Source organism: Dermacentor andersoni, chromosome 2, assembly GCF_023375885.2.
Source record: "Dermacentor andersoni chromosome 2, qqDerAnde1_hic_scaffold, whole genome shotgun sequence".
NCBI classification, from domain to species: Eukaryota; Metazoa; Arthropoda; class Arachnida; order Ixodida; family Ixodidae; genus Dermacentor; species Dermacentor andersoni.
The window spans coordinates 238550940-238695118 of NC_092815.1; the positions used below are offsets into that span (position 1 = coordinate 238550940).

The 144179-nt window shown below is 47.0% G+C and overlaps 3 protein-coding genes across 3 annotated transcripts; 1 reads left to right on the plus strand and 2 right to left on the minus strand.

Annotated features, from left to right (window-relative positions):
- Positions 1 to 434: 434 nt before the first annotated feature.
- Positions 435 to 45189, minus strand: LOC126539913 (heat shock protein 60A-like). Its single transcript, XM_050186734.3, is given in 8 exon segments — positions 435 to 1144; positions 1147 to 1264; positions 8496 to 8831; positions 18997 to 19360; positions 28801 to 29063; positions 36554 to 36985; positions 37210 to 37387; positions 45080 to 45189. Coding segments are annotated over 7 exon segments (1887 nt in total). The 5' UTR covers positions 37375 to 37387; positions 45080 to 45189; the 3' UTR covers positions 435 to 935.
- A 410-nt stretch (positions 45190 to 45599) lies between these two features.
- LOC126539912 (10 kDa heat shock protein, mitochondrial) lies at positions 45600 to 51494 on the plus strand. Its single transcript, XM_050186733.3, has 4 exons — positions 45600 to 45709; positions 45967 to 46128; positions 48630 to 48719; positions 51281 to 51494. Exons 1-4 carry the CDS (start codon positions 45707 to 45709, stop codon positions 51329 to 51331), a joined length of 306 nt encoding a protein of 101 aa, XP_050042690.1. The 5' UTR covers positions 45600 to 45706; the 3' UTR covers positions 51332 to 51494.
- Positions 51495 to 81203: 29709 nt separating this feature from the next.
- Positions 81204 to 89530, minus strand: LOC140215886 (uncharacterized). Its single transcript, XM_072286232.1, has 3 exons — positions 89410 to 89530; positions 86498 to 87702; positions 81204 to 81215 (listed from the first exon to the last, which is right to left on the minus strand). The coding sequence occupies exons 1-3, from the start codon at positions 89528 to 89530 to the stop codon at positions 81204 to 81206; spliced, it is 1338 nt and encodes a 445-aa protein (XP_072142333.1).
- Positions 89531 to 144179: the final 54649 nt, after the last annotated feature.

The following is a 144179-nucleotide window of genomic DNA, read 5'->3' on the forward strand; positions in this document are numbered from 1 at the left end:
TCCACACAAGTACAACTTCATTATATGAAGATTTGACTGAGTTTGCTATCGCAATGAAATGTACTGGCAACTTCATTAGGCGGCTGCTGTTTGGCTTCACAGAAGGAAATGCTTTATTGTAATAGAAAATTTAAATTATGGAGTTTTATGTGCCAAAACCTATATCTGATTATGAGGCACGCTGTAGTGGGGAACTCCACAAATTTGGACCTCCCGAGGTTCTTTAACGTGTACCTTAATCTATGTACATGGGTGTTTTCGCATTTCGACACTATTGTGATAGCAATTATACGGATGCTCGAGGAGAGTTTGCATAGTCACCGTTAGCACCATTGTGCTGTCGTGGTGTTGACGTGCATGCAAAGTAACATTATGTAATCATTTTAAAAAGAAGTGTCTTCTATTCCGTGTACAATGGACACAGGAGCACACAATTATCAGTCAAGCATTTTTTATGTGAACATGAAAAAGGAGACGCATATTTATTATTACACATTTTCTCTATGAACAATGACGGAGCGAAACAATGGATGGCATCTGGCACCACAGAGAGGAGCCAAGAAGATGCAAACAGATACTATGCACAATGGAAAGAAAAGGCCGGCCCCAAGCATGAGCCACCCGTTTCCCAGTCTCTACATGTGGTGTCCTCTCGATGTCAATTTACAGCAGTCAACCGAGGATGCACTGTGAAACACCATAATCAGTCTCTTGATATGCTGCACACATCCGACAGCAGAATCCAAGGCTACATGCAATTCTGAGTTGCTTACAAGCTCTTGAGCCTTGCACTCGTCACTGCTCATTCACTACACGATACGTTTAATTCAACATATTCTCACTATAGAAACAAACATTTGGGCAGAGTGCAACTAAAGGTAGGCCAAACCTCCAGCTTTCATTAGTACCCTGCAGCAAGTCCCTATGATACACTACTACTGCACTCTGAGCACTGCTGCTTGAAAGCCCCGACCAGTCTCAACCGAGATGCTCCACCGGATGTGTCGACCAGATCCTGCTGTCATTGCAGACATGTCACGAGCCGATTGCGGTGCTGCACTTCCTCTAGCAGCTGGGCAAGGTGTTGGTCGTCGCTTTCCCTTTACATGCCCATGCCACCCATGCCTCCCATTCCACCCATGCCGCCTCCCATGCCACCCATGGGGTCAGCCTTGTCCTCCTTTGGAAGCTCTACAACTACAGCCTCAGCTGTGGTCAGGAGTGAAGCCACACCAGATGCATCCAGCAATGCTGTCCGCACAACCTGCACAGGAGAGCCAACCAGTGCTATAGTAATAAGCAGTGTCCGAAACATGTGACATTTCATCACCATTTCTTCTCATGAGTTTTGGCTCGCACCAATGTCTTGCTAGCAATAACCCAATGCAGATGCTGTAGCAGTCAATCAGGGCATTGACTACTTTGGCTGCAGCATAAGCACAGTCACATCGCAAACTGACAGCAGCAGTGCCTTGTACAGTCAACCACAAAAGTTTATGGGCCACCAGATCTGAGAAAACACTGAACTGAAGAGCAGCCTGTAATAGTATCCAGCAAAAATGTGCATCACAATGTTTGCACATACTAGTGGAGGCTGCGGAGATATTAAGCTTTTTCTCAGATCCAATCTTGAGTGAAATTTTGTGGTTCACTGAACATTTAATGAACAATTCTTGATGTAAATGCCGTGCCAGTCAAGAACACACATCTACAGCAAATAGTGGCAGCTGCAATTAATGTGCAAGCCAGTTACAGCAATAGCTGGCACATTACATGCTGCAAGAGGCTCTCACATAGGCAGCATCTGTTGCAGTAAACATTTGCCAGTAATGTGCACACAAATTCCTGCCAAGATGATAGTCCTAGACTGCTTTTAGGAGACAATGCAGGCCCAACTCAAGACAAAGGAGGGGTAGATGCACCACACAGAATTACTGACCGATAATTTGGACAGCTTCATGGCACTGCAACTCTTCCCATAGACAAGGTACCGTCAAAACTCATAACTATTACAAGCCGATAGTAGCAAGAAACACTTGGAGTTTACTTCACTGTATCAGTGTTTCCTATATATCAAGTTTTGACTCTACAGTCGAACGAACTTATAATGATACAGATTTTAACAATATATCAGTTATAACAATGGAAAGCTGCTGCACCATCAACTTTAGTATGTTTGCTATGGTGAAATAACCCACTCACTACAATGCCCCCAGGCCAGATTATCAGTTGTAACGATAAAGCCTGCCTGTGCTGGGTGTCCGTGCCAAAAGGTAATTAAATGCGAAATCCTTGAAAAGAAAAAAAATATACAAATTCTAGCCACACCCCAATGACCAGCTACTCCAACAGCTGCCACGCGCTCGTTTTCCAGCCTTCTCAGCATTGCCAGCCTCACGCGCCTCTCTGCCACCCTTCCACCCCTGGGAACACGAATGGGCTAAGCCCATAGCTCTACGCTGCACCACCCTATGAAACATGAATGGAGCACGCTTACTGCACTGACAGTGCTGCGCTGCTTCCAGGCCCCTCATTCTGTGTACTTCTGCCAATGGATGAAGTCTGTCGTGCTAGCCTTTGCTGGTTGCGTCGAAGTCATTCCTGGCCACATGGGTTTTTGAGCCTCGTTTGACTCACCGCCAAAACAGAAGGTGGGCGGTCTGCCCACAGATCATTAACAACGCATGACATTGCCAGTGAAACGAAAGCGCAATGCTATAGATTTGGAAACAAAGTACTTCTAAACAATGAGGCAATCGGCGCAAATGGGCTTGCATCGAATAGTGACAGTGACGACAGCAGCGATAACGTGGCAGGGCAGGCAGCCTCGACGTCGTCCTTGCAGGAGGCCCTGCAGATGATTCAGTCCCTCCGGGGTTTATTTTTTGTGAGGGACCTTCTGCTGTACTACACAGATCACCTGGATGCCTTTGAGAAGGATGTTGGGAAGCTTTGCATAAATTAAGCAAAGCTGACAGACATGTGGTTTTCTCATGCAAGCTAGTGAGAAGTATGCGGCGAAATGCATGTGGCGATCTCGCTCCAGCATTTCTTCTGGATTTCTAAAGCTGAGAGGCTGCCGCGGCAACCTGCTCGCACTTTTAGAAAGGCCCCTTTGAGGCCACCAAAGCGATACCTTGGCGGAGCTCGCACATCACTTGCTGCCCGTGACCCCTCTTTGCAGTTGTTATAGCCGTGCCATTTTTGAACGGCGACAGCCGCGGCTTGTTACACGCGATCAGAGCATGCAAGAAGCAAAGGTAAGCAGTTAAATGAGTCAACGCAATCAGCAGCCACAGCTAAATGGTGGAAGGTGGTAGGGAGGGGCACTGGCCCCTCCGCCGTTATAGTTTTCTCATGGCTCGACCCCACCCCCATTAAACCTCATTATAACAATTATCAGTTATAAGAATCAAATTTTCGTGGCACTTGAATATTGTTGTAAGTCTGTTCAAACATATCAGGGCCAACAAAATTTCAGGCGCCTTACAGTGCCACCGAGATTAGCAACTACCGCCAGTGTCCGATATGTTGCCAGTACCTCCCCGAAACCATAAGTAGTGAATCACACTACTGCAATTGCAATGTCCAAGTAAATCCAGTACTACAGTAGCCACTGACCACAGCCAAACCATAAGACAAACTAAGCCAAGCCAAGATGCTAAGTTAAAGCTACATTTGCATGTTTGCTGTGTTGTGTGCCCTGCACATTCGGAACACGTTTCTGATGTGTTAAATAGCAGCATGCAATCAGGTGACTTCATTGTTGCTGTAACAAATGTGTGTTACTCTGAGTCACTATCAACAGCTTCTATATGGGACAATGGTCTATCCCAGCAATCATGAAATACCTGTCTTGCATCAGCTGACAGCCTCTGTGCACGGCAGCTCGATACAAAAGCAAGGTGTAGTCAGCTACGTAGCAGCGCAGACAATAGCTGGGCGCATCTCGGCAGAGTTTACAGTTGTGACCGCTTTTTTTTTTGTGTGAAGGCACCACTGCTCAGGGATACTTTCGCAACGTCGAGCCGGGGCTAAGCGGGCATTGGTTCTTGCATCACAACGTGTTTGCCTTGTGCTCTGTGCATTCATCTGGTGCTTTTTCGTGTGTATGTGAGCAAGTTGGTTTGGATCAGAACGTGTTTGCCTCATGTGATATGCATTCATCTTGTGCTTTTCACGTGCGTGTGTCTGAGCAAGTTGCTTCGCATCAGAATGTGCTTGCCTCGTGCGATATGCATTCACCTCGTGCTTTTTTGCGTGGGTGTGTGAGCAACTTTGCCTGTGCTTGCTGTGCTTTGTTTAGGCTCTTCAGTGTGCGTGCGTGCCGTAGCCAGCCTCGTTCATGTGGCGCGATGGCGCGAAACTTGTGTGCTACTCTGCGACCGAAGTGCCAAAAAGGACCAGACTGTGAAATACCACAAGTTCCCCTGCGACTTAATGCAAGTACTTTTGGATGTTCCGAAGCCTGTGCGTAACTTTGCCCTGCATAATTTTATTTACATTGTCGCGACTCTTTGAGCAGGACCCTTCCTTGCCACAATCAAGTTGTTCCTTTATGAGACATACGACACTGGTTTTGAGGTGCGATGCGAATTGACCGATTCCAAAAGCCTTTCTACGCATGCACTAAACTGGCGCGATGCGAGTCCCCCTTGCGGTGATTATCGTAACTAGACTTCGTTGGAAAACAACACGGGGCAACGCGGACACTCCGGACGGTGTTGCTACGAAAAAACTAGTGGTTGTGCTTGTTCTTTTTTTTTAGTATGCCGGTTAATTGTGTCGCCTTTGGGTGCAAGAGTTACTACTATAGAAACAAGAAGTCGAGCTCCTTCCGATTTCCACCTGCAAAAACATGTGAAGAAGGCTCATGTGGATATCTGCAGAGAGGCATGCAAACCCTGTCGGCTCCTTGAATCTGCTGGGCACAATTCATCACCGGCAAATTTCCTTAAAAAAAACTCCGAGTGACCATCGTGTCGTAACCTCCCTCTCAAACGTACGCCAGCCGTCGAAGCTGATAAATCATCCGGAGTATGTGCCGACAGTGTTCATGTGCAGCAATACTCCGGGCGAGGCTGTGTGAAAAGGCAAGAGGACCACAAACTTAAATAGGCAAACGTGCTGTGAAAAAAATTTGTATTGCTGCCCTGTGGGTCACGATGTTACGTCACCATGCATAGGGACTGTGAAAGGAGTGTAGGATACCATCGGGGTGTTGATTCAAGTTCGCTCAGCTCTAAATAGTTCTGACCCTGTCACTAGTTTGACTGCTTCGTTATTGTAGGCACTCGCATAAGGTCTACAACACGTCGTCGTGCCGATTTGAAGGTGGTTCGTTGTCTCTTCGGCTAGCTTGTTATCCACCACTCATATTCTGCGTGTTTTAACGTACCATCGTTGGCCGTGTTTCATACGTTTCCTTGGTAGACACACTAACAGGACAGTGTGAGCCCAACCCCTCTTTTCTTTTCTCCCCCCTCTGTTTTCTTTTTTTTTTTTTGAGCTAGTGATTTAGCACTGCGCTGCTTTGAGTTGCACCAGCCACACAGGTAACATTTTCTAATGTAAATGCAGCACGTGAGTTATTTTATGAAGCCGACGCACTAAATCGTACAGTCAACTGTATTTGCTTGTAACAGAAACACATTACATTACTGTACAATAATGTGGTGCACTAGCATTTCTGCTTACTGAGAAGTTATCATAACCTACAACTTAGAGGCAGCAAAAATTTATTTTAATACAGTAGTTAATGATCTGAGCATAAAAAAATGTGACATTTTTTTTAACAATTCCTAAAAGTATCTAAACATTGTTGCTTGGCGGTATATGACATATGTTATCATACCTGCCAACCTGGCGAGATAAAAAATCGGAAGACTTTATTCGTGCCAAGAGGGGGGGGTCAAACTTTTAGGCAGTGTTCGAGTCCTTTTGCAGGGACCTTGCAGTGGCAGGTTTTGCTCACTTCAAAAATTTGTCCGAGTAGCTTTGCTCAAAACATGGTCCAGACTGACGGCCCTTCACTAGCAGGTGTTGGAGGGTTGTGTTGCAAATTGATGAGCGGAACTCAGTCCTAGTTTTTCGCGCCTTGCAAAAATCCTCTCACACTCTGCCTTGCTATACGGCATCACGAGTAAGTCGAGCATCACCTTAGCAACTCGGTGAAACATGCTTTCCATCAGCGTTTTTCTTTTTTCCAACCACAGACCACTGCATGTCCCACTTTTCTTCATTCAGAATGTGCTCTTGAAGACTGTACGCCTGTAGTATGGCAAACTCGGCTTCAAGAGCATCTAAAGCATCTTCAGCAGATTCAGTGGAATCTCGGGGCAGCAGCTGAGAGAAACTGAATAAAAAAACGAAGACTCGAGAGCGATGCCTGTGAAATAAATTTCAGGTTGGCCACCTCCGCATCCTTCCGAGTTGCGTTTCAGAGTTGCGTTGACATCCATAATGCTTGGCCTCGTCGCATTTCGGAAACATTTTCCGTAGAAGAGGCCCAACGTGGTCAGTGACACTAAGGGGTAGGTTGCGTTCAACAAGAAATCCCGTAAACAGGCACTCCACACGTATGACACTGTCGTCGCAGTTCTTCCGGAGAAAGTTCACTATGTTGTTTTGCTGCTCAGTGGTGCGCCGCGGAAACATGCAGTTTCAAGTCGCCTTTGCCATCGTGTGCTGACGTCGCATCCACACATTGCACAAAATGCATAAGGTTCTCCTTTTCTTGATGTCAAAAAGCACGGAAATTCAGAAGTAAAAGAACGCAAAAACTTCTGCAAATACCTTTTCTTGGGCTTTGATAGTGCCATGGCATCAAGCACACAAGGATTGTAACTTTACACGGTGCACCGCGTACATACGGCCTAGCCAACACTAATCATACACACAAGCAGCAACGCCGTGCAAGCAGCAGCAACAAGATTCACCATGGAGGAAGGCCGGCATGAAATGCAAGAGCTACATTGGCTCTGGCTTTGGTCGGCTTACTAGGCACCGAAGTCGGCTGCTTAGTCGATGATACCGATGGTGCTAGTGCAGCCATTGTTGGTGATGCTGATGATTACGATGGGCTTTAGATTTCGCAGTGCCGGTTTCGCAAAAACCATTATTGCGCGAACAGAGACCACTTTTCGGGAGATATAAGAGTGATCGTACAATCAGAAAGTTCAGTTAAAAATCGGGAGTCTCCCGGACGAATTGGGAGGGTTGGCAGGTGTGTGTTATGTATAAACTGTATAGGAGCTGCCAACACAGGATCCGGTCATATACCACGCGGACACAATGTACTCGCTGCCTGTCTTCATGGACGGCTTGCACATCACTCGTACCAGTCGGTCCACCTTCTAGATCAGCAGTGGTGAAGTTAATACGTTGATTTGCCACATAGTCTTAGTCATGTAGTGCCCAGCGTCGATGCACTTGACGAGCGGTCGAAGTGTTCGAGGACAGATACCGCCAAACGCCATCATTCGTTGCAGAGCACTTCGAGGAGTCCTGTGTGCTTCAAGTCCCGTGTATTCTTCAATCATTACTCACGCACTGATTGAAAGCAATTCAATAAAGCACTAAAACGAGACAGAAAGAATTTTGTATCGATACACAGAGCATGGACTGCACGCTAGCCTAGGCCTTATTTTCCAACCAAAGGCGTGGTGCGAGGTTCTAAGTTTTCCCTGCAGGTGGCGCTCACAATTCTGGAATCACAATCACAATTTTGGAATTTTAGCCTAGGTAGGACATTAGGCAGTACAATAGCAAGAGCTTGGTGGCGCAACCCACCGCCCCGTTCCAAAGGGGACGCTCATAACATCCAGTCTGACCGGTGCGGTCCCTTCCCATTGTCGCCAGCACCTGATTGAAGTAGCGAGCTGTAGCGAGTGCTCCGATGCGAGTGCTGATGCCTCGCTGCAAGTCTCGAAGGGCTCTATTTTCTGCGCTGTTGTCGGGGCCGACGAAAGCCGCTTGAGCGTCTTTTTCATGTACTTTTTTTCCCACTTCGACATCCATCAACACTTTGGTGTCAATTCTTAGACGACCAGAGTTCCCTTCAGTGCCGTTTCCGCTGTCTTCGCTGCCGTAAGGAACGCAATCAGTCGGCGCCGACGAAAATACGCTCGAGCATCACTTTTTCATGGGCACACTTAGATAAAAGGCCAACGAAAATCTGGTTTTTCTGGCAGATTTTTGATTCCGAAGTGACACCCCCCCCCCCCCCTAAAAATTCTTATCGCCAAGGATCTATTGCATTCGATTAGAAAATATTCATCCCAAATCACTATTCATACATGCTTACATTATTGTTTACAAGGAGCAATAAACACCCTGCGCGTGTTGTGCTTTCGTCTACAGGAGCTTTTCGGCTCCTTGGTGCAACTGGGACAAACATACAGTCTTGTAGCGAAGGACTCGTGCAAGCCTATCTATCGCAGGCTCTCAAAAAAAAAAAAAAAAACCCAAAGAAACTGGTTGCAAAGGGCACTCACTTTGGTCGGGTCAATGATGCCGGCCTCGATCATGTGGACGTACTCGTTGCGCATGGCGTCGTATCCAAAGTCGTCCTTGCCTTCTACCACCTTCTGGACAACAACAGCCGCATCGACGCCAGCGTTCTGGGCGATCTGCATGCAGGGCTGCTTGAGAGACTTGCACACAATGCCCACGCCTGTACGCTGGTCCTCGTTGTCAGTCTTGATGCTCTCCAATGCCGGCAGGCAGCGCAGCAGGGCAGTGCCGCCACCTGGCACGATACCTTCCTCCACAGCAGCCCGTGTTGCGTTCAGCGCATCGTTCACGCGGTCCTTCTTCTCATTCACCTCCACCTGTGTCGGCAAGGACAGGAAACAAACTCGTGCAATGTGCCTGTGAAGAAATAAATGCACCCTCACCACAGCCTAAAGAACGGCACTGAATCAGATTAGACTGGTGCAGCAGCATTCTTTCAAAACAATCAATCGATTTGGCAGAAAACAGTTGATCTTAGCCTAGAAAGTGAAAGCCAGTTTCATGCCGTTATTACGATGCCATAACTTCCAAGGTACAGCAGTTACTCAATTCTGATGTGTACTAGATTTTCGTACAATAATAAATTATAAATGCAATGCTGTCGATTGTTCACTAAAGGTCCTAGTGGCCAAAGCCCAACATAATGAGTTATCCTCGTAGAAACATGGTGGCTGTTCAAATCATGCCATGGCAAGTTGACAAAAATGGCAAGAAAGAACTCGGCAAGAGACAAGGCGGCATTGTTCAGAGGTGGATGCTACTTTTACTTGTTTATTGCTTTACTGAAAATGCCTTCCAGCCACTGAGGTTAGAAAGAGTAGAAGCGACTGGTCAGTGACAGATTAGTCGCTGAGGTTTTTGTAAATACAGCTGTACAGTGCAATCCACTTATAACAATATTACATATAACAATGTATCGGTTATAGCTATGAGTCTGCTTAAGGGTATCAGCTTATGCATCAGCACTGTGACAAAAAGGCAACATTTTATTCATCGCATATCAGATATAACGATCAAAATTTTGCCTTCTGGATGGCATTTTCCATCCACAATATTTGACATTTGCATAGCTAAGTTCACCTTTAACGAATGCGCCGAGACAGGGCAAGAAGATTGCCTACACGAGTTTTTATTTGTCACCAGTAACGCGAAGCATGTCCCGCCCATCCCCAACTGCGAAAACCACAGAGAGCATCGCGAGTAGGCGCAGCGGGCCACAATATGGTGCCAGCCGCTTTGCGTCTGCAATCAAGAAATATACTGTATTTGCTCAAAGCTAGGCTGGCACCGATTCTAAGCTGACCCCTATAAGTCCAAAGCCAGAAAAAAAAAAAAAAAAGAAAAAAAAAAACGGCTTACCTCAAATGTAGGGAAAAAAAAAAAAACAGGCAGCATTGACAAAATGAAAGTAGCATTAATTGAACATAAACATACCGAGCTCATTCTACATCATTGCTGCTGGCTCCAGTAAATGCCACCCTTGTTGCGGCGCACGTGAAAGGCATCTCGTGTTGTCCCCTCCAACGACAGATGTTTTTCTCATGAATACCGAAGTCCCACCCGGCTTGAGATGCCTTTGTGACTAGCACAACTTTTCTTTTGAAAGCGGCACTGCAGTGGCATTGGCTTTTTTGGTGCCACTATGATAATACAATGCCGCATGCCGATACCGCACATGTCAGAATGGCGATGTTGCTCAAGTACTTCAGTTGGCTATTGGCGCGGCTAGTAGTAGCTGCGAAACGGACTTTTCTAGATGGTGCTACCTATGCACCCTTTTTATCAATTTCAATTAAAAACTGGTGCGTTTATTTAACATCCTTGAATCTCAGCCGACCTTAAAGGGTCCCTCAAACGATTTTGACTATTTTGTACCAACGTACCGAGTCCTCCTGATAATTAACTGAAACGTCCTATTCATCATTAATCGACACATGTAAGTGTTCTGCGTAAAGCGTGTAATTAATTATAAGGTTTTAAAAATGTACATCGCTGCCAATCGCAGCATACTGCTTGGCGGAAATTTCAGCCGCCCCTACCCACATCAGCCAATTGTTGTCACATGGGCAAGCTATCCGATTCGCTGCCCAGGGCGCATCATCTATAACTTTATGGTGAACAAATGACGTTTGTAATATTTGGAATAGTTAATTTGTTTTTATAAAAAGAAACAGAAAGAGAATGCACAAGAACAATTTCTCACTACATTTAAGTACTTCCGGCACATAGCAAGCGTCGTCTGCTTGTGTTACAACGTGCTCTATTTTGACGAGAGCTCCACGGTCAGAGTCAGTCTCAGTCTTTTCTGAAGTTTCGCCTGAAATTCATCTAGTACATGTCGTATAAGGCATCAATGCGGCTAAAATACTGATATTCTTAGTACGGACTTAACAATATCATACCCGCCAACCTGAAGATTTGGAAATTCGTAAAACTACAGTAAAACCTCGTTAAACCGCACCCGCTTAAACAGTAGTTTCGTTTTAAAAGTAATAAAGTCAAATCCCCGACTCAGTGGCCATTGAACATAATGTCTTTCGTATCTGCATAAACCGTACCAGCTTATTGCGTATGCATCGGTTAAAACGTAGCGTTTCAACTTTTCATCGCGCAAACATGGCGCTGCGCCGCCTCCATCGGGTGGCCCGGCAGAACAACACGCCTCAGAGATCGGAACAACGGCCTCCAAGCACCCTGTGCGTTTGCGCGTGAAGCCACATCAACATCAACATCATTTCGAAGCGGTGCCAGAGAGCGTTATGGCGTCGTGCAAGCGAGGACTCGCGCCGTTCCGAAGCTTGGATAAAAAAGACGCCAGGTGCTCAGCATAGAAGAAAAATTAGACATCGTCCGTGCTATCGAACGTGACACGAAGAAGTCGGCGCTGACACGTAACAGGGATCTGCTGTTGACTACAGTGTGTGGCATTTGGAATCCGAAGAAGTTGTTCGACTTTTCGCCATCGTTGCCTGTGTTGTTGCCGAAGTGTCGACTAGCGACAGTGATGAGGACGACACGGAGAGATAGCACGGGCGATTCAGGCCCGACAGTGGCATAAGCTGTGCGTTATGTCAGCCTCATGAATGAAATCGTCGCGACGACAATAGGGGCGTGATAACGTAACTCTATTCCAAATGAAAATTATTCCTAACTCCGGCACCCGGCAATGAAAAAGGCGCCCCCGGGACTTCTGCAGCACTACTGTGCACGTGCACGGTGAATACCTAACGCCAACAAGGAATCTGCCATGCGAGTGTTTGCCGAGAAGAGGGGGCTGGCTGAAAAGCGGGCACGCAGCTTCAGTAAGTTTGAGGCCGCTGTCGTCGTCGTGCTAGGCCGCCGCGGCATCAAACGAAAGTAACGCTTTTGTCGCGTGAAGTGAATAAATACTGCATGCTTTTTCCACTTTCATCGCACTCTCTCAGAGTTCCGTTTTCGACAGGTAAGTGGGCGACCTCATGCTATCAGTTAAACAGTACTACCGTTTAGTACGTACCTTTCCCGAGCTCCGGCCAACGAGGTTTCACTGTATCGCGGCAAGGGGGGGGGGGGGGGGGGGGGGGTGAAAGGGAGTGATGAGCGGCAGCACTTTTTTTTAAAGGATTTACCTTTTGCGACAGCTTACTCACGTTTTCACAACCGCAAGTGAAATCCGTGCCTTGGAGAGTAAAGAGTGAGAACTCCACTGGGGCACAATTTATTTTTGCAATGATTTTGCTGCTGCTGACTTTGCCTGCTTCAGAAACTTCTCCGTGTAGGTTTGCTCAAAGCAAGTACCACTCTGGTGCCCCTTGACCATCAGTAGACTTTCGAGTGTTTACTCATGCGTAGATGGAGCGAAACTGAGTTTTGTTCACGGCGCCAAATATTTTCTCGCATTCAGCATTGTTGTGAGGAATGGAGAGAATGCCCAGCATAACCACTGAAATTCTGTGGAACCCGAGCGATCCATCGACGCTTCGAACGCTTTCCAATTGCGACCACTGCCCATCACCCCTTGGCTCATTCAATGTGTCGACTGGTACCTGATATGCTTGCCCGTTGGCAAACTCGACTGCAAGTGCGTCGATTGCTTCTTTTGATTTGCCACTCTGCTGGGGTAGGATAGCAGGCAACGCCATTATAAAATGACGTACGCTGTTGAATCCAATTTCCAGAGCTTGTACTTGAGCAACTTCAGCCATGACGTCTTGTAGCAGGAATTTGTGGCGAATGTAACTGCATGCTGCCATTCAGTACAGGCGTACAGCAGAGAACTCTCTCTCAATGCAGCTCAGTGTCCCAACCACAGAGTCGGTTGTGCTGCCAATGACTATGTCTTCATTACCTTTCTGGTTCTCTGCAGCTCCATGGTCAACTTCCAGCAATGAATGACATGCCTTGACAACACCTATGCGCATAAATTTAGTCAGGAGATCCTCGAAAAGGTGGTTCAAGAGGCCCCCCAATACATAAATCTGAGGAGCCTGTGCCTGAAGAAGGCAGTGTGCCTTCTCATTTTGGAGAAAAAGACAGCATGCCCCGTCTTGCTCCTATGACAAAAAATAAAACAGGTGCACCTCACAGGTCACGTGGCTGGCTTCCCCAGAATCCTTGGTATGAAGTTCCAGTTATTTTGCTTGAGGTCCAGAATGAGCTCCTTTCTGCTTTAGAGAGAGTTCATTGCTGTCGCTGCTTTTTTCCCTCGAGGCCTGCAGCAGTCTTTTGAAGATGTGTAGCAGACTTTGGGGTCAGTGCAGGGTTCTTGGGGTATTTGCGAGGAAGTCTTCGGCATTTAATATGACCCCAAAGAAAAGCTCTGCTTGTTGCACTGCTTTGTCTCAGATTAAAAAAAAAAAAAAGCTGAGTAGTGGTTTCCACTGGTCGAGCAGCCTCTCCAAACACTTCCCCAAAACAGCCAATGTGTCGGCGAATGCCTTGACGCCTTTCTGACCTCGGCATCATGCATTTTTTGGAACTCTAAGTCGACCTTTCCGTTTCAACCTTTTCTCTAGAAAAAAAAAATGTCAATCAAAGCCTCATCAACCTTTACAAAAAGACATGAAGCTCCTTTTTGGGTGGCCAAGTTGATGAGATGGCATGGGCAACCAAGCTCTATCAAATCTGGTTAAGCCTCTCTTAATACAGTAGAAACACCGTTTTTCTTGCCGATCATGACATTGGCATTGTCCAAACACATAGCCAACAGGTTTCCAATAGGCAAATTCGAAGACTTCATCTCGTCCAGAACCAGATTTGCAATCTTGTGACCCGTCACTTCTCCTTGGATTCTCCCGAGGCAAAGAAGGTGGCTTTTGACTACTCGTTCCTTTAACGAAATATGTTGTAAAAAGGGGTAAAGCTGTGTTTCCCTATAGGGAGTATGCACCCATGTCACAATAGCGATGCATTCTGGAAGCGGCCGCCATTTTTTGTACTAGGCACTGGCATAGGTACAGGCGGCTTGCCGTCAGCACGGTTGCGGCAAGCTTGAGCAGTTCCTATCAAGCGGTCTTTGGTGGAAACAACCAACGTTTTTGCGAGGGGCGTCGTGATAGCGTGATTCTGGTAGCCATGGCGGCCTGCACTATCATTGGGTGCACCGAACGGTCACAGATGAAGGAGCAAAAACTTCGAAACAACAAGCCGGATGTTCACTTCTTCAAGTTACCCAAAGTTCGCCGGAACAAGTGCGCAAAAACAAAAGCTTTCAGAAAGGCGTCTGCGTGAATGGGCGGCACCGATACACTGAGAATACCTTGGTCCTGACCTAGACAAATATAAAGTCTGCTCCCTGCACTTCATTACAGGTAAGAGCCAACGTTGATTCGAGGAGCGGAGCGCGGCGGCTTGTACAAGCGACTGCCGCTCGCTTGGAACGGTTTGTTTACGCAGAGACCGCAAGCTCTTGCGCTATGTACACTTAGCGCGCGCACTTTTACGATCATGCAGGGTCGCCGTCACAACTTTTCGATGGCTGCAATCCAGACTGAGTCTCCATTTGGGTTACAGCGACGCCGTTGACAAAGGTAGTGAAGCCCGCTACGAACGGCAGAAGAGGCGACGATTGACAGCGTATGCAGCTCACAAAACAGCACAACCTCCAGTTTATACTACAGCCTCGGAAGGTATGAAAACGTGCACGAAAAATGGCATGCATTTGAAAACTGTTCATGCATGAAGACTTACGATTGTTTATTCCAGTGGCCGCCAGCACTGGCGAGTCCCTGCCCACTTACGAGGTACACACCACTGAATGTAAAACTTCTCTCGTACACATCCCTGGTACGAACAAAGCTAGAATATGCATCCGCTATCTGGATGCCCTAACCAAATCTGATAAGTTCGTTAGAATCACTACAGAATCGAGCAACTAGATCCATCCATTCGTGCTATTCATACAATATCAGCATATCATCTTTAACCCTTTCGCTGTCACGGACGTATCGGTACGTCATCGCGCTTCCCCCCTACAGTGTCACTGACGTACCGGTACGTTCTCTATCGTGCGTTCAAAATTTCACGCCTGAGCGCAAAGCTGGCGCTCCTAAACTGGCCACGCCATCTGTTGACTCTTTCTACAAGTTTGTATATTCGCCCCGACCTGTGTAATACATGTATTGAAGAGTACGGCGCGACTGCCACTCCCCCCTTTCTCTTCGCTGAGTGGCGCGGTGGCTCCGCGTTCGGTGGATCATGCGTCGCGCGTGTAGTTATGGGTTCAAGGGTTGTTCTGCCGTCTCCGCTGGTTTGAAGGTTTTTATTTTTCTTCTGTTGGTATGTTTGCTACGGCGCGTCAAGTTCAGGCGCACGCGCCGTTGCCTCTCCGAAAAGAGTGACTCGATTGCTGCTTTCGCTCTCTCGCCGCACCCTCGCTTCCTATTTGCAGCAGTAAACATAAAGCCCTTCGAACTTTGTTTAGCCGTTTTCCATCTCCCTCTGTCTTCTTGATCACGCAACGTCCCGTTTCTCTCCGTTGTGCGGGCGACTGAAAGCGCATCCTCCCTGCGCGCGGTTACTTTCGAATGGCTGAGCGCGCGGGACCTTTGTCTGCTCATTGGAGCGGTGGCTCAATTCCGATTCAGAATACGAGCCGAGCTTGGATTTGGACTCTGACAGCGTCTCATGCGAGGAAGAGATGAGTTCCGCATCGTCAGATTTGGATGTTGAACGGATGTTAGTCAGGCTGATGATGATGTTTACTACCAACAGCTGCAGAACACTGAATGTGCATATTGCATTGACTATGTTATTTGTATACCAATCATAATCAAAAATAAATTGCTATGCTCGTTCCCTGAAACCAAGCCGACACTGGGGTTGCGTCACGGCCAGAAAGGTCCGACAGCGAAAGGGTTAAAAGCGAAATCCGGTTTAACAAATCTTGCTCGTCGTCGTCAAATCGCCAGTGTGTGTTCCATAAGTTTCTTTTTCAGCCTGCTTTGTATTCTGCCCTACATCAGCCCTCTGGTACGCATTTCACTCCGCATTGGTCATCTCCTGCAATTTGGCCGTCCACATACTCACACTAGGTTTGCTGCATCCTTCTTTCCTCGCTCAGCCATAGACTGGAATGGCCTTTCACACGACGTCACTGTAACCACTTGTCCATCGACATTTTTCGGTTGTATAACTTCAATATTTAACCAATAATCTTTTTTTGTATATGCAATTACTTATACCTGTACCCACCCCTCATGTAATACTCCCCCATTGGGTGTCTTTAAGGTAACAAAGTGAAGTCAAGACCAAGGGCCTAAAATGTCCGGCTGAAGTGCCCAAGTATCTGTACCTAAAAAGCATAAACACAATGGAGGAAGAGGTCAAGAAAGTTGGCAACCAAGTGCAGGGTAATTGAAACTGTAAGTAGGCAACCTGGAGTCATCAGAAAGAGAGAGAAACAAAGACAGTTAATTTGATGCAAAGAATGGAAACGAAGAAGACCAGAGAGATTTACAAGAATAGGAATAAAGAAATTAAAATGGAAATTCTGTACAACACAAAGGGAAGTGCCTTGCTATTTGAGGCTCGAGCCGGTTTCCTAGGAACAGAAACATACTGAAGCAAATATTCGCAATTGCCGTAAGAACCGGAATAGAGGTCGAGCTTTTTTTTCAAAAAACCATCGCGAGAAGTCGACCCTTGACCTATATACTGGACATTGGCGGAAAAACTACGGAAGTCTTGCAACAATGGGCGGATGAAGTAAACAGCCGCCTTTGCCATCGCCATCAGCAGCAGCGCGGCGTGGCAACATTGTGGCACCGGCATTTTGCGTTTCCATTGTCGCAAAGTTATATTAATTAAAGGCTGTATTTTCATTTTGTTTCAAAATGAGCGGAAGCCGACGGCAACCTGGCGGCACAGCGCAAACTTGGAGTATCCGAAAAGAGCATTCGGTAGTGGCGGAAACAAAAGCAACGTATTACAACTTGCAGCAACCAAAAGAAAACGTCATTTCGTGGCCGGATCGCAGCGGACTGCAGAACTGGAAGGCAAGGTTGCGGAGTCCGTCCGAGAGCTGCGTGTAAGATCGCTGCCTGTGACTGCCGAATGCATCCGTTTGAAAGCGGTAGAGATCGCACGTGCCTATGGACTGGGCAGCGAGAAGCACTCATCATCCGACTCGGATCAAAGGCATTGCTCTGATTCGGAGTAGCGCATGCGCACTTCGTGCCCTTCTGTGTACTGTACACCCAACGAATTTTTAACAGTATCGCACGACCATCAACCCGGGTGTTTGTCAGCACCTTATCACGGCACGGAGCGGCGAAATAGCGAAAGTAAGGGCATGTGTACGCATGCGTGTATCTCGTTTGTTTCGCTGCTCAGCGCGATTAATAAGGTGTTGACAAGCACGCGGGTCGATGGTCGCGCGATACCGCTAAAAGCTTGGCCAGGTGCACATACGAGCAGCATTTAAATAAATACTGTCACCATTGTGCAACCCGCTGAGTCGCATTTGTTTCAAGGTAAGGGTGTCATGTCTTTCGGTACTTTTGCCATTGAAAAATATTCTTTTCATTTTTAGAATTCGTTAGTTGGGGGATCGACCTGTATTCCGGTCCGACCTATAGTCCAGTTTTTACGGTAGATGAGGCATGTGTACGCTGCAGTAAAAATTTGGAGACCCCTCAGCACACCCAGCGATAGCAGCACGTAATGTACTACTTCAAGAAGTGCTTGGATTTAGATGGAAGCATTAACCGGTGAGCAGTGGATACATGCAACAGACGTTTATAGTATTGGCGGAAAAGCAGGGAAGAGACTGACACTACCGAAACCATCCCAGGCATAGGCAGTGTTACCACGTACAAAGAGATTTATACACGAATGCTAGAAGGAAAAGCATTGATAGAATATCTGAGCAACTCAAGCAGGCTAGACATTTTGTACCCGCTCCGTTTCAAGGAGGACGCCCATAAATCATCATCACCACATCGCCTGCGATTATGCTTCATTATGCGACGAAACTACGCTTCACGCATAAAGAGAGATAGGAAAAAGAAACCGGCACCTGCCCTTTCTGCACTCTCTCAGCAAGCGCATAAATGCACCGTGGAAGCAGCGGGAGAGCCCACTTAGTGGGCTCTTCTGCTGCTGCTCCCCATTCTCACCATCTCCTCACCATCTTTGTCCCACCATCTCACGGGAGTGGGCTCTCCCGGTGAGATGGTGAGACAAAGCTGCAAATTTTGCTGGACTCAAAGTACAAGCTCGCACCGGAGTGCCGCTGTCATGAAGGCTGCATCCAGGGGCCATGCCAATCAACTAATTAGGGCAGCCTTTGTGTGCCAAGGCGAAACCCTCAATGATAGTGAAACCAACATGCTGGTAGTCGCTAACATTACCGAGCTCTGGGAGCTCAACGCAACTGATGGTAAAATAGGTGGTGCTTCGATGGAAGAGTTTCCGAGTGCAGATAGTGCTGCCTCATTCTACCAAGAGACATCCGACTGGGCGATCGTTGTCTCAACAGAAGGCAGTGTTGTGCGACGAAGGCGACAACAGCAGCAGCAGTGATGACGAAATTGACAGTGGCCCCTCTTTGACACCGACGCTGATTGAGTCGCTCATTGATTTCATGCAAACTAAGTTATTGCCGCCAGTGTTCGCACAGCAACTGGATGCGATGCACACTGCAGTTGTGAACCGAAACCCCTGCAAAAGCAAGTGCAGACTTCCGGCTATTTCAGTGCGCCTAATGCTTGACACGCTGTTAGAAGATATATTTTTCACTGCCTACATTGTACATCTATTTTTAGTGCAAGTGTCATACTTGATTTCATAGAGTCGAAGGTATATTCAGTAGTTCTCTTTTTTTTAAAGCAGCAGTCCAGATATAACCGATCATCGTTATAACAACTGGATTTTTTGTTCTCATTGATATCGTTATATAAGTGGACTGCACTGTACTTGCAACAAATTTCCAGAGATATCACTTCTGCACCGATACCCACCGAGTTCCTAGCTAAGATACGATTGCACAAGCCCCCCACGTACCTCGCTAGAGCCGCCAACACGCAGCACTGCCACGCCGCTAGCCAGCCGAGCGAGGCGCTCGCCCAGCTTCTCCTTCTCGTACTCAGAGTTGCTGAGCTCGATCTCGTCACGAATCTGTCCCACCCGGCGGTCAACATCCTCCTTCTTGCCCTTGCCCTTGAGTAGGAGCGTGTCATCCTTGGTGATGATCACCTCCCCGACCTGGCCGAGGTCAGACGCCTGCACGTCCTCCAGCTTGATCAGGTTGGCCTCGTCGCCAAACACGATACCACCCGTTGCCACCGCCATGTCCTGTAGCGTTGCCTTGCGGTTGTCCCCAAAACCTGGAGCCTTCACTGCTGCAACCTGGAGGCCCACTTTCAGCCTGCAGGTGAAAAAGCATTCGACTATAGTTTTATACGTGGCCACTGTCAAAAGTAAACTGAACAACACAGATATACAGTAAAGCCTTGTTAAAACAAAGTTGGCGGGAAACATGGATCAGGTACACACCAATAATAATATTTGGGGTTTTACGTGCCAAAACCACTTTCTGATTATGAGGCACGCCGTAGTGGAGGACTCCGGAAATTTTGACCACCTGGGGTTCTTTAACGTGCACCTAAATCTAAGCACACGGGTGTTTTCGCATTTCGCCCCCATCGAAATGCGGCCGCCGTGGCCGGGATTCGATCCCGCGACCTCGTGCTCAGCAGCCCAACACCATAGCCACTGAGCAACCACGGCGGGTTTAGGTACACACCAAGTGATGTACTAATTAACAAACAGTGGCAGATAGGCGGCTATAGACTTAACGGCCAGAGAAGAACTATGTCTTAATTCTCACTCAAACACATGCAGATGAGCTTGAGTTGCGGGCTGGCAGCAAGAAATCCATTTTTAACTTGAGGCCGTGGCAGTCTTGCAGCGACGATGACATCTTCATACTCAACAAGGACCCACTTTTTTGTGAACGCCCTTGTGACGGTCAATGCAAACATTGCGTTGGATACTGCAGTGCCACTTACAGTCGCCGACCGTTTATTCGGACCTCACGGGGACTGCGAAAATGTCAGAATAAACAGGTGTCCGAAAAAGCAGATTAAGTAAAAAAAAAAAAAGAAATCCTTTATTTTCACGCACTTATTCAGGCGCGGCAGTAGGCTTGAAAAAATCGTGAATGCGCCGTTGCATGCTGTTCCGTCTACGCGCAGTCAGATAAGCCTGAATCTCGGTGAGGGCCGTACTGTACAGTCACTATCGGCGGCTGAAAGCACAGTCACTGCTTGTACACCGTATCGCGTCATCTTCCGACTCAGTCATCGTCCGGCGGTGCAGCAGAAACCTGACGAATGATCTCGCCGTCGTCGAGTTCTGCGCATGTCAGTACAGCAGTGTCAGCAGCTGTGAAACTGTCAAATGAGACGGTGTCCGGAATCGCAATGCAACCACTGCGCAGGTCTCGACGGAACATTTTCCGCGTCACTAGGGAGCACATTGGAAGGCGACAAATCTTAGGCCTCGCGGCACCCGCTTGCTGGCATTCCCCAGCGCAGTCTGCACGGCACTGTCGGCGCCATTAGACACTTGATGCGATGTTTCCGTATGCCACGTTGGATCACCGGAACCTCGACACGGCATGCAAAGCAAACACAACCATGCCGACACCCGTCGCACAAACGAAAAACGTGTCCTACTTGTAGCGTCGTGCGCAAAGAAACAAATCAGCTGCTGGATTGTTTTGAAATGGCTTACTAAGCTGAAACCGGAACTGCCGCAGAACCACTCTATCGAACCAGCAAGAAACGATGATGATGAGTGGGGATTTGCAGTAGCGCCACTTCGTGGGGCTGCAAGGAATCTCCGTTCAAAACAAAAATGGTGTCAGCAAGCCGAACCATGCACCGATCAGAGTCTGTGTATGGTGCTCTCGATCGAGTTGGTTCAAGGAGTGTCCGAAAATCAGACGAGAGGCTGCAAGGTGTGCGAACTTTTGGCAGTTGTTATATATTATGGTCTATGGGGAGAATGGCGGTGCCGCAAAGCAGACCGAATAATCGAGCATGTCCGAATTTTTGGAGTCAGGAAAATCAGTCGGCAACTGTAAACAGTACTACCGCTTAGTACATACTTTTTTCCGAGCTCCGGCCAACTACGGTTTAACGAGGTTTCACTGTACAGTGCAGTCCACTTATAATGATATCGAGAAAGACGAAAAATATGATCGTTATAACCGATGATCGCTATATCTGGACTGCAGTTATCAAAAAAAAAATTAAACGCGTTTGCGCTCTTTACCTTTGCAGTTCTGAACTCGAATTCGCTACTTGCTCTAAAGAATAGATGATGTATACAGTAGGCCGTGAAAAACAAACTTTATTTCTAGCGCCAATGACCGTGTCAAGGATTAGGCGCGCCAAAATAGTCCGAAATCTGCACTTGCTTTTGCGACAGCTTCAGCTTCACAACCGCGGTGTGCATGGATTCCAGCTGCTGCGCGAACACTGGCGGCAATCCTTTAGCATGCATAAAATCAATTAAGGAGTCGATCGACGACAGTGCACTTTGCGTGGACATCGTGGTCGGGGTCAAGGAGCCACTGTAGATCTCGTTGTCACTGTCGCTGATGCCGTCGCCGCCGTCGCACAACTTTGCGTCTGTTGAGACAGCACATCTTCGGCGATCGCCTCGTCGGTGACCTCATCGCAGAACGAGGCAGCACTGTCTGCAGTCAAAAACTCCTCCTTCGACACACCACCTGTGTCACCAGCAGGAACGAGCTCCCAGAGCTCGGTTATGTCAGCGACTTCCACCGGGTCGGTCTCAGCGGGTTGGGGAAGTTCGTCCTTACGCACAAAGCCCGCCTTCTTGAAGCAATTGGTGATGAACCACTGGTAAAGCGCCTCTTCAACATCGGCGTACAAAGGGTATCTAACCCCTTTTCCGCTGATCGGAATGGCTGCTGATAGCTCCTGCCTTCACAATCACGGTGCTCCCGGTTTTCAAGATGGTTGATATCGTTAACTGGACGAGCTCATACTTCTTCACGAGGGCGCTCACCTTGAAGCCGCATCGAGAGTCCTGCAAAACATCCATCTTCGTGTCAATCGACACAGCTTTGCGCTTTGTCGGCGATATCTTCGAACTGAGTTGAACCGTTGGTTGCACGCTGCTTCGGTGGCGTCAGCCTGCTATCGCGAGAGAGACGCGGGACGGGCGCCACCGCGCTTTGCTTGTCGCTTCTTTTTTTCTTTCTCTCTCTTTCGGAGCGACTGTGGCCGACGCGCATGAAGCAGCTAGTGCCATCTTGTGGCGCGCTGCGCCAACGTTGGCTGCGCCTACTCGTGCGCGGACGGGGCGAGACGCGCAGCGCGGTAATGGCGGCAGATACGAACTTATGGAGGTAAACATCGCCTCGTCTCGACATCGTTCGTTTCAGGGAACTAAGCAATGCAAACATTACGATTATTTGGCGCGGAAAATGCCGTCCAGACTGCAAAATTTTGATCGTTATATCCGATATGCGGTGAATAACCTATCGTTATAAATGTTTTTTTTCCCCATAGACCTAATGCATAAAATGACACTCTCATGTCGACCCATCGTTATACAGTTAAACCTGGATATAACGAAGTTGACAAAAGCTCGCAATTTTTCGTTACGTGCAGGTTTTCGTTACATGCAGGTTTCGCGTGAAGGCTCGTACGAATGATGCAGAAACGAAACCAAATAGCTCAATATATCCGTGAAGGTGAACTCACCCTTCAATCATTTATTTTACACTAAAAAACTGCGTAATTTCCGCTTGCTTCTTCGGCACGAGTGTAGGCACAACACGCCGCTCCAAAGAGGCTAAATCGTGTAGAGCTCCTTCATCGTCGAGCGAGCCGACGAAACGGCGCATAACGTCCATTGCGTTCATCACCTCCTTTGCAGTAGGCACGTCACACGGATCTGCCTCACAAGCACCATCATCACCGCCATCCGGATTTTGCACGCTTTCAGCTACTGCTGCATCAGACATTTCTTCTGTAGTCACGGCGGCGTTGTCGGCAAACAAAAAGTCAGTCAGTTCAACGTCGTCGGGTACACCACCGTTAGTACATAGCTCGTTCCACGCTTCGGCCACAATGGACGGAGTAGAAAGGTCTTCCTCCTCCTCGTCGGCACCAGCCGTGCGTTTTTGGCTATTCCGGCCTTTAAAAAGCAATTCGCGATAACTTCTGCCCTGACCTCTTGCCAGGAGGCAGCAAGCATCTCGACTGCTTGATAAATGTCGATCTTCATCTCCCGTTCCAGACGGATGTAGAGAAGTATTTTCAGGATTAGTCGGCGCCGGTAACAGCATTTAAAACTGTTAATGACCCCTTTGTCCAGGGGTTGTATTAGGGACGTGCAGTTGGCCGAGAAGTAATGCAGTTCGATGTTCGACAGCTGCAGGCCCTCGACGTGGTGCGCCGAGCAATTGTCCAGCAGTAGGCAAACTTGACGGCCTTGCCGCTTGACGTCCTGGTTAAATTCCTTTAACCACTCAGAAAATATTGGCCGAGTCATCCACGCTTTGGAATTCGCCACATACTTCACGGGCATACGCTTCGTTCCCTTAAAACACCTGGGACGGGCACTTTTGCCGACAACTAGCGGGACTCGCTTGTCTGTGCTGTCGAGGTTGGCACACAGCAGAATCGTTATGCGGAGCTTGCTCTGCTTTCCACCGCGGCAGTCATCGCCGGCAGTCATCAACGCTAGCGTGCGGCCCGGAAGCATTTGATAAAATAGAGCTGTCTCGTCGGCATTGTAGACATCAGCCGCCTCGAAGCGACTCAGGATTCCAGGCAGCTTGTCAGCCACCCACGAAGCAGCAGCATCGCTGTCTGCGGAGGCAGATTCGCCGCTGATTACTCTTCCGACGACACCGTGCCGGCTCTTAAATCCCTGCAGCCACCCGTTGCTTGCCTTGAAATCGTCATGACCCAAGATACACGCAAAATCCTTTGCCTTCTGTTGCAAGATCGCGCCGCTTATGGGTACATTTCTGGCTCGCGTGTCCAAAAACCACGTGAACACTGCCTTGTCCACATCAGTGTATGTGGACAGCTTCAGTCTTTTTTTCTTCGAGCTTGTTCCCGACTCCACTGCGTTTCTGATGCTGTGTTCCGCACTCAAAATCGTTGATAGTGTGCTCGCTGGAATGCTGAAACGGGTGGCAACGTCCTTCTTCTCGCCCGCGGAGACTGCATTTAAAATTGCGAGTTTGTCTTCAAAAGACAGAACTTTTCGTTTTCTGGCAGTAGAACTCATCACGACCAACCGACGACGCAGTTAGAAGCGGAGACGCACGACTACACGCCGACAGGCAGGCCTAGCACCTCCAAAACAAGTCGGACAAACCAGTACCAGAGCACAGTTGACACACGCACACGTGCAGAACGGAGGACAACACTCAAGATGGCGAATGCAACGCACCCATAGAGAAAGAAAAAAAAGTGACGCATATCGTTCGTCATCGTCCCTCCCCCTCTCCCTTCCGGCGCCTTGGCAATGAAAGAACCGGCTATCAGCGTTGCTTTTCAAGTGAATTCTTACACATAAGTGTGTATAAGCCGTTGAAACAAATGAAAATCACAAAATAAGAATGCTTGTCCTCAAATCCATACGAAACAAAATAATTCTGCAAGAAAAATCAGCTGCCGATACCAATGCCACCTGGTGCCACGCTAGACAAGCAAAGCCTGAAAAGACTGCTACGTTAGGCACGGAGCGGCGCTAGTTGCCGCCATCATCATCATCATCGCTAACTTGGCGCTGACATCGCTAACTCTCTAATCCCTGGCGTTCGCGTAGCTGCTGGCTCCTTACAGCATTAATATTCAATAATCTAGAGCATTTCTTCGGCCGAATTTTCCTTAAAAGTGCTAAAAGTAATGACTGATCAGCTTTGGGAGTTCGTTACATCAAGGCTAACCGCCGCAACGCGTTCGTTACATCAAGGTCGAAAATACATGGGCTTCAATGGGGGCAGCGTTGGGGAATTCAAAAACTTCGTTAAATCCAGGAATTCGTTACATATAGGTTCGTTACATCCAGGTTTAACTGTAACCGATATATCGTTATATGTGGTATCGTTATCAGTGGACTGCACTGTAGTAGCCTCCAGGAATGTAGTCTGTTAGGCTAGTGTCACTACAGTGATGCCTTCTGAGCAGCTGCTGCAAAAGTTTTCAGCAGATGCATGCTTAGCAGATGTAGCCAGCATCTCGTTTGTCCCAGCAGCAGTGTCGTCAACGCAATCTAGTAGTTCAGATTTTCGGTCAGTAGCAGGAGTTGGCACTAATGCTTAGAGTTTTCCTTGAGCTTCACTGTCAATAAGCCGAAAAAATTCCGGCTACAAAATAGTAGCGTCGTGCCAAAACGTCGATGAAACGCGGCCATTGTCAGGAGCCCTTCGGGGGACTAGGCCTAGCACGCCATTGGGATCTCCGATGCCGCTGGACTGCGGGCTAAATATAGTTCGACGTAGCGTGAGCGCGCGCACATATCATGTCAGGGCGAGAACAACAGTGCCTATTGTTAGACCGATAGTTCGACACACTGGTGCAGCCAGCGTAACCGGACGCAACCAACGGACTCCGACGCACCCCGCGTCGAGCAACGCTCGCCCATGCGGCAATAACGTAGGACTATAAATGTACAGTGCTCACGGAATGAAACGCGTCAATTTAGGGCTAAGTAGTGCGCATACTTTCGTTTCAACCGGCTGCAGTTCGTGTCACATCGACGTAATTTTGGCGCGAACGCTTACAACGGAGTCCTCGTCAAGTTTGGTGACCAAATTCCTAGCGACATGACATGGTGCTCTCGCGTAGTTTGCACATATGTAGGGTTCTACTAAATGCTCCGTGTCCTATTTCATTCCGTGAGCACTGTACCTTATCGATGTCATCGGGAAGTGGAGTGTCGTTTCTCGATGTTGCATGCCGACTTCCTCCTCTTTTTTCCCCTAAATTTGTACTTTGTAGCGAACTTCGGAGTCGAGGTCGGCATCGCTGTCAGCGCGGGAAACCTCGTTGGCACGCATGGCGTGTGCGGAACGGTCGCGGAGTGATGCAGACGATGCCAGTCTAGCCATTGGCGTGGCTCGCCGAGGGTCACGTGCCTTTGTCGATGACCAATTACAGCATGCATTGGGTCTTCTTTTTGAGGTAGAATTTCTTCACTGCCAATGTGCGGACAGAACCGGTGGTGGTGGGAAAATGAAGATGAGAGACTGCTCTTTCAAATGATAGATGGGTCCGCGCAACCTAACGATTGCGGGGGCCGTCAAGCACAGTAGAATAAGAGTTTTTTTACGGAAACTTTGGCTCATATTTAGCCCACACTGGTGCCAAAAATTTATGTTACGGCTAAAATATTGATTTAGAATGTGCAAAATTTGGCAAAATGGTAGAATAATAGTTGGAAATTTCGAAAATATTGTTTTCAAAATATTGTTTTTTTTCGAGGTTTTTTGGTCTCTAAAACCCATGTCCCCCTTAAGGGGGGAGGTGGGTCTTAAAAGTTTTTTTCTTATTTTTGGGTGAATCTTTAATGAACTCCACTGTCTGGGGTAATTTTTCGTGCTGATTTCAGATCTGTAATTAGATTTCTGATAGCTGTAGCAGTTCAAAAAATATTGAGGTCTGAAGTCAAATTAATTTCAAACTCGTTACGGGGCTTTTTGATGATTCCGTCTTGCTAAACGAAAAACTAAATGCATGACACCATTGCTAAAGACCTACTGTAGGGGGTGATGCTATTTTTATTCATTTGGAAGCATTTTGCAGACAAGAAAACAATCTTGCATTTATTATGAAATTTTTTACTAATTAGCAGTGATTACTATACCTGAATGTAATTTTCATGACGGCGCAAGAGTAATAAAAATAGCATCACCCCCCAGATCATTTCAATACGAATAAAATGATACCACCCTTGTCATTTTTGGCCAAAAACAACCCAGAAAAAACACCCGTAAGGCGGAGTACAGTGTGCAAAAACATCGAACTGAAATAAACGCATTTGAAGTTTCAAACAAATGTAGCTTTTGCTGAAGTGAATCTACAGCAATACAAATGGCACCATTTTGAAGCTGTGTTTTGTAAGAATGGCCATACTAAATGTGTGACTGCACACTCTCACAATAATAGCACACTGGCCACTGAACTAGCACAAGAAACTTTATTAGGCACCAAGCTCTACAAAGAGCATGGTGCCTGGGTTTCAAACCGAAGTGTAGAACTCTGTATGGGCATGAATATAGTTCCAGTGTTGTACATGCAGGCTGCCTGATTGATAGCAGTCTCCATTACAATCAGTGAGGCACTTTTTTTTTTTTCATTTGGTAGAATTGACCATGTTACTGAATGAAGGCTCCGAGTGTAAGTAGCCTTCCAAGTCATCTTCACCTGACAGTGGCTGTGGAACTTAGGATCAGAGAGTCAGTGATAGATATGCAGCTGCTAGGCGCTTTCCAGAATTTTACTTTTGTATGATGCCTCGATCACTTCTGCAGCCAGGTGTGTACCAGCCCAAGGGGCCTAGTGAACAGAGCTCATGATGAGGTTCTCTTTATGAAGGGGTGGTATGATAGATATTGTTACGAGCTATGGTGACAATATGATAATAGAGTGAACGCACAATGTGCTTGGTTGAGAGTCCGAAGTGCCGATGTGCGAAATGCATAGCTGCAGATACAAGGAGCCGGCGCGCGATGTGCTTAGTTGCGCAGTTCAAGGTGCCGACGCGCGATGTGCTTAGTCGCGGGCTCGAGGACTCGACCCTCGATGCGCTTATTCGCGCAGTCCGAATTGCCGACGCGCGAAATGCCTAGTCGCGGGCTCGAGGAGTCGACACTCGATGCGCTGGTTCGCACAGCCGGAGGCGCCGATGCACAAAATGATTAGGTGAGGGTCCGAGAAGTCCGCGCGCGATGTGCATGATTGCCGAGTCGGAGGCTCCCTATGCGCGAAATGTTTAGCCGCGTTTCCGAGGATTGCGTGCGCGATACGAATTTGTCACGAATTCGAAACACCGAGTGCTGAAAGGCTTAGCCGCATGTCCGAGGATTCCGCGCGTGAATCTTCGTCGCGAAGTCCGCGTTGCCGACGCTCGGAATGCTTAGCCGCGAGTCTGAAACGTCCACAAGCGTAGGGATCGGCCACGCTACTGCGATGTCCGCGTAGCGCCCGTTTTGTCACGTCGAGATTACGGCGAGTGGAGACGCCACACTCGAGAGGTGCAAAGAGCCGAGCAGACGACGCGAGCGCCGGACCAATGGCGAACCGCGCTGGAGTCACGTGGTGGGCGCGGCCAATCGCAGACTCCGGCACAACCTTCAATCATTTGCTTTTTGTGCGCTTGTTTCTGTATGGAGGAGATCGCTGATGCGGCAAATTTGAAGACGGAGAAATGCGCTTTCCAACGAGACAAAGATGGCGGCGCTCGGTCGCGCCGTTCCGGAGATATTGTGGCGTGAAACACGCTGTTATTTCTTGATTCCCGCGAGATTTTTCGCCACCTTGGCTAATGAAACGAATTTTTAGAGCACTTCTAGGTGGTTTACAGGGATGATATTTGGGTATCACACAGAAAAAGGGTTATAGAAACTGAAAATGTGATTTTCAAAAAATCGGTTTTCTGGCCATTTTTCGCGATCTAAAACCCGCGTCCCCCCTTAAAGACCCGCGTACAAATGCTGTTGCAGCAGATCCCAGCTGCAACACAGCTGTGAGTCTGACAGCAAAGGCACTCTACCAAAGCAACTCCACCAAAACCTGAGCAACTTGCCTGTTGAGCACAAGGGTGCTGAGTGCCTCGCCGTCCACATCCTCGGCCACAATGACCAAGGGCCGGCGCTGAGAATTGGCCAGTTCCAGGGCAGGAATGATGGCCTGAACGCTTGAGATCTTCTTCTCGCTCAGCAGCAGCAGCGCATCCTGGAACTCGACCTTGGCCCCCTTGCTCGTGTTGATGAAGTAGGGAGAGATGTAGCCACGGTCAAACTTCATCCCCTCAATCACCTCCAGCTCGTCATTCAGTGTCTTGCCGTCCTGCATCATTTTGCAGACCAAGTGTTGGACTGTTGAGTTCCAGGTTCACTTACAAAGACAAAGGCACGTTGCAACTGTTGCACCAAGCAGTCTCATGCAAACTGCCCCCAATACACTTCGTTTAAAATGAACTGACACCTTTGCACTTTAAATATTCCAGTCTGAAATGAATGCGCTGAAGTCAAGACCACAAAAAAACTTCGAAGCAGCATTTCAAATAATACAGTTTTGTTACAACAGCTTAGGTATAGTCATCGACATTCCAGATAGTCATTCACTGCTCACCTGTCAGGCTTAGTTTTATCAAAGAGTCTACCCCCGCTTTTTAAAGCTTTTTGTGGCCCTTTACACGAAAATCGCAAAGAAGATCGATTTTTGGCAACGACGAGTTTCGGTATCTGCAATGCCTAATCTACATTGTATCAAAATGGTTTGACTGAAAACGCACTAAAAGTGCCCGAAAAAAAAAATAATTTATAAATGTCTAGGGCGAGAAAACAGCTTTAAATCGCGTAAAATCACCGCAGTTCGCGGAGCCCTAACTCGTCTTTCCCGCCACCGAACGCCGCCATTTTGGTATCATTCGAAAGCTCGAAGTTTCGCCATTTCGTTTCTGAATTCTTCGGTCGTCGCCATCTTGTAACAAACACACAAACACAAAAGAAGTGCGGGTCTGCTGGAGGCGGTCACACGGGCACTGCGATGAAAGCGGGCCTCCGATTGGTTGCCGTACTGAAAGGAGTCTCGTCATTCGTTGCTGCTGCAGCAGCAGGCAAGCTGGCAACCACAGCGGATGGCAGTTGTCTGCTTTGAAAACCACGCCGGCGTCTTTCTTCGTTTGACACTCGCAGAATTCGGATTTATGAAAGCTCCCAGGTCAGTGATGGATCGTCGCTCGTTCGAAAAGAACTTTTAAATGAAGCATGCCTTCGGAAAACGGAAGCGCAAGCCTCCTACGGCGAGAAAAAGACGGCAGCCAGCGGAAGAAGCGGAGAACCCGACTGAACACGCGAATAACGTGCCGCGTTATCTTGCACCGTGCTATTCCAGCAGCGAAGCCGACAATCGCCCTGTGGCATCGATACTGATAACTAAGCCACCGGAAGACGTGCCAACGGAGGCTCTCGCACCTGTGCGTACGGCCGCGCGAGTCAGCAACCGAGATCGCGTTGTTGGAGGTGACGCGGGTCGAAGGTCTCCATCGCCGGCAGAGACGGTGTGCGTTTCCGATGCATCGTGCGACAGGGACACGCAGCCTGCGAGTGAGCCCCAACCGTCGACGAGCTACATGCTGTATGGTGACTCGAGGCTCACCAGACGAATCGTCGCACGATTCAGACGCACCTCGAGCCGCGTTTTGTCGTTTTGTGTCAGCGGTGACTGCAGAAGCGCAGGCATGCAGCGTTCGCGACTCCCTTTGCGCAGTGTCCGCGACTGAGCGGAAGCAGCAATGCCAAGAACAAATTTCGGCCCCTTGTGACTGTGAGTTCATTATTATGCCTGTCTCCGCGATGAACTCTTTGATCACTAAAACTGTGTGCCCAAGATGCCAACAGCGTTCTGTGTGTGTACACTGCGATACCAGGCTCGGTCTGGCAGTGAAAATGGTGGTCATGCACTACTCCAAATGGCGCAAGAAAAGGATAAAGAACGCCTGAAGAAGGCATCCAAAGCCCACCAAATAAAGAGGCAAAGGTGTAAGAAGATGCCTGACAGCAATGATTCAAAATATTACAGCCCTGGTGCTTTTTAATAAATTTGCAGTGCTTTTAAAACTTTGCAAACTTTGCAGCCAGTTTTCTCAATTGCATTTTTTTTTGTCAATCACCTCGCTCATGGAAAGCGTAGCACAACAATGGCTGGACCGATTTTGGTCCAGTTTGTTTTGCTGTGATCCACAAGCTGTGCTGTACTTAAAGACAGTCTTGAAATGTTTCTTTATCTTTCCATTATTTAATTACTTCACAATTACTACATGGCTCCATGCAGTGAAGCACAGTCATGTGCATGTTATGCTGAGCAAAAAATTATTAGCGCAATAAAAAAAAAAATCAAACACTGTCTTGATGTAGATTAGACATCTGGGCAAACATGCAAAGTATTCCCAGCTCCCTATCATGTTTCGTTACTGTGCCAGGCTTTCCACAAGCAAGGAACTTACAAATTCTTATAAAACAAAAACTAATTAAGATATCCTAATGAAATTTTAGAATTGTCTCTTTATTGCAATGTGCAGTGTGTGTGCCAAATTTCAGCTTTCTGTCAAGAAACAAAAAAGTTAATTCTGATCCCCTCCTCCCCCCTTAAAGTAAAGTCCATTATAAAAGTAATGCGCATTTTCTGGGAAAAATAGATTTACTGACCGGACCTCTGTACAAATGGTCAAAATTCTTCAAAATACTCTTCCCCTGCATTAATATACTTGCGGAGACATGTCTGCAATGTCTGGAAGGCACCCTGAAAGGGTGCCTTCCAGACAATGGGAATGTCTCTCAGGAACTCTGTAACGTGCTTTTGTATGTTTTCCATGGTCTCCCAATGCTTTCCTTTCAGCGCTCTGTTCAGTCGGGGAAACAAACAAAAAAAAAAATGTCGGGACTGTAAGGGGGATGGGGGACCACCGGGGTGTTGCTCCGGGCCAGGAAGTTGGCAACAATGAATGACATGTGGCTGGGGGCATTGACATGGTGGAGCTTAACCGTGTCTTTGATGTTAGCCTTCACAAGCGTGACCCGGCATTTCAATCTCTTGAGCACCTCCAGGTAAAAGGCCGAGTTGACAGTTTCTCCTTGCGGTACAAACTTAAAATGGACGATTCCTCAGGCATGACAGAAGACAATGAGCATCGTTTTCATGCGAGGCTTGCTCATTCGCGCTTTCCTGGGGCGAGGGGATGATTTTGTGTGCCACTTGCTGCTCTGCCTTTTCGACTCTAGGTCGTACTCAAACATCCAGGATTTTTCTCCGGTTATGAGAGTTAAGAAAGTCCGGCTCATCTTGAATCAAATCCAACCATTCTTGACAGTGCAAAACTCAATGTTCCTTGTGAACTTCCGCCAACACTTTCGGCACAAGCTTTGTGTAGACCTTGCACATATTCAGATCCTCGGTCACTATCTTATGTACCGCAAATGTGTACATGTGTAAGGTGTCAGCAATTTGCTGGATGCTCAATAGACTGTCGAAATGCAATACTTCGCGCACACAATCCACGTTTTCGTCGGTTCTGGTCGTTGCTGGGTGTCCAGAATGAGGTTCGTCGGCGACCTCCTCCCAGCCCTCCTTGAATGCCTTGTGCCACCTCCCGGACAGTGACCTTGAAATGCAGTCATCCTTGAAGGCCTCTTGAAGCATCTGGAGTGTATCGGTTGCATTCTTTCCAAGATTCATGCCAAACTTGATAGCATATCACTGTTCAAGCGAATGCTCCATCGCACCGTGTTATCCGCTCACACAGCTCAGAGTAAACTGGCAAACGGCTGCATTGGCAGGGCAGAACCCTCGCCACATTTCCCGTTTGGTTTTACCGCACTGCCATGGATAGTCACGTCATAATAAAATCATGTGCATTACTTCCATAATGGACCCTGTATGCCAACATAGTACTAATCCACAAAAAGGGAGACATTAAAGAATTGAGAAATTATAGGCCCATTAACGTACTTTGAGTATTGTATAAAACATTCATCAAGATAATTTCCAATATAATAAGAGCAACACAGGACTTCAGCCAACCAAGCGAACGGGCTGGCTTCAGCAAGAGACACTCCACAATCAATCAGGTAATTGAGAAATCTGCAGAGTACACTCAGCCTCTCTATATGGCTTTTATAGATTATGAAAAGGCATTTGATTTGGTAGATATACCAGCAGTCATAGAGGCATTACATAATCAAGGAGTAGACTGCTTACGTAAATATCCTGGGAAATATCTACAGAGATTCCACAACTACTTTAATTCTACACAAGTAGTAAGATACCTATTAGGACACACAAGGAGACAATCTCTCCAATGCTAGTCACTGCATGCTTGGAATAAGTATTCAAGCAATTGACTGGGAAGGCTTAGGAGTGAGGATCAACAGCAAATATGTCAGCAACCTTCGGTATGCAGATGACATAGTCCTGTTCAGCAACACGGGACGAATTGCAACAAATGACTGAGGACCTTAACAGAACATGTGTAAAAGTGGGGTTGGAGATTAATATGCATAAGACTAAGATAATGCTGAATAGCCTGGCAAGGGAACAAGAGTTTAAGAGCGCAAGTCAGTCTCTAGTCTGAAGGAGTATGTTTACCTAGGTCAATTACTCACAGGGGAACCCTAATCATGAGAAGTAAATTTACAGAAGAATAAAAATCGGTTGGAGTGCATACGGTAGACATTGCCTGATCCTGACTGAAAGCTTACCACTATAACTGAAAAGAAAGGTGTACAATCAATGCATGCTACCAGTGCTAACATATGGGGCAGAAACTTGGAGACTGACAAGCTCGAAAACAAGTTAACGGCTGTGCAGAGAGCAATGGAACGAAAAATGTTAGGCGTAATGTTAAGAGACAGGAAGGGAACGGTGTGGATCAGAGAGCAAATGGGGATAGCTGATATTCTAATTGACATTAAGAGAAAGAAACTGAGCTGGGCAAATCATGTAATGCGTGGGTTGGATAACCGATGCATTATGAGAGTTACAGAATGGGCTTTAAGAGATGGGAAGCGCAGTCGAGGACGGCAGAAGACTAGGTGGGGTGATGAAATTAAGAAATTCGAAGGCGCTAGTTAGAACAGGTTGGCGGAGGACAGAGGTAATTGGAGATCGCAGGGAGAGGCCTCCATCCTACAGTGGACGTAAAATGGGCTGATGATGATGACCCCCTGAAGAATGTCATGTGATGTGGCCCTTGAGTCAATGCAGAATCTCCTAGCTTTTTTCTAATGTGTAGTTACACTCGAACCGCGATATAAAGATGTTGAAGGGGGAGTCTAAATTACTCCATTATTGTCCTTTCCCAAATATAAGGCCAATAGGGCGCACAACACTAAACATCGAAATAGGGAGACGGCTTAGCGGCCCACAGAACTACACAGACATGTGTGCAATAAGATTTATATAGAACAGTTCATAGAACAGTTCAACCTGATCTCAACTGTAGCGCACGCACAGCAACAAACTGTTCTCTTTATACGACAATGAAGGAAGAATAAAGTTCCTTCTGTGGGCACTGCAGGGAAAAAAAAAGGAAATAACATGAACAAAAACGTACAAGAGAGAAATTCACAAGAACATAGAGGGTTGAAGTGAGTGCTCGAATAAGGAATGTCACTGGAGCTACCGTTTGGACAAGGGTTGTTGCTTCCCTAACAATTACTGCCCTCGCGAAGAGAAGCCCCCAGTTGAAACGAAACAGGATTCTTTGTTCCACCAGTATAGAAAACCACGTCTCCTTCATGCAAGCCTTCTGAAGGACATCATCAACATAAGCAGCCCATATTTATGCCCACTGCAAGACCAAGGCCTCTCCCTACAGTCTACAATTACCCTGTCCTGCGCCAACCGATTCCAACTTGCATTTGTGAATTTCCCAATTTCATCACCCCACCTAGCTTTCTGCTGTACTTGACTGTGCTTCCCTTCTCTTGGTGCCTATTCTGCAACTAAAATGGTCCACTGATTATCCATGCTACACATCACATGGCCTGCCCAGCTCTATGTATGCTTGCATGCATTTTTTTCTGTTAATGTCAATTGGAATATTGGCTATCCCCATTTGCTCTCTGATCCACACCGCTCTCTTCCTCTTAGCGTTAAGCCTCACATTTTTTTTTTTCCATTGCTCTCTGCACGGTCGTAAACTTGTTCTCGAGCTTCTTTGTCAACATCCAAGTTTCTGCCCCGCATGTTAGCACCGGCAGAATGCATTGATTGCACACCTTTCCCTTAAGTAATAGTCACCGACAGATTTTTCGGACTCCACAAAAATGTGGACTGGCCGGATATTCCAGACCTCATAAATGCGCGATTAGAATTCCCATAGAGGTAATGCATTTTCATGACGGATTTTTCGGATGAATTTAGGCCTCCAAGTTAATTTTCTGGACTAAATCACTCATTCCAAGCCACGCTACCCTATATTGGGAGCCGCCATGTTGGATTTTCCGCTGGCTTGGCTTCCAGTTGCTCTGTAGCCTCCAAGATTGGGACACGTTTTCAATAACGAGTGCGCAACATCTTTCAATCACAGAGGCTTTACCCAATTCCTTGGATGACAAAATGCTCTAGGGGATAGCACAGTTGCTTGTTTTTTTCTTTTCTGTCAGCACTATCGTCATAATCACGTAATGAAGGATCCATTTTTATTCATTTATTTATTTTAAAGTTTTGATTACTGTTTGCATGTGGTGTGTCCGCAGAGCAGGTATGCCTCGGAGACTACGTCGCATCTTTGTGTGCAGTTTCATATTTATGATGGGCACCACTGCGTGTGCCTTTGCGAGAGCCAAGTGGTGCGAAGAAACTTGGCTCGTTCCTTCGATCTCCATGGTGATCTCTGGCAACGGAGATCGCAGATCGCCAAAGCGGCGATGCTCTTGTCAGACTATATGGAGACGACGTCGCTCTTCCACAAATCCAAGCAAATCTGATCACCTCCAAGCGTAGTATGAGGCAGGTGATTATCAGATTTTTAAGCCGCTCTAAATCTAATAGGTCTTATTTTTTTGGCTGAACAAGTTTTTCGGACTGTTCGATTTTTTGACTATTTTTCGCTCTCCACAAGGTCTGGAAAATCTGTCGGCGACTGTAGTGGTAAGCTCCCATTCAGTATTTGGCAATGCCTGCGGTAAGCTCACCAATCCATTTTTATTCTTCTGTAAGTTTCCTTCTCTCGATCAGGGTCCCCTGAGAGTAATTGACCTAGGTAAATGCACTCCTTCCCAGACTCTAGAGGCTGACTGGCGATCCTGAACACTTGTTTCCTTGCTAGGCTATTTATCATTATCTTTGTCTTCTGCATATTAATCTGCAAGCCCGCTCTTACACTTTCTCTGTGAGGATTCTCAATCATTTGCAATTCGTCCCCAGTGTTGCTGAACACTGGGGACGAATTGTCCTGAAGCGACTGCGTCAAATACGGCATCTGCAAACAGAAGGTTGCCAAGATATTCGCCGTTGATCCTCACTCCTAAACATTCTCAGTTTAATAGCTTGAATACTCCTTCCAAGCATGCAGTAAATAGCATTGGAGAGATTGTGTCTCCTTGCCTGACCCCTTTCTTTATAGGTATCAATCTACTTTTCTTGTGGAGAACCAAGGTACTTAACGGACATGTTCATGGCTAAAGAGACAAACCACAGGCAGGGACAACAATGACAACATTAGTGTGTCGTCTATGTAATTGAGTAACTCATGCAATTGTTTTTGTCGCCGTCTGCAGGGCATGTGTCCTTCAATAAGCACCTCACTAGGCCAAGATCTGATATAAACCTACCTTGACAGTTATTACACCGTCCCGACCGACACGCTTCATGGCATCCGAGATGAGGTCACCAATGGAACGGTCCCCATTGGCCGAAATGGTGGCAACCTGAGCTATCTCCTCGGGCGTGGTCACCGGCTTGGAGAGCTTCTTGAGCTCCTCGACAACCCGCTCAACAGCCAGCATGACGCCCTTGCGGATCTCAATGGGGTTGGCCCCCTTGGAGATGCGCTCGAAGCCCTCGCGTGCAATTGCCCTCGCCAGCACCGTGGCCGTGGTGGTGCCATCGCCAGCCTCCTCGTTGGTGTTGTTGGCCACATCCTGCACCAGCTTGGCCCCAATATTCTGGAAGCGGTCCTTGAGCTCAATGGCCTTGGCGACCGTCACACCATCCTTCGTGATCTTGGGGCTACCCCACGACTGCTCCAAGATCACGTTGCGTCCCTGCATTATAGATTTGATTGATTAGCAAGCTCAAACATACCAAAGCAATACAGGCTGCAAGAGATGCCATAGTGAAGAAACAGGATTAAATTGTACTGAGGTTCTTTAACCCTTTCCATGCCATGCTGTCATCCTGTATTCTTACTTAAAATGGCCACTACACCGAGTTTGCCTGATGGGATATGTTACATGTTTAGCCATTTCGTCACCCCTCCTTCTCCTACCTTGGGTCCCATGGTGACAGCGACTGCGTCAGCGAGCACGTCCACACCCTGGAGCATGAGGGCGCGCACATCGGGGCCGAAACGGATGTCCTTGGCGTAATGGCGGCGCAGGCTCTGGCCGAGGGCCCCGCGCATGGGTGGCACGACACGGCAAAGGCGGTACATGATGCTCTCTGTGCTGTAAAGGAAGAAATCCCAGGATACGGTTATCCCAAGATAACTATCAAAGAGTTGCAACAACTAAGGCTGCACAGTACAGTGATAAACAGCAGCACCTTTAACCGTCAAGGCCTTGTCATACTTCAGACAAGAAAAACCTTTCCTAGTGTGCAAAAAAGTTGGAAGGAAGGAGACAGGACAGGAATGCACTCTGTCCTGTCACCTTCCTTCTACGTTTTTCTGTACGCTAAGAATGTATTCCTAGCCTGAAGTAATGCTTCAGTGAACAGCCCAAGGAGCCTCCCTTTTCCCCTAGTCGTAACCAAGTCACAGCCGTAGTCAAGTCACATTATTTCAGCTACATGACAGAAAAGCAGTTTCAATGTTGATGCTGGGTGGTGCAAGCAAAAAGCCATTTCAAGGGGTGACCAAAGCTTGTACCCTGTTTACGTCTTCCAGGCTCCAGTTTAGCCAAATATTAGCCCATCTCATCGCCATCTGTTTTTCGCATCAGGAGAGCATTGTTTTTCTTTTATTTAGATGCTCTATAAACTGCAGCATAAGGTATTTGCCATGTCAGGTACCCAAAAGTTAAGTCATAGTGGAGTACACAAGATTCCCTGTTGATAAATTTTGCACCAAAAGCTTAGGATACTATTGTCTCAAATTCAGTCACACTGCAGGCAGGAACTATTTGTTGGAATGCATTTACACTTCAATCAATTTCTTTTACAGCAAACAAGACTAATGTGTGCCTACAAACATGACAAGATAGCTTTACGGATTCCTGGGTTGCACTTCGTGTTTGCACTGGTGCCTTTGGCAACATGTTGCCCCATGCAAATAACTGCCCCTACCCCCCCTTTTTTTCACACTACCGCTGACGAGTTTTTGGGGGATCATGCTGCCTCGATAGTTGCCTGCAACCAGAGATCTCTCCACATGAGTGCAATCTGTACAATGCATAGGAAGCAATAAAAATGGTTCTATATATGATCATCTGACAGTGCTGAGCAAGGTGTGAGAGCAGGCTAGTTGGTATTCCATGATGATGTAACCAGCACAAGAGGGGACACATCACAGAAGGCAACTACTTTGGTAAATCGTCCATAGCGCTGACTGATAAAGAATTTGCTTACTCTTGGTTTGTACACGGGGGGCCGCCTTAGGCCTTGGCGTGCTCTTGTTGATTTGTGGTGCTCATGTTAACTCGTACATTTATATCTGGTCGTGATCAAGAGCGCAAGGTTATATATTCATGCATTTGTGTAACAAATGCCAGTGAAGTCAGTGCTTGTCCTTGTCACCTTTCTTGTGTTCTGTGTCCCCTCTTGCGCTGGCCACATCATAGTGCTGAGCCCACATAGCATAATGACCACGCTTTACTTTCATTGGTATATCAATGGCATTTTGACATCCTGAGTCAACACTTGAGAAGGGCATCAGCATTCCATTTTGAGGGGAATCAGATTAATTACAGCTTGTTGGTGTTTAGCTGCATCTAAAGCTAAGAACATGCATTCTCTATTTATAATCTCGGCCCACATTGGAGCATGGGTGCCATTATAGAACTCAGTCTTGTGCTCAGAAGTATAACAGCAGTAGTGTTTATTTTATTAAAAAAAAAAAAAAAACATTCGGAAAGGAGGGGTTAGTAAGATGCACAGTGAATAAAATATCTCTGAAAAAAAAAAAAAAAATGGTAAAACTCACTGCAAATTGAGTCAAACATTCTCAAATACGAATAAAATGGAGAAACATACAGAAACAAATACATTTTCGAATATCTCCTTCAGTCACAAATTATGATCGACTATCGATACGTGTGTGGAACATAGACGGTGCTTGAGATTCAAATGAAAGCAAATCAAGGTGGTAGAATGACTGAGCATTATGATGAGTCATCATAATTACAGAGTAAATAAATATTTTAATATTGTAAAGTAAATCGTGCTACATATCTGCATAAAAAGAATTAACTCGCCAACTCGAATTACATACCGAAGTTATTCATTGGCCTCAAGCATTTCAAGAAGGGAAAATTACATATTTTGTGGTTGCTGTCAACATGCCCCATGTAAAACATTATGTAAAACACGGTAGTGTCTTCACCAAAGCGGTACTCTGCAATGATACATAACACTTGGAAATAAAATGGAAGTCATTTAGGTTATCAGAATGTTCAATTTACCCTAAGCTTAATGTTTGTGCTGTGTTCCATGCTACCACAGCACAGAAATGTCAAAAATAGGCCGTGTCCACAAATGTGGACACCATGACAGAAGTGGATATGAGCTACTTCTATCAACTGATAGCAAGCTCATTGGTATGAGGGCCGAACTTTGTATCAAGCGAGATTCTCAACTGCTGGTGTGTCAACCTCAACTGCCCTGACATACTCTCAACCTGCACAAAACGTCTCAGTGTTGAGTTTCACTGCTTTAAAGAGTTAAAGTGTGTTCTTTGGAAAGTGTCACTAAACCTTCCCGTGTGACAGCCTGTATTTCACACTAATGTCGAAGTGCACTCCGTCTTCACTCCGTAAATTTCCCGTCTGGCGGAGGCATTATTCCACTTGCCCCAGCTTATGATTCTATCACAGAGACCACACTTTAAAATAGGTGTTTTTCCACATTAAGGATTAAACTACTTGATTATACCACAATGAGAGAATGGTGAGCACAGTTCAAAATGAGCCCAGTTCAATGCTGGCAGTCAACACAAAGGAAACTAAAAACTGAACACCATCGGCTACTACAAAAAGTGCAGAGCCCTTTGAATCAAGGTGCACGTTTACCTCTCATATTAAGAGCAATATATGCAAGCTATCTGCAACATTGCATCAGCAATTTGGTCATTCCAGTCATTAGTCAAATACTAGTGGAAATTTCAAGCTGAAATGCTACCAAGACCAATTTAAGAACATCCGTTCAACCATTCAGTTCAGTTAATATTCTAGTTACCAAGGAAGCAGAGATTTTAATTAGGTCATTGATTTCTAGGTCGTTTATGCCAAAACCCCAATCTAATTATGAGGCGTGCCATAGCAGGAACTACGAATTAGTTTTTACCACTTGAGTTCTTTAAAAGGCCCCTCACCTGGTCTGGTCATTTTGAGCTGACAAGCGCAGTGCTTACAATGCACGAGAACGATCGTGTCGCCAGGTACTCAATCCCTACGACAGAAAGAGCTTAAAGCTTTAAAACAAATGGCATATGCCCATTTCCTTGCAGGCGCTGCACTCCAAGCAGGAGAGTCGGCATCAATCGCACAAGTTCACCTAGCTACATAGCAATGTTGTCACGTCACTCACAGCGGCACGCAACTTCAAGAATTATTCAAGACAACTTCAGTTATTTGTTTATTCTGTTGCTTCAATAGACAAAACTAAAGTTTAGAGAAATAATAAAAGATACTAACTGAATGTCCGCATGTATTTGTTTTACTTTGTACTGAAGCAAGAGATATGTACTTCCGTTTCGTCTGCTTGTTCCCACGTCATGCAGTCGCACGCGCGGAGAACGAAACTATGTCATTTTATACCGTGTTCCAGCGCTGCGATCATACTCTTTCGTACTCTCACATCTGCCTCAGTGCTCGTGATTGTGGCGCTGAGTTACACCGCTAATTGAGTGTTCTCGTGCAGAGCTCGTAAAATCGACCGCTGCACAAAACAAGACAAATGCGACAGCTTGCGCACAAGACTGTCACCGGAAGTGCGCCACTCAGCAAAAACGTGAGAGAGATGAAAAGAATAAGGCAGGGCCTGTGACGTATTCCGCAAGCGATCATCATCCAGCTCCAGTAAGGGAGAACGCAGGGAAGGAATTTTACTTGCAAAGGCTAGACAGGGCTAAAGTCCCGAAATGCTTAAAGTAGCACCATCCTTTGAACTTTTGCACCGCCGTGCGGGCTCCCGCCTTTCTCCCTCACCCATTTTGGTTTATTTTTCATCTGAGAAAGAATGAGCATTTTACATTTCACCCCCATAGCCGGAATCAAACATGGGACCTCGAGCTCAGCAATGCAACACCGTAGCCACTAATCTACCACAGCAGGTACCATTTAGTTTACCAAGCAGGCATCACTCGAGAGGATCGGAAATGTAATAAGACACTAAACTGACAATACACTGTCCCTTATAGTTCATCCTATCCCTTGCACCATTTTCTGGCCTAAGCATCGATGACCGAGCTGCCCAACTTTAAGAGAAGTACAAGCTATCAGTGCACAGATAGGCACCAAAAACCCCTTGACACAAAGTACAAGAATGTGCATATATAGCTGTGTGACTGTCTTATAAATGAACCATCTTCTTGCTTCATTGCCCTGCCTAAGCCAAAACTGGCAATTATTTACCCAAATGCAACTATTGCAAACTATTGTGCAACACTGGATTTCATGTACTTGGTCGACACCGAGATACTGTTTTTTTTCCACTGGGCTCTCTCGTCCTTCTCTGGCTCCCATCTCGTCGTGTCGGCCTCTATGAAAAGTTAATGTTGCAGTATGTCGAGCCCTACTGCATGCTGCACCAGGTGGCTCTTGTCACCTATGAGATAACTTCCATGGCATCCACTTCATGGATGGCCACACCACGAAGTGACATCGTACACATTTCCCGCCTCAAGCGGTACAACTGTAATAACCCATTTTGACTACAACCAGCACAGGGGGGGGGGGGGGGGGGGGGGGGTGCTTCATTGGCCGTGGATCATGTCACGAACAGTGGTGAAGACAAAGATGTTGTAGTGGAGCTGGGTCAGTCTCTCCTGTCGGACTGAAAGACCTGCTAAAACCTGTGCCCTGAGCAGTCTTGACTAGCCAAGTGATAGCCATTCACTGTTGAGTAAATACTTCGCGTAGCAATATTATAAGCAATGACCTGGCTCTCTTGAATTGTAAGTTCTTGTATACTCTTCTTTTTTTCTTTGTGCAATACTCTACGTCTGAGCCATTAAGAAATTTAAGGAAATCAATAATTAATTTCACAATTATATATTATATATAACTAATATAACATGCACAAATAATTAATTCAGTATCTTCAGGGGCCATACTTTGTGTCAATTCATCTCACATTCTTTTGGTCGTCACTATCGGTTTGGACGTTGCTGTATGGCTGTTATACCAAGAACGACCGATCATCACAATATATAAAAACAAAAAGAAAATTAAAAGTGTCATTAGAACATATGGCCCTAGAATGCACAGAAAACATGGTGGGCCAATAAATTTATTGACATTTCTGTGAATTACTATTGTGAGACAACGGTTAGGCCGCAAGTCTTCCTTTCATTTTAGCGAGTGAGCCACCCACTATCTTGGCCCCATGTGGTGGTGATGATGAGTGTGTACAGATGATGAAATGCGCATGCAGCGATCACACTAGTTGCAAGAACTCGAGTGTCAAGCATACCACACTGCTGCAGCCAAACACACTCCCTACCATTAGAACAGATGAGGCTCCACTAAGCTTGTATCCAAAATTAAACCAACTAAAATATTAATGCAACAAATTTCTTCAGTAAAGATCAATCTCACAAATTTTTTTTAACAACATGGTAACTTCATTAAAATTTTACACAATATGGGAGTCAAGGATGGTTGCTTTGGATAAAACATTTTAGAGGAATGTTTTGCAAATATGGGCTCCTGCAGGTCTCCTAACACAAGTTAGCATTTATTGGCTAATTAAACTTGCTTGGCAACATGTGCCTTCATGAGCTGCAAACAGCAAGACAACAAAATGACTGCAGTTTGCCTGGACCAATTTTAGAAAATTTATAGAACTTTTTGCCACATGAAAGGGAATGTACGCACATTTTGTATATTCAGCAAAACAATTCACTGAAGCAGAACAAGGGAAGTACACCTGAATCAAGAATTCAAACACATACTCTTGTGCAAGGCTCATCAACCATACATTCCTATTCGCAGCTCGATAAAAATTCTTTCAAATAAAAATAAAATTCTGGGTTTCATTCATGGTAAAGCCAGAGACTGACTAAGAGGCAGCATGGCTCACAATAAGCATGCCCCTACTACAGCATGTAGTAGGGAATTGCAGATTAACTTTGACCAACTGCTTCTATTACAATGTGCACCTAAAGCTAACTACACAAGAATTTTTGCCTTTCACTTGTGTCGAAATGTTGCCAGGATAAAGCCTGTAATTTCGAGCTCAGCAGTGCACTGTCATAGCCACTAATTTCTTCAAAGTGGCTGGCTGCCAACGTCCAGCTACTCAAATGCAATTATGAAGAAGTGTTTTTCAACTGGCTCATGGAAACTGATGGTCAAGAGCAATCTGGCCAACGAGAGATAATGTAGCAGAGAGTTCCGGGCTAATTCTGCCTGCCCAAGGTTCTTTAGCATGGTGATGCTGAAGACCGCACAGGGATTTTTTAGCCTGTACTGAAATCTCACAGGCATTGTGATTCATGGCCACAATGGGAAGCTCCATATAATCTCAGCCAATCTGCAAGCACCGAAGATTACAGCCATGCAGTGTTTCTTGGCGCTGGCACAAGAGCATCAGCTCGGAGCCACTGAGAAGCGATGAAATTTCTATATTCAGAGGTAACCGCTGCAAAAACCGGCCAATGAAAATTATTTTGCGTGTGCCTCGTTTGTCCTACAGGTAAATGCTAATCTCTACTTAGCATAAATTTATTCCAATAAACGTAACCTGCACGGCACATTCTGAGAGACAATGAAAGCATGCGATATAGGCAGGCACATGCAGCAACCACTGAGATCTTCCAAGAAGTATCATTCCTCAAAAGCCAACCACCAACTCCGAGAGCACAGTAGCACCAAGTGACGTAGGCGTACTCGTTAAGCTGAGGGCACTCCGCAGTCGTTACAGCTGCGGTGATCACAAGCTTCCCCCTCTCTATCTATCGCAGGCGACGGCAAGGCACCCGCACGCTATCTCCGAGTCGCGCACTTCGACCTAAATTGGAGTCGAATACGCTGTGCAAAGCGGTTACTAGTCGTGAAGCGAGCACGGGCCTCTACGTTTCGGCACTGCCCACAAGAAGTTGAGCAAAAAAAATTACGGGGTTTTACATGCCAAAACCACCTTTAGATTACGAGACACGCCGTAGTAAGGGACTGTGGAAATTTCGACCACCTGGGGTTCTTCAACGCGCACCAAATTCTAAGCGCACGGGTGCTTTCGCATTTCGCCCCCATCGAAATGCGGCCGCCGTGGCCGGGTTTCGATTCCGCGACCTCGTGCTTAGCAGCCCAACACCATAGCCACTAAGCAACTATGGCGGGTGAAAAGTTGAGCGCTATGCAAGTACCAGACCGAAGCTCTTGGGCGGCAACTTGCCGGCGCTCTAGACACGGAAGAAGGGACCGGTGACCATCGCAGCGCCGTGTCGCGCGAGCAAATCCCCGTGCCCGACACGCGCCGCAACATCGCGTTGCCTCGCGAAACCGCACGGGCGCGTTTGTGCTGGACACGGGAGCGATGGCCACGCGCGCTTCAGTAACAACCAGAGTTCTCGTAAGCTACTAACATCGATTACTTTCGACGCCGTGACCCGGCTCGAGGGACTAGCACGCCGGCGCGTACTACACGTGGATTTAGGGCTAGTTAAAGCACGCGCACCGCTAGGAGCGGCAGAAAACAGCCTTCGTCAATCGCTAGACATGTGAAAGAATGCATAGAACGATCGACATTTTCTATTTACTTACTGTTTGCAAAACGTTGCGAGGAATGCGAAAGACTTTGGTCTGCAATCGGCCCCTGCCTACGATGCTCCACGCCGGCTCCGGTGCTCTTTGGCCACTGTTGGATACGGCGTGCGGTAGACAAGCTGTTAAATGCGGCCCCAAAGCAGCATACTCTGTCTGCGTAATGCATAGGTTTTAAATTTTACAAAAAGTAAACAGCTATCAGGTAATTTGCATGCTGGATGTAATAATTAGCAGTCTTACATCAAAAAACAGGTAATTCTTAAAGGCTAAATTTTAGAAATTCAAATTAGTGTAACAAACTATGCTGTTCTGGGGCCGCAAAGTTCTAGAAGTTACTACAGATAAATATATTTCCTTATTTTCAAAAATTCTTGCATATAAGTAATTTCTAAGCGATTTATTTTTACACTTGATATTTTTAATATCTGTTAAAGGGTATTTTTCGATTTAGTGAAAATTTTTCAGGTTGTCTGCTGTTGTGCGCATGCGCCGTTGCGTCCTTGAAAACCATGTGCTCGCCCGGGTCGCCCTTTCGTCACTTTCGCCAGCGCACGCCGGGCTGCCGCCGTTAGGTTTACGGTTTCTGGAAGCTTCGCTGGTCGAACTCGTGCGCAAACTTTCATAATGGTAAGTTGGACATCAAAGCGCCCGCACCATATTTTCGGTAGCGACAACAGTGACATTATCGCAACGCATCGTTCTGCGCCGGACAGCGTTTCTTTCTTGCTCTTCGCTCGCCGCGTGCTGCTCGCTGGTAGTTGGTAACCGCTGCATCCAAGCCGGGTCGTTGCCGAAGCGCTGGCCGACCGCCGTGCAATGCAGGCGCGACCGTTCGGTAGTACACTGTGTCAAGCTCTGACCGTTTTGTCTGTCCGCACGCTCAGGCCGGTGTGGGCAAGCGCCTGATCCCGCTGCTTGACCGCATCCTGGTGGAACGGTTCGTGCCGGAGGCCAAGACCAAGGGCGGCATCATGATCCCGGAGAAGGCGCAGGCCAAAGTGCACAGCGCGACGGTCGTCGCCGTCGGACCCGGTGGCCGCACAGACGTGAGTAGAGTGCGAGTGCATGCCCGTGGCTTGTGCAACGAGCGGCGCGTGCCCGGCACCTGCCACGAGCTGCGCTTGGCTACCAGGCGAATACGCTCGTGGAGTACAGGAGTCGTGTTTGAGGTGTTAAACCACATCAGAGTGTCCCGGACTGTTGCAGTAAACTTCGTTTTGGCCGCAGGGAGCACGGCATAGGACATCGCTCACGTGACGGAGAGCACAAGACGTGCCAGTGTAGGTCAATTGCCGTGGTCTGTACAGGCTTTTTGCGTGCCTTTCAATTGCTGTGGAAAAGATCGTGTAATGAGTGTTCGTTTGACAATCGTGGGAGATATACCAAGGAGCCCAAGCCCAGGCAACATCTGTATTTAGACCCAACATGGTAGACCTAACAGATAGTGGAGACTAATGCTTGAAAAACTAGCGGCCCCTTGTACGAACTGCCTGTCGACTTCTAGGGTCCCAGAAAACAGGAAGAATGCCAATATTACACTACTCCACAAAAAGGGAGACATTAAAAAATTGAAAATTATAGGCCCATTAGCTTACTTGCAAAATTATATAGAATACTCACCAAGATATTCTCCAATAGAATAAGGGCAGCACTGGACTTCAGTCAACCAAGGGAACAGGCAGGTTTCAGGAAGGCATACTCTACAATGGATCACATCCATGTCATCAATGGGGTAATCGAGAAATCTGCAGAGTACACTCGGCCTCTCTATATGGCTTTAATAGATTATCAAAAGGCATTTGATTCAGTAAAGATGCCAGCAGTCATAGAGGCATTACGTAATCAAGGAGTACAGACCACTTACGTAAATATCTTTGAAAATATCTACAGAGAGTTTACAGCAACCTTAATTCTACACAAGAAAAGAAGGAAGATACCTATAAAGAAAGGGGTCAGACAAGGAGACACAATCTCTGCAATGCTATTCACTGTATGCTTGGAAGAAGTATTCAAGCTATTAAACTGGGTAGGCTTAGGAGTAAGGATCAACAGTGAATATCGGCAACCTTCGGTATGCAGGTGACATTGTCTTGTTCAGCAACACTGGAGCACAAATTGCAACAAATGATTGAGGACCTTATCAGACAAAGTATAAGAGTGGGCTTGAAGATTCATATGCAGAATACAAAGGTAATGATCAATAGCCACGCTAGGGAACAAGAGTCCAGGATTGCCAGTCAGCCTCTAGTCTGTGAAGCAGTGCATTTACCTAGGTCAATTAATCACAAGGAACCATGATCATGAGAAGGAAATTCATAGAATAAAAATGGGTTCCAGTGCATTCGGCAGACATTGTCAGATTCTGACTGGAAGCTTACCATTAGCGTTAAAAGGAAAGGTGTACAATCAGGGTATTCTACCGGTGCTGACATATGGGGCAGAAAGTTGGAGACTGACGAAGAAGCTCAAAAACAAGTTAAGGACCCCGTAAAGAGCGATGGAACGAAGAATGTTAAGCATAACGTTAAGAGACGCGAAGAGAGTGGTGTGGATCAGAGAGCAAACAGGGATAGCCAATATTCAAATTGACATTAAGAGATAGAAATCGAGCTGGGCAGGTCATGTAATGAGTAGGTTGGATAACAGGTGGACGATTTGGGTTACAGAATGGGTGCCAAGAGCGTAGTCGAGCATGGCAGAAGACTAGATGGGGTGATGCAATTAAGAAGCCCCTCACCAGGCCTGCAGACACATGATCGAGACTCAGTCTAATTGTGGTCACATTCCCAGTGTGACAGTGAGTGCTTCGAGCTGGAGGGCATCAATTGCAGAGGTTGTACTGTGCAGGAAACCAGTGTAAATTCAAGAAAAATGTTTGTGATTTTGCAGTCTTAGCAGAACTTTGAAATTTTGCATGGTGTCCTTCACCACCACAATGCACTAGATGTGGCTTGTTTAACAGGAAAATAGTGAATACTTCAGTGCATTGTTTCTGTCTTTAAATAGGACTAACAGTAGCAGGTGTCGGCATGTCATGAAGTAACCAGATGAAAAAGTAATTGTAATGTGATGTTTTGCTGCACAGAAACTGCTGAGGATAAACAGCAAAATTTCAGCGAGGCTGTTGTGCAATAGGAAATGTGAGAACATATTGTTGCAGTAGTGCCTCACTGTTGTGGCAGCAGCGGAAAACCTAGAAAGGCTGGTGAAAACATGTTGGTTAGGTCATAGGGCTGCTGAGTTAGATTGTTGTAGAGGGATCCATTGTTATATACATTGTGATATGCCAATTTCACAAGCACTGATCCTGTCTTGCCTTTTGAGTGGCAGAGTTTACTTTCAGTTTGTGGTACTATAAGCAGTGGTATCTTGGGTCCCTTGTAGGCATTCAGAGAAGTGCCTTAGGCTTGTTGGTAGTAAGGGTTGATTTTTGTGTACTTTGGAACAAGGCTGTGAAAGTGTCAACTTGTACATAGCACCATGACATAATCAACAGCAATGAACTCTACACCATTCGTAACTGGGTCCTTTATGATGCATGTTGCAGTCTGGCCAGACCGTCCCAATGGCTGTTAAAGAAGGCGACAAGGTCCTTTTGCCCGAGTATGGTGGCACTAAGGTGGAAATTGAAAACAAGGTAAGCAGTGTTCTGCCTGTTTCAGAGTGATACATGTGATGGGCTCTTCACTGTCTCAAAATGTTGTACAACAATATGAACGTGACTAACATGAGCCACATGTTGAAGAGAAAAAGTAAGAAGAAAAAAATGCACTCTCTGACACGATCCAATCCCAGTTCTGCTGCATTCCAGTTGAATGCACTACCACAGAGCTAAGCTAGCAGCTTCAGCTGTGTGGCTCCAGAAGCATGGCTTCTAGCATAAAACATTGAAGTTTATTCATATAGCACAAGGAAAAATAAATTGTATGTAAACATTCTCTGTGGCACTTTGGGAGCTTCCATAACAGGAACCGTCCAGAGGGCCTCATGTTGCACAGTGCATGCACGATAACGACATGCAATGGCTGTATGCATGCATTGCTTATGCTAATAGCTGCATCTGTTCTCCAACAGCTATGTGCTTCTGGCTTGTCCCAGCGATTACTCTCTCCCCGCTTACACATTTATCCACACAGAGCTCTGTGGCCGGGATGTTTATTGAGCATCTATACAAGTGCTGTCATAGAACCAAACAGCGTTTAGGCCCAAGGCATTTATGTCGGGGGCTCTGTGTAGCCCTAAAACTGCAGTTTCTCTGTTCTATGTCGTAGAAGTTCATACAAGGCAAGTCAGTACTGTTTGTCAAAGCAAGAGGTATTATGTGCTGACCCAAAAAGGTTGTGTGGTTAGCAAACTCTGCCCTTGCACTGCCAACCCAACTTTGTAATCATAAGTGCACTGAAAGAAGAGGCCAACCATGCAAGCTGTGCTTACGAAAGCAGATGAAGTGATAAACTGTACAATAGGTTGGTTTGGTTCGCTGTCTGACATTCGCATGTAGGTGACACACACTGATTATCTGCGATGCTTTTCTTATACAGTCAGACCGATTTTCCGGACCCTCTAGGGAACGTAAAAATGTCCAAAAATTCAGGCAGTCCGAAAAAATGAATGCATGCAAAAAAAAACGCACCCTTTTTATTTTTTTCTCAGATCTAGAGGTAAAGGGCGAAGTAACAGGCTTCCAAAACCCTGCCACAGCATCAGTGAAGTGGCTATAAAAAGAGGCGTTAAAAAACTCTGTATGCAGCCGACTGCCGGTTTATTATGTACATGTGCATCGTCGGGCAGCCGGTGTTATTGCTGCAGTGGCTTGAAGAACTTGATTGTTGTTTTGACGGCGTTCCGGTTGCATGCGATCATATTCGCCTCGATCTGAGCAAGGGTCATGTCAGCACTGGACACCGATGAAAGAGTCAAGCTCGCGTCAACTCGGCGCTTGTAGGTGGCGCAGGCATTGGCTCCTTATTTTCAACATTGGAGTCTTCTGAATCCCCCACAACCCGATGGACTATTTCCTCGTCAGTCCTGCGCGGAAGTCGAGGTCGTTGTCAGCGTCAACAAACTGTTCAAAAGTTATTTCCGTGAGTATGGAAACCCCAGCAGAGTGGAGGTCGTTGATCATGTCGTCCGACGGTACTGCTTTCCGCGCTTCGATGCCATCGGCGAGGACGACGAAGACGGAGTGGGCGCCATCGAAGGCAAGCGAAATCCTCAAGTTGCGTACAGTGGAATTCGCTGACGAGCGTCGAAGCACCTAGGCCTAGCATCGCAGAGCACACTTGACACAACAGACAACCACACACCACGCTAGCCAAAACGTGGCCTGCGCAAACAAACAAAATGGTGCTGCTCCGGAAACTCCGCCAGAGGCGGAAGTGCAGCGATGAACATAGCCAGTGTGGCCAGGCCAAATCGGTGTGTGACGACTAGATTCGGCTAGTTGTGGTTCAAAGCGGTGATATGCTTCGGCTGCAAGTGGATTTCCTTCTCAAGGGCGCTGCGCGAAGAGCCAAAAGACCTTCCGTCCGTCAAAAAGTCCGGAAAATTGGACGGCGGGGGGTTCGAGCGTCTGAAACTTCAGATGTCCTTATACTACATTGATTCTATGGGGCTCGTGGCGGTGCCGCGAGGACGTCCGAAATATCAGGCATGTCCGAAAATTCAGTCGTTGACTGTATTTAATTTCTGAGCGTACCTTACGCTGGGGTCATTATGTGACTACTTTCCACAGTTGTTACCTCATTTAGGAATGTTCACTCAGTTGCATGGCTGGTACTTGAAACAGCTTTATATGCCTAATTACTATGCCATTACCTCAAGTCTATTTAATTTACAGTGATCAAAAGAACGTCACATCTTCTTTACCGGAATTACTCCAGAAGTTTCCAAAGGAGACAGTCATGTCACCAAACTGGGAAAGAGTTTGCACACCAATACTTAAAAAAATGGTAGAAAAAATAAGCCAAGCAAGGAACATGGTTCCCAAGGGAAAAGAAATGCAGAAATATTGTTCTTGAAACAAAGTGTGCAACATTTTTCAGAAATTAAAAAGCCATTGGATCTTAATTACAGGCAATGAAAAGAGCTTTCTGACAAACTATAGAATCCATAAATTGTATGCCATTGACGATTGCTGGCTCGTGTTCTTGACTGGGGTGACCAGAGCTGTGACAAGCTTCGTTTTCTTTCTTCTAGGAGTTCTACATCTTTCGGGACAGCGATGTCTTGGGCAAGTGGACTGACTGAACATGGTCGCCAGCTCTCTTCATCCGCCCCTGTCCATAGTGTTTTCACATAGCATGTTGCTGTTCATGTGGCAGTGAGCACACCCGGTGTGCAGCTCGGACCAGACTGCCTCTTTCTTTTTTATACATAATAAATCGCCACCACCATGTACAATAGTAGTAAAGAGTTGAGCATCTTTTTGGTTAACATTAAGTCACGATACAGATGTAATGGCCGATCCCTCTACATTACTTGGGGTTTGAAGTGTTTTAATGCGAAAGCATTATATGCTCCGTTACTTGAATATCCATCGGCCTGACCGAGAGATGGTACCAAAATGACCGACACCACAAAGAGTAAAAACGTGTCGCAAAATGCTTGGATTGACGTCTTATTTCTCAGGGAGGTTTCTGTGAACAAAGTAAATGAATGCCTTTGAAAAGAAAATTTGTTAAACTTCTGTCTGGGTGGGAATCGAATCCGGACCTCCGGAGTGTGAGACGAGCGCTGCTTCCTGAAACTACTGTGGCTCCACAGTTCTGGTTGACTGAAGGTGTGCCTAGTGCATGACTCACTTCACACATCACACAACTACGTTGAGATGCTTGGGGCCTTTTGATTTGGCCTTACTGAGGCGCAGTTAGAAAGCAGGCGAGAGCGAGCGCGGAAAGAAACATTTCACCAAAGGGACTAATGCTTCCACATTCTTACATGTAAGCAGTTGTCTCTGCCAAATTTGTTAACTGACAGTGCGAATGTACGAAAGGGACACTTATTGCTATTTTTATAAGAGAATGTGAGCTAGCAAAAATGCAGTCTATCCTTGACATAACAAAGTAGATATAAGATTCGACTGGCCATGTTTTATTTCAAAGAAGTATTCTACTGGTATAATGAAATCTAAAATGTGGTATCGAACTGGTATCTGTTATGTAGTGCAAATTGTTAGCTGGTGCCTCAAAATATACATTGTAAAAAAATTCATTTTCTTGCCCAAAAGGTGAAAAGTTATAGCAGTTCATTAGATAGCTGTATGAAGTAAGGTTTGTAGTTTTATATACTGTGTAAATTGCAGTAAATATTCGCTGACCAAGTGAATTGACAGGCATGGTGTGTCGCATCCACAGGCAAACATAAACAGATCTCGGCCAATGACCACGCACTGCTGGAACGCTAGCGTGATGGAGTGGCTGCCGCGGCGAGCGCATGCTTCCTGCTGCCTCTGGCTGCAACACCTCTTTGAAACTTGCGATTATGCGACATCCAACACAGCGCACACGAAGGCGCAAGCCTTTCTATACACTGCAGATTACCTCAAAGATGAGGCACGCGCGGCCACGCTAGTGCACTCACCTGCCTCCCCCCATCCTTCCAGAGTTTTAGTTTAGGCGACGGTACCCCAGGGGTGAATCTCCGCTTGGCTGTTTTTAAGCAGACGATCTTTCGACGCTAGCGACACGGTCCCCTTCAGTTACGGCCCTAGCTGGAGGCAAAACTTTGGCAAAATGGCTGTCCACACGATTGTTTACGTTGTCATAGCAACAGCAGCTGTGCGGCGCCTGCTCAGCCTAGCGCTTTGTTTTTTCTTTGTTTTCATTGCGACGACACGCTCCGCTCCCTCTCCAGCCTTCCCTGTGCCCCGCGCACCTTCACTTTTGCTTTCTTTTTGCCTGACAGCGGCACATATTTTTTTTCTTATCAGACGCGCACGCTACCCCAGGCATTGTTTGTGAACTGGCGCGTGGTGCGCCGTGGGTTCTATATGCGTTAACACACAAGGAGTCTTGTCCATACTTTGAGTATGCCAGCATATTTGGGAACATACATCCATTGCACTTCCAACACAACAGATCTTTGGCCTCGTATTATTGACTTCCGTTTCCAAAAACAAATATTTGCACATAACTTGGTAGGTACATGCTTAGAAAATCAACAAAAGTGAGAAATGCATGACATGTACATGACAACACAAAAGTTGACAGCGAAATAAAAGACAAGAAAACGCGAAGGCTGTTTCATGTACACAACAGATTTTTATATAATGCCCTAAAGACCAAAGTTTAGAAGAGCGTCTGATATGCGCACTGAGAGCTTCTGATATAGTCGCGGAGATATTGCACAAAACTGGACATGACATAATCATGACAACTAAAGGGAAAATTCACTGGTAATGGCAAAAACAATGACTTGCAAAATACCTAAAAAAATAGAACAAAATGCTAAGATTGTTTTACTGACAGCCATACCAAGAAAAAACGCAGTTTACTTATAAACCTGCACAAAAGTACATGAAATGCCTGACATGTTCATTACTACTGAACAAAATAAAACATACATGGCAGAACAAAAATAACATTGCACTAAAAACGGAAATGCACATTATTTTGCACTTAGCCGCAGATTGAGTAACGGTGGCAAGGGGGAGCAGAAGGTGTCAGCTTTTGCAGCAGCACATACGGAACATTCGCTGAAAGGCCTATTCAATCAAAAACCAGATGAAATAAGCCCACAACACGACTTTTATTTCACCACGAATACAATGCTTAGCAGTAAAATTACGGCACTTGAGGCACGAAGTCATACCTACTGGCCACTCCTTTGCGCAATAAACACGAACTGCAATGCTCATGCATTCCAGAAAAAAAGAAGTGTATCGTGCCTAGACATGAACGATGTTCGCGCGGTTTTCCCATCGGCGATTACTGAGACAATACATAAACACGAACAGTAATTTTTCAGCTGTTAGTACGTTTGTACAACGGTGACACACAGAAAAAGCACTGAAGGCGGGATGGAAAGCTGGGCTAGTTAGTGAAGTTGCAGAATGAGACTTGGCACACAAAAACAAGCCATAGACCAGGTGACAATGAGGAAGAACATCTATTTGTTAGCTTTCTGTGCCGGTAAGAGGGACATGTAGCACAATCAAGGCGCAACGACGTCCGGATACTCGTGGAGCACACATGCAGAGGGCCGTGTTCGTGTGCGTGCGCCTTCTGATGTTCTTGGGTCTGCGCGCTCACCTGTTGTCGTTAGGCATGCGGAAGAACATTGCAGGGCCGCTATTTTGTAGCGATGAATTATGCCTTATTCTATGCTATTCTTATCATCCACCACACACGGCCGCCTGATCCCGTTGATAATGTGGGCAGACCGTCGCTCTGCCCACTGGCCAAGCGTGAAAAGCCTGAAAAAGCATAGAATCGGAAAAGGCATCGCTACAAAATACCGTCCCAGGGCTTGTTTTTGAGGCATTCGTGCACCACTGCACGATGCACGAACAATGCGAGTCGTGAAACGGGTGAAACATCGCGGAGGACAAGCAGACGGCTATCTAGGACCACGACACTGACGAAATTGACCACGCCGGTGAACGCACAGCAGCGCACGCTTCCCGATAACAGCAGATAACGAAACATGAAACTTCATGCAGCGGGCTAAGCTGGCGCCGGGCCGGCGGGCGCGTGCGAGGATAGTCGAAAGTGAGGCAGTTACGTGGGAGGGCAAGGGGAGAGGAGGGGCGAAAGGACACAGCCTTCTGGATTCATCATCATCAGACTGATTACGCCCACTGCAGGGCAAGGGCCTTTTCCCGCTCAGTTTAATCCGAACGCCATTGAAAATAATCCAGGTGCCAGCCAATTTAATCTGAGCGCCAGCATTTTTAATCCAGTGCCAATAATTTAATCCAGGCGCCATCACTTTTAATTCCAGCGCCATCCGAATTAATCCGCGTGCCAACTCATTTAATCCCTGCGCCATCCATTTTAATCCAAGTGCCACACATTTTAATCCCAGCGCCAGTCAATTTAATCCTGTTGGAAATTGATTGAGAAACGAATAATTCTTGCAGAGGAGCTCGTAACAAGCGTCATGAATGCCGTGTATTCATTGATGTGATCACTATATTGGCGTCTGCACTACAGGAGCACAGTTTCCACGCTACCGGTGTTGTCATGGTTGCTTCAGAAACACTTCCGTGTGTTATACCGCTCGCTCATTTCCTCCTTCTTGAGTCGCATTCCCGAGTGACAAGAGACTCACATAAGTGAATGGAATGGAAAACTTTATTGACTCTTTTAAGGTTTTAGCGGGTCGAGGCCGAAGCCTTAATTCTTGAAGCTTGGGTCCTCTTCAGCCATGGATGGGCCCCGAGTCCAGGGCTCCACTGAGCCGGGCCGCCTCGCACGCGTGCGCTATTAGAGCTCTTTGAGCCTCTAGCTCGCGGCTGGTGAGCCAGCTCTCCCATTGCTCCGCACTTGGTGTTTTGTGTTTGTGGAATGCCTGGTTTCTTGTACACTCCCATGTAATGTGGTATAATGTTGGTTTAGCTCCACACCACGGACAGGTTGCGCTATACTGCGTGGGGAACATCCTACTTAGTATGTGTAAGTTTGGAAAGGAGCCCGTTTGCAGTCTCCGCGAACCTGCGGCCTCCTCCTTTGTTAATGCTTTATGTGGTGGGGGATATTGATATCTTAGCCCCTTACAGAGGTAAGTGAGGCAGAATCGTGACGGATATTACGCGACTTGGGTCGCGATCATGACATGCGATTTCCTTCCCTATCGCCTTGCATATCGATCGACATTGTTCGCAAGGGTAAAAACTTGCTCACCATTACTCAGGCACTTGGCATAATCACTAAGCGATTCAATATAGCTCACTAATCTTGTATTTTGTATGCACTCTTATGCTTCCGTCATGCATACCAAATGAAATGGTTCTGAAATGACTTTTAAAGAGCAACAACCTGCTCATTATCACAAAGTAGAATGAGGTGATCACTAGTGACTCACGTGACGTCACCACGGTTCTCACCCAACCATGCACTCTGCTAACCTGCCGACATGCATATCAAACGAAATGACTTTTAAAGAGCAACAACCTGCTCATTATCACAAAGTAGAATGAGGTGATCACTAGTGACTCACGTGGCATCACAACGGTTCTCACCCAACCATGCACTCTCCTAACCTGGCGACATGCATATCAAACGAAATGACTTTTAAAGAGCAACAACCTGCTCATTATCACAAAGTAGAATGAGGTGATCACTAGTGACGTCACCACGGCTCTCACCCAACCGTGCACTCTCCTAACCTGCCGACAAGCATATCAAACGAAATGACTTTTAAAGAGCAACAACCTGCTCATTATCACAAAGTAGAATGAGGTGATCACTAGTGACTCACGTGGCATCACAACGGTTCTCACCCAACCATGCACTCTCCTAACCTGGCGACATGCATATCAAACGAAATGACTTTTAAAGAGCAACAACCTGGTCATTATCACAAAGTAGAATGAGGTGATCACTAGTGACTCACGTGACGTCACCACGGCTCTCACCCAACCGTGCACTCTCCTAACCTGCCGACAAGCATATCAAACGAAATGACTTTTAAAGAGCAACAACCTGCTCATTATCACAAAGTAGAATGAGGTGATCACTAGTGACTCACGTGACGTCACTACATTCGCACGCGAGCGTCAACTCCCCTTACCTGCCGGCACGTATATCAAAAGAAATGGTTTTCAAAGGGCAGGTAACTGCTTACTATCGCTCATTAACATGACGTGATCACTAGTGACTTACAATGCGCTGTTCCGAGTAACTCGCTCAAGATATCGTGTTAGAGAAGAGACGCATTGACACGCGCAAACCGTGTTATGATGGTGACTCACATGACGTCCCCATGAAGGCTATTTAGCACGCACTCTGTTTTTGTTTCACCACCATCGCAGGAGAACGGCGTGTGCAGTTTCGCCTGCGGTCACGCAGACGATAACTTGTCTGCTTTAGCTTTTTTGTTCTACTGCTCTATGTCATTCAGAAATACTTCCAGTAATGTTATTCTAAAGAGCACAAACTCTTCTTAGTACTTCCACGATTCCCCTGTCGTCTGCAAGCGCGTTCGACTTTCCGCTTGAAAAGCAGACGATATCGTGTCGTAACCTAGCGGACAAAGCAGACGTCGTTCACGGCGCTTCTGTAATAGTGGCGGTCTGACCTTTTGTTACGTGCTACCGGTGCTACAGCTGTGCTTGATTTTTACCTGAGCTGACCGCCATGGAAGGTGGGACTCCTGAAGACGAACAGGCGAGCGTCGTGCGAAAGCGGGGTCCTCCGTTCAGGGATCAAAATAAGCCACGAAGGAAAAACAACAAGGTGTCTGACGTCGACCGATCAAGAATCGTCGATGCCTCAAGGCGCGGCGGAGATTTGAGACAACTCGCCGAGACGCTCGGCATAAATCTAAAAACTGTAAGGTCGATTGCAGCGGCAGACCGTGAAGTGTCTCTGAAAACGGGGGGCTCCATCAGAAAGTTTGGTGCCGATGTTGTCGCCGTCGTAACAAGAACTGTCGACGAGAACCCAGCGTTCACGCTGAAACAGATAAAGCGAACCGTTGAACAAGAAATACCTGGCCTCACAATCAGCACCAGTTCTGTTGACCGCCTCCTCGACGCACACACCTACTCCATCAAATTAGCGACCCCGAGGCCGGTGGACCGCAACCGCTGCGACATGAAGAAGAAGCGAAAAGAGTATGCGCAATGGTTACAAACCAATGGGCCCCGGGCTTGCCGCTTTTACGTCGACGAAACGAATTACAATATATGGTGCTCAAGAAAATTTGGCCGCGCAAAAAAGGGCACGGCAGCGCTCCAGACGACGACTTCGACGAAAGGCGCGAACATCAACATCATCGCCTGCATGTCGGCAAACGGTGTGCTGCACTGGCGAATTGTCGAAAGAGTCCATTGGATCGTATTCAATGACTTTCTCGCCGATGTTTCCGCCCAGGTTGACTCTGAGGAGCCGGATGCAGAGGCTGTCTTCATTTTCGACAACGCTCCCGCTCACAATCGCGCAGAACAGGCAAATCTGGTCAGCTCGAACCATTCCATCAAGCGCCTGCCGCCATACAGCCCTTTTTTTAATCCCGTAGAGGGAGTTTTCTCCAAGTTTAAATGTCAAGTTAAACAGTACCTCAGTGAGCGGCGCGACGCAGTGCTGGTGACTCCACAAGAAGTCACACAAAAGGAGCACAGGCGCTCGTTGCTTGTAAATGCTGCACAACACGCAATGAAACTTGTTCAACGCGTGGATTGCGCTGCATTTGATAGGCACAACTTTTCTTTCGTTCAGGCTGCGCTTAGAGAGGAAGACATGTAGTTGTTCTCGGTTTGTTTCTATAATCCCATTCAGGAAGTGCCCTGGTATCTTGTGAAATTAAATACCGCATCGAATAAATTACATATTTTCGTTCAAAAGATCTCACCGTATCTTTGTACATCTGGTGTCGAGTGAGATGTCTCATAATATACATCACGACGCTATTTTTTCGGTTGTACTTCTTGCAGTCCATACTCGAGCTTTAGGAGAAAAGAAGCCGCACTCAATCCCACGCATCTGAGATTCAGATATTCGTCAATTGTCCACTTATATTTGATTAACGCGAGGCAACCATTAAAGTGTAAGCCTATACAAGGATATTTCCTTTCGAGGTCGGTAGCATGACAAGGTTTCTGGCAATATGAGAACCACCGTTCCATAATGACCAATTCATCTGTAAGAAAAAGGTGTGACTCAATTCGCATATTTTGGCCTTTTAAAAATATTTCTTATGTTATTGCATCCCTTAATGAAGAGTGCGTGCTAAATAGCCTTCATGGGGACGTCATGTGAGTCACCATCATAAAACGGTTTGCGCGTGTCAATGCGTCTCTTCTCTAACACGATATCTTGAGCGAGTTACTCGGAACAGCGCATTGTAAGTCACTAGTGATCACGTCATGTTAATGAGCGATAGTAAGCAGCTACCTGCCCTTTGAAAACAATTTCTTTTGATATACGTGCCGGCAGGTAAGGGGAGTTGACGCTCGCGTGCGAATGTAGTGACGTCACGTGAGTCACTAGTGATCACCTCATTCTACTTTGTGATAATGGGCAGGTTGTTGCTCTTTAAAAGCCATTTCGTTTGTTATGCATGTCGCCAGGTTAGGAGAGTGCACGGTTGGGTGAGAGCCGTGGTGACGTCACGGGCGTCACTAGTGATCACCTCATTCTACTTTGTGATAATGAGCAGGTTGTTGCTCTTTAAAAGTCATTTCGTTTGATATGCTTGTCGGCAGGTTAGGAGAGTGCATGGTTGAATGAGAGCCGTGGTGACGTCACGTGAGTCACTAGTGATCACCTCATTCTACTTTGTGATAATGAGCAGGTTGTTGCTCTTTAAAAGTCATTTCGTTTGTTATGCATGTCGCCAGGTTAGGAGAGTGCATGGTTGGGTGAGAACCGTTGTGATGCCACGTGAGTCACTAGTGATAACCTCATTCTACTTTGTGATGATGAGCAGGTTGTTGCTCTTTAAAAGCCATTTCCTTTGTTATGCATGTCTACGAGAAGCGAGACCTGGGGCAGAATCTTACACGGTTCGGAAAACTAACTTCGCCGCTTACGTCACTAAATGTGCCACTCCCGAGCCGGTGGTGGAAGTGAGGACGCGACCAACAGATGAGGGGATGCCACCTCGGAAGTGCAGGTCATTATTGGCGGCGAGGAGTTACGGAGTCGCCATCTATTGGAAGCGCCTCGCTGGCGTAGTATGAGGAATCACGCAGCGCACTCCTCATAGGTTTTGCTGTCAGCGCTCACTGAAAACACCACGCGCGAGCTCTCCCGGACATTACTGTAAGTACTTTCGAAACGAGAGAAGTTTTTTACTGTCTAAATAATAATCTTGGGCAAACTGAAAGCACAGAATCGTTTATAGACGCTATCTCTTTACCGAATACGTACAGTGAACACCACTGCGCGCGGTCGCCGCGATGGAGTCTCCCGAACCGGCTTCTTGCGTGAAAGGTAGCCAAACGCTGAGAGTAAACTATGTGAAATATGTTGTTAGAGTGGGCTGTCTGTATAACCAAATGGAACATAACAGAATGAAGCCTCAATGCAGCGATCGCACTGGTTCGCAGCGACCGACTGCGCGTCTGCATGCATGTCCGCGCACAATGTTTTGCTTTCGCTGTGAGCGCGCTTTCGCACCGTGCCATGAGCTTTAGGCCGCAGAATATGAGCTATCAGAGCTGTTCAAAATAATTTCATTGTAGAGACTTCGACGCATACGGGGACTGTGATGTGCCGTCGCGACGATTCAATCTTTTTTCTTCTTCTAAATTCTTGGACGTTTCCATATTATTTCTCCAGTTGCGTCGCACTGTATGTTTATCGGTGTTCTCAGCGTGCGATTCCCGCTGCTTCTTTTTTGTAATCCAGTGCATTAATTCATAACACGTACAAACATGACATATATGCCATGCCTTTGTTTAATGTGCGTCTTACCACTCCCTTTCCATTCCAGTGGACTTGCCAGTATCTATAGCATCGACAAGTTCATAGACCAAACCGTCATGACATTAGTCGGGCAGCGGACTCGGGCGAGCGTCTCAGCACGCGTTTTCCGAACATCGCAGACCCGGCGCCGTAGCAGAAATCTTCCTCGCGTCTGTGCTTGCTGCATACCCGAGATGTAGCCGATGACTGTTTGCCGGTTTTATGTTTCGCGAGCCAAGCTTCACGCAGCTTCTTGTCCTGCGGCTACGTGTGAATAAGGCTGACACCGGGCTCCGTTGCGTACGTCTGGCACTGCGGCACCGAGCAGTAGCCTACCATGTTGCGCGCCTTCAAAGGCAACCACTACCTATTCTAGTGCTTTCAAGCGTTGTAAAGGAGATACTCGAAGCGGGAAAATCTCGCCACTAAATGAGGACCGCAGCGTACGAGGGAATTTAAACTCTCGTTTTCAGCTCGCTTCAGCGCTCTCGAAGCAGCCGACGCGGCCGCTATGTCCACGTGATCCCTAATAGCACGTCACGCCGACGGTGGCGCCAGCTTTTCCAGTGGTGGAGCTCGAGGCCAATATGACGAGCTAATAGAGGAACTGCAGAATGTTTCTGCTTGCTAAATAAATATAAAATATAAATTATATATTATACAGCAAGTTCTAAAGTATAAACGTGTGGTGCCGGGCGCTTACGCCATGCAGAAGTAATTTATTAATGTCATTCTTTTTCATTCTCAGCCGACAGGTGGTATTGCAAGCGTAAGTGAGTTGGCAGAGCGCAGCGCTGTGTCGTCTGCTACCAGGAGCTGGCACGATGCACGCAATAGGTATGCACTGCCAGCACTTCCTAAGTAGCGAGCGCGACAACACTGTGAACTGGTTCTTATAGTCACCTTTACTAGCCATCTATATCAATTTTCCTTCTTTTTTCGCCCTTTGTCATCGGCTCGGACATGACTCGCTCGCCGTCGCGCTGCCGCTATTCCTGCGATCTGCCCCACGGCGCGTCGCATGATAGAAGCAATGAAACTTGTTATCGAACATTACGATATACGGGCCCTGTATTGCCTGCGCGAAGTAAGATCGAAGAGCGTGGTGCTGACGGTGCGTGATGTGCCGTGAAATTGAGGAACAGAGTGCGGCACTCCCGAACTAGAGAAAAAAGGGCAGCCAATTTTAATAAGAGATCTCCACAATATCTTCCCGTCCTGACTGCATAGGTTTATCGGCCTAACGAAGGAAGCGCTGGACCAGCCTAGGTTGAATCCTTCTGATTGCTGAATGGCGATCTGCGAGCTATTCACGCTGGCGATAACACTGGGAATTCGATCTCATCATGCACATATCTCCTTGGAATTGGCTTTGAAGCGGAGGTCACGGGAAAGCTGACCCAGCCCTTCTAACCGGCCAACACTAATTGCGAGAGCAACTTCGTGGACAGTGTCGGCATCAGAGATCTAGCTAGGCCATTCTGATGAATGCTTCGCGTCCGACCGACCCCATGGGAGCTGCAGGCCGGTGGCGATGAACCGCAGCGCGCAATTCCTCCCTCTGCGTGGAATGACCACTGGTACGCTTGCACCCGAGTTTCTTCCAATTGATAGGGTGGCCTGCAAAAGGTCTGCTTAGAAAGCCGGCAGGAGTGGTGCAACTCATTATCCGTCATCTCTTCGAACGCGTGTCGCACTTCCAGCCGTGGTCGACACCGAAAGAGCGACGCCAAGCAGGCGACAAAGGGAAGGGATAGCCTCCGTCGCACGCGCGCGCGACGCCCACGTGTCTCCGGGGTCGCGCCACCGGCGTGCGCGGCCCGGGTCGCAAGCCAACAGCCAAGCCACAGGAACGGAATCCAAAGCGGTCTACCTCTTCGCTGGTTCCGCTCTTAGCCAAAGACGGGTCTGCTTTGGAAATGATTGACAGATGTGTGACGTGATCGTAATTTGCGGTGCCGCCCCGCTGTCTCTGGCGGCCTCTGACGCAAGCAAAATTTTGACTAATCAGATGAGGCCAAGTGAACCGGTTCCCTTCCGAACCGTTGTAAGATTAGGCTCCTATGTGAACGAGAAGAAAGGGGGTTAACCGAGGGGTCTGATTTTTATTAGTCATATCATAAGAAGCCAACAAACACTGACCCCAAGGACGACATAGGGGGAATTACTTGTGCTTAATAAATGAAATAAAGAAATGATAAATTAATGGAAATTAAAGTGGATGAAAAAACAACTTGCCGCAGGTGGGAACCGAGCCCACAACCTCCGCATTTCGCGAGCGATGCTCTACCAATTGAGCAACCGCGGTGCTGTTTTCCCATCCACTTTCTTGGGTATTTGTGTGTCCTAGTAGAACCCTGGGAGTGTTAGCCAGCGCCACCACTCATAGACCTTGGCGGCGGACGTGGAACGTCCTTTTTGCCGCAGGCGTCACGAGAACGTGATCTTTTTGGGTGAAGGCAACTGGTCAATAAACCCACATATGCTACCTGAAGGTATCAATGTAGCCGGATTCGAGACCCTCGTTATGTAATGAACGAGAAGAAAGGGGGTTAACCGAGGGGCCCGATTTTTATTAGTCATATCATAAGAAGCCAACGAACACTGACACCAAGGACGACATAGGGGAAATTACTTGTGCTTAATAAATGAAATAAAGAAATGATAAATTAATGGAAATTAAAGTGGATGAAAAAACAACTTGCCGCAGGTGGGAACCGAACCCACAACCTTCGCATTTCGCGTGCGTTGTGGGCTCGTTGAAAGTATCGCTGGCGCACGATGCCCTCTATCAGTCGCCCGAGGATAGGCTTCGATCCACCATCGTCAGCGACTGAGACGTGCTGCGAATGAACACATCGCTGATCAAGTCACTCTACACTTCACTGCCTTCCAGGATGAGCGCTGTCATCGCTGCCGCTGGGGACATGACGAGATACTAACTGAAGGTAGGAGCATATTTCTCTAAGTTCTGAACGTGACGTGTCCAATTCCCCGCAGGCGGGCAGGGTCTGTCTGGTGTAGAGAATAATTGTCGAGAAAAATCACTTCCAGCTGATTGTCGTAACCTAAAACATTCCTTTATTCGTATCCGTTTGTTTCATCGTGTTCGACCCCCCTAGTTATCATTGTTGAATGCTTTGTTTTCCTCTCAAGTCAAAGACTGAGCACGTCGCGCGCACATCTTGCTGCGTCTTGTCGTTGCTTATTACGGTAGCACACACAGTTAAGAAATATACGTGTAGGCGCTCAGTACCCCGGCCTTTCGAAAGAACAAAGGAAGCATGCTGTCAAAAGAAGTTTGTGGAACTCCAATATCGCCAATGAAGGCTCAGAGTTTGGCGTCGCACAACGCTTAGTAAAGAATGTCAGCTCAGTTCCCGCAGTAACCATGAAATCGGTGCACTGCCCTTGACAGTAGCACGCTTCGCGACAATGCGGCCAGCGCGCCGCCGTAGCAGACGCAGATCACGACTCCGCCCCTCGAGCGTCTGCGCCTGCTCGAACTGCTGCCGCCGCACGACTCCATTCCTTGCGGCATTGCGATGCAATACGTTCCGAGTATTCCCCTCGGTGTGAAACAGACTGTACACGCTTCTATTTGCCTTTAAGAAGATCGGTACGCTTGACGATTATGTTTATGGTTGCAATGCGGCGAAAGGGCAGCGTCTGCTTAGCCATGTAAGTGACGCTGAGCAGGCAATTGGAAACGACATCGTATGTGCCGCCGGAAAAATCGTCGGCACATACGATGCGTGTTAGCTAAAGTCATTTTTCCAGTTTCTCACAAAATGTTTGCAACAAATCCGTGTTGTCTCTGATGGCTACAACGGACTTCCATCGACATTGTGCGGAAATAAGCAAAATATATCGCTGCATAGCACAAGTACGACATGTGCAGATAACTTTAACTGGTACGTCCCCTACAAAGTAGAATAGAGGCAGCAATGTAAATAGCTTGGCCATTTTTTAACAGTTCTCAAGAGACTGAAGTTGAAAGTATTAGTAATCATTTCTGCTTCAGCAATTCCGGCGCGACCAAGACGCGGGCGTTTATCGTCCAGTAACTCGATCGATCGGTGCAGTGGTGATGCAGGAATGAACTCCGGTCATGTTCAATGCATCGCGCACATATTCACTTTCTCGGCACGCGTGAACTTGGGCCACTGCTAGCGCATACAACAAACATGGTTTCTATTCTTGGGCAGCGCACACACAAACGAAACATGAGAAAGAAGACAGGACAAGCGCTGGTCGAACAACTGAAAGTTTTTATATGAATAAAAGGATTATATACCGAGTAATTATGAAATTCATGTGTTACATATAAAAACCGTCATATACTCACGAGTGATCAATGAACGAGCTCGCTTCGTTTGCCAGTTGTTTACTTCGTTCGGCGCACCGCAGTAATCCATGTCTGTCGTCGGCTTTTTTCGTACCATATTCTTGTGAATCGGCAGAATTTCACTGGTGGCATCAACCCTTTCGTGTTTAGATTGCTGTCGTGACAGTTAACAACACAATAATCATTTCCGGTCATCCGAAGAGGCGCTGTCGCAAACAAGAGACGTTTCGCGCGCAGCTCGAACTGAACGTGGGCGCGACGCGCGCGAAGGGAAGCGGTGGCGGAAAGTTACACCCGTTGGAAGTGAAATCGTTCCGCCAGGGGAGAAACCAGCGCTGGCGTCTAGGATGAAACTGGAGGGCGCTGGAGTTCACGCTATATAGAGCAAAAGGGTGCAGTGTGCCGAGGTTGCGGTTGGATCGCTCGCGGACGCTCCTGTGTCGAGGCTTCAGCGACTTCATTCGTAGCTAAGTGCTCTTTTATCTTTATTAGCTAGTATTTTGAAGGGTTTTCTTTTGCATGGAGTAGGGGCGCAAATTTTGAATTCTTGGTAAGAGTAGTAAACGTACCGGCTTTGTCTAGGTCTGGCGGCTCTCCCGTTAGGCCTAGGTGGTAGGAGGGACCTATTTGATAGGCTTATTTAATTCTTTCAGCTAGCCCCCCCCCCCCCCCCCCCCCCCCACCGGATTCTTACATGGGGTAGGGAGTGATAATTCTCTATTTTTGTTTGGGATAGCGGTTGAGTCGGCTTTGCTTGAGTGATTTGGCGAACTTGCTCGTTGGGCTTAGGGATTTAGGCCTAGCGATGAAATCGAAGAACGTGAAGGCCGCGGGGGACGGCGAGCAAGTGCAGTGCGACGAGTGTCTGCGATGGTGCTTCCTCGACGAGACTAAATTCCAGAATTTAGCAGACGCGGAGGGGTCTAGCTTCACGTACAGGTCGTGTGAGGGTGTCCGGGAAGCCGTCCAAAAACTGGAAGGGAATTGGGCGGCTAAGTTCGAAGAGCTTAAGGCTGACCTGAGGGAGGAGCAGGAGAAGCGGTTAGCACTGCAGGCGAAAGTTGACAATTTCGTCAAGGTGGAGGGGGCTCAGGCCGCGCAGTTAGTAAGGACCGTGGCGGAGCTTGGGGAAGAGAAAGAAAGGAGCGCCGATCTGGAAAGGCGGCTCGAAGCGCTTGAGACGCGGGCAGCGGAGAATGTCGGGTCAGGACAACAAAGCGGTGGCAAAAACTCAGAAAGTAGGGTAGACCCTACAGGCGAAGTGGGAGGCAGGGAGCCAAAGCAAGCGGTCGTCAGCTCGCCGCCGGTGAATCGGCGTAGTTATAGTGAAGCAGCGCCACACGCACGCTCCGAGTGAGGCGACGCTGCAGCTACAGGGGCGCCAACGAGCGCGAAGAGAGGAGGAGAACAAGCCAACCCCAAGGAATGAGTTCATAGCCAATGATAAGAGGCAGCATAATCTGGAAGTTAGGAGGGAGGGACGGAATGCCCTAGTACTTATCGGTGGGGATTCAAGTATGAGGAGGTGCAAAAGAGCTATAATGGAGAATGCAAAGGGTGATAAGCGGGTAGCAGTCGGGACGTTCCCAGGCAGGACAATGGACGCAGTACTGAGAGAAACAAAAAGCGAGCTTTCTGGGAATGTTGCAGAGCGCAATTTGGTAGTGGTATAGCGGCGGGGCTAAACGATGTCTTGAATGGTGAAGCCGCAAAAGTAGTGGAAAGATTAGCGGAGGGAGTTGACGATTTAAGGGCGATAGCACAGCAAGTCCAGATCGTGGTATGCACAGTGCCGGAGGTGCAAGGACGGAATGGAGAAATTGCCAAAGACGTTGTGGCTGTTAATCGTGAGATAAGAAAGCTAAGCCAGGAGAAAGGATTTGAAGTGGCAGACATAAACAAAGAAGTGCATAGAGCAGGCTTTTGCGGAGGCTTTACACGCGATGGCATCCACTTTAATGGAAGGCTAGGAGTCGAGATCGGCTGGCGCCTGGCAGGTCGGCAGTAGCTTTTTTAGGGGGTCCGCTGCGCCTCAGGGCGTAGGGGTGGATAGAAACAGTGTAGAAAGTGCAACAATAGAGGCTGACGGCAATAAAATGGCCACTACGAGGTCCAGGAAGAAAACTACAAAAATAAATTTAACACCAGGATCAGGTACATAAACATACAAGGCGGTAGAAAGAGACCGAAGTGGTTTGAAATACAACAGCAGTTAAAGGACGAAGAAGTAGGTATATACGCGCTATGCGAAACACTTCTCAGGGATCTAGAAGACCCACCGTTTATTGAAGGTTACGTCTGGGAAATAGAACAACAACGGAGAGGAAGGGAGGAGGAGTAGGTATGCTCATACATCAAGGAACAAATTAGAAAAGAATAAAGTTAACTTGCAAAGAACATGTCTGGGTATCAGGTACAATTGCCGGTAAAGAGACATGGCTAGGAGTAGTTTATTTAGGGACAGGGGCCAAATGCAGGCAAGAGAACAAGGATCTAGTGAAGTGTCTCGATGACGATATAAAGCAGTTTGGAGAAGGTGCCGATATTTGTCTGCTGGGTTACATGAATGGCCACATCGAGGATCTGGATGGATACACAGATTGTAATGGGAGGTTGATGCTAGACTTCTGTGAGCGACACAACCTAGTTATAGTAAACAGAGAAACTAAGTGTGAGGGACAAATCACGCGGGAGTCCCGTAACAGGCAAACGACCATTGATTACTGCTTAATGTCGCAGGGGTTGTATAGCAAGCTCGCAATAATGGAAATAGACGAAGAGGGGAAGTACAGCCTCGGAAGTGATCATAAGCGTATCAGTCTACAGTTGGGAGCCCTGCTCAAAAGAGAAATGCAGGGAAGTCAGAAAGAGACGCAAAATTAAATGACGAACAAATAGCGCAAAGAGCGGCCGGCATAGAGGAAGCAATAGAGAAACATCCCATGGAAAGGTGGGAATATAATCATGATTATAACTGCAGTTAGACTTCCTGCAGTTAGACTGCAGGACGCGAGCTTGCGCGCGTCCTGCAAGCGCGCGTGTGGTCTAGGCTAGCAGCGATGATGACGCAAGGTGAGCTCAAAATGTTCACATTTAATAAATGCTGTTTTCATTTTGTGAACGCTGTCCTCAATTTTTTGTTGTTGTTCGGCGTACACTCGAGGGAAGTTCTTGTTGTTTTTTTTTCTTTGGAAATTCGGGGGTCGGCTTAGAATCGGGAACGGCCTAGATTCGAGTATATACGGTACTTCACTCGGTACTTCTTTCTTCCCGGCGAGCAAAACATTGCTTTCGATATTTTGCTGGCATTTCAAATTCCACCCGCCGTGGTTGCGCAGTGGCTATGGTGTTGGGCTGCTGAGCACGAGGTCGCGGGATCGAATCCCGGCCACGCCGGCCGCATTTCGATGGGGGCGAAATCGGAAAACACCCGTGTACTTACATTTAGGTGCACGTTAAAGAACCCCATGTGGTCGAAATTTCTGGAGTCCTCCACTACGGCGTGCCTCATAATCATAAAGTGGTTTTGGCACGTAAAACCCCATAATTTTTTATTTCAAATTGCAGAGTGTGCGTTGTGTGCAGGCATTTGAATAAATTATAGGGATGCACGCTTAAGCTTCATTGGGTTTTGTTCTTGTATAGCTTTCTGCCCCAGCATTAGTGTTACTAATGCTTCAGGCAGCAGGAATATTATAGATAATGTACTTTTGTCTGCAGGCACGGTAGCAGGAATGATAACTGCCCCGGATGGTCTGAAGTTAATCATGATGCATGTTATGCCGTGTGGCAACATATCGTTTTCGTAGCATGCTTTAGTTTAGCGGTGCAAGCATAAGATGCTGTTTTCTCATTCAACAAGTTGAGTTGTCAATTTATTTGCTCGCAAGAAATTCAGAAGCAACAACAGCAAACATTGCTCGTTCCACCTTTGGAGCGTTCGACTTGTGCACAGCGCTGCTAGTTTGCTTTCCGACACCGTGTACACACGTAAATTACATTACAACTCTTTCAGTTCGTTTCCAATTAATTCATTTACACTAATACAAGTGATTTTTTTTTGCCCTAAAGAAAATCTTCGCAAAATTTTGGAAACCTGTTGGAAGAAACTCAACTGGGTCCGATTGGTTGTTACTCACTCCGGTTTGAGAATTTCTACGGGCGGCGGAAGTCAGCTGTGTTCGCAAGCCCTGCCTCGAACACTGCGTACTGCAAGCAGGAACAAGCACCAGTCATTGAACGCAGAACACCTTATTGCACGTATCGGCTAACTATAAAAAGAAAGGTGCGGCCCTGACTCACTAACAGAATGTATACTCATTTGTTTTTATACCAAGACACCGACCAGGTAACGTTACAGTTTTTAGCCTCAGTGCAGAGTATCCGTATTTAGCTTCTGAAAGCAAGACCGACGTTACTGCCTATATATTGTGAGATGCTATATGTGATATACCACAACACAAGTCTCACTGCGGAGTTGCATTTGAAGATCAAAAACAGTCGAGTGTCGTACCCATAGCTGTACCACTGGAGCAATTGCGCGAACAAGTGCTTACACCTTTCCGAGGCCCGCTACGCAGTAACACCTCCCTTTTTTTAAACCTCCGGCTCGCTTGAAAGATTCGTCTTCAAAAAAAAAAAAAAAAAAGCTGATGCGACTCGCTGGGCAGGCCGGACCTTGGCACGCACAGCGCAACGAGTTGCGCGGTTTCGTCACCGAAATCCTTGCCACCGATAAAAATAAGGTAATCGGCGAGAAGGACCCTTGGGGCTTCGACGAAACGCCTCGATTCGACGCCATGAACAGGAAACGCGTGAGCGCAGCACTTAGCGAAAGAACCGCCGTGAACGTGGATGTCGAAGCCATCTTTGTTTATTGGGCCAGTGTTGCCAGCACAAGTAGCGGCGGAAATTCGCCTGGAGTGTCCCTGTAATTGCTATCGCAATAAAATGTCACAGTCGCCGACTGACCTTGCTGATTTGCGCGATTATTCGCACTTCCCGGCAGGTAATAATCGAAATTTCGGGCGCCGCACAACGTTTCGGGCATGAACCGGGCACGCAATGCCGCAAGCACGCGGCCATGAATAAAACTGCCGTTTTGTGTATCATGCAGACTGGCAGGTTTCTTCAATGATGTGCACGAAACTTCAGTGGTTGCCGACAGAACCGCGCTGGCTATGCCTAGAATCAGTGCGGGAGGCAGAGTGGTATGGGGACAAGCGGTCAATATGTTCGCGATCTCTAAGACCTTATCAGCAATAGAGCGTGACCTGAGATCGCAGCGGCTAGTACTGCCGTAACAGCAGAGCACGGATGCACGTGCGCTCCCCCCCGTGTCCGGAAACTCTGCCAGCGACGAAGCTCAACCGCAAGTAACTCGAAATGATGCATGCCGGATGAAGCCACCACACCCGTGATAGCGCCCGTCGCACGGTTGCGTGTTCGCGGCGATGCAGAGCGCGTGCATGTACCGTATTTTTGCGCGTACAAGCGGTGTCAGAAATGCAAAAATTTGAGCAGTAAAATGAGGTTGCGCATTATGTGCAAATTTTGCCTTGATGTGTGGTTTCACGGCAGCGCAAGCGACCCTGACGTGCAGCCACGCTGTGAGGCAAAGTTCTCCGTCATAAACATTCGTCATCTGGAAAAACCCATCCCTGCGCGTTGAAGCTGCCTCCCCCTTCTTGCATGGTCACCCTTCTCTTTTCGGTTGGCCATGTTGCGTTTTCACTGTATTAGCAGTGCACGGTGGCGCCGGCGAAGTAGAACTCCGATCGAAAACTCCGATCGAAAACACGAGCGCTGCGTTCGATGGCAGTCCTTCACAGCGCAGACGGTTATCGGCGTCGCCGAAGAGGTGGAGAACGGCAGAGCTGGCTGGCCGAAGGTGTGACGTGGAAGAGTCGTGCATCCGCGAGACTATTTTTGTAAAGATTTGTGCGGGATTTGTGAAGCGTCGGTGGCAACGCAGGCTGCCGCTTGCTGGCTCGGGTTGCACGTGCCGCTGTGGCACATTACTCGCTGCACAAAACTAGAAGCACCCCTCAGCGTCGTTCAACTGGGCATTAATGCTTTCACATTCACAACTCGCAAGAGGTGCTTGGTTGTCCTCGGAATATTTTCTTTCTCTTCTTTTGCCTTTCCGGGATGTAACTGGGGGCAGTGTGGCTTATACGATGATGCGGGTTGTACACAGAAAAATACCTCATTGCTGCTCCCATGCCTCGCATCACCACAGCAAGATGCCGACGGGTGTTACGACTGGCGTGTATCACCCCGGGCAAAAAGGATGCTCGAAAGACCCTGCTCCACCGAAACGGAGGATGGATTCCTAATTCGCTATGGTTGGCTCGAGCGGCTGCCGGTCTGAAGGGCGCCCCGCAGTGTTTACAGGCCCCTTTATGCGTGTGCGACCAAGGGGAGAGCCCTCTCCGCGAACTGTCCGACTCTAGGAGAGGCCCTTTCCGCGAACCAACGTCGCCTAGAAGAAAGGATCAGCCACCTACGATCCCCGACCCGCGGGTTGCCATCAGCGGAGGCAAGCAAGTGCAACGTCGCCTAGGAAAGTGGGAGCAGCCGCCAAGCAACGAAGGGACTCAGTGTATGTCACGTGACGTTGACGTGAGCAAGATCCCGCCTACGATTTTAGTGGACTATTTAAGGGGCCCCGCAATGTAATTTTTCATTTCATTAATTCTCTCCTTATCCTTCACCAACCATTGAATAAACAGTGCAAGTTACGCACTAGACTTCGTCTCGTCCTTGCCTGGTCGCCATGGTCTACCGGACGCCTGCAGCGCGTCGCAGTAAAGAGAGGAGACTGATCCTCAAGTCACGTGGTTGCAAAAGTCACGTGACCATATGGGCTAGGCATTTAGGTACTTCTCGGCATAAAATGTAAGGAACGCCTAGGTACAGCTGGTGCTCTTAAATATTCGAAAACGTCCCTAAAGTCGCGGTCTTGCCTGGATACGAGCCTGGCTTTGACTTCTGCCCTTTGCAACATGCGCAAACGGAGCAGCGCAAGTATGAATGTTCCGTCGTTCCGTTCGATTCGCCAGCACGTTGGTTTTTTAACGCGACAGCGTTAAGGAGCTCGTGTCGCAGAAAAGCCGGTGTCGGCATCGGCGGCGTTGGCCGTGAGCGATAAATCCCAGCAGGCACTTCATGAATAAAAAACAACTTGCAAGATGGGCTGGGTGGGAATCGAACCAGGGTCTCCGGAGTGTGAGACGGAGACGTTACCACTGAGCCGCGAGTTCGATGCTTCAAAGCGGTACAAAAGCACCTCTGGTGAACGCGGTGTTGCCTTAGAAACTAGCTGTTTCTAAGGCTCAGGCGTGCGTCGTTTGCTCAGGCGCACATTTCGTTGTCGCGCCGAACCCTGTGTAGCTTAAGCGAAGGCGAAGCTTAAGCGTCCTCCAACTTTTTTTTATTCTATGAGACCACTGTGAAACAGGTCATGGCATTGTACAAGTTCAGAAATTGTGCATCTTTGTGCGGCGGTGCACTAGCAAAAACGGCGCAAGGATTTTTCGTTTCTAAATGTCTTCAACCCACGTTTGGTGGCAACGAGTTGTTTAAACAACGAGCAGGTGTTGTGCAGTGAGCAGTTTAAATTGCCTTCATGTGTGTGTGGAATTACGCGCGTTGGTAAGCGCCTTCGTATGCCTTCTGTTTATTCCCTCTCTTAGCGATGTTTGCTTTCGATGTCTGTGTGGTCCTAAAGCACATTTTCCACGTGCACTGTTTGCATGTCATGTAGATTGGCGACAGACGTTGTCGCGCGTCTTCGTGTTCGTTAACACAGTTCGACTATGGTTGTGATGTTTATCGGTGTTCTCAAAGCAGCATTTAAATGCGGTCTCGTCAACCGCGCGTGACTCCCAGTGAAATATGTATACGTAAGGTAATCACAGCTACGCATGCGAACCCATATGTTCCAGCCTTTCACACGTTATCATATGAATTATACCGGCTTCACACGGCAACTTTCTAACAGGATAGAGCTCGATAATTTTTTTGCATAAAGACTCTGAACACCGCAGCTTTATTACACGCTAAGTTTTACCACACGCTCATACCACTGTGCTTGTGGTTAGCGTTTTGTATGTCTGATTGGAATTACATTCAGGCGTTTTGTGCCCACGCTGCTTAATTTACTGGTAATCCACATTGCTCTGTATAGGCCATCACCAAATTATATACGATGCTTTATGGAAAGGTTCAAGCATTTATTGAATTAAAAGAAACATTTTATTGAGGCCAATACTTCAGATATGTTGTGAATTTTTATATGAAATTGCGGCTATCATTGTCATAGGATACTTGGGAGTCAATAAACTTCACTTCTGACCAATGTTTATGAATGACATATCACATTTAGTGGTTTGCCTGACATTTGGTGCACAAAGTGTCTGCTGTATTTGCTTTATAACCTTGGCCTCCCGAGTGTGGCTGCTGGCAATAATGGACACAGAACTCTGTGCACCTTTTTTTTTTTTAAATTTGGCATGCTGTTTCATCAGCTTTCTACAGCATGTGGAAGCACTTCTTCCCGCATGTCTCTTCATTCCCATGGTAAAAATACTGAAGAGCCATAATGTCAAATTGTCTCAAAGCTATAAGCACGCCACTTCCTCCTTTGACTATGCCAAATATTACTGGTGTATTCGTGCAAGTATGTTGGGAGAACACCTCTACTGCTACTTTGCTGTACCACGCTCTGCTGGCAGGTGTACTAGGATATCGTTTGTTTGCTGCTGTTTTGTTGTTGTGTTCCAGTCAAAAACAGGTAAATTTTTGCTGTTGGGTTACATGGAGTAGTGTAGATATCACAGCTCCAATGGTTGGTACAAACATGGGCCATCCATGACCCATCAAGCACTTTGCAGACATATTCACACAGTGTCTCTATTGAGTAAACGAATGTTCGCATAATTTCTGCTCAGCTATAGCTTCTTCCAGTGACTTGTAATCAAATGTAACATGAATATTTTTGTATGCACTTATATTTCACAATGCTGTTGCTTCTGCACCATAACAATTACCAGCATGTTCAGTTCTGTACAGGGAGAGTAACCCCCATCACATTGGATGTGTTAAGCCCTACTTTCCTGTACCCTGTACCCTGTACGTTTGACTAGGCACATCATTGTGCCAAAAAAGACTGCTTTCAGAAGTATTAAAAATATTTGAGTGTCTATTTTAAAAGATTAAGTTGATTACATGAATAACTTTTTAAAATAACTTTATTGAAATCAATTTAGGGATGGTTGCCTACAAGCCATATCTATTTTTTCATTTTTCCTGTGTTCAAACAGGAAAATTACAGTTGGCCCTGTCATCATTAAGAAAAATGATGCACTATTACATGGTAGTATGGTTTATATTAGGGTTGTGGCTTGGACTAGTTGGTTCATGGTGCGAAAGTAGGGTAACAGCGCAAAATTAATGGAACACAAGATGAAGAAAGGACGAACACGGCAAACATGGTTTATGTGCTTGATAAACATGTATTTATGTCTTTTGTTGGGAGATGTGGTACTTCCGTTCTAAAAAAGTAAACTACTTGAATTTAAGGTTGTAAGGTCAGCATGAAATTACAGGTGTGATGCTGGCTGCAGCAGTTGTACTGCTGAAGGGCTGAGTGTTAAAGCACTTATGTTCCATGATTTGTGTCCACCTTAGAGAAATCCAGGTGTTCAAAATTAATCAGATGCCCTCCCCACTACAGCCATATATTCCGACAAGAATTGCTAGAGGGAACTGTAGTGCTGCGATGAGAACATTGGGCAGTAGATGTATTTGTCTAGTGTTTGTGCTTGTGGCTTTAAATAGTCTTGTGGTGTTGCTTATCGCAATTTCTAAATGTCCACGCAATCATACTAGTTTTCTAAACACCGCAAGCTAATACGTCTTTGTTCAAATGCATAACCATTGTGAATTGCATTTATAAAGCAATGTTTTGTTGAGTATGATAAACTCGTCAAGTCACAAAGCCATTTGAAGTCAGAAGGACAAAGTTTATGCAAATCTATGTACTACCAGTCGTTACACTCATTCCCATTCTGGCTGAACTGCCATACTTGCAGCTTCCAGGGACAATAGTGTCAGAGTTCTCTGTAGACATTTCTGTAGGAAACTTTGTGACTACAGTGCCCCTCATAACCCCTGTGTTAATTTGAAATGATTGGCTCCATAATTTATTTTTAGAGCTTTAGAGGTTTCAGAAGTAGCTGAGTGGACTCTGTGAAGTAATGTGCATAACTAAAAAAAGAAATACAAGAAGTAATCAAATTGTATACAAGATGAGTAGCATGCACACCGCAGTTGTTATTCAGAGGTGCACCAGCATTCAGGATTCTGTGTTATAATGTAGCTTGCACTATTTGGTATATATATTATTTAGGGACCTCGTAATAATATCTTCAGAAACTTGTTTTTCAATGGTTTTCACACATATGGCCACGGCGGCCACACTTCGATGAAGGCGAAGTGGAAAGACACCGGTGTACTTAAATTTAGGTACACGTTAAAGAATCCCAGGTGGTCGAAATTAATCCGCAATAACCCACAGCGGCGTGCCTCATAATCAGATTGTGGTTTTGGCACATGAAACCCCATAATTTCTTTGTCACACATTCATTGATTACAGTCTGAATTATTTTTGACCATGCTAGCAATAATAAGCCAATCTTGCAGCATTTTCTCAGTGGATGTAGTCGAAAATTACTTTGCTGAAGCGATGAACTAAAGTAGCAGTTATTGTATAGTAGGTGAATCAGCGCATGAGACAAGGAATAACTGCAGAAATTAGATACACAGGGAACAGACTTCAAAGTTATTTATTGGCATGAACACGCATCCTTAAAGACATATCTTGTGCACGGAACACTAGACAGTGCTCGCCTACTGTTCCGTGTTTTCTTTGTTCCTGTGTTCTTTGCACTGCGTTCCCCAACTAACTGTTGACCAACTCGCCCAAAACAAAGTCCTGCTTCATCTCTCTTGAGCTCTACGCCTCAGAGGGCTGAGGCGCAGAGGGCACATGCATTCTGGTTTTGTGGGTGGAGCTTCTGTGTAATTGTTAGGTTGTCACTGAGTGTACGGTGTGTGTTCAAAAAGAAACACAACTTTCCCTATAACATCTTTATTGCTTATTGTACAACATTTTAAGCACTGTCCCTCTTAAGGCAGTCCCCTCTACCAGCAATACACTGTTCCCATCGTTTCATCCATTCTTGGAAAGCCCCCTGGCACGCACTTCCTGGGATAGCGCGCAGGTCTGTTGTCGCATTTTCCTGATTCTCCTCTGTGGTTTGGAAACGATGTCCTCTCAATGTGGTTTTAAGTTTGGGAAACAGGAAAACGTCTGCTAGGGCTTGGTCTGAATAATATGGTGGATGGGGCGCAACAAAAGTGTAATGTTTTGCCTAGATAGCTGCGAACAAGGAGCGGCGCGTGAGCTGGTGCATTGTCATGATGCAACATGCAAGTTTGGTTTTCCCACAATCCAGGCCCCTTACTGCACACAGGGTCCCTCAAACGCGCTAGAATTTCCTGGTAGACTTCTTTGTTTATCATCTGACTGTGTGGTACAAGTTCCTGATGGACGATGCCATTGCAGGAAAAAATGCAACCAACATCACCTTGATCATTGACCATGCTTTTTTGGACGAGGAGACCCTTTGCCACCCACCGCAACGACTGCGCCTTCGTTTCAATATCATAGCCATAAACCCACGTTTTAGCACCTATTATGATTTTGTTAAGGAAGTTTTCATTGTCATTGGCAGTGGCAAGAAGTTCCTGGCTAATTTCAACACGGGTCTGTTTCTGATCGGCAGTCAGCAAACGCAGCATGAATTTTGCACTGTCACAATGCATCTCAAGTTTGTCACTCAAAATTTGATGGTAAAATGGTTTGCTGATGCCCACTCTGTCAGAAACTTCTCGAACAGTTAAACGACAGTTTCCACGAGTCATAGCACGAACTTTCTTGACATGGTCATCGTATATTAATGTGTAAGGTCGTAGAGGCTTGGAATCGTCACCGATCGACATTCCGCCATGTTCAAAACACTTAAACCACTCATTGCACTACGTGCAACTTGTACAGTCCTCCTCGTTTGCTTGGCTAAGCAATTGAAATCTCTCTCTGAAAGGGTTTCAAAGTTTTGTAGCGAAATTTCGCACACAAATGTTATTCTTCAAGCTCTTTCATTGTTGCTTTGGCACTAATCCAACAAACACCTTGCGCACATGCTCACTTCAGCGGCTGTAGCTCACCAACTAAGTCAGAGCGATACATGATAAATGGCAGCTTGTTGTCGAAACCTGCCACTGTGTGCGCTCAGTAGCCGCAGCACGCTCTCTCTGGCGGTGGGCGCGCTATTTCAAAAGTTCAGTTTCTTTTTGAACACACCTATAGTCACCTGCAATTTCTTCGTGATCATTGTGACAATCTTTTTCCATCTTACATTGCTCTACATCTTACAGTACTTTACCGAGTAGACGAATTGGCGTGATTTGTCTTCTTTGGGTCACAGACCTCACTGTGACCCTTCTAACTTCTGAAAAAATTCAAGTATTCGAGTTACTGTTCCGTATTTAAGCGTCAAGTACTCCACTACGAAGAACATGTTTACTGACGGCTCCTCCACACAATGTAGCTCTTCCTGTGGTATTTTCGTCCCTTCCACTGGCCGGACATTTCCATAGTGTTTAGAGCGAGTAACGTCATCAACATTGTTTGAGCTCTGAGCTGTACACGACGAAACAGGCGCTAAAATACATACTACAGCAGCTTTAGCAACAATGGACAATCTTAGACTTGAAAGCAGCATTGCAAAGCCTTGCTTGAAAAGCACTAAATCATGCAATCACATTTTGGTCCAGGACATTGCATACCTACACCACTCGGAATCTAACGCCAGATATGTGATAGCATTTCTGTGGCTTCCAGAACATTGCGGTATAACAGGTAATAAAAATGTGGATGAGGCAGCCCGCAAAGGACATGATCACATAAAATCTATAAAAGTGTTTTTTTTTTCACTAAAAGTGAGGCTTCAGCTATGATGAAGCGCTATGTGCTCAATGAACGGCATAGAAGATGGTCGTCACCTTCAGGCAATTGAAAGTTTTTGTTCAACATCGACCCAGAACTACAATCAAGGCTACCAAAATGTCTACCAGAGCATTCGGAGACACTCTAGACACTCTATCACCAGCTTTGACTGAACGTTGCACACATGAGCAATCCTGTTTTTCGCATTGGCCAGTCCACAAATCCATGTGACAACTGCTACTCCATGGAATCTCTAGAGTACATCTTGCTTGAGTGCCCAGCTTACAGAGACGAGCAACGTCGATATAAAATGAACATGGAAAAGCTTGACCAAGGCCCCTTGACATTGACATCGATGCTGAGTCCCTGGCCTTGCCCATCAGAACAACGCAAAGCCCTAAAGTTTTTATGTATTGAGTCAATTGATTTGTTGTCTAAACTGTGACTCGCACGTCGTCTCATCAAGACTATGATTTTATTTTATTTTGCATTTACCGTCTACTTTAATCGCATCGGATACTTACTGCTGGTAACATCACAAGACCTGCATTTTTTTCTCCTTTTTCTTCTGCCCACTTTCTTCTAGCACCTTTCTCCTTCATCCTATTCCCTGTAGAGTAGCATATAGAAGTAAATACTCTGGCTAAATACTCTAGCTGCTTTTTGAACAAAGAGCTTTCTTACTCTCTCCATCTCTTGAGTTTGAATTCATTGGAAAGGGGCCGCATTTTACAGACTTCTAATTTTTTAATTTCATCTTGGTTTCACTGACTGAAATGCGCAGCGATTTCAGATTACTTCCTTTTTTAATTATTTTGGAATACGCGAGAAAAAACTTTAGGTCAATCCTTGTAGTTAGCGTCCGTGTGTGTGTCCAGAACGCACGCGTACGCGTGTTAGCTGCAAATCCATGCTGCAAGTGCGTGCACAAGAACAAATAATCCGATTTATTTTATTTTTTTGTTTATTAAGAAGCCCGAAGATGTTATGCTGCGTTTTTATTACGATTTCAGTTTCTGCCTTGATGATGATGATGGCGTTGCGAAGCGCCACCTGCATTAGTGAAGAAAAAAAAACAGGGCGGTTGTTTACATTCTGTCAAATATGATATGAGTAGTCTCGAGCTCATGCTACGCGGTAAATAGCAGATCGAATCTGATTTCTTTTATGCAAGCGGTTAAACGCCTAAAGTGCACACGGCGCAGCGAAAATTGTGTGCCTGACTCTCGTCTCTCAGTAAACGTGAGTAAACTGAATGCTGCGTTCTGCGCTTCGACCTCGCGATACGATCATTTGTAACCGTTCTTTTAGGACTGGTTGGTAAATAAATAGTATTCAAAAGCGTGTGTAATAGTCGAACTGTCCCGCGAACAATCGAGCCATCCGTTTTAGTCAGTCCTGTTCTTTCGTTACGACGATATATGTCTTCGAAGACGCGAACACCGGGAGAGTTGACAACGATTTAGCGAATGTGCCGTAAAAATACATGCCTACTGATGCAAATGCCCTTCGATACCAGTTGAAGCGTTCGAGCTTCGCAGCACGGCAGTGTTTGAGGTTTGCGCATTTGATTATGCAGTCATTTCATCGAGGCGAATGAGTAGACATTTTTGTGCGTTGGCTTAGTGCATGTCCCCAAACATAGACTACATATACTCTTGTGCACTGGATCTCTAAATCAACATAATACATTTGCTCTATTTTACAATAAATGTGGGTGTTTTTATGAATGACTGTTAGCTTTCTGCGACGATTTGCGGAGCTATTCTTAACACTTCCATTTCAGTGTTTATTGTTACCGTGATCATAGAGCATTCAGCATTTTTCAGTATTTCTTTACCGTGTAGCTTGTAGTTCAATAAATTCTGGTGCGAACTAGACGTGTTTCGTAGGGATGTTGCCCTTACAAGAGTGTAATCACACTGGGAAAACTGTGCTTGACATCACAAATCTGCAGATATGACATTAAACAGGACATTTTGTTCCTTAAGTTCGTGAAATTTGTCTAATGTACGAGGGAGAGCTCTTGCTGTGCGCCGGGATGGTTAACGTCACAGCCGCTTCTTATCATTATTTAAGGACATAGAGAATGAAAGGGATGAAATAATGTCGCAGTTTCCAAAATGTGCAATTCCTGCACTGGGTTCTCAGATAAACCTTTCCAGCTCTCACAACATCCCATGCAGGACACGGAAAGGTCGCACAGCGCTGGCAGCATGTTCACGTTGTGCATAATCGCATTGCCACTGTGAATCGGTGGTGAATCACAGTCTAGCTGGTGGTGCACCAACCCTTTAGAAATCATATCATGGTTTATAAAACCCCCATTTTCGTTGTGTAGTTGAAAAGCTTATCAAATATGTTCGTAGCATTTCCTTCATAGCTTGTAGAATTTAACGGAATTTTTAGAACTGCGAGCTCATTTGATATCAGTATACGGGCATCTGCAGTACTGTCAATTCATAGTGATAGCGCATCACAAAAAATTGAACTTCAAACGAGTCCAGCTTTAGTAGCAAAAATGTTTAAGCTATGCATTTAAAACGTTTTTGAGTGTGTGCAAATTGTGCCCCGTTTCTCCGAAACTTCTAATTAAGGTATGGGCATTATATTTTCTTGTTTTCTTTTGTTTTTCTTTGAAGTGATGTTTTTTGTCTTTTAAAATTTGCATGTACGGGCTGCTTGCTGTCTTGCCGAGCAGACACAAGCCTATTATCAGCTACCACAATACCCACTATACTCTATTTCATATCTAGCATGTAACACTATAGAAGCTGTGCAGGTTTGCTCATCAAGAAGTATCACTGCGCATGTTTCATGGTGAAATGGTTTAGAGGTCCAGCTGTGAATCAAAACACCATAGGTTTGACTACTCGCCTCAACGATCCCAGGTGAGCCCACGCAGTGGCAGTTCCTGCGTCTCCTGTGCTAGTTCAGTTAAACATTTCTGAAATATATACAATTCTGCTAGGAAGTGCATTTACCTTGCAAAAGTATAAGACAGCATTGCCTTAAACATTAATTACGACAAACACTTCAGTTACGTCATCACAACAAGTTTCTAATACCATGCATTTCTAATAATAATAGTTAGCACTAGATATTAGAGAAGTACAAAATATTACATTAGGTGGCAGCCTGCAGAGCAAAAAAACAATTTTTTTAACAGCATCTTGTGCACCGTGCGGCATCCCAGAGCCCAAGAGATGTTGCACAGATGCACATCTCTGGCGTCATCGCACACAAACTTCTCCCACCAGCAGATGATAATATTGACGAGAGCAATTTCAGCTTGGTGCACAACTGTAGATGAACAATATGAAACCAAGACACGGATGGAAGCAGCAAGACACACAAGTGCTAACATTCAAAAAATGTTTATTGGAAACGCGACACAACGTATATAGCATGAATTCAAAGCAAGTGCGCGTGTCACACAGCCATAACTTCAAAAACCGGCTCGAAGAAACTCGAGTTCTTTTCCTAATCATCCTGCAGATGGCGAGCTTAAGCATTGTGCCCAGCCTGTCAATCACTTTGGTCTGAATTGTCAGCCTTACTAAATTTTCTTCAATCTTGGATGTTTTGTCTCGTGGCAGGACAGTCTTCTTCCTACTCATTACAGAATGTGCAGATATCATCCACTGTTTGAAGAAGCTGGTGCAACATCAGAGGGAAAAAAAAAGCTAGTTAATTATTGTGGCCATGATGACCTACAGGCTGGGCACACAATGCACGAGCACCTATGACGTTTCACTACTAAGCTCGAGGGTGCAGTATCGAATCCCAGCCGCGGCGCCCGCATTCCGATGGGGTGAAATGCAAAAATGCCTGCGTGCCGTGCATTGGGTGCATGTTAAATAACCCCAGGTGGTCGAAATTAACCCTGAGTTTGCCACTACAGTGTGCCTCATAATCAAATTTTAATTTTGGCACGTAAAACCCAAATTTAATAAAAAAATAATGCGTAAGCTTGCCATCTGTAGGATTATAAGGAAAAGAAACTGCATTTCCTTGGGTCAATTTTAAATCATTTTTGGAAGTCATAGCTGTTTGACATGCACATTTACTTTGAATTTGTGTTCAAATATGTTCCGTCGTGCTTCAAATAAATGTGTTGAATGTTAGCGCTTGTGTGTCGATCTCCTCTGTTCATGGCTTGGTTTTGTATGCTATCCTTCTACAGACAATTGTGGCAAGCATGCATGCCCGCGTTGACATCACCAGGTGCTGTATTGAGAGCAGTAACCGAATGCCGCAGTATGGACTTATATTCACTACAGTGGATCCGTACAACTGCAATTTTTGCACTGTCATTAGTAGGGTCAGGCCCTGCGTGAGTTGCTGTCTACCATATGAAAGTATGCCATTGTGAGCCGTTTGTAAGATTGAAGCACCCAGTGACCCAGTCTTGACACCATGTCTACTGTAAGGCTATGAATATTGTTGCCATCATAGCCTTGCTGAGTCGTGCAAATATTCTCAACTGAAAGCTCGAAGAAACTGATGTAGCTACCTCTGTTGCGCACAATTGTAAGCTGAAGCTTTCTTTGCCCACGTGCCAGAGATTTGGCAGGCTGTCGTGTATCTCATCGAGTAAAATGACCCAATTGAACACTTCAGATCGGGCAAATGCATCTGGCGGAGATTTTTAACATTTGTTTAGGGCCACACATTATTGAGATTTTTATATGAAATAGCTGAATGAAAACTTAAGTATGCCCTTGATGAGCCATTATCATTGCAGTATTTATAAGGCCTCAAATTTTTGTGATAAGTCTGCACTTCGCACCTGCTTGAATAACATTTATGAGATATGCAAACACTTCAGCCTGAAACATAAATAGTTTTTTTCATGTATGACAAGTAGTCTGGTATTTAAGGTTCTGCATGAAAGAAGTCATTGTAGTTCTTGTTCTCAAGAAAAGAAATTAAAGGAGTCATCCATTTGGCTGCTAGCTACAGGCCTGTTGTGCTTATTACCTGTCTGTGCAAGGTCTGAGAAAATGGGAAATCTTCATCTCCTACACCTGCTTGAAAGCAGCAAGCTACTTGATTCATATTAATGCGGGAGGGCAGGTCGAAAGCGCATTTGTGTTGCAGTTCATGTCTGCGCTTGCTCAAACCATGTAGCATCCCAAGCCACCTCGGTTTGCATTGTATCCGGTACAGGTCTGCACTCTAACCGGGATGGCAATTGTGTAAGACTGCAGGCAGCATCTGAGACATACTCTGTGGGACATAACTGGTGGCCCAAGTTGTATAATCGGCAAGACAGTTGCAATCAGAAACCAAAAAGTGGGTGGAAGAGCCAAAGAAAGCTTCCCTTTAAAAATTCCGCTGACGGCTTTTTATATCTGGGATGTCACTTATTTGACAGCCACACCACAATAAATGACGCATCAACACCAATGCAATTACAAGGCAGGCATGTGGTATGTGTTTGCATTTGCCTATTCTGGGCTTTCTTGAAAACAGTCAAATTAAAACTGTGTGAAAGTGTTATAAATTACTCCAGTGCAGATTTCTTTTAAAAAAACTCTTATCTACTCATTAGAGAAACACATACTAATGCCTTCTGCGTATTGCTGCTAGCAATCTCAAGTTGGTGTTTCCACACTGACAGCTCCATTTCTCCTTAAAGACTTGCCGAATGTTTGCTGTAACATGCCGCATATTGTTGCATCTAAATATTTGGAAGTGCAAAGCTGCAGTGCATGTTAAGCTACTCAACTTGCTCCGTTGTAGTATTTATCACAATAACGTACATTGTTTAATTCGTCCTAATGCAAAGCTTTGCATGGTACAGGTGAAAATGCGTCATTTAAAAGGGGACAAGATATTACTCATCTTAATACCTTCTTGCTTTGCTTTAAATTACAGTGCCGGTCATTTCTTTCCTTTTGCGAAAAGTCGGTACTAACACATGCCTGGGCGTTTGTGCGCAGGTATTGAGGTATGTATTGCCAAAAGTAAATGGGTTGGAAATTTAAAAAAATTACTGCGCCAATGACTGGCCTCTAGAACATTCAACGTATTGTATCATGGTCTGTAAAATAAACCTGGTTTCCACTCCTTACCACAGAAAGTGTTCTTGTTTCATAGCTATGGGACTTTTTCAACATTTCTTCTTTTGCCCATATTTTGTGGCAGCTCACCGAAATGCACTTGTGTTTTAAAGTACGTTAAAAATTACTTTTTTTACACCTACACTCACAGGCTGTGCAGTGACAGCCAAGTCTGCAATACATCCACATTATGTACACGTATAGTGGACTCTCTGTTAAGGTGAAATTAAAGGAGCAACAAAGCTGCAGTTTTGTTGTGTGCACCTGCAGAAGTCAACAAAAACTAGTCTTGTAGGAAGAAGGTAATATACAGCCTCTAATTGCTTATTGATAACTGTAATGTGCACACTCAGTGTGACATAATTCAGTTGTCAGGATAAAACACTTTCCAAACTTTCTCAAGATACTTCAGAGGGCTTGTACAGACAATACAGTAAACTGCTATTGTGTGTTATTGGTGATGCCTCAGAATCAGCACATTTGTTGTCATCATCAGCAGCAGCACCTTGTAGTAGTGCCTCAAGGAATTCAGCAGTTGCTTTGTCCACTGTTCCAACGAGTTCACTCTTGTTTGCCCTTAAATGCTACATTTTTCTGAACTCTTAAAAGCACACAGGGGCCATTCGGACAACTGTAATCACTTCATGTTCCCACTGTGTAGAGCTTTTTGTTCATGTTGGTTAAGTTTGGTGTAATGAAACAAGGGCAAGCCATCAAAGCCAGCTTGCATCAAGTGTCTTGTTTGTACTGTGTAAGGAATATGGCTAACCAGATCCATTCAGCTTAGCAGAAGCCCACTGCACATCTACCAGCAGCATGTCCCATCCAATTGGACAGCACGTCTGCTTATAATGTCTATTTACATTGTACACACACACTTACAAGCAGCACGTGTGGCCAGATCAGAGGTGCCTCTCGCGCTCTAACGCACACACCATCCTATTGGACCTCACGTCCGCATGTAATGTCTATTTACACTGTACACACACACACACAAGCAGCACCTGTGACCAGATCAGAGGCGCCTCTCGCGCTCTAACGCACACACCATCCGTTTGGACATCATGTCTGCATGTAACGTCTATTTACACTGTACACACACACTTACAAGCAGCACGTGTGACCAGCTCAGAGGTGCCTCTCGCGCTCTAACGCACACACCATCCGATTGGACATCATGTCTGCATATAATGTCTATTTACACTGTACACACACACTTACAAGCAGCACGTGTGACCAGCTCAAAGGTGCCTCTCACGCTCTAACGCACACACCATCCGATTGGACATCACGTCTGCATATAATGTCTATTTACACTGTACACACACATTTACACAAGCAGCACGTGACCAGCTCAGAGATGCCTCGCGCTCTAACACAACCATCCAATCCACAGTCGCACTGCTGCACATAATCTTCTGCATCCATTTACAACATCACACTGCACACAACTACCCTAGAAATGCTTCTCATGCCACACTGATAATACTTAACTATGCCATAGTGCAGGCAAAGCTCGCCTTGCTTATGACAACCGTACTCTGCCTGTCTAAACAAAAACGGCATCTTCCCTAGCTTTCTACAAAACTAAGCTACTACCACACTACTACTAAGCTTACTTTGCTGGTCTGCAGTAATGATGGTCATTCCCAGTATGAATAAATAAGGTTTTGCTGTTTATATCCCTACTTAAAAGATCCCGCTTTATTGCTTCTTGCTCCAGCATAGTTGGCCGATGACCTAGTGCCATTTTAGCTTTGCTATTTTTGGGTGCTGCATACCTCCACTGTTTCTGAAGGTTTTTGTTAGCAGGCACCAATCTAAGCTTTCCTGCAGGTTCTCTCAAGTCTGTAAGCTTGTGTTTTTTAGCTAACTTCGTTATGTCATGTTCTATAGAATCCATCTTCTCGCAACTTGTTTCAGGAAGGTTTTTCAATATCTGTTGAAAAGCAGCTTCAGCTTGCACTTTGAACTTTTCAATGTTTTTTTCAGTTTTTTTTCTTTCAGACATTGCTTTGTGCTCTGCATGATACTTTGAGCACTGGCCATTAAGCAGCTGGGATCATCAATCACACAAAAGCTTTGACTACCTTATCAAAAGTGACACCAGAGCAACTGGCTTCATGGCTCGGCAACTTGCTTGACTGTAGCTCCATGAAAGCAACAGCATGAATGTGCTTGCACACGTGCACATATGTTACATGGTCAAGATGTACATGTGTACATGTTATGGCAAGCCTCACAGTGCTTGCAATGGAGCTCACAACCTGTGCGAGTCCTGTCAGTCTTTTTCACGATGTGATGAAAGTTAACTATGCTCTGAGATTTTACCTGCCATACACCATCTCCCACTCTGTCAATATCGGATGTCTGAATACCAACGCCTGCTTTGTGCTTTTTGAAGATGGCAGATTTGCGATGGTCGACTTTGCCTTTAATAAGTGCAACAGCCCTGTTGAGGTCGACTTTGCCTTTTATAAGTGCAACAGCCCCGTTGAAAAGTTTGTCAGCTGTCAAGGTAAAAAGTGCACAGATTAGCTTGTCCAGCCGCACATTTACTTGGCCACCAAAGTAGGAGTACTTCAGAGTCTTGTGCATTGATTCAATGTGATTGTTTGTTGTTAAGCCTACCTGCTTTCTATAGCAATATGCCCACTGAAGTACTCTGTTAGCATAAGCTTTCTCAAAGTATTTAGTAAAGCTTTCCAGACCCTCTAGATCTTTGGAAGCAAGGTTATTCTGTGTGTGCAACTTGGAAGGTAGGTTAAGAAATTCTTTTACTTTCTCATCTATTTCTGTTTCGTGTGCATTGATTAGTGCGTGCAAGGTTTCTCTTGTGAAACTCCTGTACTTTATACTACTAATCATATTGAGGTGTGCGTTCCAGTTGCGCATCACATGCCAGATACACAACCACCGATTCTTCAAGGGACCCATCACTTGCTCCCATGTGTTGTCATAAACAGGGGCATTATCGGACATGAATGCTTTACACTCTATCACGCCAACCTTTTCCTTGATGGCCTCAAAAAATTTCACCATGGTTTCAGTGTTAACACTCTTGGAAATCAAGTAGGCACATGGAATACCAGAGCCATCTTCTGAGATGGTCAGCAATGTTGTCAGCTGAAACTTGTACCTATTTGTGCCATGCGTAGAGTCAATACACAATTTCTCTATTCCTAGCTTACAAAGTAGGCCTCTCTGTGGGAAGGTCATCAAGGCAAGCTCAAAGTTGCCTTCAGAACTGCTCGGATCACCCTCTTTCCTGTAATACAAAAGAGGCGAGTCACTGCCTGCCTTACTTGGTTCATTTTCCGGGCTCATAAGCTCATTTCCTGTGTTTAGATTCTTCTCTTCTTCCACTTCTTTAACCCATAACTCCACACGCATAAAATCATCAGGATGTCGTCGCTCTGCTTTGTCAATATTATACTTATCACGGATGTTCCGAAGGTCCTCTCTTGTGACAAGTTTCATCCGACTGCTAGCTGCACTTGTGCCTGCCTTGATTTCTTGCAAAATGGTCTTCGGTGGCACTCCTTCTGCTAGTCTACCTGAAAATTGTAAAGAGCAACTCATCAGCAACCAAGGAGGCTGCACATCTCTGTTTTTTATTTTCCGCAGACATCACACTATCTTTTTACTACACCTGCGAGGGCTGGACTTCCCCATGGCAGGAGCTGCACCTTACACTGTGCCCACTGCTGGTGGACACAGTGTGAGGTGCATCTACTGCTATGCTCACATCAGACACATCAATACGTCCAGACAGATGGACTCGTCACTAATACCGGGGACTCAGCTAAACTCTTAACAGCGGGGACTTCCAAACATTAAAAAAGTTTCAATCCCTGTCTACTGTAGTTGCTTGTTGCTATGCAGCAGAATATCATCAAGACTACTTTTTTGCCTAATCAGTAAGTAATTCAGGCTGTTGACCTCTCGAAATACGAGCTGTGAACACGTACTTTGTTGTTAAAATGCCATTGTTGGCAGATTTCATGTAGCTTGAACCAGGATGTCCTTACAAAAACCTAAGGATAGTATCAACACATGTCTTAAACATCGTGCTATTTAGACAAATTCCATGTCATAGAGGAACAGACAGAATGCTTGTTAAATTAGTGTCATAATCTAACCATGCATATACTGTGTGTCCCAGCCAACACGAACCAAGCCATTCAATGAAATTTTTTAAAAATAAAACGCGATTTTAAGACTTGCGGTGTTCGGTCATCAGACCTCTGACTTAACATAGTCAATATTGTAACTATCTTTCACAGTGTTCTGAAATATTTTTTTCCGTTGAACAGTTTGGCTAACATTAAAATGATCCTTGTTTTCAACCTGAAGTGCGTGCATATTCACAGTTTTTCGATATCTGACAGACTAACAAATAAGTGTTTATTTTACAGCAGTAATAAAAAGAAAGTATGTCCACTACCATGTTGAAGGTATTGGCTAGTTGCCTAAATGGCATCGCACATGGTCTTTTAACACAACATCAACAGAGCCGGAAAGAACACGCAGCGTAGTGCTTCTGTGATTGGCAGAGATAAGACATTTTGAAAAGTTATTTGTTGCAGGGTTTTTGTAAAACCATTAAAGTAAGGGTGTGCAAATAATTTGAATTTTGAAAATGGATTGAATGTCTAACAAGAGTAATTGCAGTCTACAGGAAGACAGATAAATGTGGTGACTCTTTCAAAGGATTCTGCTGCAGGGAGCCATAGTTGTTGCGCAGAGGTGCGAGTTGGTAAGAAAAGGCATGAAACAATAATTCACACATTAACTAAGGGCTCCTTGCCTTTAGGCAGCATACAAATTTATTTTCTCCATTTAGTCCATTTATTCGCTATCCAAGCTATATACACTACCCAAGCTATAGTACATATTACAAACTTATTCTGGTGATATGCTGTTCTTTTGTTTCATTACTATAAATGAAATAGTCTACCAGATATAACCTTTCATTTGTTTCTCATTTATGAGCCTCCACAGTTAACTTGGCATCCAGTTTTAAATAGCATCCGTGTGTAAATAGCCTTCATTTTTGTTTTTTACTAAAAGAACACAACCACATTTCAGTTCAGAAACGGTTTCCTTTACTAGGGTCTGTTCTTGTACATGTAGCTAAATACTAAATGCTAGCAGCATGGTAATGCAATGCATTTAAAAACAATTTGATCTGTCATTGAGAATGCAGCATTTATATTCTGAACTTGTGACACTGGAAATGAATGGCATGCATGAAGTCTTACCTGCAATTACTTTTGCGTCAGCCACAGAGAGCCTCTGATGAGCTATCTCATCCAGGTGTCCATAGTGGTTCTTCTGAAACACTACAAAGACTTTGCTATCCCTTTCTGTTACCTCAAGCATTGCAAAGCAATGTATGCCTATTTTGCTACTGCCTTGCACTTTAATCTGACGTTTACGCTGCTTTGTAGGGAGTTCTATATATGTCCCGGAACGGTGACAATTTAGATACCGCCTGAGCACTCCTGGCGAATTTTCTTTTCTTCCAGTAGAAGCAACAAAATGGCTGCAAGTCTCGCTCTCCACATTATCTTTCCAGGACAGGAAATCGGAAATAAAGGCAGTAGAAACGTCAACACATGTATCTTGTAATTAGGGTAAAAATTTAAACCTACGTTCCACGGACTCTGATCCAAGCATCAAACAAGCAGGTTGCACTAATTGCAGCAACTTTGATGAACTAACGACTGACTTGCACTTTAACATGGACTGCAACCTTCAAACTGACTATCTTTCTTGACTTTTCTAAAGCTTTTGACCGCGTGCCCCACTGTCGCCTAATTTCTAAATTATCTGCCCTACGACTCGACTCTTTAACATTATCCTGGATTCGTAATTATCTTTCTTTTCGAGAACAGTTTACTGTTGTTAACAATTTCTCTTCCCCGCCTTCTTCTGTTAGCTCTGGTGTACCACAAGGCAGCGTCCTCGGCCCCTTACTCTTCTTAATCTACATTAACCACTTACCCACCCAGATTACTTCCTGCATGCGCCTTTTTGCCGATGACTGCATAATCTACCGTCCTATTCACACAACTGACGATCACTTGAAACTTCAAGCAGATCTTAACCTTATCGCTAACTGGTGTAACAAATGGCTCATGACACTAAACTTTACAAAGTGCGAGGTTATGTGCTTCAGCCGAAAATGTGTAAATTCTAAATATTCGTATCATCTTAATAACACTATGCTTTCCCACACTTCATCATATAAGTACCTTGGTGTTGTTCTTACAGAGAATCTTTCATGGACCCCACACATCACTTCAACATGCGCCAAAGCATCACGTTCTCTTGGCTATCTACGACGCAACTTGCGAAATACCCCGCCAAACATTCGAAAACTCGCTTTCCAAGCATTCATTTTGCCACAGTTAGAATTCGCCTATCCAATTTGGTTCCCTCATTAAAATTGCCTAATAAATATGACAGAAATGATACAAAACAGAGCAGCCGGGTTCATATCCCGTAACTACAGTATACACTCAAGCATTACACGAATTAAACTAGACCTACTGTTGCCGCCATTAGATATCCGCCGCAACATCGCTCTTCTGTGCTTATTCCACAAATATATTTACACTAATAAACGAACCCGGTTACAACTACAAATACCCCACTCTTTTTCACGCAGATGACATAATCAGTTCAGTTTCATGCGCATATACGGTAAAACAAATGCATTTAATTCATCGGCCCTACCACGTGCCATTCGTCTCTGGAATGACCTCCCTGATAACATAGCCTCCATATCTAATCCCGACACGTTCCGCTCTCAGTTACTCATGCTTTTCCCATTGAATACCGTTCACGAGTGCCCAATCTAGTGTATGTTATCGTGCATTTTTGCCATGTTGTATATCATTTTCATAAACGGTATTCCTTTGCTCTGCTAACAGTAACAAGTGTTCGTGTGCCTTCAGATATTGCTTTGTATTCCTAGTGCCTTCAATATTGTGTAACACGGCAATCTTTTTATAGCACTGTTCCTGTTGGAAATTTGTACTTTCTATACTTTTACTGTTTAATATGCCCCCCTTACTTTATGCCCTGCCATAGGGCCTGTAAGGTTCTTTTGAATAAATAAAACAAATAACCCCCCCCCCCCATGTTTGGGTCCATTGCATTGCTAAAAGCACAACAGCTCTCATGCTTTTTTTTTTCTATGAGAAACTTTATAAAATGTATAGCGTAGCATGTTGTGGTTACAAAAACTCTTGCTACCTTTCTAGTACATTCACAGTGTTTGGCAGCAAATGTAGGCAAACAAATGTTCCGACATTTGCTGCAGCAACTTTTCTTTTTCTCTGACACATTACTCATTAAAAAAATTATGGGGTTTTACGAGCCAAAACCGCCATCCGGTTATGAGGCACGCCGTAGAGGGGAACTCCGGAATAATTTGGACCACCTGGGTTTCTTTAACGTGCATCTAAATCTGACTACATGGGTGTTTTCGCATTCGCCCCCATCGAAATGCAGCCGCCGTACTCGGGATTCGATCCCGCGCACTTCGGCTTATTACGTGCGCTGGTACCAGACATCGTGGCAACGCCAATTTATTTCAGTCACAGACATTTTCAGGATGGTTAACTGTTTTAAGTCTGGCGACGTCTACGTAAAATTCTGTACGCACTTTTTTTGTATGTGTGACAAGTTGCCCGGAACTACGTGCACACCAAATACTCGCGCACGCTCGAGCCATACAGAAAATAGCACAGTGTCAAACAGGTTAGTAGGGGCGAAAGGACCACTTGTCAAACGTTATGCCTTATGGCAAGTATAATCGAGCGAGGTTTCTTACCTTCATATGTGTCAAACGTTAATGTCGCCACTTCCACTTCGAAGTTATGCTCACTCTCGTGGTGCTGCCGCAAGTCGCGAAGCGTTGCAAAAATCTTGGGACACAAATCACATGCGAGGGTTCGTTTCTTACTGGGTTTAGTGGGTATATTTGCCTCCTCCTGTACGAAATTCTGCAAAGTTGCTACTCCGTGAAGATTTCTTATGTGCTTTATTAAATTACTGTGATTAGAAAAAGTCTTGTCGCAAAATTTGCAACAATGCATCACGACGTGCGAAGTAGGCAAAGCGGTCCTAGGCGTAGCGCTTTCACAGCTGTCCATCTCAGTGCTCAAGGCAAGAGTGGCAGCGGCGCATGTGGGCGACAGCATGCGAAGCTTAGTGTTCCTGTATATGCTCCCACAGGGAGCAGAGTTGCGCATAACTTTTCCGGCGCCGCTCGCACCGCTATTGGCCGAGCGCGAAAAATGACGTCAAATGATCCGCGCCGTGGCGAAGCCAACTTTACGGGCGCATCGCCGACTCATGCGAACTCGTCGTTTCCGTCAGTACCATCGCCATTTCAATCAGTGGACCCTCGATCGTGCGTTCAGAGGAGCAGCTAAAAGCTCTTGCATCTTGAATCTTTTTCTACTTGCAGATTTGCTGCTACTAAATAGTAAGTACTACTAAATAGTAATAGTACGGTAAATAAAAGTAAGCTTTGCTTAAAATGTGCGCAAGTCAACATTTGAAATGCGCTTAAATCTGTGTCTGCACCGCATGTATCGAAAACGTGCAGCTGTTGTGAACGATGGTTAGTGATAAATGGCACTCTGTTAACGGTCACTGACATAACTGCAGGCACGATGGCTCTCTTGGCGACGGTCATTAATCGGCTGGTTTCGGCAGCCAAAATGCGCTAAGTGTCCACCTTACGTGTGTGAAGTTTTAAACACTCTTCAAAACATTTCTTGCTTTCTGACCATGATAAGACAACTTCATATGCATGCTGAAAATCATTGCACCGCTTTTCGTGGCAACATACTGCGCGTTTGCGAGCGAACCTTGGAGCTGTTCGAGCCACGGGAGTATATTATTTTGGGGAATCGAAGGCGGTCCTACCCCCTATTTGTACGTTCGTGTGTGTGTTTGTATATGCGTGTTTACATAGGTACATACAAAGTTTTGGTTGGTTGGAAGCCCACCCCCTTCGGCTGCACGAATGACTCGTTCGAGCGTAGCCTGTATTAAGAAGTGCCCTTTGCTAAGCGCCTGCGAACAATTGGCGCTTGTAGCTCGCGACCACTATAGAAAAAGGCGGGACACCGCGCGGCATTTGGCTCCTGCGCGCTGGAGGAGTGGCTACGCTGCAGAGCTGGATCACGGCGGCGGACCTATGCGTAACTCTGCTCCCTGCGGGAGCATATACAGGAACATTAGCGAAGCTCTAGGTACAGCGCACCCTAGGGGGGCATTGCCGAGGGCGGCTTTATTTTCCCTGTTCCCTGAAGCGGAGAATTCCCTGGAAAATGGCGTTTCGAGGGCACTTTCAACCGATCAATGAAAACGAGGATCAGTCTCCTGTGGATACGGCCTCCGGCCTGCAGCCCGCCGACAACGCCACGCTACCCAATAGTAACGCCGGTCGAGATTCGAGTAACCGGCGCCGCAACACGGGTCATCCAAATCCGCAGGAGACCTTTTGATAGCCCGTCGGAGGTATCTCGCTGCCTTTTGTTTTGCATATATAGCGGTGGTCACGTCGAAGCTATTCCTTTTTCTTTTCGTTCTTTTTTTTCTCTCTCTCTCTCTCTTTCTTTTCTCTTTTCCCCCCTTTTTTTTGCGAACCGCTCTCCCGAACTTTCCAGACCGTGGCTGGGTTATGGTGGCTAGCTACCTTAACTGGGTGCTGCTGTTGGTTTGCCGAACAGCTCGCAGTATCGCCATCTTCGCTGTGCGCATATGGACTGCTGGTAGGGGCGTAGCCAGGGGGGAGGGGGGGGGGGCTTATGGGGCTTCAGCCCCCACCCCCGAAATTTTTTCGTTAACCGCTAACCAAAATAACCCACGGCGCTGGAAATCATTCTGGATTTTCTCTAGAATGTATTTTTCGCGACCGAAAAGACATTTCGGCGCGAAGATGGTGAACTAGGGCTGGAGTTCGTGGCAACGCCCATGCACCTGGAGCCACATAACGCAAAGATCCCCATCCGAGCACAAAGTTTCAAGGGCGCTTTGATGGCGCGCGGGCTCGTCGCGGCATCTCGCAGAGGCCGCGGAATCTACGGAGCGCATGGATTTGAATTAAGAAACTTTACAGGTATAATGATCACGTAAAGTTTTGATGCGAAAGGTGCATTGACAATTCCAAAGTCGTGTTTTACATTTTCAATTCCGGATCTTTGTGGGTTTAATATTCTTGTTAACATTTGATGCCAAAGTTGCATTGACTTTTCTAAAGTCGTGCATCGGACCATACAACGAAACAAGCCAAATCAATACACTATCAAACAAGTTGGCAAAGCAGGCAGCGAGGTACGATGTGATGAAGCGTTGTGATGGTTCATATTTGCCATCATGTCACACAAAACAATATCAACATCTCTTTCACCTGCGCCAAGGCATCCATGTCAAGACACTATAAAGCTAGCAAAGGTAACTGCGTTCTTATTTATTTATTTTTTTACTTTGAATTTTATTCGCGAGGACGCATTGAGCCTCTCCAATTTTTTGTTCTCGCTACCCGCGGGCTACCAGAGGCAGCCAGAGGTCATGCGTTTTTCACGTGTTGCCCTGACAACCGGGCGGCGCACTGCGGTGCGCGTTTGTTTTTCTCTGGCCGAGCGGATTTTGGCCTCGGAGAGTTTTGGACGCTTTCTGGCTAGCAGGCGAGGAAAAGAAGCAATGGTCGCTCGCCGTCACCATTGCGGGGACTCGACAAATTGCAACGCGTTCGCTTGGGGGCATCACCATCGTTTCGGTGTTATCGCAACGTCTACGGAAAGTCTTGTCTCGCCAGTATAGGATGACGAGCAGCATGCATATGGTTCTCTGTGGACTAAGCGTCTCACGTTTTCTTGGATATTCCTTAGATAGGTGCCCCAAGTAGGCATTCGACTGTGGCCAAGATGCTTTCCTTTGCGTTTCTTCATTTTGGTGCCCCCCCCCTCACACACAAAAGACATTGTTGCTGCGCAGCGAATTGTCGCATGCTGAAAGTTCGATTTTGTTACTACTTTTGTGAACAGTAATGGGCCATGGGACTCTTCCCTTGCCGGATACTCTTGCTATATTATTGCGATAGCAATTAGGTGGACACTCAAGGCGCATTCCTGTCGTCGCCGTCATGTTCCGTATGAAGTCGAAGGGCGATAACATCGTCAGCGCGCGCCGCATGCTGTATGTGCGAGTGAAAGTGTAGCGGGGGGGGGGGGGAGAGGGGGAGCCGACGATGGTGGGTCAGTCCGTCGCGCGCGATGCATCGGGGGAGTGGAGGGGGGGGGTGCGGGCCTTAGGATTCTGTGAATCTGTGATTGCGCAACATGTTTATTTGCCTTGTTTGACGCATTATACCGGGTGTTTTAGCCAACTTTAGCCAGAGTTTAAAAATATGCCCATGCACTCTAAGACGACGCGACCAAATGCATGTTGCTCACTTTTGTATACATTGTGTAGCTATTTATGTATTTTGTTCAATTAGATAAATATTCAAGATTAATTACTAATTTCTGAAGCAACGAAGCTAGGAAAAGAATTTCAATTAGAAAGTTTCAGAGTGGTTTGCGAAATGTCCGAGTAAACAGTTTCTGTCTTTCTGTCTATTAAGTATTAGTGTTTTTCAGCTCACTGCTGATTCCCGCGAAATACAAAAAACACAACGCGACATGTCCGCTTGCGTGTCGTGATTGCACTGCTGCCAAGCTTTCCGCGCACAAACAGCCATATGTGCACTAGCTGCCACTTAAAGAGCGAGAGAGCAGTGACGCAAGCGTTGGCTGTTCGATTTAAGCTATAGCCACCGTTATCTCCTGCGCTGTGTAAAGCGACTGACGGACGTGGTTGTAGTGGTAGGTGGTATCCAGACAGCGATAAACAGACTATCGTACATCGGCTGCTAAAGCGCGAGTAATTTCGTGATGCCTTTTTCCAACGAGGAAAAAGCAAACATGACCCTTGTCCTAGTAGCTGCAGGCACACAGAGACGGCAGGCTGCAAGAATATTTCGAAGCTGGCACCCGGGTACGCGACTGAGCCCGATGACAATATTCAACACCTACGAGTCGCTGAAGCAAACCGGCAGCTTCACAAGAAAGAGGCAGAGAGCTTCATTCATAAATAATGAGGTTCGCTCCAACGTTTTGTCTTTCATGGCGGTTAATCCACACGCTAGCACGTGCAGCGTGAGCGCACAGCTTGGTGTGTCCAACTAAAGTGCATGGATGATTTTGAAAACAGCTGGACTGCACCCTTACCTGCAGTTGCATCAATGCCTGGAGTCAAGGGATCTTTGCGACTTTGGGACTTTGGATCTTTGCGACTTTGCGAATTGGATTTTGATTCAGGAGGAGCAGGATTCTGACTTTCTCACCAAGGTATCCGGACTGACGAGATGAAATTTTCCTGAAGTTGCCAAGTAAATATCCACAACGCCCACTATAGAAGTGAGCATTGACAGCAATGACAGCACAGTCATTGACCCAGTGTTTTTAACAACACTCTGATCGGCAAGAGGTATGTCAGTTCCTCAAGGGCAGGTTGAAGACTTCTGCTGCGACATGCCACTAGCCCAGCTTGACGCAACGTGGTGTCAGCACGACGGGGCCCTAGCCCACAGCTGCAGTCAAGCACGAGCAAGCCTTGACGTTGCCTTCCCAGGGCAATGGATAGGGAGAAACGGGCCTGTGCTGTGGCCGGCAATGTCACTCGACCTCAATCCTCATGACTTTTTCTCCTGGGGCTATATTAAGGATCACGTATACACTACGGAAACGACGACTCCAGAAGCCTTACAGGAAAATATAACTGAAGTCTGCCACAGCATTTCACCGATGGTGCTCAAGGCAGCGACAGCAAGCGTTCTCAGAAAGTCCCAGTGTTGTATCGCTGCAGAAGGTGACGTCTTCGAGCGCTTGCTGTGAAAGCGCATGAAAAATAAACGTAAATTCAGTGAAAGACTGCGCCTGGTCGTTAATGATACTCTTATTCCACCATTTTCAGCCTTCTGAAAACTGAGTTCTTTATTTAGTCATGTTCAATTTGCTTACAGCTATCGCGAAATGACGGACCTGTTGCTTCCAGCAACACAAGCGATAACCGCTGCGTCTGCTTATCGCTATAACAAACTTTCGCGAGGGGAGCACATCGCTGGCGTAAATGGCACAGCCTACGTGGTTGCCCTGTCGCTTTTTAAGTGGTAGCGCGCCTATGGCTGTTTGTGCGCGGAACGTTGGGGAGCAGTGAAATCAGGACGCGCAAGCGGGCATGTCACTAGTTTTGTAGTTCGCGGGCATCATCAGTAAGCTGAAATACACTTAATACCGAATATATACAGAAAGACAGAAACTGTTTATTCGGACGTTTTGGAAACCGCTCTGCAATTTTCTAAATGGAATTTTTTTCCTAACTTCGTTACTTCAGAAGTTGGGTTATTAATCTTGACTAAATATCTAATTAAGCAAAATACAAAATATAGCTTGACACACTACGTACGAAAGTGAGCAACATGCACTTGGTCGCGTCGTCTTAGAGTGCATCGGCATATTTTTAAACTCTTGCTAAAATTACCTGAAACACCCTGTATAAAGTGACTTTTGCTTAGATACGTAGATTTATTGGTTACTTATACGTATATTTAAATATCTGGGTGCGAGGTTTTGTGGATACATGCAGTGAACTTTGTTTCCAGAGACACATTTCTTGCTTTTTATCAATCTTTATCTTCGCATTTGTGTATTCCATTGTACTTCGAATTTCTAATGTATATTTTGCAGAACTGCTGCTTTTTATATGTGATCTCTGTTGCGACTACGATTTCGGCGCAATTACAATACGAAACCGGTGACAGCTGCTCCTGCGCAGTACATTGGAACGAAGGACAGCGTCACTGAGATTTTTCCCTGGCCGTTGCATATGTACAAAAATGTAAACAAAGCTTTCGAATGACAAAGTATCATTAACATATTTGTCCTCAACTTGTTCATTTCACGGCCTTTACATTTATCATATCAGCGGCATGCACTGCTTTGCATGTTTCGCACCGATATAGTTCTAAAGTTCGTGTGATATTTTATTTCTTACTAAATAGACAAACAACATGGAAGCATTGATATCAGTTATTTTTGGCACAGTTTTTAGAACATAAGAATATATTCTTTTATGAAAAAATACATATTTTACTTGCTTTGACAGTGCGTAGCGTTCAAGAATTTGTCTTCAGCATCTTTGGCAATCGCAATGCAGTTATTATTCGTGTGTTTGATCCCTCGACAAATTCTGTGAGGAGGCCAAGCTCCAACGTGAGGACCCCCGAACTAAATTTCTGGCGACGCCATTGGCTGCTGGCCTTGTTTTCTGCGGCATTATTCAGTGACAAAACAAGCACGGGTGCGCGATACTACGTGGGCCAGTTTCTTTTGCGCCAAAGACGCAGCAATGAAATTGGCGAATTTATATTACTTCAATAACCGCTTCACACAGATTGCAATATGTGCGTTGGATATGCGTAAATTTCTTTTCCCCGTATTTGCGTGTCTGCTTATAAGGGATGTGGGATGTAACGAGCGTATTCTCATGGCCGACGAGACTTGGTTGCAACGAGGTCCGACTGTACAACGAATCATTCCTCGAGGAATGAAGAACGTGGTTAAATTAAAAAAATAATAAAAACCGGGTCCCCGCACGAGAATATCAGTGAATGACAACATTAGTGCATAAGCGGAATATTCACACACAACAGTAAGCTGAAAGCGACAAATTATCCGCCGAAAAGAAAGAAAACGGTGACAGCCCACACATCAAAACGCGCAATTTTTTGAGCGCAAATACGAACCGGTACCGCTGAACCTTGTGATTTACATGGGCTCGTCAAGCATTTTTTAATTAATGGTGAAGCCTATAGCTACTTGGCGGTGTTGCTTATGGGGGATGTAATGCTGTGCAATGCGTTCGGCCGACACCACGAGGTTCAGACAGCGCGCACTCCGGCCGCAAGTAGTGGCCATGAGGCACACGCCAAGCATCTTGTATGCGGCTGATGCGATCAAAAGAAAAAATTTGATGAGGTATACGCACGCAGAAACGCCAACGGCAGGCAAGCCAGCTGATTGGGGATATACATGGCACAGGTGCTCGGCGCAATTTTTAGTTGTGCCAGAGCGCAGTGCTGCATCCGGTGGGCCTCGGATAGATGGATGGATGTTATGAGCGTCCCCCTTGCAACGGGGCGGTGGGTTGCGCCACCAAGCTCTTGCTATTATGCTGCCCATTGTCCTACCTAGGTTAAAAAAGAAAAAAGAGAAAAAATGAAAACGATGATAAACGCACCATGAATTCCCATAAGCACATTTTCTGACCCCCTATTGTGAACTTTCTGTTTTGTACGTCTCCGTTTTTTGTCGTTTCGCTACTTCCACCAATCTTCCAATCGCCTTTTACTAATCTCTATTTGCGGACATGTTTACTTTCCCCCTGCTCTCGCTGAACCCAAGTGCTTCCTTTTAAGGACTCCAGTGGTGCCTAAATCGACCGCTGGGCAGATATCTTCACATTCTAATAAAACAAGCTCCGTCGTTTCCCTAGCTTTACTGCAGCAAGCACATACTTCTTCATCCTTCTTATATCTCGCTTTATAGGTGCGCATTCTAAGGCATCCTAATCTCGCTTCGAGAAGCAATGAGCTTCCCATTGATTTATCATAAATTGTTTCTTTCCTGATTTCGTTTTTTTCCTCTTAAGTAGTTACTCGTGACAGGTTTCTTTTCCAATGCCGCCACCCACGAGATTATTTCAACCTCTCTGACTTTCGCTTGACGTTCTTTGTTGCTGTGTTGCTCACCCCACAGGCCGCATACTTGCTGGTAAGCTTCCTACTGTTTTTCCTCCACGGTGAATCAATCTTTTTCCTGTACAGATACCTCAACACTCTCCCAGCCCATTTACTTTCTTCCATATTCCTCAGTCGTTCTTCATAATCAATTTTACTGTGAGCGTCCCTCACTTCAAAACTTGTCCAGCCCATATCCCCCTGCAGAGCTTCATGTGTAGTCTTCCCGTGAGCGCCCAATGCGGGACGTCCCACTGACCTTTGGTTCCCATAGAGTCCTGATTGTACCCCTGATTTCAAGCAAACAACCGCATTTCCAAAAGTAAGTCCTGGAACCATTACACCTTTACACATATCCCGGAGCACCTTGTACCTACTGTACCCCCTAGAGCTCTTGGCTGCATTTCTCTTCCCCTTTACTGTTATTGTTCTTTCCTGTGTTTTCCTATATCTATTGCCTTCGTTTAACCTTATACCAATGTATTTATATTCTTTTACGCGAGGTATTTCTGGCCCTGTATTGTGACTGTTCGCTGTTTTAACTGAATACCATAACACCTAATTTTCTAACGCAAAATTTCAAACCTAGATTCTCGCCTTCCTGTCCACAGATATCGGATACCAGACGTTGTAAATCACTTTGCTTGTGATTACGGGTACAGTAATAGAGCTGCTGCTCTATTACTGTACCCGCCTGTTTGTATGAGAGACTAAACCCGGAATTACTTGCTTCTAGCACCCTCTCCATCCTCACCATGTACATCATAAACAGCAGTGGGGATAGAGGGCACTCCTGCCTCAGTCCCTTGTTGATATAAACTTTTTCCTACTATCCACGTCTCCTTCTAATTCAAAACGATAATTATTTCTCTGCAGCAATGTTTTCTCAAGTGGCGATGTCAGTTGCAGGTGGCGGAATATGTAAAAAGATTTAGCTGAGGAAAATATGCACATCCCCGAACGTACAACCGTTGTTGCGTACTCCGGGGTAGCGTATCGTACTGCTCCCGAGTTGTAGCGACGCCTGCCTATTGAAGCTCGACCGACGTTACTGTTGGGTAGCGCGGCGTTGTCGGCGGGCTGCAGGCATCCGGTAGAACATGGCGACCAAGCAAGGGCGAGACGATTTCTAGTGCGAAACTTGCACGGTTTATTCAAAAGTTGGTGAAAGAAAATGAGAAGAGCATGAAGTGACTAAAAATACATTTCGGAGCCCCTTAAATAGGCTCTCTACAATCGTGGGCGGGATCTTGCTTCCGTCGACGTCACGTGACCTGCACAGAAATAGGGCCCCTCCTCCCCTGGTTATACCGAGCCTGCTGAAAGGAAGAAGTCGTCCCGCCTCCTGGAATTGTAGACGCCTGTCCGCCTCTTCTGCGCGTTGCGGGTTCGTAGAAGTTCTCCTCTAGGTCCGATTCGAGAAAAGGGTCTCTCTAAACTCGCACACCCACACACACATACACACACAAAAGAGGCCTGTACACCGCGGGAGTTCCGGCAGACAGGCGAATTACGGTTACAGCGAATTAGAAAGTAACGCTTCATTTCGACGAGGCCTGGTGGAAGAAGGTCGGGTGAGAGAAAGTTCTTTCTGCACGTAGAGCGGGACGCCAACAATAGCAGGCGAAGTCACGCCTCATTTCGACGAGGCAGGGTGAGATGGTCGGTTGAAATTCCTTTCAACACGTGGTGCCAGACGCCAACCCTAACACCGTGCACCTTACGCTCCGTAAAGAACACGAAGCAGATGCATGTAAACGGCTTGTTGTATTATGTGCATAATGCGGCGATCAGAAATGGGAGGCATCTATTCCTATGCAGCTGTATATTCGCTTCCAATCAGCGAATATCTCTTCAGAGTTTGAGCGGTGCTGCCGCGGATAGCAGCCAAATACCATATTTCTCTTTAATGCGGCGATGCGCGGGCTCCCGGACCTGCTGTGCTCTATCCCCGGGCTTCACCACAGCCTCTACGCTGACGACGTAACCTTATGGGCAGCGACGGATGCTCCACAAACTCTTCAAGAGATTATGCAACGCGGCATCGACGTAGTACAAACTTATGCGGAGTCAAGGGGCCTGACGTGCTCACCGGAAAAATCCGAATAGCTCCTGATCAAGCCCGGCAGAAGTAGCTGTCCCAGGGGATTACCACGGGGAAGGCGCTTCCTTGAACTTAAGGTCGCAGAACTTACCATCTCGGAGCGCCCCAGTATCAAGATATTGGGGCTAGACTTTCAGAACACGCTGCGCGGCGGGCTCATGTCAAAGAAACTCCAGAGGGCGACCAACTACACACTACAGCTCATTCGCCGGGTGGCTAATTGGCACCATGGCATGGGCGAGGGCGAGCTGCTTCGACTTGTGCAGGCATACATAACCAGCAGGCCCATGTACTCGACACCATATGTCAAACTCGCAGCCACGGACTTAGCCAAATTAAACACAATGATCAGGCGAAGCACAAAGGCAGCCATGGGCCTTCCGGACCACGCGGCCACCGCAAGGCTAGAGGCCTTAGGCATGCGCAACACGATCGAGGAGCTCTTACACGCTCACCACACAGCCCAAGTCCGTCGTCTCTCGCTAACCCCAGCTGGCCGCACAGTCCTCCGGAAGCTCAGTCTCGAGGCCATCACCGAGGTTACAGAGTACATGACGATTCGGCGAAAGGTCAGGGGGCATATTTAGGCCCCGCCTCTACCCCGCAACATGGACCCCGAGTTCCATCAGGGCCGTCGGCAGGCCCGTAGTGAAGCCATTTGGCAACGCTACGGCTCGCAAGATGGAGTGGTCCGCACAGACGCAGCGAGACACCCTCGCGGCGACCTTATCACCGCGGTGGTAGCGGATCACAACAGACGACTGATAGAACACACAACAATCACGGCTGGCCGAGTGGTGGAAGCGGAGGAAACCGCGATTGCCATGGCCATGCATGCGGGAAGCGAATGCCGTCATCAGCGATAACAAGCAGGCCATCAGCAATTTCGTCCGCCGTAGAATTTCCAAACAGGCGTACCATGCCCTCACGTGGCGCCCCCTAAGCGGCTTGAAAACCCTCGTGTGGACCCCCACTCACGCGGCTGTGCCCGGCAACGCGTAGGCTCGCAGTTTGGCTCGATATCTCGTGCGCCCAGCCTCGTCCGCGGATGCGGACGGCGTGAATGAAAAGGAGAGACACGAGGAACCCTGCGAGACTTATCATGAAATAGCCCATAGGTATCCCTTGAGGCGTCGCGCGCTCCCACCACCGGCCAAGCAACTCGATAAAACGCAAGCGGTAGCGTTTAGGCGACTCCAGACAAACACATACCCACACTCAAAGTACATTAACAAAATCACAGGGGGCAGGGAAAGCGATCTATGTAGGCTCTGTTCACAAACAGAAACACACACATAATGTGGGAATGCACCTCGCTCCCGTTTTCTCACCCCCCCCCCCCCCCCCCCCCCCGTCAGCAGCGAGACTGACTGGACAGCCTGGCTCAGTTCCGGGGACGTCGACCGACAGCTTGAACTAGTGGACTGGGCGGAGAAGGCCAAGCAGGCCCAGGGCCTTACTTGAGCCCGATCCCTCAGCCACGTCCCCCTTTACCCTTCCCCCTTTAAATAATGTTTACCACCACCACCACCACCATAATAGGATAATCCACGGAATATCAGGTATCCGTGCCTTATATCAGTGACGATATTAATTATGCGGTCAGCAGATGCTTTAATTCCACGGCGTAAAACACACACACACACAGGCATATATATACATATATATATATATATATATATATATATATATATATATATATATATATATATATATATATATATATATATATTGTCGCAGCACTGCGCGACTGAGGCGGAGAAAGAAAAAGTAGAGTGTGCGCACGTGATCTCGGGGCCTGTAGCTTCCATTTCGGACCTCGCTTCACCCTGTAAATAAACATCATTCGTAACATCTTTGGTGGAGGTGCGGGGTAAATCTTGGACGATCCTGGACGACCCAGCTCTACCAGCGAACGAGCGAACGAGGAACGCGCTGCCGCTGTAAACGAAATTAAACGGCTAAATACGAAGCTAGTAGCGTTGGAATCATCTCTGCCATCTCAACCAGCTGGGGATTCTGGAACGTGTTTGGAAACATTGCGTGACGTTTCCAATCAGCTGCATAAAATATCTCCTAGATGTGAAAATGCGGAAAACCGTATGCGACGATCCAACCTGCTCTTCTTTGGAATAGCAGATGAGGCTAAGGAATACTGGGCAGCTTCAGAAAAAAAAGTGATACAATTTTGCTCCGAAAAATTGGGTACGGAATTCACGACTGCGCAGTTTGAGAGGGTGCACCGATTAGGGAAGTTTGCGGAGGGCAGGGTGAGGCCTATTATTGCTAAAATGAAGTTTTTCAAAGACAAAGGCCGTATCTTGTCTTCTGCACGCAAACTGAAAGGGTCTGGTTTTTCAATTCGCGAGGATTTTTTGCCAGCTACCCGGCAGGCAAGAAAGCAGCTAATTGCTTTTGCGAAAACTGAAGCTAAGCCATTTACGTTGTCAACCGATCGACTAGGAATTGGGGACGCCGTTTATATTTTTGATAGCACTCGGAATACAGTTGTTCCTTGTGTTAAATAGCAGCAAACCACACTACATGATGTGAACTGCAGGAAGTGAAAGCCACCTTTCATCGCGCCATCATTATCAATATCTTTCACAAATATCCGAAGTCTGTTGCCTAAACGCAACGATATTGCCTCATTTCTTGATGACTGCAGTTCAGATATTCTTGTTCTTACTGAAACATGGCTACACTCTGAAGTAACAGATAATGAAATATTTCCACATGATAGCGCATTTATTATTTTAAGGTGTGATCGGACCGCAAAGAGAGGTGGTGGCGTACTCCTTGGTATCAAAAGAACAGTTACCTCACAAGTTATTAATGTAGATTCCAGTATTGAGATAGTATGGGCTGAATGTCAAACCTACAGAAACAAGCTACTGATGGGATGTTATCATCCTCCCATACAAACCAGTACTTTCTTGTCGAACTGCGCGTATTTATAAAGCCCTTGAGCTCTGTCAGGCTGGTATCGTCTATGTTTTTGGCGACTTTAATTCTCCTTTGATCGACTGGAATAACCTATCATCCTCTTGTCATACATCAATGGAGTTCATTTCTTTAATGTTAGATTTCAATTTATTCCAAATAATTACCCAGCCCACCCGTGGCACTAACATTTTAGATTTAGTTTTCACTAACGCCCCTGAAGCAATTGGTGAAGTTGTTTGCTTAGACGGTTTCGGTGATCACAAGCTGCTACAACTTACTCTTAACATTCCCTTGAAATATACAGGCGTCTCAAACAAAACCATCCGTGATTACAACAGAGGAGACTATGGCAATATTAACAAAGAACTTGAGACTTTTCTTTCTGGCACCTTTTTAGCTTCGTTTTCTGCTCGGTCAGTCAACGAGAACTGGCTTCTGTTTAAAGAAAAGCTGTGTGCTTTAGTGGAAACGTATATCTCCCAAATCAGAATAACACGCGATAGACAGAACCCTTGGTTCACCAAGTACCTTCGACGGCTCAGAAGCAAGAAGAAAAGGCTATACGCAACTGCAAAGCGTACAAACTCACCCGTGGTATGGGATAAATATAGCTCATTTTTGAAAGTTTACTGTTCATCTTTAAGAGAGGCTAAAGAAAAATACTACTTTCAAGATCTACCTTCACTACTTAAAAACAGCCCCCAAAAATTCTGGCAGGTGATTTCACCCAATAGTGGCTCGCACCACATTTCACTAAGTGATGGGAATCAAGCTCCAATCAGTGACAAGGAATGCCCAGTCGTCTTTAATGAATTTTTTTCATCCATATTCACAATGGAAGACCATTCTAATCTGCCGGAAGTCACTGATATAGATTACCAGTACATGCAATCCATCGATGTAACAGAGGACGGTATCGCAGGTCTCATAAATAACCTTATGTTGACTACTTCTTCGGGTGTCGATAATATTAACTCAAAAATTTAAAAGAATACAGTCACGCTATCTAGCTAATCTTTATGCAATATTTTCCGCCAGTCGTTATCATCAGGCCAGCTTCCCTTAGACTGGAAAATTGCAAAAGTGATACCAGTCCACAAAAGTGGTAGCAAGAGTTCCCCAGAAAACTATCGGCCAATATCATTCACAAGTATTTGCTGCAAAATTCTTGAACATATCATTGCATTTCACATATATCATCATCTGGAATCAAATAACTTTTTCTTTATTAACCAACATGGGTTTAGGAAAGGTTTGTCATGTGAGACGCAGTTACTAGAATTCACTACAGATTTGCATTTTAACATGGACCATAATCTTCAAACAGATTGCTTTTTTCTCGACTTCTCCAAAGCCTTCGACCGTGTGGCTCACTGCGGTTTCATTTCCAAGTTATCCGTTCTCAAATTAGGCTGCTTAACGCTCTCCTGGATTCGTAACTTCCTAACAAATCGTCAGCAATTTACAGTCGTTAATAATTTTACGTCACCCCTTGCATATGTGAGTTCCGGTGTACCGCAGGCTAGCGTACTAGGACCCTTGCTTTTTCTTATTTACATCAATGATCTGCCCAATAACATCTCATCCTGCATGCGTGTTTTCGCCAATGATTGTATATTATATCGACCAATTTGCAGCCTTGATGACCATCGCATTCTTCAAGGGGACCTTCATCTCGTTAGCAAATGGCGTGAAGACTGGCAAATGAAACTTAACTCATCTAAATGCCAACTAATGGCATTCACGCGAAAAACATCAACTCATAGGTTTTCCTATTATATAAACTCAAATATAGTATCTCAGGCATCAGCATATAAATATCTAGGAGTAAATCTTACACCGAACCTTTCCTGGGCCTTTCACATTGCAACCATATGCGCAAACGCTTCCAAATCTCTTGGGTATATTCGTCGCAACTTGCGTAATTGCCCATCTAACATCCGTAAATTAGCATTCGTATCATTTGTACGCCCTCAGCTTCAGTTCGCGTCCCCTATATGGTCTCCCTACCATGAATACTTAATCCGAATGTTAGAAGCCATCGAAAACCGAGCTAGTCGATTTATTTCCCGAAATTACAGCTACCAGTCAAGCATTACTCAAATAAAACTCGACCTTTCCCTTCAATCACTGAGTAGCCGACGTGACATAGCACTCCTGTTCTTGCTCCATAGATATGTTCACCAAATGAAGCCATCAAACTTGCCACTGGAACGCGCCTCTTGCACATCACGACGACTTTATAATGATTTAAGCCTCACTCGCATTTATGGCAACACTAACGCATTTAACTTCTCGGCTTTACCTCGAGCGATTCGGTTATGGAATTCGCTTCCTATTAGCACTTTCGCTCAAATGAGCAATGATAAATCCAGACAACTACTGAACCTACAGTCTACATCATAACAAATATATTCATCTGTACATATGTCATGTCATATAATACGTGACTTTCTTTTTCTTGTTATTGTTGTTTCAATTTTGTTTGCTTTATGTACTCGCGCTAGGTACGTTATTTTGCGCGAGTGTTACATCGCTTTTTATGTTAGGGTGAATTGTATTTTTCATTCCTTTCCCAATAACTCTTTGTATTGATTTAGCGTTTTTATTTTTTTTACACTGTTTTGGAAGCATGTGATCATTGCAAACATTTATAGCTCTCACATTTTTTAGCGCTAATATATCTGTTTTCTCTTGTCATTTGTTCAATGACGCCCCCCTTACTCAATGCTCCCCTTGGGGCCTGTAAGGTACATTGAAATAAATAAATAAACTGTCCGACGGAGTAGGCGCTTGGCCGGTTCACGACCACAAGCAGCGGACATGGCCGATTCCGGAGAAGGCAGTGACGACCCCACCTGTGGTGGACCAGACAGCAATCACGCAGGTCAGGTTGGCTACTGGACACCGCTGCGAGAGCCACCCACCTTTTCGGGGAAGGCGAACGAAGACGTCGACGACTGGCCTAAACACTACAACAGAGTGAGTCGCCACAATCACTGGAGCACTACGAAGCAGCTCGATAACGTGTTTTTTTTTTCTCGCTGGGACAGTGCTCCTCTGGTTTGAAAACCACGAGAGCGTTCTGACAAGCTGGGATAATTTTGTAGAAGAATTCACCAAGTGCTTCAGGGACCCGATCTCTAAGAAAAAGAAGGCTGATCAGACGCTTTCCCGACGAGCTCAATTACCTGGCGAAACGTGTACAACGTACATAGAGGCTGTTCTGAAATTATGCGGAATCGTCAGCGCTACCATGACAGACGAAGACAAAGTAGGACATCTGCTTAAAGGAATCGCTGAAGATGTTTATAATTTTTTTATAACGAAGGAAGATCTTAGTACTCCGTCTGATCTTAGGAAACACTGCCGGGCGTTTGAAGCGCTGAAAATGAGAAGGATTGGGCCAAAGTTTGGACGCTTGGACAACGTTACTACTATTGCAAGTGCGTCCGTCCCAACCCACGACGACATTTTCCTCGGCACATCCCCGACGACATCAGTGTGCATTTGATCATCGCTCTCGTGTGCCACCGGCCACCTGGGCACCTCAGAGTTACCGAGAACCTCGCAGGACGTATGCTGATCGTACGAAGAGCAGCAACTTGCCACCGCAACCGACAAGTCTGGGACGCCGACAAGATGCACCACAACGATTTGTTCCGCGGGCTCTTCCCTCCTACAAACAGCCTGAGAGTACGTTTCCACCCATAACACCCATGTCACCGGTGTCACCCGCGACAAGCCACGACTCCCGCATTTGCTACAGCTGCGGTGTGCCTGGACACATTGCTAGGTATTGCCACCGCCGCCAGCAGCGTGCTCCACGGTTCAATTCCTACACACCCTGCGTACCCGCTGACGAGCCCTGGCCCTATGCCAGTTCCTTCCAGTGGCTGCAGCAGGGACGCGCGAACCGCAGTGACTCCCCCGTTTCCGATCGCAGCCTCACACCACCACCGACACGACAACGACGCTCTCCATCACCTCGTCGTCGCTCGTTATCACCGCCGCCGCTGGGAAACTAGCTGGTGCGACCGACGGGGGTGAGGCCGCAATATGTTCATCTTCATCAAGACCCCCTTGTGTAAAACTGTTTAAAAACAAAGTGTGCGTTTTAGTTGACAATGTGAATGCTTTTGCTTTAGTTGACACCGGGGCGGCAGTTTCTGTTATGAGCCTGTCCTTCAAAAATCGTCTGGAATGTTTGTACCTGTGAATACTTCTCGCCCTCGTACAGGTTCTTGTTGTGGTTTAGCCGAGCCTGACAATAACAATGTGCTCAAGAAAAATGCGGTAGTCCCTCGCTCCCTCGTTGTCATCACTGATGGTTGTACTCATTTGTGGACAATGAACGTTTCAACCCAATCCATAACATTGCCGCTAGGACTTAAACTGGCAAGTTTTGATGAACAAGTCATTGTCAGCGTCGGAACGGTCGAAATGTCAACTGCCGAAAAGAAATCCAACCCCAATTCCAACCATGATAATTCTGCTGACTTTAAGCGCATGATTGACAAGTCGCTGTCTTCTAGAGAGCAGTGTCTGCTGGAAGCTGTGCTCGCTCGCTACGCCACAGTGTTTGATTTTGCTCAAGGCCAACGAGCGTCCCATACACCACCGGCGTCTCGTATGCAACACCGCATCCATACAGGGCAAGCAACGCCAATTCGTCAGAAGCCCTACCGCGTTTCACCTTCAGAGAGAAAAGTCATCGCCGAGCAGGTGGAAGAAATGTTACAGAAAGGAGTGATCCAGGAATCATGTAGCCCTTGGGCTGCTCCTGTGATCCTAGTGAAGAAAAAAGACAACTCATGGAGATTCTGTGTGGGCTATCGCCGCCTAAACACTGTCACAAAGAAAGACGTGTACCCCCTACCACGAATAGATGACGCCGTCGACTGCCTCCACTCCGCGTCGTATTTCTCTTCTGTTGATTTACGGTCAGGATATTGGCAAATCCCCATGCACCCCTCAGACAAGGAGAAGACAGCCTTCGTGACACCTGACGGTCTCTTTGAGTTAACGTTAGGCCCTTTGGCTTATGCAACGCTCCAGCGACATTCGAGCGATTTATGGATACCGTGCTCCGCGGACTCAAATGGGAAATTTGCATGTGCTATTTAGACGACATCATTATCTACGGCCGGACATTTCACGAGCACAATCAGCGCCTGTCGATCGTTCTTGACTGTATCCAGTAAGCTGGCCTTATTTTAAACTCGAAGAAATGTCATTTCGGTGAGCGTCGAGCCCTCGTACTAGGCTTTCTGGTCGACAAAGACGGCATACGACCAAATTCTGAAAAGATAGCAGCGGTTCGCGATTTCCAACAGCCACAAACGGTGAAAGATCTGCGAAGCTTTTTGGGCCTTTGCTCATATGTCCGGCGCTTTATCAAGAATTTCGCACAGCTCGCCTCTCCCCTCACGTCTCTCCTTCAAAAAGACACCCCATACTTGTGGACTGCTGACTGCGAGTCGGCGTTTCAACAGCTGAAATTTTTGTTGACTTCTGGACCGGTACTGCGGCATTTTGATCCGGAGGCGTCAACTGAGCTGCACACTGACGCCAGCGGTGCGGGTGTTGGCGCTGTGCTTGTTCAACTCTGCGATGGTCGTGAGCATGTAATTGCCTACGCTGGTCGGACACTTACAAAAGCGGAGACAAACTACACCGTTACTGAACTCGAGTGCCTAGCAGTCGTATTCGCCATTCAGAAGTTCCGTCCGTATCTACATGGCCGCGCATTCACGATAGTGACTGACCATCACTCACTCTGTTGGCTGGTTGGGCTGCGTGACCCGTCTGGTCGGTTGGCCCGCTGGGCTTTGCGCCTTCAAGAGTACAGCTTTTTCGTTAACTACAAGAGCGGGCGCTGTCACACGGATGCTGATTGCCTATCCCGTCTCCCTTCGCCGCGTACTAAAGCTGAGGATGATGACTTCGATGACTACCTAGTTTCCATCTCTTCCGACTTTCCAGACCTGCGTACCTTCGAGAGCGAGCAACGTTGCGACCCTACCTTGAAATCCCTACGGGCAGCTGCACGTGAGCCAGCAGAAACAACACCGTTTACTTTTCGTAATGGTTTGCTGTACAAAAAAAAAATTACTCGGCTGATGGTCCCCCATTGCTTCTAGTTGTGCCCGAAAATCTGCGCCCTGCTGTCCTTCGTTCCATGCATGACGATATCACGTCCGGGCACGTTGGCTTTGCACGCACACTACACCGACTTAGACAGAGATTTTTCTGGCCCAAGCTCTGGAAAACAACAAAACAATATGTCGCCAGCTGTACTGTTTGCCAGCGCCACAAGCAAACGACGACGGCCCCAGCAGGCTATTTACAACCAGTTAGGCCATCGACGCTACCCTTTGAAAAAGTTGGCATCGACTTGCTTGGCCCGCTCCCAAAGACTTCAGCTGGCTACCGCTGGATTATAGTATGCGTAGGATATCTTACTCGCTACACGGAAACGGCGGCACTTCCATCCGCCACTGCAGCAGATGTCTCTTCATTTTTGTTGCATCACGTCATACTCCGTCACGGCGCTCCCCGGGTTGTCATCAGTGACCGTGGACGGCAATTCACCGCCGACGTCGTTGAAGAACTTTTACGGCTTTGTGGTTCTGCATATCGGCATTCCACTCCTTACCACCCGCAAACCAATGGCGGACGAATCGAACCCTTACCAACATGTTATCAATGTATGTCGCTGCTGACCACAAGAATTGGGACGCCGTCTTACATTTTGTAACATACGCGTACAATAGTGGCAAGCACGAAGTTACTGGATATGCGCCGTTCTTTTTGCTGTACGCACGCGCTCCCCAGAGCTTTCTGTACACTATTCTACCTTTATCGTGCCAAGAAGATCCTTCCATCGCCCAAACTCTGTGTCGTGCTGAGGAAGCACGTCGACTGGCGCATCTTAGGACGTTGTCCTCACAAGGCAACAGCAAGATTCGCTATGATGCGCGGCATATATCTGTCAGCTTTACTCCCGGTGATTATGTTTGGTTGTGGACACCTGTTCGCAAGAAGGGATTCTACGGCAAGTTTCTCGCCACTTACACGGGACTATTCGTTACACTCAGCCGCTTGAGTGATGTGAACTATGTCGTCGCCAAAGTGACGGCAAGTTATCGGCGTTCACGTGCGACGCAAGTTGTTCACGTGGCCAGACTCAAGCAGTGCCATCACAGGTCCCTTTAACTCGCTCAGCGAGCTTCGTCTGCCCCCGGGGAAAATGTCGCAGCACTGCGCGACTGAGGCACAGAAAGAAGAAGTAGGGTGTGCGCGCGTGATCTCGGGGTACTCTGCGCCGGCTGGGCCTGGCCTGTAGCTTCCATCTGGGGCCTCGTTTCACCCTGTAAATAAGCATCATTCGTAACAATATATATGGCTTAGGAAATCACGCTGTCCCCGGTAGTAAAATGAAGAAAAAAAAAAGAGTACGACGTACATTGAATAAGCACAGCATTGCACTGACGTTTCAGCTGGTGGACCAGCCTTTGTCAAAGTAACATGTAGTTGCCTTCGGGCTTCCTTATAAACCCGCGATACTTCAGATAAAGTTGTGCGCAATAATGACAACAAGAAAAACTTAAATATAGCGATACCACTGGCGACAGCGATGCCCCACACGTGGCGCACAGTGCAGAATTTAATCGTTCGTTTATTCAATATGACAATGTAAACCACTTGAAATCAACAAAAAATTTAAAAAAGGCAAATCACAGAGAGAGTGATTAGTACGTCCTCAGACTTTACCCTAAAACTTCGCGGATGTTTTAATTGCGATACCTCGAATGTTGTATACATGCTTGAGTGCACAGTCTGCAGAAAACAGTATATTGGCCAAACAGAAACCTCGTTTCGAATGCGCTTTAATAAACACAGATCGCATGCCAATACACTTCCTAACCTACCATTATCAAGACATATTCGCTTACCAGGGCATTCTTTCGAAAAACTCAGGGCCACTATACTTGAATCAGGCTTTCATTCCCATCACGATGGCGAAGTCCGCGAGTCTTACCTAATCTATAAGTTTAACACCCTGTCAGCTGGCATTAACGAAAGCACAGGCACACTAACTAGCGTGCCTACTAAGCATCCTTGACATTAGCCGTGACTCCTTATGTATGCCATGAGACGCAGCTTTCTTTCAAGAGCCCTCTACTATTATTTTTTTTCGCTGTTGCGTCAATTCTGTGTCACATAATGTCCATAGTCTGCACACGACACTGTATTCCACAGAACGCATGCCAATAAAAACCCTGATCATTCATCCTGCTCGCTATTACGACTACTGAGCAGTGCGATTCACCGGAACCTAGAATGTACTATCGCGCGGTGCCTTATTATATCCATGTTTCCTTTTATTGCATTTATTTTTTATTTTTTGTTGGTTTCAAGTGATTTACATTGTGATTCAATTCTGCAATGTGCGCCACGTATGTGGTATCGCTATCGCTATATTTATGCTGCTTTTCTTGTTGTAATTATTGCGCACAACTTTATGTGATGTATCGCGGGTTTATAAGGAAGCCCAAAGGCATCTACATGTTACTTTGACAAAGGCTGGCCCACCAGCCGAGACGTTTGAGCTTATTCAACGTACGTCGTACTCTTTTTTTTCTTCATTATATATATATGCCAAACACGGGCTCATCAATTTTATTCACCTTAAAGCGTAAGAACAGCGCCAAAATCGTTCTTCTTTACCATCGCAAGCTGTGCCGCTCAAGTCTGGCGGCCTTCGAGGTTTTGCCTGGTGCCTCCTAGGAATACGTTCGGTGCCCGCACCTGTTCACTGCTTCTGTGACTGCTGTTATCGAGCACCGATGCCAACGCAATGCGACGATCGACACATAGTATTTCGGCCTGCTATTCAGCGTATGAATATGTGCGAAGCGTCACGCTTTCCACCGTGCACGATCTGGCTTCGAGACTGCTTGGCGCAGATCCGCACACAGTTGGCGGTGCGAGTTGTTCTGCCTAAAGCTTCACGAGGCCCATAACCACGAAGCACTTATCGAATTCATACGACGCACAGCGTGACTGTAAAACATGCCACATGTAAAAAAAAGAGAAAAAAAAAAGCATCACAAATAAAGCTATAACCCGAAACAGGCACGTACCCAGAATTCTTTGTCGGGGGGGGGGGGGGGGGGGGTGAGGGCAACCCAAGGTAACTTTTCTATGCAAATTAGGGGAGGAGTACCTTCACTAGTACAAATATGAATAACGCCTATCATTCGCTATAAAGACGCGTAAACCGGCAAAAGAGAAATGAAATGAAATTCTAAATAAAATAAATAAGGTGTATCTCACAGGTAGGCCTGGGACATACACCTCTCCTTTACTCGGCAAACAAGGAACCACATCAAACAGACTCGCGCAGGAATGACGCGCAGGAAGGACACTGCCAAGAACAACTAAACAAGCGAAAGTGTAAAATAAAGGTTTGTATAGTAGAATACAACTTAAAAAAAAACAGCAGTTAGCAATCAAGGCACATGGACCGCGTGGGGTTGTGTTACTCCGCCAGCCAATCACAGAAGCAAACAAAATCACAGAAGCAAACAAAATCATCGTTATGCGGGCTTTTCAAAAGGGCGTCGTACTTGATAGCTCCGGAGCGTCCGCTGTTTTTGAATAGTCTTATCATCGGCAGAAGCAATAAGGTGGGCAACAATCATGGACAAAGTGCATGGAGTCTGAGCATTTCACTCTTCAAAAATCTGCGGTACAGTTCACTTCACTGCTGAGCCCGTTTTACTCATGAAATTTACCCTGCCAACTGAAGTGAAACTTGACAATAAATAGTTGTAGCGAAGCAAGCATTTTATTTCAATTCAATAAAGAATTAGGCTTTCGCCATTCCACTATAATAGGCGAGGGAAAACGTATAAAATTACGCGCTAATAATTGTATTTTGGTATTGTAATAATTGTGTGGGGTAACAGGAAAAGTTTGAAGTATGAATTATTTGCAGCCTCGCGGAGGAACAGTGGCTGGCGGTTATGAGGGAGTCGGCAGGGCTTCACTGCAGACTTAAGTTGTATCCGACTATAGTAGCGTTTTTTTTTTAAGTTAGCGCTAGAAGACTTGTAGAGAAATATATATTATATATATATATATATAAACCGACTTGTATTGTTATTTGGGAAGTTGCGTAACGATGCGTGGCCGCCAGTCCCGTACAGCCGCGTAGAGCGCAGGACACTGCGGTTCTAGACGTACTGCGCCCACCGCGAAAGGTTAGAAAACACCCACATAAGCACAGCAGAGAAGTGGCTGCGTCAGGTGGTTCGACTGATAACTGTAGGAGAGTCATTCAAAGCACACGGAATTGTTCTCCACTTCCGGCGGCGTTTTCTCTGCTACACTTTTAAATAAAAAGATGTTGATCCATAATTTTTTTCATAAACAATGGTTAAATTTGTTAATTTTCACTTTTCCTTCCTGTTTTCCTGTTGCCTTGTTGCCTCTCTCCCTTAGCAGATCGCCTAATTTCTCAACTCCTTGCAACTCTTGTTTCCAGTTGCCAATTTTGTACGTAAAGTGTTTTGCAATTAGGGAAAAGCCAGACAAGGTAATGGGTAACAGTCATATTGCCTATGAGTTTAACGATTTTTGAAGGGTTTGATGATGGAGGATGTTTCGCATTATTTTATTTTCCACCATATCTAACCCATGTTGCGGGTGTATGGTTCCGGGAATATATGGTTCCGCGAATCTGCCAGCGTCGCGGCGAGCCGTCACTCGAGGAAATAATGAAGCAAAAGGGAAAGTTAAACACAACTGGCGTTTCCTCCGGCCGCAACTCGTTCCACGAGCATACATATGACCAACTGACTAAGACTCGAATCCCTTTCCTTGTCCCTGGATCAGTTTAAACAGAGGAGGTTGAACTAACGAAGCAACAGCGATGAGCGTGACCGTTGACTAGATGGTGACAAGTGAACGCATCTCGAGTTTTCACGCGGGTACGGAATTTATGAGAAAACCGGCCGTCAAACCCCAAGAGATGCCTATAACTACCGCCATCCAAAAGGACTGAAGAACGCAGCAAAATGTTGACCGTTGAATGGCTGTCAAGTCTCAACATTGATTTGGCGGCCCTTTAGGAATGTGTGAGGAGTGTTGGCGTGGACGGGGAGGGGGGGGGGGGGGGAGCTCTTATCGAGTCCATATATATATATGGAGAAAGACTTACCTTCAGCTTTGTTTCCCCCTTTTCCTTTCCCCACGTGTAGGGTAGACAACCGCGGGCAAGACCTGGGTTAACTTTCTTGCCTTTCCAATTCTTTACAACCCGGCAGGCACGTAGCCAGGATTTTTTACGGAGGTGGCCCAAGCCTCAGGTGGTCCGAAGAAACTCCCCGACACATATATACTCTTGAAGAAGGCCGGATCTCGGACGAAAACGTAGAAATAAATGATTGCTTTTGCTTTTCTACGTGCCCGTGCGCTTCTTTCAATTTGTTAAACACCGGATCCGAAGAACATGCACTCTTAAACAAATTTACACCCTTTGGGTCGCATCTTGCCACACAACGATAATCGTCATCTGTATTGTCCGCATTTCCTTTCTTTAATGCTGCGAGCCCGGAGCTTCGAAGTCATGAACGGCAAGCGCACTATCAGCATGACAGAGCATTCTCGACAGGAAAGTAGCGAGCCCAGCGTTTTCAAGAAACGCAAGCAAGGCAGATCACGATTATTGTTGTCTGGCAAATTTACACCTCAAAGGGTTTACTGTACATTTGTTCAAGAGTGTACTTCGTTCACACGCGCACGCGCACGCACGCACACACACACACGCACACACATATTCTAACGGATGGATCGATGGATAGAAAAACTTTCTAAGGAACCGTATCTATCCTTATGGGTATTCTCCTTTATTTTTTAGATTGTACCTTATCGCTTGTAAAGCTACCAATCATCCATATTTACGATATTATAACGGTTAAATGTCTTCGCAAATTACGCATCTTTGTGGAATTACTATAGGCATTACACATTTCACGTGACGGGGCTGGGCTACTCGCGAAAGAATGCTTAAGCTTTCGCGCCAAGCGTCTCACCGCACTCGCGTGCCCGCGAGAAATTGATAAGGGCGTTCTATTCCGTTTATTGATGCATGCGTCCTTGGCGTAATGGTTTTAACTTCGGGCCTCTGTACTAGCCGTCATGTGTTGGAGTCCTTGGATTGGACAATTCAAATGGTGCTTATTTAATTACTTATAAAACAGTACTTGGTTTAAAATGATGAGCTTACAAGGTTACGAAGCCGTTTGAAGCCAGAAGGTCAAATTTTAGGCGAATAAAATGTTACGGGGTTAAAAACAGTCGGACATATATTTACAGGATATTTACAATAACTTTAGCAGCTGACAACATGGTAGACAACGCGCGAAGTCCAGAGCGTCGTTTTCTTCACACCAAGATGAAAACATCTTCGTCAGCGTGTCACATGACCCCCGGCGGCTGAAGCACCGGCTCGGTGCTGGTTAGGAGGCGGGCGAGTGATACAACTTAAGACGCGCGACGCGAACCACGTCGGAGTGATGGGGACACGGTAAGGGCCGGTAAGACACGGTAAGGGCCAGAGTAGCGTGAAAGTAACTTCTCCGGGAGGCCAACGCGTAGTGACGGCGACCAAAGGAGAACCAGGGCGCCTGGTGCGTAATGGACGTCACGATGGCGGGCGTCATATAAGCGCCGCTGATTGTCCTGCGACCCCACAAGTCGACGAAGGGCAATATAGCGTGCTTCTTGTGCTTTGAGTATGGCTTCACGGGCGTACTCGGATGTGTAATTCAGACTAGCAGGCAGAACGGTGTCGAAAGGTAACGTAGGGTCGCGGCCAAACAAGAGGAAGAATGGAGAGAAGCCTGCGGTATCATGGCGAGACGAATTATAGGCGAAAATAATGAACGGGAGCGCAAAGTCCCAGTCGCGATGGTCAGCGGAGACATATATAGACAACATGTCAGTAAGGGTGCGGTTAAGGCGCTAGGTTAGACCGTTCGTTTCTGGATGGTAAGCAGTAGCAAGTTTGTGTTTAGTCACGCACGAGTGTAGAATGTCATTGACAACTTTAGAAAGAAAGTAGCGGCCTCGGTCGGTGAGGAGCTGTTGAGGGGCGCCGTGGTGAAGGATGACGTTCTCTAGGAGGAAGTCGGCGACATCGGTTGCACAGCTTGTCGTAAGAGCCCGTGTGATTGCATATCGGATGGCGTAGTCTGTTGCTACACCAATCCATTTGTTTCCCGAAGCAGACGTAGGAAAAGGGCCTAAAATATCAACACCTACACGGAAGAATGGTTCTGATGGTACGTCAAGTGGTTGAAGGCGACCAGCAGGGAGTCTGGTTGGCTTTTTGCGTCGTTGACGAAGATCACACGCAGCGACATAACGGCAGACGTCACGGTATAGACCTGGCCAAAAGAAGCGCCGACGAACGCGGTCATAAGTCCGTGACACGCCAAGGTGACCTGCAGTCGGTACATCATGAAGCTGGGCGAGAACAGTCTGACGCAGATGCAGCGCCTTGTCCTGTCGTCTTTCTTGTCTCTGTCGTTTTGCGCTAAACAAAGTATTCATGGATTCGCACCAACTAGCCCGCCAACGCATTGTGCAGATGCTCAGGCACAGCGAAGAGCCGGTCAGGGCCGTCCGGGTGCATGCTAGAGCGGTGCAATATACCATCTTGAAGTTCAAACATGCGAACGGAAGGATCGGGCGTCGTCGAAGTGAGCCGTTGAATAAGGCGTTGCAAGGAGGCGTCTCGACGTTGTTCGGCTCCAATATCGGGAAAAGCACCCCGAGAGAGAACGGTGACAGGTATGCCGGCCGCAGAAACGCCAGGAGGGCCGACAGGATGGCGCGATAAGCAGTCCGCATCTTGATGTAACCGGCCGGTCTTGTATACAACTGAATAGTTGTATTCTCGAAGGCGCAGAGCCCAGCGGCCAAGGAGCTCTGAAGGATCTTTGAGGGACGAAAGCCAACACAGAGTGTCGTGATCAGTGATGAATGAATTGGCGGCCGTACAAATAGGGCGGAATTTACCCACTGCCCAATCGAGAGCCAGACACTCGCGTTCGGTGATAGAATAATTGCGCTCAGCAGAGGAAAGAAGGCGGCTGGCGTAGGCAATAACACGTTCTCGCCCTTGTTTCTGTGCCAAGATAGCTCAAATACCGTGGCCACTGGCAACGGTACGGACTTCTGTAGGAGCTGACGCATCAAAGCGAGCGAGAATGGGCGGGGACGTAAGCAGCCCATTCAGCTCGGTGAAAGCGCTAGTTTGCTCGGGGCCCCAAATGAATGCAGCGTCTTTCTTGAGGAGCTGATTGAGAGGGCGCGCAACGTTCGCAAAATTTCGGACAAACCGACGGAAGTAGGAGCAAGCCCAAGTAGCTGCGAACATCCTTGGCACATGCTGGCACGGGAAAGTCTTTCACTGCCCGTATTTTATCGTGATCAGGGCGTACACCAGAAGAATTGACGAGACGCCCAAGCACAGAAATTTCACGACGACCGAAGTGGCACTTTGACGAATTTAGTTGTAGCCCCGCCTGACGGAAAAGAAATAGGGTCGTCGACAGGCGTTCGAGGCGTGCACATGTTGCAAAAGTCGGAGCAATATGTACTAACTATCACTCCTAAGCTGGCTGACGAAATATCGTGTCGAAGGCTCGTGAGCCCTCGAGTAGGTGCTAGTAAGCCTACAGAAGTTTGTGCGTTCACAGACATTGAAACCTAGATGGCGCTACGGGTTTACTTGGACACGAAACGGATGAGCAAACGGAACTGACCAGAAAATGATCCTGGGCATCTAGCCGAAGAATGCTACGCACGAAAAAAAAAAAAACTGGGCAGGCCCTCTAATGCGTAGAGAAAATAACCATTGGACCTTCATGGAATATTGTTATAACGACGCGTCTTGAGGACAGGACACAGAAAGAATGCACACAGGACCGTCGCCGAACTTCAACTGAGCTTTAGCGCGGAAAAATTACAGGAGCAGCAGTTGCTGCGCAGAAACATTAGAAACAACATTGGCACAGCGCACTTTGTCAGCACAAAAGCAGATCATCATGTCTCACTTCACTACTGAAAGTCCCGATCTGCGCAAGATTGAAGACAGATTTTTAAGCACGCTCTAACACAGTCTACGCTTTTCACATCCGCGGACTTCGATGCTGTGCAAATATATATATATATCTTCTTTTCTTGATAAGTGGCGCGGTGCTAATGCAACTTTCTTTTTTTGTATGAAAGGCCTCAAACAACTCCATCTCTTTTGGATCCTTTAAACTTCCTAGTATACAAGTGTCTCTGCACACTGGAGTACACGAGCACCTTTTGCAATGGTCAGCCAAGTAAGCCCCCGCTACGAAAGCCTGCACATTTGCTCGATGCTCCCGCAAACGGTCATTAAGACAGCGACCAGTCTGGCCGACGTAACATTTGCCACAAGATAGCGGAATGCGGTATACCACCTCCTTCTGGCAGCTTACAAGGGACGCAACATGCTTTTTTGCGCACTTTTACGAAGTACGGGCACAGTTCACTGCACGGCACATACGCGCCAGTTTCTTAGGGGCGGAGAAGACTATGGGAACGCTACACTTTCTTCAAGCGGTGGGAGAGGTTGTGCAAATAGCACACTACCCCAGGCCTACTTGGCCGTTCTAACTCAGCTCCCCTGCTCCGTGCACCTGACCTTACTTCACCAATAAGGCATTCAACACAGAATCGATGGTTTTAGTTGAATGCCTTATTGGCCAGACAGAGTGGTCGCTATGTTAGAAAATTAGGAAATTTGCAGGCAGAAGTGGGATCAGTTAGCGCAAGACAGGAGTAATTATAGATCCCTGTTCCTGGGCACGGTAAATAAATTGCTGATTGTTTGAATGTTATTACTTGAATTGCGGATACAGTGTTGGCCACCGAAGTGCAGTCGCATTTAGAATGAAACGCTGTAACTTCAGTTCGTGCAACGGAACCAGGCGGAACTCCGCCAGCTGATCGACCCCCATGTATCAGCTGATCTAGTGCACTATGAAATATTCCAACTGCGCTTCGACTAACCCACACCTGTTTTTTCGAGCCTATCCATAACATTTAGACGTAGGCTAGCTCGGTATTTAAGGCATGGATTGTTTATTGCAAGGTCAGTAATATCGGTAGAGTAATATTGAGGTTCAACTAAGGCATTCTTCTCAAGGCACAGAGCGAACCGGCGTCCGCAAAGAGATGGCGTGCGCCTTCGGCGGTATAATATCCGGCCTTACCCATTACGAGGTCGCTTATCTTCGAAGGGCTTCAAGTTGCGGATGCTGCTATCTGTGCACTTTGAACATGATAAGGTCCCAACCTTACTAGTGGAAGGTGAAGCCGGCCTAGTACTTGCCCGAGCGGATGTGTAAGGAAAGTTATCGAACGCACATGTCGTATACGTCTGAGGCTCAACCGATAAGACACTCGTGTAGGACACATTGCACAGGGGCTCAATAAAGTTTTCGCAACATGGAAAGCCATAGAAAAAAAATGACAAGCTTGTTGGTATCGCAGAGCCATTTGATGCGGAAGCATTCTTGTGCTTCCATTTACACTAATTACCCACATAAAAGCTTTTTATTCTTTCTCCGACAACCTATTAAGAAAAAAAAACTCAGTACCCCTTCACTCTGTGAAAAAGGATGATCAGCGAAGCTGTGTATGTGGGCCTCTTACTGGCGAACTGCACGTCCGCCGCAGGTCCGCCCGGCATTGCACTATTTTCGGGATCGGCGCACGTATGGGGAGTGCTTAACGCCTGCTTTACCTCCGCCGCGGGTTGGCCCGTGTTAAGAACGGCCAGCTCCAGTGCAAGTTTTGCCAACCAGTTGCGACTGTGGAGGCAACATTCCGGGAGCGTCGCCGCACACCTCTAGCCACGGCGTGACTAAGTCGACTGTGTGTATACGTGCGTCCTCGACTCTCCGTCGCTGGAGCCGAGCTTGACGAAGTCGCCGTTGTAACTAAACGGGCTCGGCGGACCAACTATTGTTACTGAGCCGCGGGAACGTCTACTGACAACCCTTCCCACGCGCCGACCAAGACGCCAGACAATGGGCGGCAGGCGGGCGCGCTGCAGTTCGGGGAATAAATGCCCCTACGGTGCCGGGTCGTCTCCCCTTCGGTGCCTGGTCAACTCGCCTACGGTGCTTGGACGGCCGTTTCCGTCACCTGGGTATCGGGAGAGGACCGAGTGTTTAAAAACCGCTGTTGTGCGGCTGCTCAGGACACTCTCTCTCAAGCAGTCATGTTGGACTGATGTACTTTCTCAAGCAGTCATGTTAGACTGATATAAATACTGTAAATAAACCCATATTCCTCTTTCTCGGTGAGAAGCAGTCCTTCCCTTCATCAACGTCCTCAGCGTGGATAAGTTGGACAACGGCATGGGCCAGCTACCTTCTAATTCATGCCCGACTCCAACCTTGACAACGCATCACGAGCGATGGGATTGAACCCCCAATCATAACAACTGGCTGAAAGCGGTGAGATGGACTTTGCGACGTGGTGCTGTGACTGCGGTGAGTGCTTGGTTCTTGCTTTGACTCTCTAGGCTTCATTTTGTGGTTGTTCTGTTTAGAACAGTAGGGAAGCTAGATTGTTGAGTGTTAGCTAGGTTGTATTTTCCTAGCTAGATTTACAGAGCAGGCTCAAGGCAGTAAAGCAGCAATTATGGAGTTAAGGACACTGCTGAGAGACGAGCTGTTGATTGTTGGTGAGGAACTGGGCCTAGATGTACGCAAGGAAATGCTAAAATCGGAATTATTGCAGCTAATTTCCGATCAGGCCAGTGAGGAAAAAATTGAAATGGGGTTTGAACTTCTGAAAAAGAGAGAAGAGCGAGAGAGAAAAGAACGAGAGAGAGGAAGATCGCGAGTTAAGAAAAATACAACTTGAACTTGAAAGCAAACGTTTGGAGTTGTCTCAAGGAAGTGAAGGCGCTCTGGGACGATCAAGTGAGGCAGAATCGTCCCAGGCAGCACACCAGCATTGGTCCAACCATGGCCCAATGCTGGCAGAAATTGGTACCAATGTTGGACCAATGTTGGCATATTGGCAAAGTGCAACCCGATCCAATGCTGGCCCAGCGTTAAAGCCAAGATTGGACCAATGTTATGCCAATGCAGCAGCCATCGTAGGACCAGCGTTAAAGCCAAGATTGGACCAATGTTATGCCAATGCAGCAGCCATCGTAGGACCAGCGTTAAAGCCAAGATTGGACCAATGTTATGCCAATGCAGCAGCCATCGTGCTGCCAGCGTAGGACCAGTGTTGAGCCATATCGTTGCCATTATTAATGCCAGCTTTGAGCCAATGCCCTTTGCATGACGAATATTCTAGATATGCTGGCTTTAGAGCACGCACACATTCTTACCGCAAACATTTTGCTAGCGGCATTTTTTGTAGCAATTGTCCCCTTACCGTCTTCCTCAATAGTAGCTAGGAAAGCTCGACAAAAAGATGTCAAGAAGCAGAAGTCATATATGCTTGCAAATAATAATAAAAGAATACTGAAATTGACGTTTATGACAATTTATTTTCGAATAAATTTTCACAAACAGGCATTTTCCGTGGACCTAGATGGGTGACGTTCGGTTATCTTCAAACAGCTTATTTACAGGCACTGCCCTCAGGATAGGAATTGGGCAAGGTGCCGAGGACGGTGGGCTGGCCAGGGGTTTCAGGGCAGGGAGCTGACGTCGGTAGGCAGGTTGGTCAGTGCTTGGATTTCGGCGGGCTGATCAGGCCCCACGAGGACCACGATAACGCGGTGGTTTCGTTGATATTGCTACCATATCCCATAGCGACTTCACCATTACTTGGAGGAAATGCTTGCACTGTAAAATAAAAAGAAACATTATCAGAGATGTTGGTATGACAAATGTATGTGGCAGCGTTTTCATTTGAAAAATCGCCATACTGCAACAATATTATAAGTCTGATCAGAGAGTTCGAAGGGGTGAATCAAGAAACTTCCTTGCAAGAGATTTGTCAGGTAACACTTCTTAATATTTCGACATATATGGCATATCTTGTACAAGGTGCTACGTAATATTTAGAACAGACAGAATGCACAGGATCCGTCCGCCTTGTTTACAGCCCACACCTAGTCAGCGTAGCACTTTATAATTGAAAAATTGCAGCAAAACCTGCTACAGCACAAAAAGCTTAGTTTCAGACTGTGTAGACACAATGCGATCTTCGTGCGAAATCTTTAATGTGGAAACCGAGAAGTTCCGTCAGGAAACACTAGTAAAAGAGGCATTTATTATACGAAAAGAAAGAAATACTGTCGGCTGGAAATGATGCTTGACCTAGAACAGTGAGAAGAAGCGTGGTTCCTCGGTATCACTAGCAGGATCAGGCCGCGCGCGTGGCTTGATAAAATCATAGTCCTGGAATTTGGGTGAAATTCACAGAGATTTACACGTGGTTCTACTCCGGGCACTATTCAAAGGCTGCAAATAAAAAGAGCTATGTAATTACAGGCACTCTACATTAGCCAGGCCTGTTTCAGTAATATATATACCGGGTGATATTGCTCCTTATAAAACTTATAACATGCGCAAAACAAATGCACTCACCATTGTAAGATCCATGCTCCATGCGATGTGTATCCGAGTTCATCCCACATCGAAGACGGTGGCCACGAGCGCCGACTTTTTTTCTGGTTGTTGTTTTGCCTATATTAATTCTAACACTCACGAAAATTCGTGGCCACTTTGCTGTGTATTTCAAGATGCAGGCTTCTCAGTAGGAATGACGACCGCAAGCGAGCATTTTTCACGATAGGAGTGCGCTGACAAACACGGACAAGACGGCAAGCACTCAGGCGGTGTTGCACCCAGTCGGCGTGCTAGCGATGCATAGAAGGAAAGAGTGAAAGGAAAGGGTGAATGAAGAAAACGGTGTAAACGCCACTTTCCCCCGCTGGACCTAGCCCGACCGCGTTCCTTCGGCGGCAGCGACGGAGGGAGACAAGGAGGACAATAGTGACCCCACTGCTTTTCCCCGTATTCCGAGAGCAGCCAATTCGACACAGCAGCTTATAGCTGCCTGAGTGCTTGGCTGATAGCTTTGAACAGGCTCACATGGGTGTGTGGAGGAGAGGCGAGTGGGGGCTGAAGGACGAAAAGTTAGGCGGAAAAAAAAATCCGGAATGCGCCGTGCCAACTACAGGCAAAGACAAGAGGAAAAGCCAAAACGTGCAATAAATTTTTTTTTTCTGTCAGGGGCATTCATACAAGGAGCTTACTAAACATGCACGAAAAAACAAATATATTGGAATAAGATCATGATGATTATGTCACCGCAACATGCCATGCATGCTAAACAAACAAGCAAAAGTTTCACTAATACATATGCGCTCCATTTCGATGCAATATAAAACGGTTCCATCAACTCTGTGGCACTGTAATTATCGATTCCCCTCGGAATCCTGATCATCCAAAGCCGCGGAGCGTACATGCAAAATATACAATGCGCAGACAAATTCGCAATACCGTTGCTTCTTATGGAAAGCTCATGTTCCCATGCACGATCAATAAAGCAGCGGCTAATTTTATGCGACTTCCCCTGCTTGCTACGTGGTGCACTGGCTTTTCTCTTTAGGGGGCGCATTTCGCTGAACGCGAAGTACAAAAATGGCGGTGTACGATGCAAGGAGTTGACACGGGAGAGCATATTTCTGGTTCCTGCGCAGTGTGCCTGTGATCTGTGCATTAGTTTTCAAAACACGTTGTTCAATATCAGCAAGTCGTAGAGCACTAAAAACCGACAATGGGAAAATTGGCTTATTACGGGCCAATGTCCTCCAAAGAAAGCCAACTATTAACCCATATTGGCAAATCCGTTCGAAAGTCGGTCCAATAATTCCCGCCTTGTTGAACGGCAGTGCCAATATTGTTTACTAATTGTGTAATGTGGGCCAACATTGGATCTCTATCAGAATGGCACAGCCAATATTGTTTTACTGACTGTGTAATGTGGGCCAACATTGGATCTCTATCAGAATGGCACAGCCAATATTGTTTACTGACTGTGTATTGTGGGCCAACGTTGGATCTCTATCAGAATGGCACAGCCAATATTCGCGCTACGCTGTTAACCTTAGGCCATCATTGGGCCAGGATTCAGAATGGCACTGCCAATATTGGAACCACGCTGTTAATCTTGGGCCGTCATTGGGCCAGGAAGTGCCAATATGTTTCCAACGTTGGCCCGACCTGACGTGCTGCCTGGGGTACCGCATGGACAGGCTATTAAAGCCATTGGAGGTCGGGACCAACATAGGCTTGTTCCTATGCAATTTTGAAAGGACTTGCGAGAAGATGAACTTCGGCTCGAGTACATGGCCACAGCGGTTGCTGTCTATGTTGCCGTGTGAGGCGGCGGAAGTAATCGCCAGACTGAGTTCACAGGATGCATATGATTATGCAAAAGTTAAGGCTAGTCTCCTGAAGAAATACCGCCTTTCAGCCGAAGCTTTTCGGCAAAGGTTTAGAAGCACAGGCAAGAAAGATAGCGAGGGGTATCCGGAGTTTGCATACGGCTTAAAGGCCAACCTAGTCGAGTGGCTGAAAAGCGCGGAAGCGTACGACAGCAGAGACATGATCATAGAATGCATGTGTCTAGAGCAGTTTTACAAAACCATCCCCCAAGCTGTGAAACTGTGGGCGCAAGACAGAGGGAATGTAAACACTGTGGAAAGGGCGGCTGAATTAGCCGAAGAGTACGCAACCCGTAGAAAGTTGAACGCCGAGGACGGAAACTGGGACGGTCGAAATGGACAGCGGAAACCATTTCCGTTGAAAAAGGGTTCGCAGACTAGACGATCGGAGCCTGTAGACGTGGAGGAAAAGCCCGCAGAAAAGAGCGAGGAGAAACTTAACGGAGAAACCGCACAAAAAGAACAGAAAAGAAAATTCGAATCTTTTAGGCCGATCCGCTGTTATAAATGCCACAAACTGGAACATATAGCTGTAAACTGCGGGAAGCCTAGCGTAGTTTTTTACTACGTAGAGGAAAAAGACGAGAACATGGAACATTTAAGCCCCTATCTTCACGACCTGCAAGTTAATGGCAAACCATGCGGAGTGCTAAGAGACAGTGCCGCCACGATGGACATTGTCCATCCGTCTTACGTGACGGTAGATGACTTCGCCGGAGAAGTAGCATGGATCAAACAGGTTGTAGAAGAACACAGCGTGTGTCTGCCTATGGCCAAAGTCAAAATCAGTGGACCATTCGGGGAACTAGAGACTGAGGCTGCAGTTTCCAAATTTTTGTCACTGCAGTACCCTTACATCTTTTGGAATCCTTCGAATCAGTTACTGTGTGACAAAGGGCTCAAACTGGGAGAGGGCATAGTACAAGCATTGACCCGAGGCCAAGCTCGTAAGATCGCGGCGCTTTCGGCTGAAAATGCTCAAGCTCCTCCAGCGGAAGCAGAAAAGGGGATAACTTCAATACCCGAATCCGAGCTAGGCCCGAGGGACAAAAGAACAGTTGAGGAGAGCCTGCCAGCTGACCAGCTCAATGAGAGCGTAGCACTTGAGTGTCAAAGTTCTAGCCTGCAAGAAGAGCAAGCTGACGCACTCACAAGCGAGACAGGGTCGTTATTATCACCGGCCTCAAAGAACTTTGATCAGCTCTTACGTGTGGATAAAGAGTCACTGGCAGCTGAGCAAAAGAATGATGAGAGCTTAGCTAAATTACATTACACAGCTAAAGAAGGCATTGCTAGGCGGAACGTGACGATACATGAGAGAGGAGGTTTGTTGTATCGGCACTACAGAGATCGAAAGGGTAGGATTTTAGATCAGTTAGTCGTACCTACTAAGTATAGGGAGGACCTTTTGAGTCTCTGTCATGGAAATGGGTGGTCCGGCCACCTAGGCATAAACAAATCAAAGGAAAGATTGCTTATGGAATACTACTGGCCTGGCTGTTTCAAAGACGTAGAAAACTTTGTAAGATCATGCGACGCCTGCCAGCGTTCTGGTAAACCAGGAGAGACATGGAAAGCTCCACTGAAGGTAGTGCCCTTAATAACAGAGCCTTTCAGACGACTTGTAATAGACACGGTAGGGCCTCTTCCAAAAACAAAATCGGGCTACAGGTACTTGTTTACCATGCTATGTCCGGCTACCAAGTTTCCAGAAGCAATCCCTTTGAAAGAGCTCAGTTTCACCGAAGTAGTAGACGCGCTTTTAACAGTGTTTGCACGAGTTGGGTTTCCAGCCGAAATTCAGGCAGATCAAGGGTCAGTATTCACGAGCGCACTGACTTCCACATTCTTGCAAAAGTGCGGGGTAAAGTTAATACACAGTTCTGTCTATCACCCTCAGTCAAACAGTGTAGAGAGGTGGCATTCGGTGCTTAAGCGAGTTTTGCGTGCGCTCTGTTACGAGCACAAGGAGGACTGGGAGAACTGTCTGCCGGCAACTTTGTTTGCTTTGCGAACGGTTCCACATGAAGTGACAGGGTTCTCGCCAGCAGAACTAGCGTATGGGAGGACACTCCGTTCTCCATTGAGAATGTTAAGAGGGATGTGGGAGGAATGAGGGGAGAGTCCAACAGTGGTTGAATACGTGCTAAATTCGCTGGAACGGCTAAGCGCAACCCAAGAACTAGTCGGAAAGAACATGGGAGTAGCTCAAAAGAACGCCAAAATTCTATTACGACAAGAATGCGAGGCTTCGTACGTTTAACGCTGGAGACCAGGTAATGATCCTCAAACCTTCAAGAAAGAACAAGCTTGAAGTTCACTGGGACGGGCCCGTTAAAGTGTTGCACAAACTTTCAGATACTAACTATGCTCTGAAAACGCCCGGTCGCAGGAAGGAAGTGAAGATATATCACTGCAATTTGATGAAGCCGTATGTAGAGTGGAGCGGAGTCGTTAACCATACCATCAAAGAGCAGGATGGCACTAGTACCAAGTTTTAGGAGTATAGGGCGAACTCCAACTCTGAAATCGGCCTAGAAGAATAGTAGAACACTCGGTAAGCTCGCACGCTCTAAGACCCGAGCAGCTAGAGGACCTAAAAGAGGTGTTGGGGGAATATATCGACAGGTTCAGCGATCGGCCGGGTAGAACGGAACTAATAATGCATGAAATAGAGCTGACATCAACCGAACCAGTAAGATCAAAGCCTTACAGGGTGTCTCCAAGACAGAGAGAGATTATGGAGGCAGAGGTACAGCGCATGCTAGAGTTGGGAGTTATTGAGCCCACTGAGAGTGACTACACATCACCGCTAATACTGGTAGAAGCTCCTAACAAGCACACTCGTCCGTGTGTTGACTACAGGAAGTTAAATGCCATCACTAGGGATCAGCTGTACCCGATACCCAATATTGAGGAACGAATTGAAAAGTTAGCGCTGCTAAACACATTTAAACTATAGATCTCGTGCGGGGGTACTGGCAAGTTCCCCTTTCAGAAAGTGCCAGCCGCACTTTCTCACCTCTAGACACTTTTCGCCCTCTCGCACTCAGCTTCGGGCTGAAGAACGCCCTGTTTAGCTTCTCTAAGTTAATGGATATTGTCCTAAAAGACTTGCAGGAGTTTGCCTTGCCATATCTGGATGATGTAGCAATTTTTTCGGACAGCTGGGAACAACACGTATCGCACCTCAAACAGGTGTTCTCACGGTTGAGGGAAGCCGGCTTAACGATGAAAGCGGAAAAGTGTAGATTTGGTTGTTCACAGGTTACTTATCTGGGCCATGTTGTCGGCCAAGGCACGAGACGGCCGGCCGAGCTGAAAATAGCTACGATTGGACAATTTTCTCAGCCGCGCACGAAAACAGACCTTCGTTCATTTTTGGGACTTGTGGGGTACTATCAACGGTACATTCCGAATTACTAGCAAATGGCAAGTCCATTAACGGACGCCCTCCGAAAGGGAGCACCAAGTAGCGTACACTGGGATAAGGACAAAGAGAACGCTTTCCAAAGTTTGAAAATGCTATTGGTTTCTCGTCCTGTGGTTCGCGCGCCAGACTATACAAAGGAATGTATAGTTCAATGCGACGCAAGCGACAGGGGTATGGGCGTGGTACTTAGCCAGGTCGGCGACAATAACGAGGAGCATCCTATCCTCTATGCCAGCCGTAAACTAAATGTAAGAGAGGAGGCCTACAGCACTTCAGAGCAGGAATGCGCTTGTTTAGTTTGGGCTGCCCAGAAGTTGTCATGTTACTTGTACGGAGCGAAGTTCATCTTCGAGACCGACCACTGTCCTCTGACGTGGCTTAATCAAATGTCACACAAAAATGGCCGCTTGCTCTGATGGAGTCTCACTTTCCAAGAGTACAACTTCTCCGTTAGATATAAGAAAGGAAAGTTGCATAGCAATGCGGATGGTTTGAGCAGACTAATTTGAATTCTGCGTTTGAGGGTCCCGCCTGAATTTTAGGGTTACTAGTATTAATTTTATTAAGCCAAGATGATCCCCTCTCATTTAGCAGGATTTCCTCCATGATTGCTGAATTTGTCAGCACGAAATTGCTTCAAAAATTGGCATAGCGAAATGAAGCATTTTTTTTGTTTCTGCACTTATGTTTTCTTTGAAGCCTAGCGGGTCTAAAGTGAAAGCCAAGGTACGTCATCTCGGCGCAGAGCCGTGTTGTGGGGTCCATATTGCAGTTGCCTGTGCTTGTTGGATGTTTTGGGGCGGTGACATCATTACACAAGTGGTCGCTGCGAGCCAAGACATCACCCCCTGGCCACCAGCCGTTCTCTTCCTGCCCAGCGGTTGTCAGCGCTAGACAGTCGAGATTTTCCGGGCCATGGAGGCGCTGTTAAGAACGGCCAGCTGCAGTGCAAGTTTTGCCAACCAGTAGCGACTGTGGAGGCAACATTCCGGGAGCGTCGCCGCACACCTCTAGCCACGGCGTGACTAAGTCGACTGTGTGTATACGTGCGTTCTCGACTCTCCGTCGCTGGAGCCGAGCTTGACGAAGTCGCCGTTGTAACTAAACGGGCTCGGCGGACCAACAATTGTTACTGAGCCGCGGGAACGTCCACTGACAACCCTTCCCACGCGCCGACCAAGACGCCAGACAATGGGCGGCTGGCGAGCGCGCTGCAGTTCGGGGAATAAATGCCCCTACGGTGCCGGGTGGTCTCCCCTTCGGTGCCTGGTCAACTCGCCTACGGTGCTTGGACGGCCGTTTCCGTCACCTGGGTATCGGGAGAGGACCGAGTGTTTAAAAACCACTGTTGTGCGGCTCCTCAGGACACTCTCTCTCAAGCAGTCATGTTGGACTGATGTACTTTCTCAAGCAGTCATGTTAGACTGATATAAATACTGTAAATAAACCCATATCCCTCGTTCTCGATGAGAAGCAGTCCTTCCCTTCATCAACGTCCTCAGCGTGGATAAGTTGGACAACGGCATGGGCCAGCTACCTTCTAATTCATGCCCGACTCCAACCTTGACAACGGATCACGAGCGGTGGGATTGAACCCCCAATCATAACACCTGACATTGCACTATCTTCGGTATCGGCCCACGTACGTGGAATTTTGTGTCCACACAGGCACACGATGCTGGGGGAACTAGCCCTTAACAACTTCGCTGTAAAAAAGCGATAATCCTTCAGAACAGATCGCGGTGGCCCTCGCCATCCGGGACGGGAGAAGACCGCAGGTCTACACGGATTCTCGGTCGGCGGTCAGTGCCTTGGCCACGGGTTCGGTCTCGAGGGAGGTGGCTGCCCTGCTTTGCGGCAGGCCCGTCGCCCCCCATGTCATCACTTGGTTCCCGGCCCGCATGGGGCCTCGGGTCTCCCCTGTCGTTCCCAACGCCAACGAGCTGGCCACGCCCGTGCGCGCGAACTCACCCACCGCGCCGGGGAAACGTCGCTCGCGGGCGCAGACGCAGGGCTCCCCAAGGACTCTCTCCATACGTTCAACGAGATTACAAAGCACTGTCAGGTCGGCAGGTGGATCTACCACCACCTCACGCCAAGCTCTCCAGGCATCAGTCTTCCACCCTTTGCATGCTGCAGACCGGGTCCTATCCCTGCCTAGCCAGGGTCAGCAGGTACGCGGACTCATTCGAGCCAGATTGTCCGGATTGCGGAGATCCCTTCTGCGCCTTAGAACAAATGCTCTGGCGGTGTCCCTCGTTACGGGACCACGATCATCTCACCACGGAAGGAGAGTCGGAGGAGGCGCTCAAGAGCTCCGACCTGGCCGCTCAGCTACGGGCTGTCCAGAGGGACCGCGGCGCGGCGGTCAGGCACGGCCTGCCCGTCCCGTCGTGGGAGCGGCCAGCAGCGGCTCCTCCCTGTAAGTCGCTCCTCAGGACCTAAATAAAGTTCATTGCCTGCCTGCCTTCATTGTATTCTTATTCCTCGTTATGCCGATGCGTGATTATTCGTCGTTGTCATCGCAGGAGAGAAATTGGCTAAGTTTCTTTTTTTTATTTCGCTGGTAGAATAATAACTCGTCAAATTCCGCCAGAACCCATCTTGTCATGACTGTCCACGTTAATTCGATTAGCATTCAAGCAATGTAGCGACACACGGTATACCTGAACTTTACTGTAAATGTAGTGGTTATTCTGAGATTTCCATTGATTCGGCTATATGGTATATACATTGACTCCGAAATCCGCCCACTTTTTTATGACACTTGCTCGTCGGGATCGGCCGTGGCCATGACGGCATGTCGACGACTGTGAGGAGATAACTCACTGGCGACGATGGAATGACGCTGTTGGAATAACGGAGGCAGCACTACTGCGACGGCATGAAGACAGTGGGATGGCGACGAGTGTATGAGGGCGATGGATTGAGGACGTCGGCGTGACGACCCCGGTATAGCAACGAATGCATGACTGCGACGTGCTGATGATGACGCAAGACGACGATGGCATGACAACGGTGGCGTGATCACAATTGAATGACGATAGCAAGATTACGGCGGCGTGACGACGACGGGAAGCTTTCATTAAATATTGTCACGTTGCGGAAGTCGCATATAAAAATTTATTTACAATATTTAGAAGATAGACAACGATGCACAAACAAGATGGCTGTCGAGACAGATTCCACCTCCACACGTCAAATCGTCGTCTTCTGACTGGCGCTACTCTTGGTTGAGCCGTAACATAACCCCAGCCTCTAAAGGCCACGTCTCGGCCTGAACTCGCCGGAAAGTAAGGCTTCAGCCGGGACACATGGAGAACATTCGTGGGGACACGCGAGTCCAGCGGAGCGATCTCATAGTTCACATCGCCAAGCTGACGCAATATCGTCTAGGACCCTGTGTAGCGCGGCAGCAGCTTTTCAGACAAGCCGACGCGGCGACATGGTGTCCATAGGAGGACTACGGAGCCAGGAGAAAGTAGAACGTCCCGATGTCGGCTGTCGCACCGGATCTACTGCGCGGCGTCAGACTCGGTGAGCCGGCAATATGGCGTGGCGTGCGGTGTGAGCCCGAGCGAAGACGTCTTGAGCATACGAACGCGACAGAGTTAAGGAGCCCGTGTCGCAGAAAATGCGTTGTCCGGCGTCGGACATCGTCTCGACAAAAAAGATTTGCGAACCACGTATGCCCAGGCCTTCCATGTAACGCAAGGAATTGACTGAACTAATTGAATTTCTCAATCTAAAATACTGTTACACACGAGGTGTTTAATGCAGAACCAGATGAATCTGGTTGACAGGCGCGGTTGTTGAAGACCGGTCTCGCGGCAGCTTGGCTAACGTCGTTCTTCTCTTTCTTTGATCTGGGCCGCTATTTTGTAGCGATGCCTTATGCCTTATTCTATACTATTCTTATCATCCACCACACACGGCCACCTGATCCCGTTGATAATGTGGGTAGACTGTCGCTCTGACCACTAGCCAAGCGCGAAAAGCCTGAAAAAGCATAGAATCGGAAAAGGCATCGCTACAAAATACCGGCCCTGGTTGTCTGCGCGGCAGGCGTGGTTCATGACAGCTTGTGACATTTCCCCGCTGGCAGACGAAGCCCGCCGGGCGAGTCAGTCATCTCGTGGGTTGTAACGCCTCAGACGCGCGACGTGTCACTTCAGCCTTGGCCGAGCGTCGTCCACTGCTCGTGAGACGCGCAATGCGGTAGTTTACTTCGCTGAGGCGCTCCAGAATAACGTAAGGGCCAACGTAGTGGGCGAGAAACTTCTGGCACAAGCCACGCTTTCGCAACGGCGTCCAGAGCCACACAAGGTCACCAGGATCGAAGTAAACATGGCGGTGACGCCCGTCATAGCGTATCTTGGACCGGTCCTGCGATGCTAGGGTGCGTAGCCTAGCGAGGCGTCGCGCTTCTTCTGCTCGACATAGGATCTCATCAATTGATTCGTTGTCATGAGCGAAGTAGGGAAATATGGTGTCGAGGGTGTAGCGCGGCGGACGAGCATACAGAAGGAAAAATGGTGAGTAACCAGTGGTCTCGTGTCTCGCGGTATTGAAGGCATAGGTAATGAAAGGCAAGATACTGTCCCAATTCTTGTGTGCTGAATCGACGTACATGGACAGCATGTTGGCAAGCGTTGTTTGTGCGCTCGACCAGACCATTAGTTTGTGGATGGTAGGGCGTAGAATGGCGGAAGCTACATAAACACAGACGAAGGGTTTCTTCAACCACGTCCGCGGTAAACTGTCGCCCACGATCGCTGATTACTATGCGAGGAGGTCCATGTCGGAGTATAACGTTAGCCAGCAAGAAGATAGAAACTTCTGTAGCTGTGGCCGATGGCAATGCGGCGGTCTCACAATAGCAGGTAAGGTGATCTACGCAAACGATAACCCAACGATTACCCTTGGAGGATCGCGGGAAAGGGTCCAGAAGATCTATACCAACTTGCTCAAAGGGGACGCTAGAAGGGGGAACTGGTTGAAGCAGGCCATGTGGCGCTTGTGGCGAACGCTTGTAGCGCTGGCATTGAGAGCAGCTGGCGACGTACCGTTCGATATCTTTCCGCATCTTAGGCCAGTAAAAACGCTCTTTAACCCGGTAGAGTGTACGTGTGGAATCAAGATGACTGGAAGTTGGGTCATCGTGCATGGCGTGTAATACTTGGTGGCGAAGGTTCTTGGGGACAACTAAAAGGTAGCGTGCACCGGTGGTCGAGTAGCTCTTCTTATACAGCGCGCGTCCATCACGTAGGCGAAAGCGACTGCCTGCAGGTGACTCCTGTGCTGCCGCGAAGAGCGGTTGTAAGCTCTCGTCCTTGTGCTGCTCGGATATGACGGTACCCATATCCGGAAATTCCGGGGACACAAAAGCGATGTATTCATCAAAATTGTCCGCATCACATTCAGTTGTTTGAAGTGGCATCCGAGAGAGACAATCAGCGTCAGCATGCCGCCGGCCACTTTTGTAGCAAATAACGAAATCGTATTCCTGTAGACGGAGGGCCCAGCGTGCTAGTCGTCCTGAGGGATCCCGCAGATTCACAAGCCAGCATAGCGAATGATGATCTGTTACCACAGTGAAGGGGCGCCCATAGAGATACGAACGAAACCGTTGCACGGCGAAGATGACCGCCTGACACTCTTGTTCGGTGACTGTGTAGTTGCGCTCGGAGCGGCTCAAGGACCGGCTAGCGTAAGAGATCACGTGCTCACTGTCGCCAACACGCTGAACTAGCACAGCACCGATGCCGCTGGCATCGGTGGGAATCTCAGTTGGGGATGAAGGATCAAAGTGGCGAAGAATTGGTTGGGATGTCAACAGGAACTTGAGCTAGCGAAACGATGAGTCGCAATCTGCAGTCCACTCAAAGGGAACGCCTTTTTGGAGAAGGCGTGTAAGGGGATGAGCCATGTCAGCAAACCGGGGAATGAATCGGCGAAAATAGGAGCACAAGCCCAAGAAACTTTTTAACTGCTTGACAGAGTTGGGTACTCTAAATGCTTCTACGGCCGCAGTCTTTTGTGGATCTGGTCGGATGCCTTCTTTAGCGACCAGATGGCCAAGCACAAGAGTTTGTCGTTCGCCAAAACGGCATTTTTTTTAATTGAGCACAAGGCCCGCTTTCTCCAAGCAGTTCAAGACCAAATCCAAACGTTTGTTGTGCTCACTAAACGTTCGCCCGAAGATCACAACGTCGTCTAAGTAGCACATGCAAACTTCCCCTTTTAAGCCGCGTAATATCGTGTCCATGAACCTTTCGAACGTTGCGGGCGCGTTACACAACTCGAAAGGCATCACGTTAAACTCGAATAGTCCGTCGGGTGTTACAAATGCTGTCTTTTCTCTGTCGTCCTTGTGTATAGGAATTTGCCAGTAACCTGACCGTAAATCGATTGAGGAAAAGTAAGATGCCGCAAAGAGACAGTCGATGGCGTCGTCAATTCGTGGGAGCGGATATACATCTTTCTTAGTAACGGCGTTTAGGCGACGGTAATCAACACAGAACCGCCACGTACTGTCTTTCTTCTTCACCAATATCACGGGGGCTGCCCAATGACTAGATGATTCTCGAATGACGCCTTTGCATAGCATTTCTTGGACCTGATCGCTGATTATCTTGCGTTCTGACGGGGATACACGATAGGGTTTTTGTCGGATTGGTTGGGCGGCTCCTGTGTTGATGCGGTGACGAGTTCTGGACGCAGGAATTGATGGCGGGCCATCGTGCTGCGCAAAGTCGAATACCGAGGTATGTTTCGTAAGCAGGGCCATCAAAACTCGACGCTCGTGATCGCTGAGTGACTTATCAATCATGGAAAGTATCTTCGAGCTCCCGGGGCTCGAGACACTGGTTGCTCCTCCATCGGGGAGCTCTGTAAGTACTGCCACCGATACGGGCGAGTCTTCCTGAAACGTGGCAATCTTTAGGCCTTGAGGTAGCACTGCCGCTTCAGTGGAACAGTTAAGCGCCCACAGCCCCGCGCATCCATTGGTCACTGAGACCACGCAGTGCGGAACTAACACGTTTTTCTTGAGGCAGTTCCGATGTACAGGTTCCACTGCAGCATCGAACGAGATAGGAGTCGGATATGAACAGGCGACGGCAACACGCATCGCGGATAAGGCGGGCACAACTGTATCCTCAGACACGCACAACACACTCTCTGGGCAAGCTTCACCTTCAAAGAGCACAGGTGAAACACTGATGCCGACACTGAGTTCTCCCGTCCGGCAGTCAACATTCGCACCACACAATTGCAAAAAGTCAATCCCCAGAATCACGTCATGCGAGGAGCGAGGAAGAACTGTAAACTCTGCATTAAAAACTTTCCCACCCAAAGACACATCCACGTTACACACACCAATCGGGTATAATGCTTCACCACTGACTCCACGGAAACTTGTGCACTGGTCCCAACGAAACGTAACCTTGCGTCCCAGAAGGCCTTTAAACCCCACACTCATGACCGAGACAGTTGCTCCCGTGTCGACTAAAGCCATTGTAGAGACCCCATCAATCAGTACATGAACCTTATTCTTTAGCATGAAAATAGTTGGAGGCAGTTGAGTCGGCAGCACACATTTTCCAGCGACCTCACCTCCATCGGCCGCGCTGGCTAGTTTCCCGGCGGGGGCGACACGAAACGGCGCCGAGGCGATGGTGACGTGAATCGCGGCCGAGGGGATGGTGATCGGGAGGCTCGGAAGGCTGGTGGTGGCGTCAGAGTACGGCCGGAGGCAGGGAAGGGTAGCGGTTACGGGTTCTTTCTTCTCCAAAGTAGGTCTCCTGGGCGGTGCATCGGTCCTCTCGAAAGTGGCTTCCTGAAGTGGAGTCTCCTGGCCACTGAGTGCGCAGTGTACGACCGCTAGACCGCATAGTCGGCGCTGACGATCCGTAGTTTGATGTTCGGCGTCGGCTACAGTACCTAGCTATATGGCCAGGCATGCCGCAGCAGTAACGCACTGGCGAAGGGCGAACTTCAGAATGCGGATTGAAGTATTCTGCCGAAGACATCGGTTGAGGGTAACGAGGCTCTTCCCCTTGAAAGTCGTAGGTAGCGGCGAGTCTTCGTGGACGAAAGTTCCGTGGGCGTGGATCAAAACGTTGAGGGGGCGAATCATTGCGTGGTGGTTCGGTCGTAATGTAATGCGGTTCGTCTCTCGAGCCGTTAAGATCCGCGACGTTCACCGAGTGGTTCCAAGTAGCCGAAAGGGGTTCCCAAAGAGTGTCTCGGAAAACGGAGGAGCTGCAACGTGGCGCCGCATAACGTGCCTGTTCGTCATGTCGCTGGAGCTCCTCGCGGACTATCTGGCGGATGGCGGAAGAAAGGTCTGGGAGCGGAGGACTCGTGTCAACACTTGCTACAGTCGTCACATTGGCCAGCCGTCCAAACTTTGGTGTAATTCGGCGAGTCTTCAGCGCCTCGAACGTACGGCAGTGCCGTATCAGTTCTGATACAGTGTGCAAGTTCTCTTTACCAATGAGGAAGTTGTACACGCCTTCCGCTATTCCTTTTACCACGTGCCCCACTTTATCTTCCTCTGTCATTTGAGGGTTGATGGTTCGGCACAACTTCAAGATCTCTTCGATATAGGTAGTGCAAGTCTCGCCGAGTACCTGAGCTCTCTGGGCTAATGTGAGTTCCGCACGTTTCCTCTTTGCGTCCGAGTCACCGAAACACTTTTTGATCTCCTCTACGAAGCGTGTCCATGTAGTTAGCATGCCCGCGTGGTTGTCATACCATACCAACGCCGTACCGGCCAAGAAGAAAACAACGTTCCTAAGCTGACTGGCAGCGTTCCAGTTATTGTATTGGCTTACCCTTTCGTAATGGGTTAGCCACTCATCCACATCTACCTCTGCCTTCGCCGAGAACGTGCGTGGCTCTCGGTAGTGTTAGATAGGGACTGGGCTCGCCGAGGCACTGCTGGTGAGGGTATTTTGCTCTGTGGCCATGATTGAGCGCGACGGCGAAAGTCCGGCGAGGCGACGGCTTCGGCGTAGCTCTTAAGCTGGTGGCTCTGTTGTAGGTCGTGGGAGTTACCCCGCACAGCTCCACCAAATGTTACACACGAGGTGTTTAATGCAGAACCAGATGAATCTGGTTGACAGGCGCGGTTGTTGAAGACTGGTCTCGCGGCAGCTTGGCTAACGTCGTTCTTCTCTTTCTTTGATCTGGCTGTCTGCGCGGCAGGCGTGGTTCATGACAGCTTGTGACAATACGTAGAAAAATCGTTCGCTCCTGCAGCGCCTCATAGCAATATATTGTCGTGCGCGTCAGAAAACATACGTCACGTCCACGCTGGAACGCGAGCGCTGTGGGCTTACGAGCGCGGCCGTGCTGTGAAGCCCGCGGAACGCGAGTTCTTCATTCTCTACTACCGCCCGAAGCGGACTGCAGGGGAGGTATTCTGTAAGAGCCCACCTATAGTTGACATGTACAATTCGATTGCTGTTGAAGTTCTGATTGGCTGCGCTGGGCTGAGCATTCGCGGCAGCGAGGCGCCACAGCCAATCAGCACTTCAGCAGCAGACGAAATGGATATGTCCACTAGGTGGACTCTTACAGAATGCCTCTCGAGGTGTCAGTACGATTGCGATCGCAATAATAAGAATGAGACCAATTATAGCACACTTCAGAATGTAAGTTGCACTTTCGCAAGTTCTCAGTGGCATGCAAGGAACCACATAATTTTTACCGGAAAAAGCCAAGTTGGTGCATTGGCCGAGTGACCTTAGCACTGAATTTTAAAAGAGCAAAGAAAAATACACTGCTGGAGTTTGCTCTTTAATTCATTTGGGCCCAACCAGGCAAATATATGCCGAATGTTTACCTTTGATATATGCGCTGGTTGTGAGACTCCACGGAGCGGGCTTTGAATCTCATGCACGCCATTGGTTCTATCACGCTTACTCCACAAATTAGAGAGTTTTAGCAGAGCGTTTACGGTCCGCTCCGCTCAGACCGGAATATCACAACAATTGGCTCGCAGCCGCTCAGCAAAACGCTACTGGGAACACTGACGCGCGTGCGCACAGCACACATAGCGGCAGCGGAACGTGGGACGCTGGCCAGTTGCTTTCGTAATCGTTTTACCACCAAGCTGAGAGCACGTCAGTGGCATCTCTGGAAGACGCTCTTGTTAGATAAGCGAAATCAATGCATTCTGTGCAGCGATCGGTGCGCGTGAAACGTGTGCGGAGCGGAGCGCAAGCAAACGCTCTGCTAAAACTGTCTATTGTCTCTGTACTTTCCGTGTATGGAGTTGGCATACAGACCACCTTTACACTACGTGCTTCCACTTTTTGCATACCAAGAATGCAAAAAATAAATAAATAAACGTTAAACATTAAAAGTGAACCTCCTCGCTGCCTGTGCGCGTACCCTGCAATTCAGGTGTGCACCCATTGTAGATCGCTCACTCCTCGCCAGGCGCCGCCGATGCTGCGCTGAGGTTCCCTCTACGTGTTCCGAAAACTTCTGTGAGCAGCTGTACTAAAGTGATCGATATCCAGCAAAAGAAGGTGCATTAAGTGCACAGAATGCGAATACAACTGCCGAAACGGACACTAAAGGCGAAAATTAGTTGATCTGTGTTAGCAAATTACCTTTCTATAATTACAGAAAGGGCTCCGTAACACTTACGGGGTACAGCAAGTCCTTCCGTATTTGTCACAAGGGAACTGCCGGGTAGGGAATACCTCTCTCTCTGGCTCGCGGTGTTCGGTGGTGGTTGGAGTTCCGCCGTGGACATACAACGGCGCCGATGCAGAGGGCACGCGTGCTTGCACGCAACAGAAATGCGGGCCGCGTTCTTCGCCCAACTGCGCAACGCGGATTGAATCCAGCGTAGATCGATCGATCCGCGCGCCTCGCAGCGCAATCGTTTTAAACGTGTGAAGCTTTCCACGGAAAAACTACTTCATGATTTAAAACAACATACGAACGCAATGTTACGTCAAATGAAGTATTAATGCAAAACATTCTTTCCGAACTGAAGGCGTTTTGAATCTATCTATCTATCTATCTATCTATCTATCTATCTATCTATCTATCTATCTATCTATCTATCTATCTATCTATCTATCTATCTATCTATCTATCTATCTATCTATCTATCTATCTATCTAGTGCGTCAGGCTGCAGTCGTGGTCGTTTCTTTAACTGGATATATATCAGAATAGGCGTGGGCCGGCATGACATGTCGTGGCATCAATGACATGACATACTTGTCATGGGATGTATGTTGTGTCATAAACGGTATGACTGACGTGATGCCGTCGTGGTCGCGTTTCTTTAACTATATATATACATATATATATATATATATATATACATGGTTAGGTCAGTATACTTGACTGACGTTTCGGCTGGTGGACCACCCTTTGTCAAAGTGCTGGTACACCGTACTCTTTTTCTTCATTATGTATATATATATATATATATATATATATATATATATATATATATATATATATATATATATCAGGATATGATTGAAATGCATGCAATGTCACTCATGTGACGCATTTCAAGCCATTTCATCAATGTCACGGATATGCTGATATATATCTTGTGAGAAAATGTTACACACGAATGGCAATCATGGCATGTATAATTTAAGGAAGCAGTCTGGACAAAAACAACAAAAGGATTTAAAATCGTTGTTAACATTCCGGCTTCCCCCCGGGATGCTCCCGTGGGGGATCGGGAATGTTAACAACGATTTTAAGTTCATTTTTTGTTTGTGTCCAGACCCCTTCCTTTACAAGTGCATCATCCCAACCAGCAAGGCTTCAGTCACGCCTTGACTTTATCCATGTCTTTCTTTACCTGGATATATTCTGGATATGGGTGTCATGACATGCATGCGTGTCATTAATGACATGTCGTACCATGTCATTAATTATGTTATGTATGTCACAATATGGCAGACATACTATGGTCTGTATGTCAAGCCATGACATGATTCCCATGAATGTCCTGACATGCATGACAAGAATGAGCTAAATTCAGGACGTGCATGCACGCGCGGCATGCCATTGTATACCACGATAGCACTGTGCCGACCCAGCGGACCAAGTGACCTACAATCTTGGGCGATGACCATTGGCGGTGAGGAGTTACGGAGTCGCCATCTGTCGGAAGCGCCTCGCTTGCGTAGTATGAGGGATCACGCAGCGCGCTCCTCATAGGTTTCGGTTACGGCGCTCAATAAAAACACCACGCGGCAGCTCTCCTGGACATTTATGTAGGTACTCTCAAAACGAGGGAAGTTTTTGACTGTCGATATAATAACCTTGGGTAAACGTTGCGTAAATCGTTTACAGGCGCTATCTCTTTACCGAATACGTTGTTAGATACGGACCGTTTTCCTGGCATCCTTCGAGTTCACCAGACCACATCGAATCGCCGTCGCATCTAATTGAGGTGCGCAGAAGCGCATCTACCACGTTCTCGAGGCGCAGCACGTCCAGACAAGTTGGCGTCCCCCACCTCGTGCGCCGCAAGTAGAGCTATTGTCCCACTGCTTGATTCTTCCCGAAAGTGTAGCGGAAGCCTGGCACGATTCCAGGTAACCTGGGTGCGAGCAAAGCTGCTTTGCGGCTCTGAAAGGTCGCTCGAGAACGACGGCTGTAATTCACCGTGAAGTCCTGGGAGCAACCACCCCATCCGCCTGTTGTGACGGCAGTTGCAGACACGAAGCGCAATACCGGAGGCAAGTCATCCCTCGGACATTGAAGCCCATGGAGCGACCCCCTGAGCCGAATGTGACTGCACTCGCACGGGCGCCTACCATTGGCCGAAAGTGACGACGCCTGAGCGGGCTCGACGATTGGCCGAACAGGACGTGACCTCGAGGCACCGAAGGGATTATAAGCCAGAGACCGAGAGCAAAAAAAAGCATTTCTTCATTCGTCTCTTTCGGGCTTCTTGCCAAGGGCCGCAGCGTCCGATTTGCTGCCGGCCATCAAAAACTTTGACTGTTAATGACTTCATGTTTTTACTGTAAATAATGTAAATAAACCTCCAGTTTTCATCTTAAAGTCGTCCTCAACGTCGACCAACTCCCGCACTCAACGGCAGGTCCAACAACGTAAGTGAACGCCACTGCGCGCGGTCGCCGCGATGGAGTCTCCCGAATCGGCTTCTTGCGTGAAAGGTAGCCAAACGCTGAGAGCAAACTATGTGAAATATGGGGCATAGCAGAATGAAGCCTCACTCCAGCGATCGCACGGGTTCGCACGGGTTCGCACGGGTTCGCTCATATGCTGCTTGTCTGCATACATGTCCGCGCCCAATGTTTTGCTTTCGCTGTGAGCATGTTTTCGCACCATGCCGTCAACTTTAGGCCGCAGCATATGAGCATTTGACAGTACACTAGCAACCATTGTAGCGTGGACGCTATCAGAACTGTTCAAAAATAATTACGTCATAGAGACTTCGACGCCTAGCTACGGCGACTGTGATGTGCCGTCGCGACGATTCAATATCTTTTGTATTCTAAATTCTTGGACATTTCAATATTATCTCTCAAGTTGCATCGCACTGTATGTTTATCGGTCTTCTCAGCGTGCGATTTCCCTCTGCTTCTGTTTCGTAATCCAGTGCATTAATTCATAACACAAACATGCATGACCATAAGCCGAGACTTTCTTTAATGTGCGTCTTACCGCTTCCTTTCCGTTCCAGTGAACTTGCCAGTATTTAGCATCAACAAGTTCATAGACCAAACCGTCATGACATTAGCCGGGCAGCGGGCGCGGGCGAGCGTCTCAGTGCGCGTTTTCTGCTACTCACCGAACATCGCGTAGTCCCGGCGCCGTAGCAGATATGGTCCTCGCGTCTGTGCTTGCTGCATACCCGAGTTGTAGCCGATGGCTGTCTGCCGGTTCTAAGTTTCGCCAGCCAAGCTTCACGCATCTCCTTGCCCTGCGGCTACGTGTGAATAAGGCTGACAACAGGCTCCGTTGCGTACGTCCGTCACTGCGGCACCGAGCCATGCTGCACGCCATGCTGCACGCCTCCAAAGGCAGCCACTACCTATAATTGTACTTTCAAATGTTGTCAAGCAGGCACCCAAGGCGGTAAAGACTCACCACTTAATCAGAACCGCGGCGC

What these genes read in the sequence shown, in the direction of transcription:
- LOC126539912 (XM_050186733.3), top strand. An exon ending in GACCCGGTGGCCGCACAGAC is followed by an intron (nt 46,129 to 48,629) that starts GTGAGTAGAGTG and finishes TGCATGTTGCAG; the next exon opens with TCTGGCCAGACCGTCCCAAT. An exon ending in AGGTGGAAATTGAAAACAAG is followed by an intron (nt 48,720 to 51,280) that starts GTAAGCAGTGTT and finishes TCTTTCTTCTAG; the next exon opens with GAGTTCTACATCTTTCGGGA.
- LOC140215886 (XM_072286232.1), bottom strand. Translation starts at nt 89,530, where the DNA reads ATGCTTGAGGTAACAGAAAGGGATAGCAAAGTCTTTGTAGTGTTTCAG. An exon ending in TGACGCAAAAGTAATTGCAG is followed by an intron (nt 87,703 to 89,409) that starts GTAAGACTTCAT and finishes TACAATTTTCAG; the next exon opens with GTAGACTAGCAGAAGGAGTG.